The following is a 122265-nucleotide window of genomic DNA, read 5'->3' as shown; positions in this document are numbered from 1 at the left end:
CTTTTATGTTGGTGTCATAACCAGCCATAAAATAAAGCAATATATGTCACAACAGGTAAATAAATGGGTCATACCAGTGTTATGATGCTAAGTGTCAAGTGAAGTGTTACCTTATAATTAATATCTTGTCATAAGCACCTATTGTTCTGCTAATGATCCTGACTAAATAACAGTGATTATGAGAATGCTGACTATATAACAGATATATGCGCCTTATGACACGACACAAGGCATACATGCTAACTACAAATAATAAACAAACAGTAAAGCATTATAGCTGTGAGCTTCAGTAAAATGGCATCAACCAAACCCTCATCGAAGCAGTGAGGCATCAGTACAGAGACGCAACACGAGAAGGAAACAAAGATGTCTACTTTCCCATGATGTTTCAGACTAATCCTTTGGTAGACGGCAGAGGACTGAGGACGACACAGCTATGGCCATTGTGTGTCCAAAAGAGCAACTTCCTGTTTTGTCCTGTCCCTGCGGGGGTGGGTGGGTGGTGGTGGTGGGGGGGGGGTAAGACACACTCCTCTTATACATAAGCTGGCATCTCTTGAAATACAGTATGAGCTGATGTGAATAGCGTGTCCTACACACTGTCATAGGGTACAAAATGTCTGATCTGTGTCCGGAAGACTAATGCTTCCAACAGCCTATTTACGAGCTGTTCGGGGATGAAACGTTTGTTCATATACAATTGTATACTACAGTGCATATGGTCAGGTTTGTATTCACAATCATAAGACTTGGATATACTTGACCAGCATCCCCATTGTGTTAACATAAAGGGACAGTTCACATGTTATTCCCCAGCCCTATTACCACTGGTATTATACTGTATTTCTAGTGAAATAATTGATGTAGTCTCATAGATCCATTCCCATTCCTAAGTGTTTCCATTCCCAAGTCAGACAATGTCAGAATAACTTCAAACAAAAACAACAACAACAGAAAGACACATGTTTCATAATCTTTATTGTTGGAAAATAGGAACGTTGCAAATGCAATTGTAAATTGTTTTGTTTACATGCAGTACATGATCAATGTGAGATATTCTGAAAAGTATACATGTAAAAGAGAAAGACAATTATATCATTATAAATAGGTGGTTTCCTGTAAGATATATATTTTTAAAACTCCCCCACATAGAACCTGAGAAACCAAGCCTGATATGGTATACACTGAGTGTACAAAACATTAGGAACACCTTCCTACTCTTGAGTTGCACCTCATTTTGTCCTCAGAACAGCCTCAACTCATCAGGGCATGGACTCTACAAGATGTCGAAAGCGTTCCACAGGGATGCTGGCCCATGTTGACTCCAATGCTTCCCACAGTTGTGTCAAGTTGGCTAGATGTCCTTTGAGTGGTGCACCATTCTTGATACACATAGGAAACTGTTGAACGTGAAAAACCCAGCAGCATTGCAGTTTTTTGACATACTCAAACCGGTGTGCCTGGCACCTACTACCATACCCCGTTCAAAGGCACATATTTTGTCTTGCCCATTCACCCTTCGAATGGCATACATACACAATCCATGTCTCAATTGTCTCAAAGCTTACAAATCTTTCTTTAACCCGTCTTCTTCCCTTCATCTACACTGATTGAAGTGGATTTAACAAGTGACATCAATAAGGGATCATAGCTTCCACCTGGATTTACTTAGTCAGTCTATGTCATGGAAAGAGCAGGTGTCCCGAATATTTTGTACACTCAGTGTAGCAACATCTCATCTAAATGGGTAGGCCTATCCGAACTCAAAATTATATTAAAACAACATTTTCAACAATATCAACACGGTTGACTTGATATTTTGGCATAGTTTTTTCTAGTCTATCTTCATATCTTAAAGTGTAAGTTTAAGTGTTATAAAGCCCTGTCAATGGGTCATCAATCACTGCAGTTTAAATGCAGTTAACCCTTCCCCTAACCCACCAGGGTACAACATAAACTAGGGCTGTCAAATAATTAAAATAATGAATCGACTTAATGGCATCCCTTAATCGTGATTAATCGCAATTTTAGAATTAGCTCAGATTTGGCCATAAATAAACAATTTTCCTATACATTGAGTTACAGGCATACTATGTTTTGATTGTATGGGAAAGAAATACAAAATAATATGCATCAGAATTGTTTTAATGGCACTATAAACAACACAAAAGTCACTGTAACATACAGCTTATTAATGCTCCCTACTGCCTCTTGTCAATGTTCTTGAAGTTTAACACTTGCACACAGCACATACACACACTTCAGGCTTCAGGGTATTCAGAGTGGGAGAGTGGGAAATGTGGGGACGCGGTGTCCAAGTAGACTATACGTAGCTATGTGTGTGGAAAACATTTCATCACAGGCAAGACATTTAACTTGTTTAGTATAGTCCTTTTGTTTGTGTTGTTGGTCTTGGCTAGCTTAATGTTCCGGTCGCTACCTAGCTAGCACTCACATGGCTGCTATCACCATCATGAAAAGGGGCATGAGGGAACCCCTACAACATACAATATTACGTATTTCTAACTAGTGAGAACGCTCGGGAGCAGGCAATGTTGAAAAGTAATCTTTAGACATGTTGTACTTTTCTTAAATGTAGTTTTGTAATTTACCAAAACAAGCAGACAGCAAGAAAAATACATTTGAAAAAGGTCAAGTTTTTGCTGTGAACCAACATGGTAACCACAGGTTGTTTTCCCCACAGGCGGGCAGGGTCACCAAGTGGGGTCACCACATCTGATACCGACTGGGTCTATGGATACAAAGAACAAAGAGCTTTTAAACCTGTCCAACAATTGTATGAATTCCACAGAAGACAATAACAACGGGTCAGCCAGGTCTGAGTTCATATATAATACAGCTATTAGATCTAGCCTAGGCTACTTATCCATTAACTAGTCACAAGCTGCTACTAGAATTGGGATCATTTAGTTAAATCTTTTGACCTGAGAACTACAACAAAAACAGTAGCGAAATGGAATGGATGTCCTGTTCTGATTAAAATCATTGTGGGAAATTAGTTGAATCAAGAGGCTAGTCGATGTTTAAGCACCACAATAGAGACAGACACCTCTATAGAGACTGACTGCACACAACGTTTTGTGTGTTGCACTTAAAAGGGTCCCTGCGGAAACACGTGTGCTTAAAGGTATCTGTGAGGTGAAGAAATGGAGAAGTGATTTACGGCGTCAAAAGAATTAATGTCATTAAAAATATCACACGTTAACTCGTTGTTAATGTGTTAGAGCGGCAGGTAGCCTGATGGTTATGATCATTGGGCCAGTAACTGAAAGGTTACTGGTTCAAATCCCTGAACTGACTAGGTGAAAAATCTGTCGATGTGTGCCCTTGAGCAAGGCACTTAACCCTAGTTGCTCTTGATAAGAGCGTCTGCTAAATGACCAAAATAACATAAATGTTAACTTTGACAGACCTATTTAAAACACCCACACACACCTGTGTAACCTTTACTTAACTAGGCAAGTCAGTTAAGAACAAATTCGTATTTACAATGAAGGCCTACACCGGCCAAACCCGGGCGACGCTGGGACAATTGTGCACCTAATATGTGTGAGACAGAGATGTCAAAACCTTGTTCTCACCGTTGGCATGTGGGATTTCTCTTTAAAGAACTGAGAAAAAGGGCCACTTGCCAACTCTTATTAATTCTGTATGGAAAAACTGTGTAACAAAAGCACAGCAGCAGACTAAAAAACAGCCGTACCGATTAACAGCATCATGAGGTACACATTCGTAGCTTATGCCTTCATTTTTAACCATTCATAGTAGTAAATAAATACATACATTTGATTTGATCTCATAGCTAGTTATAATTGATCATAAAACATGGAGCTTTAAAATGTCTTATTTTCTGTAGGTTCTACTACAATAACACAGGAGACACATTCTCAGTAATAAACAGCTTTCTTTCTCATCAAAAAGGGGAATTTGGGTATTGTATTTGCTAGGCAAATGATGCTAACACTTTATAATAACGTTCATTTAAAAGCCATTTATAGATCATTTATAAATCACCTGTTAATGATTTGCTGAACATTTGTAGGTCGTTGTTACTCTATTAAACAATAGTAAGCTATTCTGACCAAATAACAGCTTTTTTGTCTGTATTTAAAAAACATTTTTTTTACAGCATATTAAATACATAGCATATTATAAATATTATAATAAGGCATTATCCAGACCATCTGACATAAAAAAAGAAAACGGGACAGTTTGATGAAAAAGCTTTAAATAAATGTTCAAATCCAGGCATGTCAAATGATTGCGCTAAACAGGACCCTAGGGCTCATTATTCTTAGAACAAGTGATGAAGCATTATACACTCTGGCTGTAAGTAAAGTTATCGTTAATGGTTTACACACACATGATATGTTTACTAATGGTTAACAAAGTACCTGAGAATGGCTTTTAGGAGTGTTTCTAAACAGATCTACACATGTATAGTTTACCAGGTCAATTGAAGACATTTTTGGGAATGATTCAAAAATAATAATCTGAACGATTTCAATAAGGGCAATTCAGACGGGGTGCTAAATCTAAACCATACTTGTTTCTATGATAAAGGATATGGTTTGAGATCGACTTAGTGAAATCTGCAACAGATAAAACAGTAGCTCAGATCATGAATAGAAAGAGTGCTTATACACAAGATAGTGGCTATATATTGTACAGAAGGGTTATTCTTTGGGACAGCCATAGGGGAATGCACCTGTGTAGATGAATCCAAAGATAAAGCCTATCATAGATTATCCATTAATCACAATAATTACACATGCCCCTCTCAGGGTTAAACCTGTGAGACTGGAGAATGTTGGTTGTGTGTATTTGTCTGTCTGTGTGTTTGGGTCTGTATCTGTGCCTGTGAGAAATAGGAGAGAAAGAAAGAGAACGAGAGAGAGAGGGAGAAAAAGACAAAGAGAGAGAGGAGGGACGCAATCAGCAGACAGAAAGAAAAAGGAAAAGAAAGAAAGAGAAAAAGAGAACAAAGAGAAGGAGAGAAGAGGATCAACCAATCGTTCTCTTGACTCTAAGCAGGGGGATTTCCATGGCTCCTCTCGCTGTTGATAGACCTGACTTGACCAGAATATGTTAAATGAGACACTGTGTGGCTTCAGATTCTGTAAGAGGATGGAAAGCCTTCCCTCTTCCTCCACATCACATTGGAGACAGGCCATATCTGATATACCACCTTAGTCCCTATATAGTGCACCACTTTTGTCCAGAGCCTTTGGAATGCACTAGATAGGAAACAGGCTGGACTCTGGCCAAAAGTAGGGGACTGTATGGGGAATAGTGTGACCTCTAGGTAAAAGTAGTGTGTTATAAAGTGAATAGGGTGCCATGAGGTTAGAGGAGACTGTGGCGACTGTTGGCATACACTGGTGACATATCCCTCTTGGATTAATTCGATTAGTCCTGAGTAGTGATTAATCCACATAGCATGGTGGGAGTGTTTAATCCTAAAGCTCATTTAACCTGAACAGGGAGGTGCCCTCACAGATGGCCAAGTAGATGACACTGTCTCTCCTACCTGCTCATTAGCTAATAAACTAGTTACACAGCTGGGCCGTGTGTGTGTGTATACAAAGAGAGAGAGAGAGGGGGGGGAGAGAGAGAGAGAGAGGGGGGGGGGAGACAGAGAGACAGTGCTGATCTCTCTGTTTGCAGACCATCATGTTTTCTGCTTGTGTACAAAGGCCCCTAATGTAATTACCCTCCACTTAAAAGGGACGTTAAGAAAGGTTCCCTGCTGTAATTCTTTGAGTTTGGGCTCCAACAGAGTGATTCTAAGTCTGAGCTGTCCTGATTGCAGAGAGCGAGAGAGCACTGGGAGGATACTCTAAGCTGCTGCTGCCAGACAACCCTACTTATTGGTCCATGAAAAAAAAAATATCTGTCCAAAATGTTCATCCTCAAATCCAGTTACAAGTGCGTCAGGATCCACTCCCCTTCATACCACAAAACTGTACTAGTCATTTGCCACCTTTTGATTGAACTGGTTTCATTGTTCGTAGCTTTACTTTTAGGCTAAAATCTTAATATTATTCTACTGAGCCATTTACCTTATGTTCATATTCTTATCTTTTATTATTTCTTATAGTTGTTGTATTGTCGAGAAGTAACCTGAAAGTAAGCATTTCGTTGTATACCATGTGTATCCTGTACATACGACTAATAAAACTTGAAACTTGGTGCAGCTTATAGTTGGTCACATTTATTCTAGTGCAGTGCAAGGATCCACTTGTGGCTGCCTGCCTGCGCCATCTTGTCTCGTTAACCTGTTGTTTCAGCTCTCAGACTACACACAAGTGCTCTACAGCCCAGCTCATCAACTCTCCTCACACTATCCGATTATTGATATTTCCAAGCCGATTTCTCCACACTGGCCTATGCAGAGTCGTGTAGCATGTGTACCAATAGCCTACAAGTAGAACTGCAGCAACTGAAGGGTGTTTCCAGGGAGTGGCGGAAACTGCGGAATGGGGACTGTAAACTCCTGCGTGTTCTGGAGCAAAGATGCTTGCACAAAGGACACTCCTGGCCCAGTACACGCTACTCGCTAGTCGGTACCAGTATGTTCTGCCCGGTATCATAGGCGTCACCAGGCGAGATACAAAGGAGCCATCGACATTGTCTGAGCCACCTGAACAGCCCTAGTGCAGAACCCTTTGTTCACACACACACACACACACACACACACACACACACACACACACACACACACACACACACACACACACACACACACACACACACACACACACACACACACACACACACACACACACACACACACACACACACACACACACACACACACACACACACACACACACACACACACACACATTCGTACGTACACACACACTGAATGTCCTACTGCCCAGTCCACCTTAAGAAGGCTCAGGCCTGTGTGTGTGCGTGTGCCTGTGTGTGTGCGTGTGCCTGTGTGTGTGCATGCCCCAGTGCAGTGGTAGGGAAGCAACGTGAACAGGCTGGGGCTGTGAGGCTGAGCGAGACACAATCCGACAATGGAGCTGTAGCCAGACAGCTCTGTCTCTCTGCACTGCAACGCTTCAGATCGGGGCGAGACGCCTCAGCGCCGCTGTTTGCATACCAAGCTGAACAAATAAAACTGTTTGTCACAGGGCTGAGGCGGAGGCTCGAAATAGGTTTCCCTTTTTTATGCAAGAAGAGAGCTCTAGCAGCAACAGACGAGCAATAGAGATTTCCAATAGAAACCCAGTTTAGTCCGTTGAGCGACCCGAAAAAATTCTCAAAGACGAGACAGTTACCTGGACTAGACCGTTACAGTGCAAATCTACACCTTATAGCGCTATATCCTAACACAGTGTCTGCTGCAAAAATAAATGCTACATTTGACACATTTCACTCTCCCCTCGAACCACACCGAACCATTGTGTGTGAATCGACAATGCGGATTTAAAGCATGTTAGACTTTCAATGTTAATAAGCTAGTGGTGAGAATGTCTCACCCAGATCTCACCCAGGGGTGAGCTATGTTAATGAGCTAGTGGTGAGAATGTCTCACCCAGGTCTCACCCAGGGGTGAGCTATGTTAATGAGCTAGTGGTGAGAATGTCTCACCCAGGTCTCACCCAGGGGTGAGCTATGTTAATGAGCTAGTGGTGAGAATGTCTCACCCAGGTCTCACCCAGGGGTGAGCTATGTTAATGAGCTAGTGGTGAGAATGTCTCACCCAGGTCTCACCCAGGGGTGAGCTATGTTAATGAGCTAGTGGTGAGAATGTCTCACCCAGGTCTCACCCAGGGGTGAGCTATGTTAATGAGCTAGTGGTGAGAATGTCTCACCCAGATCTCACCCAGGGGTGAGCTATGTTAATGAGCTAGTGGTGAGAATGTCTGACCCAGGTCTCACCCAGAGGTGAGCTGAGCTATGTTAATCTCACCCAGGGGTGAGCTAGTGGTGAGAATGTCTGACCCAGGGGTGAGCTATGTTAATGAGCTAGTGGTGAGAATGTCTCACCCAGGTCCCAGATCTCACCCAGGGGTGAGCTATGTTAATGAGCTAGTGGTGAGAATGTCTCACCCAGGTCTCACCCAGAGGTGAGCTATGTTAATGTTGGTGAGAATGTCTGGTCTCACCCAGGTCTCAGGGGTGAGCTATGTTAATGAGCTAGTGGTGAGAATGTCTCACCCAGGTCTCACCCAGGGGTGAGCTATGTTAATGAGCTAGTGGTGAGAATGTCTCACCCAGGTCTCACCCAGGGGTGAGCTATGTTAATGAGCTAGTGGTGAGAATGTCTGACCCAGGGTTGAGCTATGTTAATAAGCTAGTGGTGAGAATGTCTCACCCAGGTCTCACCCAGGGGTGAGCTATGTTAATGAGCTAGTGGTGAGAATGTCTGACCCAGGGTTGAGCTATGTTAATAAGCTAGTGGTGAGAATGTCTCACCCAGGTCTCACCCAGAGGTGAGCTATGTTAATGAGCTAGTGGTGAGAATGTCTCACCCAGGTCTCACCCAGGGGTGAGCTATGTTAATAAGCTAGTGGTGAGAATGTCTCACCCAGGTCTCACCCAGGGGTGAGCTATGTTAATAAGCTAGTGGTGAGAATGTCTCACCCAGGTCTCACCCAGGGGTGAGCTATGTTAATAAGCTAGTGGTGAGAATGTCTCACCCAGGTCTCACCCAGGGGTGAGCTATGTTAATGAGCTAGTGGTGAGAATGTCTGACCCAGGGGTGAGCTATGTTAATAATATAGTGGTGAGAATGTCTGACCCAGGGGTGAGCTATGTTAATAAGCTAGTGGTGAGAATGTCTGACCCAGGGGTGAGCTATGTTAATAAGCTAGTGGTGAGAATGTCTGACCCAGGGGTGAGCTATGTTAATAAGCTAGTGGTGAGAATGTCTGACCCAGGGGTGAGCTATGTTAATAAGCTAGTGGTGAGAATGTCTGACCCAGGGGTGAGCTATGTTAATAAGCTAGTGGTGAGAATGTCTGACCCAGGGGTGAGCTATGTTAATAAGCTAGTGGTGAGAATGTCTGACCCAGGGGTGAGCTATGTTAATAAGCTAGTGGTGAGAATGTCTGACCCAGGGGTGAACTATGTTAATAAGCTAGTGGTGAGAATGTCTGACCCAGGGGTGAACTATGTTAATAAGCTAGTGGTGAGAATGTCTGACCCAGGGGTGAACTATGTTAATAAGCTAGTGGTGAGAATGTCTGACCCAGGGGTGAGCTATGTTAATAAGCTAGTGGTGAGAATGTCTGACTCAGGGGTGAACTATGTTAATAAGCTAGTGGTGAGAATGTCAGGGGTGAGCTATGTTAATAAGCTAGTGGTGAGAATGTCTGACTCAGGGGTGAACTATGTTAATAAGCTAGTGGTGAGAATGTCTGACTCAGGGGTGAGCTATGTTCATAAGCTAGTGGTGAGAATGTCTGACTCAGGGGTGAGCAATATGTGCCACATGGTACATGGATGAGACTGCTTGTTACCCAGGGTTTCCCACACTGCAGTGCGCTAGCAGTTAACGACACTCACATACTCACTCACACACACACCTCACAGGGGCAGCTGTTGTTATTGCATCTCTGCTATACATAGTTATATTAGTACAGAATAAATAAGTTTAGGTTTGCAAACACACACACACACACACACACACACACACACACACACACACACACACACACACACACACACACACACACACACACACACACACACACACACACACACACACACACACACACACACACACACACACACACACACACACACACACACACACACACACACACACACACACACAGCAGGGCCGGTGTAGGGATATCTGACTGAGGGTTACTGTTCTGGAGCACTAAGTCCTTACGCACACTGCCACATTGGTGAGGAGTCCTGAAAGGGTGCCATTTTACACAGCCAGCACAAAGAGGTTAGCAGTGAGAGGAAGAACATACTCCTGCAGCGCAGCAATGAGGGGATGGGCCAGTGCAGCAATGAGGGGATGGGCCGAGGCTATCATGGAGTCGCTGTTCTGAAACACAGTTTCTCTACCCTTCCAGCATGGCTCACAGAGGGAGGGAGAATCCACAATGCTTTTATTAGCATGATGCTAGCCTAATCACACCAAGCATTGTTGACAATAGACGATGTTATGAGGACTGTAAAAATGAATGTCTAGTCAAGGGCAGAACGCAAACAAAAGATGTATGTTAGCTGTATGCATGTTAGCCCCATTGCTATCAGAAGCTGGGTGTGCCACTGTTCAGTTTGCTGTCCCTAAAGCCAGTACAAACCCAACAAACTTGCAGTTATTTCAAGTCATTTTGCAGACACACTAGAATATGCTAGCTGCTCCGTTAAAAAGAGCATTAGACCTTATCCGATACAGCACAGCAACAGCATACAGACTCACAGTCAATCAATGTGACATGGTAATAACTGCTAACATACAGGCTCTCTGATATACAAACACCTGCAAACGTACTCTCTCTGCACACAAAGAGCTCTACCTTGTGTGTGTGTATGCACGGCGAGCGTGTGTATGCACGGCGAGCATGTGTGTGCATGAAGACGAGGGTTCCATGAGGTCAAACACAGGTGTACCGAGCTGTTATAGGTTCACGCTCTCCACAGTACTTTGTGCTGCTCTCAAGACAGAATAAGGCATGGACAAAAACAGAAAGAAACACTTTCCCAGTCGCCAGAAGAAGGACAAAGGAATAACAGAGCAGACAGGATCAGTGGCTAGTTGAGTTTTTTTGTGGGCCTCAGCCACAAGTGCAGGATTGGTAACGTTAGCTTAAACGTTCACTGAACGTAAGTTCCCCCCTCCATCATCCACCCCACCACAAAGATTCCTCAGCTGATTTCAACCCACCATTGTGTCACATGACCCTCGAGCCGGCATTCCTTCGACCCCCCCCACATACACTGCCGCCTGATTCCAGCTAACCTTTTTCACTTTTCATTCCAGACGATTTCCTTTCTCTGACAATCTAGTGTGTCTGTGTACGTTTGACAGTCTGAAACGCCTTTGTCTTGCAGAGAGAGCGACAGACGGGACGACAGCGCACCACTCCCAGCTCCCGAGAGCCTAACCCGTGGACATGAGAGCACAACGTCACAAGTTAGGGTCTCAGGGATTGCGAGAGGCACATTTTATAGTTGTACTATTTCCACTCCCAGACAGACTGTGAGTCGAATGAATCATGCTGGCATGAGAGTACCAAATAGACTAGAAACAAACACACGATATCCATGACAATAAAGGCTTCCTTCCGTGAGGTATATCGGCAATGCATGCCCCCCTTCTCTGGCTCCCTGTCTGTATAACATACAACAAGTGCAACCATAAGCCAGACACAACATTGACCAATCTCCCCCTCCCCCCTCTGCCTCTCTCTCTCCCTCTGGAGAGACCCCCGCCTCCCACCGACTTTCTCTCTCTCTCTCCCTCTCTCTCCCTATGTTCCTCTCTGTGTCTCTCCCCACTCCCCCAGGTGAAACAATACAGCACTTTGAAAAATGCTCCAGGTAAACCCAAAGCTAGCCCTCGGTTCCTTAAGCTCCCATGCTCTCTATTCCTAAGCTGCAGCTGCCAGTTGTTAAGGGACGGTCAGACAGAAATCCTGGATTCAGCAGCACACCAACCACCGACTCAAAACTACTTTACAGAATACCCAAGCAAAAGAACACAAAGTCAATTTATCTTGAAACATTCATGTGGCTCGTTTCATTTCAATATTAGGAGGGCAGAGCGATGATCTGGATATGTGCACGAGGATGGTTGAATATGAATCCACACTGAACCTTCCACAACCAGTTTGAGACAGAGAGGTGTAAGGGAGGCAGGCGGTCTAAATCTACAGCCATAAGTTACGTAGATCGAGAAAAGAACGAGAGAGCGGCAGGAAAACAGCTTCAATCAACTTACCCAGGTCTGGTTCGTAATGAGGAGGCACCAGCCCTTGTCCCTTGTTGCAGCCTGCTCGACAGAGAAAGAGAGAGAGAGAGAGAAACTAACTCAGGTTTAAACTCATGTCGACAAGGTTTCGGACAAGATCTTGCAGGCTTTACAGACGGTTACAGGATGAAAGTGGCACGAGTGGGGAGCAATGTGTCGGTCGATGACAGGGAGACGAAGCGAACCGACGGACAGATATAAGAGAAGGAGGAGAGAGGATGGGTGGTGAGGCTGATGAAGAAACCACCGTGTACAGACAGAAAGAGAGAGGGAAATGACTCGGAGAAAACGAGAGGCTACTCCCAGGGGTTTCAGTGAACGGAAAAGTTCAGAATAACAATAAAAGATGGCGATGGTGATAAAAAGCAGGTATGAAAAAAGGAGAGAGAACAGGGAGTGAGAAGAGAGGATGAGAGTGAACCCTACCACCGCTTGTAGCCAGGACCACAGCACCAGTGAAGCATACCAGTCTGCTGGCTCACTGAGAGAGAGGAGGAGGGAGGACACACACACACACACACACACACACACACACACACACACACACACACACACACACACACACACACACACACACACACACACACATGTTCACTCACTTTGTTTCGCTGCTGTTAACCTATGCCGCCTTTACTCAGTTGTATATCCCTATTTCATATCCAGTTCAGGTTAGAAGAAAATTAACAGTTTTTGTCGTATATGCCACAAGACCCCAAAAATATCCAAACTAATTAAAAGACCAAATGCATCAATGGATGTTGCTGCTGTTCTGCTTCCCTCGCTAACATTGATCAATTTTATTTCACCCCCCTCCTTCTCTCTCTCTTTCTCTCTCTCTCAGTGCAGAACAGAAACACATGCAAAATTGGAAGAAGGGAAAAGAGAAAACTGTGAATCCCAGGTCTCCCGCTCTCGTCTTCATGCATTCCTGCTGCATGGCAGGAGATGAAAAAATACTTTTCCCAAAAAATGTGGAAATATTATCCAGTAATTTGCCTGCTCAGATGTAATAATTTAAAACAAGAGGCCCACTTCTCTGCTGTATCAGCCGGAGAGACAGATAGAGACAGAGACAGAAAGAGAGGAGAAGGAGGAGGAGGAGGAGGCTAAGGAGGAGGAGGGAGATGAGGAGGGGGAATGAGAAAGTCGGCCGCCTCTCACTTTTCCACCTTTTCAGTGTTTTATTCAAGTCTGTTTCCCGTCAACAAATCCTCTGTTTTCCTTGATTTTCTTCTTGCACGTATTCCTCTCTGTCTCATACGGTCTCTCTCACTTTCCCTCCCTCTCCGTGTGTCTCTCTCTCTCACTTTCCCTCCCTCTCCGTGTGTCTCTCTCTCTCACTTTCCCTCCCTCTCCGTGTGTCTCTCTCTCTCACTTTCCCTCCCTCTCCGTGTGTCTCTCTCTCTCACTTTCCCTCCCTCTCCGTGTGTCCCTCTCTCTCACTGCCTCACTACCTCACACATGCCCGACATCATTAACACTATCCTTCAAAAAGAGAATGAGAGGAGAGAGAGAGCAGAAAGAGAGAGCAGGTCATAGAAACATAGCTACATGATGTGCTTGGCTTATAGAGGCTACATTTAATCTCCACTGGCTCCCCCAGGCTTTGATACGGAGAGCGGAAAGAGAGGGGGAGAGAGCGAGGGAGAGATGATGGGGGAGGGACAAATATAGCTGAGGGGGAGGCTGGCGACATACAACACAATGTAGGTTCAATTCAACGACGGGGAGAGAAAAAATTCCCTAGACCACACTGCCCTCTTCATTTCTCTCTGCTCACTCTCTCTTCATCTTTCCCTCTCTGGGCGCGTCTGCTCCGGCCAACTAATCTCCAATCCTCTTTGACTGCTGTCTCACAGACTGTGCATTGTATTGGCTTCTCCTGTTTGGACTGCAATGAAGGCTCAGTGCCGACGGTTTTCTCTCTTTCTCTCACTTAAAAAAGCCTGATGCTACCACTTTTACGTTTTCGCTAGCGTTTTGAGAGCGCCCCCCCCCCCCCACCCCCCGCGCCCCCCACCCCACCGCAGCTATCCTCATTTATCACCATCTTTTCGTCCAGAAACAGCCAGCGATCAATGAGCCACTAATATTAGACTGGCTTTGACAGGCGCCGAGAACACACAGCAAACAGACAAACACACAGCAAACTGACAAACACACAGCAAACAACAAACACACAGCAAACAGACAAACACACAGCAAACAGACAAACACACAGCAAACAGACAAACACACAGCAAACACAAACACACAGCAAACAACAAACACACAGCAAACAGACAAACACACAGCAAACTGACAAACACACAGCAAACTGACAAACACACAGCAAACTGACAAACACACAGCAAACTGACAAAACACAGCAAACTGACAAACACACAGCAAACTGACAAACACACAGCAAACTGACAAACACACAGCAAACTGACAAACACACAGCAAACAGAAACAAAACACACAGCAAACTGACAAACACACAGCAAACTGACAAACACACAGCAAACTGACAAACACACAGCAAACAGACAAACACACAGCAAACAGACAAACACACAGCAAACTGACAAACACACAGCAAACTGACAAACACACAGCAAACTGACAAACACACAGCAAACTGACAAAAACACAGCAAACTGACAAACACACAGCAAACTGACAAACACACAGCAAACTGACAAACACACAGCAAACTGACAAACACACAGCAAACAGACAAACACACAGCAAACTGACAAACACACAGCAAACTGACAAACACACAGCAAACTGACAAACACACAGCAAACTGACAAACACACAGCAAACTGACAAAGACGTGCACACAAAAACTGACAAACACACGCACACACACACACACACACACACACACACACACACACACACACACACACACACACACGCACACACACACACACACACACACACACACACACACACACACACACACACACACACACACACACACACACACACAGTGTCTGTACACAGCATGGCTTGATTAATTCATGCAAAAATGAATAATAGAAGCAACAAGACAAACAAAAATGCCATTGCACTTGGGAGGCTGACGATTCATTGGAGTTGATGCAGTGCTCTACTTTAGATTATTTTTAAGATCTTCAGAAATAAACAATGAAGGACATACAGTATGTCAGCACAGACCCAGATCTGTCAAAGAAACCAGCCTGTGTCATACCATACACCACAGTGTACAACACAAACACAATCAAACGTAGCACAACACGGTAACACAATATTGTGTAGGTAGGTGTCTGAAACAGAGTAGGCTGTGGTGAGTGTGATTGACATGTGTCACTCAGGCTGACAAGCGCAGGAGGACAGTATCCTGTCAAAGCAGTAAAGATGGCACTTCTATTTGTTGTGGAAGTCTTTATTCAGAAATGCTTAACAAAGGTGCATTCTGTACAGAGGCAGTCACAGTTAAACACTAACAGATGTGTAGCATACAGCAACATACTGTCAGTCAGGTTTATAGATGCTGGAAACAGCAGTTCTGGAAATGGTACTTTTATATTTCTATGGGGACTAGGAGCAGGCAGGGTAAAGGGAAGGACGAATGAAAAAGATGATTTTATTTAACTAGGCAAGTCAGTTAAGAACAAATTCTTATTTTCAATGGCGACCTAGGAACAGTGCCTTGTTCAGGTGCAGAACAGCAGATATTTATCTTGTCAGCTCAGGGATTCGATCTTCCAACCTTTCAGTTACTAGTCCAACGCTCCAACCACTAGGCTACCTGCCACCCCATTCAGACAGTAGGGTGAACATTCACTATTGAAAAATCTGCAGGGAAGTTTGAAATGGATAAAAGCAATGCTAGAAAGACAAGTTGGAATATTAAATAGACAACTAAGCACATCCCTATGAAATCCTACAGATAAATAATATGGTTGGCATGAACACATCCCGGAGGTATTTTCAGTGATTTTGCTTAAGTCTGTTACGGAACTGTGTGACAACATTCATTCAAATACTAATTCATAAATCCATGATTCAGGTATAAGTAAGAGATCTTTGTCGATCTGTTGGTCTACCGTAGCTTCTACAATTACAATGAACAAGTCTTCAACACAGCAACGATAGAATTGAACCATTGTAAATGCCTTAAAACATAACCTGTTCGAGAACAGAGTATGGTGATAACCAATGTGTTGAAAAGACATGTGATTATCAAAAGAGAAAATTGATTGCGGTGCACAGACGTGACTTGGAGTGGAGGTCCTGGGCTGATGTGTTTTTATGTCACATCTCTTTTCCTTTGGCTATGATTAGCAGCAAAGAGAGCAGCGGCGAGAGAGCAACCCTCTGTGCTCTGGACCCTCTCACACACACACACACACACACACACACACACACACACACACACACACACACACACACACACACACACACACACACACACACACACACACACACACACACACACACACACAGATCTGGTTTGGATTAGTGCATCAAGGCTGAGATTACACAGCACACAGGCCATGACAGCCACCCCCAAAACACACAAACACACACACACGCACATGCACCACACACATTCACATAGGCACACACACACAAAGGCACGCACAGACACAGTCACACACATGCTGGCATGCATGTACGGACATGCTCACGTGTGTGCGCGCACACACACTCACAGGTAAGTAAGACACACACATGCACTATACTGAGCATTTAGGATAAATCTGAACCTTGAGATAAAGTCTCATTGTTCTCTTCATTTGCCTGGCAGTCACTGTCTAAACCTGTATCCAACTGTCTGATAGCACAGTGGTTTGACCAACAGGGGGCAGCCTTTTGTTCTATTACAACAACCAATAACTGCACCCTCCAAATCCTGAATTGGGAGACAGGGAGGAAGATGGCTTGCAGGCTTCAACAAATTATATATACAGTACAGGGATTTTGTTATAACTTTCAAAGGAATAGCAAATATTATAGTGCAGCTTCTCTCACACACTTCTTAGAAGTTGATAGCCTACACGGCAGGTTTCTTACAGACCTATACATTCTCACATACAGTAATCTCCTCCAAAAGGATAGTAAAGGAGTGGAAATAAGAAATAATTCCATGAACATATGAAATAATGACACTACTTTTATCTCAAATCTAAAAGGTCAATGTCACATTTGCCTCTATCAATTATCTTGGGAACCGCATATTTTGTTTCGCATGAATGTGTTAGGTAAATATGGCGTAGTACTTTCATTTATGGGTAGTGGTGACTTAAAAGGTCCTTCATAACTCTCAGACCGGAGTGTATTAGCAGTAGAGCTCGGCCTCAACAAAGCCGTGTATGCTTGGCTTTCCATCACAGCTGAATGGTAAATGTTTATTACACAGTTTATGCATCGATGTTTGATGAGCGGCTCAAATACACACGTCTATATTACCAGTAGTACCAGCAGCATTCTTAACAGTTTTTGGTTATTCTTTTGTAAGGTGTACTGGAGCATTTCTGTTGACTGTGTTGCTCATCTGTTGTACTCTCTCAGAGAGTTGACGTGTATGAAAATATGTGGAAGAGGAGATGATAGCACATCTAAACGCACTCACTTTCAAGTTTCTTACAGTAATAACAAACAAAACGATGAAATAATGTTTCAAAAAAAGGGATTCGAACCTCAACTGGAACTCTTCTAGAGTCTACTAGTTAGTAATTTATTAGACAGAGTGGATCTCTGAGCCCCGTGAACAGACAGATGATAGAGATATTCAAGACACTCAAAGGAATAAGATGAATTATCAAGCGTCTTCCATTTCTTGACCGTCCACTCCTGGCGGCTATATCAAGTAGTCTGAGACAGACCTAATGAAGTCATCATGGTTCAACCAAAATAGTTGGTAAGGCTTTACATGAAGGTATCCTATTTAAAGGGTTTCTAATTAGTTTATAGACTGTTCAGTTTGCCAGAGTGCTTCGGCTCACACATCACTGCTTGTCTCAGCTATACCATAAATCACCATTCTACAATTTCAACCAAGTTATAACTGTTTATTACTGATTTATAAACTCTCAATAAAGGATCCCTTCGCCATCAATAAACTATGAAAACACTCTACAAAACCTTTATAAACTCTTCATAAATAAAGTGGGACCAATACTAGGGCACTTTTTTAAAGAAAACCTGGGTCAACAAGAGGAAACTTCCAAACGTGTTGAGTTGAGCACTCCTTCTCTCTCACCCCCCCTTTCTCTCAACCCGACCTCTCAGTTTGAGGTTTGGAGATGCCGAGTCATCAGGTTGTTGGCTCCTTGCATTTTGCTGCCCAGTGGGCAGGAGTTGTGCACACCACAGGGAAAGCTAGGAGGTTGTACAGTTATCTCCCGGGGTGTAATTCTCAACTATACAACCTACTACCTCAGCCTGGGAGCAAGCAGTCTGGAGTCACTGGGTAGCAAGGGTCTTGGGGACAGCGATAACAGTGAGTTGATCAGTGGGTTAGATCATGGTGCTGCTGGCAATGCCAGGGTTGTGGGTTCCATTCACGCACGGATCACAATAACATGTACTAAATGTAGCCTACTGGGTCACTGTCAACTTTAAGCTGCTTTGGATAAAAACGTCTGCAAACGAATCTGCTAAATTGCCAATATTTAAATTGAGTAGAGGAGAGACATTCCACCATACCTAATAGCCTTTTAGTAACTGGAACAGTATAGTATTGAAGAACGATCTTCAAGTATGCCATCCTATTGGTTAACACTAATATCCATGGATTCAAGAGTGCAACAGTTTGGGTGAAGGTCAGCTGCATGGGCCACACAGACAGAGACCTATAGAATCAAGCTTGTGAGGTCAGTTAGCACAAGTTCGGATCTACGGGTTTGTGGCTGTGGGCAGGTTTCTTCCATCCATACGTTGGGTCCATCTACTGTAAGGAGTCAAGAGTATACAATACCTAATAACATGATGAAACCACATATTTGATATATTCTCACAGATAAGCTTGATATGGTGACTAATTGTATCCACAAGGAGTAAATCTAGTCATATACCTTGAGGCAAGAAGAATAATAACAAAAGTTAACAGATTAATTTATTAATGACAAAAGGTGATATGCAAATTGTTTTATCATCCAGTATTTCATGTATTTAATGTTGAGCAGTGCTCGGTGTATTCCCCAAAAATATGACAGATTTTTTAAATTAACTACGTTTTAACATAATCTTGCAGCGGTGTCATGGAAATTACAATAAATTATATTTGCAGTTGTTAGGGATGAGGTTACTATAGTGACTTAAGTGAATATAGTCTCCCCTGTTAGTTTACGACAATATTAGGACAATATTATGACATAGATTATCAGTGTTCCCAATGACAAGTTGATTATGTAGCGTAGAAGATATGCGGTAGGAAACAGTAAGGCTGCCACATCATTTGGAAAAAGAATTACTTAGAAAAGTCTTATCACACTAAATCCTATATGATTAGAAGTTATAGTCAATTCTAAGTAAACAATTATAATACTCAATATCTCTTTGTCAATGATTACTTTTTAACACATTTGCTTCAGCTGAGGTTTTCATACTAGCTACATTGATAGTGAAAAAAATGACATATTGCTCAAGTGTCACTCTGGGCTTACGTTTTGAGTGCTGAACTGAAAAAATATATGCACAGGAATAGACAGTACCCCTTTCTGCTATGAATAGATTATCAAAGCACTTCAAACCACTAATTCAGAAATAGATACTTTACGCAAGATGAAAAACATGACCGTTGTTCTAACCCAATCTGATAAAACATAATTCAGTTTCCTTCTTCAACTGCAAGCACACAGATCAGTATTATCACTAAAACTGATCCCAGATAGCACTAAGGCTTACAATCAGTGATTGTAACTCTGTTTTATCTCCTGTTTGGAAAAGTCCAACTCCTCAAAAATCCACTCCCCCTTTGCTGTAAACGGTTTAACTAGTTTATATTTCTAGCCATGTATTCTAATGGACTGTTTTCATACAACTCTAAAACCTAAAGAGAACATGCACATAAAATAACTACAACTCAGACTAATTGTTCAAACAAGTATTTGGGCATAGATGTACTCTCAAAAACCTTGTGTTCAGTATAGTTTCTTCCCAGAAAATCATGTCTAACCTAGCAATCAAAGTAACTCAATTCAATTGTATTGACTGCAATAAAACATGCAAAACAACAGAGTAACACATCTCTCGTGAGCACTGAAGATTTACTACAAATACATTGCTTTTACTCCACACGCTAAAGTATCTAATCAAATTGGACACTCCCAACCTAATATAAGCTATAAAATCTGCAGATTTGAGTGGTCCCCGTCCTACATGGGCAGAGAATGAACATAGTAAATCAACTCATTTGTAAAAAAATATATATTTATTTTTGAAGTTTTACTTGACAAGTTGTTGCGATTGTGAACAAGGTTGTGTTTCACAATAATTTCCATCATTTGGAGATAATTAACGTTGCCTTCCTCAGTGTATAGTTGTTAACGGAACTAAGTGGAGGGAGACAAAATAGTGTTGCTGCAATCGAAAAACCCCTTCAAAGAGGTACTGCTGTTTGTGTTTAATTTACATTATATTTCAAAAAGACGGCTAAACTGCAAGCATCTCCAATGTCCATATTTATGATATTTCATTGCTTGTTTTTTTTTAGATCTTGAGTCCCACAAACCAGTCTGCTGTTTGTTTCACTGGCCTGCTCACAATAGTGAGAGCACATCCCCAGGCAAGAGTTATTCATTAAATCACACGAACACTACAAAGCTTAAGACTAAAATGCCTCACTCCAGGTGTATCATTGTGTTGACCAATGTGTCTACCTCCTACACAAATCACATTGAATAAATATACATACTGTAAGCGTTGCTAGTATGTAGTTAACAAACCAAAAGAGAAATTCTTCAAGTTGCAATGTGGATTGAATTTCTACCGTTCTAAGGTTGTTAAGATAATTCATCCACTTCTTCATAGATACAAATATAATATGCAAAAAAAATGATCCAAATGAAGATGTATGATAGATATTTTAGCAGATAATCCTGTATGGGTTGCTGTGAAGTGACAAGTGGCCTAAAAAATAAGAAAACACAAGTTAAATTGAACTTTCAGAGCCCAAAGTTGGTTTCCTCCTTGTTTCCCTCAACTTGAGTTGAAATCAACAGATTTGACTTTGAAGCTGCTGCCTAGTTCCTCAAATTATGTTAGTGGGGCTGTGCCAAGAAGTTAAAAGACACCTTGAGAATAGTGGGACAAAAGGGGCAGCGGGGGCCAACCACACCCTAGAAGCCCTAGCATCAGACCCAGTGGAGCAGAGCCCCTCGCCCCTGCATGGGGGTGGAGAGGTTAAATACACCAGGGTGCTACCGTGAACACACTCTCAGAGAGACAGAACAGAGCACAGAGCCAGGGATCACTACAGCCACCACCACCGTCACTCGACAGCAAGCAAACACAACAACACGGAGACAATCTGAAACGCAGGGAGATTAAAAGAGAGGTAGGTATGCGACACGTCATTAGCACCTCGTAATGCCTAGAAATGCAAACAAAACGCACAGCCAGGAACTGTAGGTACAGGTAGGCCCTATCGCTGCACTGAAAAGTGTAAACAGCACAAAAAGAGAAAGTTATATTGACGGTTGAAACTGTGAAGTTGGAGAAACTATTAGAGAGAGAGCTGGAAGACGAGGAAGAAGCACCATCGAGCTTGAAAGCAGGTTAATAATGACTTACCGATTGTCTTTTTATTGTTTCCAAATGTTTTCTCTCTCTACTCAGGGCGCCTACAGCACTTGGCAGAAGGTCCACTGTGGCCCACAAGGAAACAAAACACAAACATGCAACTAACGAACCCATCAAAAAGGCAATAGAAAAGAGAGTAAGAGTGAGACAAAGAAAAATAGGCAGAGAGAGAGGAAGGAAGAGGAAGGAAAGGAAAGCTGACAGAGAGAACTAAAAGACAAAAAAAAAATGAAATAGAAAGACAGATTTCCGTGTTTATAAGAGTTCGATTTTCATCATGATAATGAAACGACAAATAAGAAAGAACTAATATTTTCAGGCAGTAAAACCTCTGTGTTCTACTAACCGGGTGCCTGCTTAACGGCCAAATGACAGGCAACATCTGTTTGTAAGAAAGCCAAGATCGACTCTTAAAAAAATTGTCTTGATTCTCTCTCTTTCACTCTCTCTATCTCTCTCTCTCTCTCTCTCTATTGCTCTCTTTCACTGACTCACTCTGTTGAATAAAAGCGAAAGAAAGAAGAGACTGTGGAAATTCGGCGAAAGGGAAAATGGAGTTGTGCACCAGCCCCTTCACCCCTTTTAACCTCGCCCCTTCCGTTAACGCTTCTCTTCCCCAGCTGGAGAGAGAGAGTCCAGGTACACCACAGTCCTCCTACTGCTAGCTCTCCCCCCCCCACGCATACACCCCACACCTCCCGACAAACACACACACAAGCATGGGCACACACACAACCACACAAGCATAAGCATACACACGCGCACACACACATGCACACACGCACATGCGCACACGCACACACATACATGCACACACACTTCTTGAAAGACTTCCCTGCACCAAAAATAAATACCCAATCTGCAGTTTGCCTAGGCCCTGGATTTATAGAAAATAAGAAGTCATTTTGGGAGCTTGGCACACACTGCCGATATCTATTGACCATGTGTGTGTGTACTTGAATTTGAGCTCCCATACAGTACATTGACACAGTATGGTTCAGGTTATAGTTTCTGTGTCCCCCTGTCACTGTGCTGTACAGTATATCACTGGATTACATCCATGTCGTAGCACATCTAACAATCTGAGGTGAATAAACATAGCACTGAGCAATGCACAACGCATTGCGTGTGCAATGAGCGACAAACCCAAAATAAGCCGTCAGGAAAAACAATGATGGCATAAAGTATTAGTTGCTCTGTACTGAACACTGATAGTGATAGAGAGTGGGCTATCACTTTCAGTGTTCAGACAGCACAAACGCAAGCATGGAGATAAAACACACACACACACACACACACCCGCACGCACCCGCACCCACACACACACACACACACACACACACACACACACACACACACACACACACACACACACACACACACACACACACACACACACACACACACACACACACACCCACACACACCCACACACACACACACACACACACACACACACACACACACACACACACACACACACACACACACACACACACACACACAACACACACACACACACACACACACACACACACACACACACACACACACACACAAACAACAGTTAAGTGACTGGGGTAACATTTAACTGCCGGTATAATGCTTGTTAACTTGTTATTAGCGTGCATGAGTCATTAACATGTGTTATAACAAGGCTTATAATGTCTATCTATGTATCCACATTTCTACAATGGCTGGTATTTAGTCAGGATCATTATGAGATGATAATAAGACACTAAGGGGGTCATGTATGCTTATAACAAGTCTTATAATGCATTACAACCATTTCAACCATATTGTAATTCGTTATACCTGTAGGCGTAAAATAAAGTGTTACCGACTGTGGGAACTGACTTCTCGGAATCCTGTGGGAACTGACTTCTCTAAATCCTAGTCTCCACTTCCCCTTCAATAACCTGAGGCTGACACCGTGACATGGGCATAACCCCGGCCCGGGCTGTCAGATAGAGGGGATTCCTGGAGGGGATTCACACACAGCCAGCAAATAGAGCACAACAACCACATAGATCCTATTAAATGACTCATTCCTAATGCTATGACAACAATAGAACACACTGAAGAATACCCATTCAAAACAAACGTGAACCAGCAATCAGCATTCACAGTGTTCTGCTCAATTCTAATGAAGGGTGGGGGGAAACGTTGTTCCATGTGCATTGAAATAAATAAGCGCTGAGTGCATGCAGCCTATGAGTGTTCATTTACTGTAAGAAGACACTGTGTCTCACCCGTTGCAAATTTTCTCCCTCTCCCTCTTCTCCCCTCTCTCTCTCTGATATTCCACTCACGCACTACTGCGGCAGCCCTCCACCAATGCCTTGCATTAATCCACACCTCAGCCAGCCCAGTCGTTCAGTCTCTTACTCTTCCACAATGCACAGCAGCGCCAAAAGTTTTCCAAGCCACAATCGCTCACCACAGAGATGTCAATTAGCATGAGTTGGTATTGATTAGTATAGTCTAAAATTCTCCTCATCAGTTTATGATTGTTATCTGGGATCGTCATCAACGTCTGAGGAATGTGCCCGTCTGGCATTGGGATAGGACACCACTAAGAGGATCATAGAACCCCAGCCAGGCTGGAGAGAGCCATATGAGCAAATGTATGGAAGGATGCATAGGGATGAAGAGTGCTTTTGTTCTCCAGTGACACTGTGAGATCTGTTCCATCTCCACTGCCTGGCTGTCTGTATGTCCAGCCCTGTGGCACACAGACTCAAAGAGCCAGAGGCAGACCCAGGATCACAACCTCCCTTCCTTCTCCTGCCTTTTCTACAGGGAGTCAGTCAGTCAGTCAGCTTTCCCTCCCTCCCTCCCTCCCTCCCTCCCTCCCTCCCTCCCTCCCTCCCTCCCTCCCTCCCTCCCTCCCTCCCTCCCTCCCTCCCTCCCTCCCTCCCTCCCTCCCTCCCTCCCCTCGCTCACTCGCTCGCTCACTCACTCACTCACTCACTCACTCACTCACTCACTCACTCCCTCACTCCCTCACTCCCTCACTCATTCTCTGTCTCACTCACTCGTTCTCTGTCTCCCTCACTCGTTCTCTGTCTCCTTACCTCTCCCACTTTTCTCCCTCCCTTCCTCGTTCTTCCCCACCCCTCCCTCTCTCTCTCCGTGTCCCTAGATGACCTGGCCCAAATGAGCGTCAGTGCCCAGTGGGAGAGGGCACAGCTGGTGTTGCGAGCGATTGCCACCGCCGACAGTCTGTCCTTTCACAGTCCTCCCTCTCTACTTAGCAAGCCCGGCATTAGCTGTAGTTGCTAGTCCGGGGAGAGAGAAAAAAACACTCACTGGCAACAGATGTTGTCGGCCATATTAGCTAGCTGCTAGGACCTATATCTAGGAGGAGGAGGAGGAAGAAGGGAGGGGGAGGAGGAGACAGACAGTAATGTAAAGTGTCAGTTCTATCCAATCACAGATGAGGTGCTTGATAACATCAGGAAGTGGATTGACTGCTATAGTAACCCCAATATGGATTGACGGGTACAGTAGCAGTGGGCAACTGTAATGAGCTTCAGGTGTGTGTGTGTGTGTGTGTGTACAGCAACACAACATAAATGCATCATGCCAATAAAGTGAACCTGCACATGAGTCAAGGGCCAAAATGAGTATTTAAAGATGGTGAACATAGACAGATAGCAAATTCCATTTATACATGGCAGTCGCCATCAGCTAGTGTCAAATAGTGTTGGCAATATAATGTATTAGCAACAGTTATTTGGAAAATAGGTTTTAATTGTCACACCGAAACTGTCAATACCAGAGCAAAGTTGTATTTTGTTGTGGTAGTGACACCATTCTGGTAATGACACAAACTGCTGTCCCACATATTGCATGACAGCCCCTGATTGACACGTTAACATGATGAAGCGATGAGTGAATTTACATTGAAATCAAACAGACTAATTCCATTCTGTTTTTTTCAGAGAAAGCATCTATGCTTTTGGCAAGAGAGAAGGAAAATTGGAAAAGAAATCAATACTGGCAGACAAGGGAGGTTCCTTTCTTTCCTTACTGAACATAAGATTTTGTAGAAAAATACAAATTCAGTATGCCCTAAAGAAATGAAAAGACAAACAGTTCAAGCTGTTGGGATAAGAGCACCAGAACACACACAGCGTCTTACTCTAGTCTTTTTATTTCTCTCTAATTCATTCTTCATCGCTCCTGCATAACAACCCTCTCTACCCCGAACAGGCTTGATTTTAACTATGCATAGCCCTTTCCCACCTCCTCCCTTTTTCTCTCTGCCCTTCTTCGTTCCTTCACCTCCCACTCTCTCTCTCTCTCTCGCTCTCTCTCTCTCTCTATCCCCCTCTGTTTCTTTCTCTCTACTCCTGATCTTTCTCTCTCTTTAATTTACAAATCCTCCGGTGAAGGACAGCCCAAGTGAGCTCCATGGCAACCTGGCGCGCTGCCATCTCATTACACTGCCAATTGATTTTGGTCCACCGCCACACTGCTGTCCCCTGCCAGCACACTTCCCATCATGCACCTGATAGCCACTGTCTGGGTGCTAAGCAGGTTTGAAGACAAGAGAACACCAGAAACCGGAGTTCAATCAAATGCGCAATCAGAAACGATATGCAGTTGGTTCCGGAGCCACGGCAAAGTAAATTATAAAATATATGTTAGATGTAGTGCCTTACAATGATACATGATCCTGACTAAATAACAGCTGTTAGTGGATGTTACAAAGTAGAACCACATTGACTAAAAAAAGCAGTATTTTAATGCCATGGAAAGATATGATATGCTACATTCCCATTATTTTACTGTACGTAATGGAATTATTGTATCTGTCCATGAGAATAACTTGCTGCTTGGCACATTTTTCACGTAAAAACCCTCATTATCAGCCCATACCCTATCAAGTATTTCTCTTTCATCCCTCCAAAAACCTTTCTAATCAAGCACTGAAATTCATACTTGTCTATAGCCGTGCCAGAAATTCCTCTTCGAGGTCTGAATAGCAAAAAGAGTTTGCAAATGTGGCTACAGTATAGCACAAGTCCATCATTACAAGTCGGGAGGCCTTTGACAAACCAAACAATGAGGGGAAAAAGTAACACATGGACAACTTGTTTCATAATGGACTTCACATGCTCCGGGGTTGTTTCGGAACACAAAGACAGCACACATCTGGCGCACACGGGACAGGGGGGAAGCCAGCAGGGAAGATAGGGAGAATGGAACCGAAGAGGTTCCAGCTGAGCCAGATTATCATTCTCAGGGTAGCCAGGTGGCTCTGCAGCCACCACACTGGAACTCAATACCACACAGGAGGGCCCCGGGCCCCAACCCCCAACTCCGGCCCCTGATCAACGGAGCATCTTCCAAAAAGTAGCCAATTAGGTAAAAATGTGAAATGCAGGAACCCATCAGTGTGTGTATGTGTGTGCGCACGTGTGTGCCTCTGTGTGTGTGCTTGGCCAAATATAAATAACTGCCCAAGAATTTTCTAGAAATGCTGTGGTCCAAGCCTTTGAGGACAGCTTGCGTGTGGGGATTTCTTGATCAAACTATACTTACCATGAATTCCAGTTGTCACATGTGCTCCCTCTCTGGCCTCTAGGTCACTAGGCTGCTCGTTATGGCGCACACCTGTCACAATCGTTACGCACACCTGCACGTCATCAGACTCACCTGGACTCCATCACCTCCCTGATTACCTTCCCTATATACGTCACTCCCTTTGGTTCCTTCCCCAGGCGTTATTGTTTCTGTTCCTGTGTCATGTCTGTGCGTTGTTCGTGTTTCTTATTTCGTATTATGTTGTGTTTATTTATTAAAACACTCACTTCCTGAACTTGCTTCCCGACTCTCAGGGCACATTCGTTACAACAGTAGACTACGGAAGAGACAATTATGAGTAAAAGTGTCAAAAATTCAGATTAATGGAAGTAGAGCCCGACCGATATCGGCCGATATTGGCCTTCACCAATATTATCGGCCGATACTGGCCTTTTACCGCTATATCGATAACTCCACTGATATTCAATGAATAGAATGAAAAAAGGGAATCTCATGCTGATCTGAATTATTTGAGGCCATTCTCATGATGTGTCATTAATGTCACAATGTATGAAATCAACATTTGAAGCATAGTTATTGGACAATTGCTCTTTTGGATGGCAACTAATGACAATTCCGTGTGGAAAAGGTCACTTTTTAATGATTTCCGTGCTGTAAAACAATATATTGGCAAATATATCGGTACGTTTTGTCCCCCACAAAAATCGTAATTGGTATCAAACCAAAATAAACATATCGGTCGGGGTCTAATTGGAAGGCCTTATAGTTTGTCAGCAAGTACTAAACCCAAAGAAAACTGGCTCTAGCCATTTTGATTCCCAGAAAATCACTACAGAACTTTCAACTATTTCTTGGAGCACATACAGTAGATGGTGTTGAAGACAATTTAGATTGTCTATAGAAAACACTCATCCACTGCTATTCTCTCCTGAGAAGCCTACAAGCCCCCCCGGCAAAACAGATCACGTCTCCATTTTCCTCCTCCTTCATATCCACAAGTTTCCCGTGTCCCATGATGTCTTGCGCGAATCATCTGCGTTATTTTTTCTGTTCGAAAGTCAACAAGCGGTTTCTTCATTCATTCATTCATTCATGAAGAGCTTCCAAACGAATAATGACGTAGGAATACAACCTGACGGAGATCACAAAGGGTAATATTAGCCCATCTAATTGATGGTTGGGAAGAGGACGTGAAGAAGGGGCCTCGTATCACGTACAGTAGCATATTTACTTACTTTGTTGAATCCGTAGCTTGCGATGGTAAGGCGATGAGCAACTTAAAAAGTTTGGAGGTGTACCAATACCTACACAGTAACAAAGTCGGTCGGGTGTTATTGAAGGATGTTGGAGACGACTTTGTCTCCCTAAAAGCAGACACAGAGCCGAGTCAGAGCCTGCACGCATCTCATCACAAGGCGTGGGTACTAGCATCAACGACAGGTGTTATACAGACAGAGGGTTGCTCAGGTATTGCAGGGCCAGGATGCTCTTGTAATCATGCTGCAGCAATTCTGTGGAAGGTCAGTAAAGACCAAAAATGACATGAAAGTGCAGGACAATGGGTACTCCAGGAGAGGAAAACACTGGGTTAGATAATAACTAAAATAAAATGTCAATGTAGGTTGAGAGTGCAGACAGGCAAGGCGAAACAGGAATGGCATGCACTGATGTGCAAAGGAAGTGGAACTCAGGTATGAGGAAGACTGTAGGGCTGAGGAAGGCGAAACACATTCATTTTAAGCACCACAGACCCCACCACACATATCCAGGCCCATCAATGTCGTCACAGGACGATTCCACAACCTCCCCCCGACTTTTTAGGAACCATGCAGAGTTCACAAGCCACATCCACTCCTCGGTAATGGCCCCACTATTTCGGCTCCAGACAAATGGTCTCCTTCAGCCAAGTTGCAGAGCAGATGTAGACAGCAGCAGCAAGGCAGGCCCAAGCCAACACGATTCAGCCCACACGAACACACTGTGTCACACTGAACACAGCACAACACTAACCTGAAGGAAGTGCACAATGTTCTATGAGGCCTACATCAAATGATCCCCCGTACAAGCAGCTACATCGATGGAAGAAACCAAGATCCAAAGTGTTTCACAGCTACGGCATGATACTAGGAAGCTGCGTCTAACAGCCGGCACAGCGAAACGAGTTCCCCAAAAAAACACCACAGATCCCCAAAAATGTGTAAATGAGCATTTGTACCCAACCTTCACTGGCAATACAGCAACAAAGCATGGCAAAGAAAATGAGGTCAATGTCATCCCACTCCTGGAGAGCAGAGGGCATGCTGTGGAGAACAGAGGCCTGGTGGTGCACCCTGACCATCCTTGGTTGTTAGCCATCCCAGATGGGATCCTTGATGCAACACAGCTCCTTGAGATCAAGTGCCCCTTTAAGAGTTCCACGTCAAAAGCTTGGATGATGCTTGAAAAGATGGCTACTACCTTCAGGTGGGTAAAAATGTTTTCAAGAAGATTGATTATTAGCTGTATTATTACAAGTATTGAACATTGAATTGTAAACTCAATGTAAACACATTGTGGCAATGTGCTTCCTTATTCCTTCTTTCAGAAACAAGTGACCATGATGTACCTGGGCCCACATAGCTGCAAGCTGGTCGTCTGGACTCCAAGTGAGCACATAGAAGAGGACATTCCATTTGATAAAGACTACACAGATGCACATGTGCAACAGCCGAAGAAGTTGTGTCTATTTGCTAGAAATAAGCTCTCCTCTCAGATTTACAAGAGCTGTACAAATTGTAAGTATGTTGTCAATTTTAGGGACCAAACTAATAGGCACAACTTGTGAAAGAATCTTGTACACCTTAAGACGCCTTATTGCTCATTCCACATGAATACAGACATTAGCAATGTGTCGTGTGCGAGTGACCTGCTCATTTGTCAACTGGCATTGCTTGCGTGTAAATGCTGGTAAGACCAAGCGTACATTCCGTTCCTCTAGCAAGTCCCTAATTGTGAAGCCAAGGTACTCCATCACCTCATCTCCTCTGTGTTATGAACCTATCGCTACATTTCCCACCATAAGCCTCTGAAAGGAACATAACCATTCCTGTTGGAGCAGCTGCAACTACATATTTTACAATATTACTGGCATAGTTGCGACTGTAAGATTCAGTTCTGGAGTCCAGATTTTTAGCCTTCTGGAAAATAGTTTCTGTGCAGTCAATAAAACAAATTCTCCCAAAAAACCTGTGGCATAGTAGCCTTTATCGTCTCACGAGGCAGGCGTGGAATGAGATCCTTGGTTGTGCTCAGCAATCTATCCAGAATATCAATGTTTTACTGACCTGACCCGGGTGACCTTTTGAAGCGTCTTGCTAAATCAGCTATAACAAAGTTCTGTATAAGTTTCATTAGTGTCAACAGAATTTGGTCTATAACCGGCATTGTTGATGATGTGGGGGCAAAATCTTGGAAGCAAGATACAAGAGTGTTGAATTCTATAATTGGAATCCCTGTGTACAGCAGACAGTCTGCTTTCAATGCATCATCTTTCAATGTAACATTTGCAACAGACAGTGACCTCTCAGGGGCTGGTGCAGTTGTCATGCCACATGCGATGATAGAACCTTTGGAGTAGGTGTGGTCCTCCATTCCTGGGTCTGACCACTGTGTTTGGGCATCATGGAAGGTCTTTGAAATAGGACCTGGCTCCTCAGAAACCTCCACCACACCAGGCTCATCTGCAGGTGATGATTAGTTGAATATGAATATAGATGATTAGTTCATGAGATTATTTGGTAAGAATCTGGAAAAGCAAATACACTGATTAGGGATACTTAAATGTTAAGGTGACTGGGAATATGGTCTAATACAAACAGTGTAGTTATTCCCTCCAACTTCTTAGGGATAGACCACTTTTTTTTTCAATTTTTGCCTAAAATGTCAGGAAATGCATATTCTTGGCATCATTTGAAAGGAAACACTTTGAAGTTTGTGGAAATGTGAATTGAATGTAGGAGAATATAACACAATAGATCTGGTAGAAGAAAATACAAAGAAAAAAACTTTTTTTCTACCACCATCTTTGAAATGCAACAGAAAGGTGTCAGTTCTAGCCATCACTCTGGTTGTAATTATGATGGTGTCCACAAGATGGTAGTAGTGTATGTGCAAAGTCTCAGACGGATACCTTGAAGTATGAGCGAACTACATGACATTTAGTGTGAAGTCATCCAGGTACATTTGGGCAAATCGAGGAGACATTTGAATTCATATTACATTTTTCTGCAAGAATATCGTTAAATCTGTATACTTGGACTTTGATTTAGCTTTCCAATATTAGTAGCCATATTATAAGTTTGCAAAACAACCAGTTTTCATAACTTCATAACTCTGAATAACTCTGAAAGGCATGCTGATGTAACGGATGTGAAATGGCTAGCTAGTTAGCGGTGTTCGCGCTAAATAGTGTTTCAATCGGTGACGTCACTTGCTCTGAGACCTTGAAGTAGTAGTTCCCCTTGCTCTGCAAGGGCCGCGTCTTTTGTGGAGCGATGGGTAACGATGCTTCGTGGGTGTCAGTTGTTGATGTGTGCAGAGGGCCCCTGGTTCGCGCCCGGGTATGGGCGAGGGGACGGTCTAAAGTTATACTGTTACAATGATGCTGTTGACCCGGATCACTGGTTGCTGCGCATGTGAAATGGCTAGCTAGTTAGCGGTGTTCGCGCTAAATAGCATTTCAATCGGTGACGTCACTTGCTCTGAGACCTTGAAGTAGTTGTTCCCCTTGCTCTGCAAGGGCCGCGGCTTTTGTGGAGCGATGGGTAACGATGCTTTGTGGGTGACTGTTGTTGATGTGTGTAGAGGGTCCCTGGTTCGCGCCCGGGTATGGGCGAGGGGACGGTCTAAACTTATACTGTTACACTGATGCACAAGGTTAGCATAGCAACATTTTACGACAGGTACAGGGTTTCCGGATACTCCCGTAAAGCGCAGCTTATTGGCTATCTATTTAGCTTTGTTTGACCACAGTTGGTACTTATTTGACAAAGTTAGAGTCGATCAAGTTAAGACCGCCCGCGTCTTAGGAGTGCCATGAAGACATCGCTCTCTGACCAAATGTGGTGACCTATAGGATATACTACACCCCTAATGATATAGTGAAGTCTGGTTACGTTCTAGGATCGCTGAGGAATACATATGAATGTGATTTGACTGGTTGAAACAACGTTTAGGGTTAGATTTTCACAGATTCCTTTCATTGCAAATTGAACGAGTGGAAATACAAAATCGATTGTGCATGCTATATGGACCTTTTTAGGATATTAAAAAGGATTTTATCTAACAAAACGATACTTCATGTTATCTCTGGGACCCTTTGGATGATAAATCAGAGCAAGATTTCAGAATGTAAGTACACATTTCACGTTCAGAGGTGAATTTATCAAACCTATCGCGGTGAAAAAACTGAAAAAAGACTGAAAAACAGCTTCCATCTCAAGGCCATCAGACTGTTAAATAGACATCAGTAGCCGGCTACCACCCGGTTACTCAACCCTGCACCTTAGAGGCTGCTGCCCCATATACATAGACATGGAATCACTGGTCACTTAAATAATTGAACACTAGTCACGTTAATAATGTTTACATACTGCTTTACTCATCTCATACGTATTCTATTCTACTGTATTTTAGTTAATGCCACTCCGACATTGCTCATCCAAATATTTATATTTTTCTTAATTCCATTATTTTACTTTAATATGTGTGTGCATTGTTGTGAATTGTTAAATATTACTACACTGTTGGAGCTAGGAACACAAACATTTCACTACACCCTCAATAACATCTGCTAAATATGTGTACGTGACCAATAACGTTTCATTTGATTTAGTATAGCAAGGATTTTACAGCTTACTAATAGTGCATCTCACCATGCTGTTCTGTACAAGATAAAGTGAGGGTAGCACAGTAACAGTTATTTCAAATCTGTTGATAACTGATATTGATCTCAATGATCCATTCTAGGAATGGTGTTAACAGAAGAATTCTGTTAATCTGGAAGGGGTATTTGACGGGGGGAGGGGGAGAAAAGCTGGCATTTATAAACCATTGATGAATCGATGAATGCCGCTTCGGAGCTGGAAAATGGTTGCTGGCACTGGGAGTCGTAGCTGGTTGCCAATGTGGGGCCCCCTTTAGCACATGTCTGAATGTACATGGGTTGTTTGAGGACACAGTAATTTATGCTACTCGATCCTGACAAAAGACAGCCAGCAAGCGAGAGAGAGGGTGCCTGGCCCTGGGAAGAAGCATGCCAGGAATTTTAAGAGCTGAGACTGCTGGCTCAGTGCTGCCTCCAGATGTGGGAAGGGAGGCTAGGCTTTATGCTAGCTAGCTACCTGGAGAGGAGAGGCTGCAGTGCATGCTACTTAGCCTGTGCACTGAGGCAGGAGGCAGGGAGGAAGGAGAGATGTGTCTCAAATCACACCCTATTCCCCATGTAGTGTACTACTTCCTATTGCTTAAAGTGCACTACTTTTGACCAGAGTCATTCATCTTCAGAGCCAAAAGTAGTTCACTGTATGGGTGTGGCTCTGGAAGTGGATAGTACTGTATGAGCAATAGGATGTGATTTGAGACACAGCCATGGTCTCTCCCCCCCACCTCTCCTCTCCTTCACTTATGACAATGGCCAGGTCCTCTGTTGAGTCCATAGTTCATAGTTGCGCTTGATTGACAACCATAAGCCTATAGACTAAGACTTTCCAAGACCGGTTTCAAACATGGACAACTTGCTAGCTAACATCCTTATTTGCATTTTGTGTGGGTATCATCTCTACAAAATGAACCAAACCATTTTGTAACAATAGATACATAAATAAATATCCAAAGTATGAGGCCTGGTTTGATAAAATTCTATAAGTCTATAGAGTTTTGTGAGCTTTTCATTCGGTGTACAGTATATTGGTATGTGTAATGTGTAATGTAAGTGTAATGTGTAATTTGAGACCCTCAGCCTGCTATGTCTGGGGCTAGGAGAGACATTACTGAGTAATAAATGTGTGACCTGAAGGTCTGCACCTGCTGTGGGGAGTCCACAACTTCTTATCTCTCCTCAAGATCTGGAGTAGACCCATCATTCCTGTGAATCACTTCCGGCACCATTAAGACAGCAGCAGCCAACAGTCGAGCTAGTTGGGATCCTAAGGTAGGCAGGGCTGGAGGCACCACTGGGATTTTCAAATAAACTTTACCATTAGGAATGATGCACACATGCATGCACGCACACGTACACACACATGCACACACTGTGTAGAGCACAGGTGGCTGGTGGCACTTTAATTGGGGAGGTCGGACTTATAGTAATGGCTGGAATGGAATGGAAATAATGGAATGGTATCAAACACATCAAACGCACGATTTCTACGTGTTTTAATACCATTCCAATTATCCCATTCCAGCCATTATTATGAGCTGTCCTCCCCTCACCAACCTGCTGTGGGGTAAAGGCGAGGGTATCTGCCCAGAAGATCAGGGGTTGTCAGCTAGGTTCATCTCAGTCACTATCCACAACTGCAGAGATACTGTGTGTCTGTATACTCTTAGAAAAAGGGTTCCAAAAAAATAAGGGTTTTCCATGGAACCCAAAAGGGTTCCTCAAAGGGTTCTCATATGGGGACAGTTGAAGAACCGTTTTAGGGTCTAGATACCACCTTTTGTTCTATGCAGCGAGTGTCGGGAATTGTAAATATTCACCCTAACTCTTTCCATCATACTGTAAGCTTATGAGACGGTCCGGATTTCTGTTGATATTGAGAGTCGAACTTGGGAGAGAGATTGCTGGCTTCGCTTTCCTTAAAACACATGTTTCCCATTAATTGTCGAATGGAACGTTTTTCAATTAGAAGAGCCTGGGGGATGCATAAAATAGTGGAGGATTACGCTAAAAAGACGAGGTCTCTAAATTGTATTCTATCACACATAAAATCAGAGCTCTGTTATCTTGATGCAAACTACAGTATGGTTTTAAAGACCCCCAACTCTCAACCTATAGACCCCCTTTCTCCGAAAAAGAAAAGCTATTCTTTAAAACAATAGGGGTGGTAGGTATATGATAGCTTTTGAAAAATTCCAAAACTGAATTGATGCTGAACATTGCATTCGTTGTGGTACTAGACCAGATGCTGCCCACACAGTCAGTTGTGAGGTTATGGGTTGATAATAATCACATGAACATGTTCTGTGAGCCATCCTGACAGATCTACAGTACACTGTATGATGAGAGAGTGGGTCAAAAGACTAGCGACACTCAGCCCTAAACCACAATACCCCTCTCACTCTTTCTCTTTGTCTCTGTCTATCTGTCTCTCTCTCTCTCAATTCACTTCAATTCAATTCAATTCAATTCAATTCAAGGGGCTGTTTTGGCATGGGAAACATATGTTAACATTGCCAAAGCAAGTGAAGTAGATAATATACAAAAGTGAAATAAACAATAAAAATGAACAGTAAACATTACACTCACAGAAGTTCCAAAAGAATAAAGACATTACAAATGTCATATTATGTATATATACAGTGTTGTAACGATGTACAAATGGTTCAAGTACACAAGGGAAAATAAATAAGCATAAATATGGGTTGTATTTACAATGATGTTTGTTCTTCACTGGTTGTCCTTTTCTTGTGACAACAGGTCACAAATCTTGCTGCTGTGATGGCACACTGTGGTATTTCACCAAGTAGATATAGGAGTTTATCAAAATCGGGTTTGTTTTCGAATTCATTGAGGATCTGTGTAATCTGAGGGAATGTGTCTCTAATATGGTCATACATTTGGCAGGAGGTTAGGAAGTGCAGCTCAGTTTCCACCTCATTTTGTGGGCAGTGTGCACAAAGCTTGTCTTCTGCCTACAGCGGCCTTTCTCAATAGCAGGCTAAGCTTTCTTTAAGTCGGGGTCAGTCACAGTGGTCAGGTATTCTGCCACTGTGTACTCTCTGTTTAGGGCCAAATGACATTCTAGTTTGCTCTGTTTTTTGTTAATTCTTTCCAATTTGTCAAGTAATTATCTTTTTGTTTTCTCATGACTTGGTTGGGTATAATTTTCTTGCTGTCCTGGTGCTCAGTAGTGTCTGTTTGTGTTTGTGAACAGAGCCCCAGGGCCTCTTGTCCAGGTTCCTCTCTCTGTAGTTGATGGCTTTGTTATGGAAGGTTTGGGAATCACTTCCTTTTAGGTGGTTGTAGAATTTAACGTCTCTTTTCTGGATTTTGATCGGCCTAATTCTGCTCTGCATGCATGATTTGGTGTTTTACGTTATACACTGAGGATATTTTTGCAGAATTCTGCATGCAGAGTCTCAATTTGGTGTTTGTCCCATTTTGTGAATTCTTGGTTGGTGAGCGGACCCCAGACCTCACAACCATAAAGGACAATGGGTTCTATAACTGATTAAAGTATTTTTTGCCTGATCCTAATTGGTATGTCAAATTTTATGTTCCTTTTGATGGCATAGAGGGCTTTCTTGTCTTGTCTCTCAAATCGTTCACAGCTTTGCGGAAGTTACCTGTGATGCTGATGTTTAGGCCAAGGTATGTATAATTTTTTGTGTGCTCTTTGGCAATGGTGTCTAGATGGAATTTGTATTTGTGGTCCTGGCGACTGGACCTTTTCTGGAACACCATTATTTTGGTCTTACTGAGATTCACTGTCAGGGCCCAGGTCTGGCAGAATCTGTGCAGAAGATCTAGGTGCTGCAGTAGGCCCTCTTGTTTGGTGACAGAAGCACTAAATCATCAGCAAACAGTAGACATTTGACTTCAGATTCTAGTAGGGTGAGGCCAGGTGCTGCAGACTGTTCTAGTGCCCTCGCCAATTCGTTGATACATATGTTGAAGAGGGTGGGGCTTAAGCTGTATCCCTGTCTCACACCAGGCCCTGTGGGAAGAAATTTGTGTTTTTTGCCAATTTTAACTGCACACTTGTTTGTGTACATGGATTTTATAATGTTGTATGTTGTATGAGGAAATGTACGAGTCTGCTCTCAATGATAATGCAGAGGATTTTCCCAAGGTTGCTGTTGACGCATATCCCACGTGAGTTATTGGGGTCAAATTTGTCTCTACCTTTGTGGATTGGGGTGATCAGTCCTTGCTTCCAAATTTTGGGGAAGATGCCAGAGCTAAAGATGATGTTAAAGAGTTTTAATATAGCCAATTGGAATTTGTTGTCTGTATATTTTATAATTTCATTTAGGATACCATCAACATCACAGGCCTTTTTGGGTTGGATGGTTTGTATCTTGTCCTGTAGCTCATTCAAGGTAATTGGAGAATCCAGTGGGTTCTGGTAGTCTTTAATACTTGATTCTAAGATTTATATTTGATCATGTATATGTTGTTGCTGTTTGTTGTTTGTTATACAGCCAAAAATAATATGAAGTGCATACATCTCCCATACATCTCCATTTTGTATAGATAATTATTTGTGTTGTTGTTTGTTTAGTGTTTTCCAATTTTCCCAGAAGTGGTTAGAGTCTATGGATTCTTCAATTACATTGAGCTGATTTCTGATGTGCTGTTCCTTCTTTTTCCATAGTGTATTTCTGTAGTTTAGTGATTCACCATAGTGAAGCCATAGACTCAGTTTTCCTGGGTCTCTATGTTTTTGGTTGGACAGGTTTCTCAATTTCTTTCTTAGGTTTTTGCATTCTTCATCAAACCATTCGTCATTGTTGTTCATTTACTTCTTTCTCTCTCTCTGTCTCTCTCTATCTGTCTCTGTCTCTCTGTCTCTCTATCTCTCTCTATATCTCTCTCTCTCTCTCTCTCCAAAAGACTGGTGACACTTTGACCACAACCCAAATACCCCTCTCTCTTTTTCTCTCCCTCCCATTCTCTGTGTCTCTCCATCGTGCCAGGCCCCTGCTGGACTGGCTTTGTTTCTTAATAGGGGCTAATACTCAACCCTGGCTCCTTCCGTGGGGACGGGCCCTATGAATACCCCCAGTGTGTGCCTGCTCCCTCTCTCTGTTCCTGCTCATTCTCTCAGGGAATGCCAATGCCATGAGGTAAGGAGCCTTTGTACCTCCCAGACCAGAGCAACACACACACTCACACACACATGCACACACAAACACACACACAAACACACACACACACTGTTCACGTGGTGCCAATGGCCCTCAGAAGGAACTATTGTAAACTCACTCACCTTTTCAATCAGTACTGAATGTCCTGCAGAAAGTGTTAAAGCAGGGGTAGAACTTAGGAAGCGCATTGATTTAAAAAAAAAAACCAACGTGTTCATTGTCCGAATCAATGAAGATATCGAAGGTCGGATTCCCTCCCAGGCTGATGGGGGAAAAAGGAAGGAGGATTCCGTAAGAGCAGTAATACTTTGTAAGACATCATACTATATCAGACTTGACGTCATTGCGCTTAAACTTTGATAACCTTTTGGCTTTCGCATACTGTGTTAATTAAGAGCTCTTATGGTATCGAGGTGTCCTCAATCCCACAATACCTCTTCATGGGCTCTGAACAGCCACGGACCACACAGTGAGTGAGTTTATTAAAATGGCCCCTGAGAGGGGTGAAGGGGGCAGTGTGTACCCCTAAGAGGGCATCCAAGGCGGTCATTGTGTTCACTGGCATAGGTACTATGTTGGAGAAGCATCATCTCAGGCTAAACCAGGACAGACCAGGCCTATCTAAACAGGCTGCTAACAGAATGCTGAGCCAGCCATGTTTTTGTGTTGTGACTTCCTCTCTCGCAGGGGGGCTTCACATAACCCCCCCCCCTCTCTCTCTCTTTCTCTCTCAGCTCTTCTCTTCTTTGGAGGTGGAATCTTTCCCAAGGTCAGTACCAGTGCTTTCAAAGGATGAGAGAGAGAGAGAGAGAGAGAGAGAGAGAAAGAGAGAGAGAGAGAGAGAGAGAGAGAGAGAGAGAAAGAGGGTTGTGTCCTCAATCCACATACAACAGGACTAGAGACCTCCTTGTGGACAAGGCGTTGGAAGGGTTTGAGAAGGGTTTTGGACTGGAAACTTAGGTTTTGTGTTTCAATGGAACTGAACAGAAGGATGCATGACTTTCAGCTCTTCTGTAATGTTTGGTCATGGTAAACAGGTGACCCACATCTGATTGGAATACAGTAATTCCCTTTACCTAGTCATTTCAATTGCTGACATATAGTATTTCTGAGAAAACCTCACATAACTTTACAATACATTGTATGTACAGTCGGAAAGCGCATAAGGCAGAATAATACTGAGTATGAATCAAAGTAGGGAAAACAAAGTCACAGAGTGTTTCAGAGTAGGCCTGGATATCATGATCCTAGCCATATTATCATATACTGGAACAAAATGATGACATCCTCTCAAAGGGCACTCAAACAGTGGGAATAGAGAGAACATGCACTGACCTGCCTCCACTCGTCTCTCAGTCTCTACACAGTCCACAGCCTCTAGAGTACAGCATCTGCAAATGGCAACAAAGGTCTGGTCAGATCAGATGAAACAGGCCAAAGTACAGAATTAAATAGAACATTGTCTCTATAGTATATTGGCTAAAGCATATGGGAAAAATAAAAATACACAGAAAATATTCCAGGAAATAATGTACAGTACCATATCATCATATCAACCCATGTGACCCTACAGCGCTGTGTATACCATTAGTGATGGACCATGTGACCTTGCTGCAGTGGTATAGCTGAGCAGGTTGTTGACTCATTGGGCAAATGGAGGGGAATACAGTATATCGAGAATAACATTTCCCACTGCTCATTTGCCTTGATTGCAAATTAATAGCATATCAAAAACCACAAGCAAAGAATTCAAGTAACACTTTGTCCATGTAATACCACACGACAGGACTTTCCCTGAAATGACAGCGAAATGACAAACTCCCACTTAAGTCTTTGAAATGCACTTGATGCCATGACACCAGGAGAGCCTTCAACAGTCAATTGTGCAGCACTAGTATCTCAATCAAAAGCTCTTAACAGACTCCCTTAACAGATTTGCGTTGACTCTTTCTTTTGACGTAGGCTACTTCACATACTCAGCCTGTGACCTCTGCACATAATAAAACCCCACTAAACCCCTCAATGCATGAAGTACCAAGAGAGCATCGTCTGTTCAGGTTGGCTTGGCTCTGGGCCCTACAAATAATCCTGTGAGGTTTGCTAAACTCTGGGTTCTACACAAATTCCTGAGGTTGGCTAGGCTCTAGGTTCTACACGTAATCCTGTGACATCATGGTGGGAAGACATCAAAAGAGGAACCAGAGTAGAGACAAGGAAAAAGATGGTACCCCAGGGAAATGTCAGCATGGATGGTATGGTAAATGGTACCTCTCTGATGACCCACATGAATGGTATAGGATTATGGTGACTATTGTTGGTGTTTATCTCTGGCATTGTCTCCAACCTTGGCTGGTAGCTCTCCTGGCTCCCTAGCAGTCTGGTTGTTGGCATATTCTTATTTACTGCTTATCGTTGTGTTATTATGTCCTTATGGAGGTACGATCAAATAAAGTGTTACCTAATGTAGGCTTCTAATGGCTGCCTAAAATATAGCTGTCTAAGGAGTGACACCCAGAGAAGGTTAGGACATGGTCTATCTAAGTACACCGCAACATGTTCAGTCCCAACCCAGATGGAAATCGGGGTCCGTGGTGTTTATGAGAAAGGGACTGTGGCCGCCTGATGTACAAAGACTTCTGAAGAGAAAACGACCCACAATTACACTGGTGTTTCTTAAAGATATTGTTCCTGTTTTAACCTCCAATAATGTGTTTGATCTATTTGGGGAAAAGCGTTAAAAGGAACATTTGCTGACTCCAACAAAAGTTGAGTGGAGGAGGCCATCACAGCCCCCTGTTTCATTAAAGACAATGACCTTGATCAGCGTGATGGGACAGCTTGGCTCCAGATGAGAGGACAGCTATTTCCATCCACTCCATTTATTTGTGTGTTTGTATTAAGACACCTACAACCAGGCAGCAGGCAGCGCCGTGCTGATAAAGCATAAAAAGCCACTGTTTTCCCCTGGAGAGACAGCAATGGGACAAGTAGATATGTGCCAGTGACTGACTGTTCAACTGACGCCCTGGTTTGCTGGGCGCCCGACTACTCCACTGACTGACTGGCTGGCTGATTGGAGCTTGGCTGGATGACTGACTGGTTGGATGACTGGCTGTCTGGTTGGATGACTGACTGACTGGCTGGATGACTGACTTACTGGCTGACCAGAGAGCTCCTCTCAGCGCCAACTCCCTGCCTGCGGGGACAGACTGCTTGCGCAAGTCTAAGAGAATGCACATCTGATAGCCCCCCTGACAAACTCACTGAGATTTTACGATGGATGAACAATGTCAGAGATACGGTATGGTATAACAGGGTCATTGTCACAGTTTGTTCCATAGAAGAGGGAAGAGAAGCTAGCATGTAACGCTGCATTCAAATGTTACTCTGAATCTTATTTTCTAGTTGGTGAAGTCATAAATTGCTTGGTCGGTCTAATGAGATAGCTAGCTAAATCAAATCAAATCAAATTTGATTTGTCACATACACATGGTTAGCAGATGTTAATGCGAGTGTAGCGAAGTGCTTGTGCTTCTAGTTCCCGACAATGCAGTAATAACCAACGAGTAATCTAACCTAACAATTCCACAACTACTACCTTATACACACAAGTGTAAAGGGATAAAGAATATGTACATATATATGAATGAGTGATGGTACAGAACGGCATAGGCACGATGCAGTAGATGGTATCGAGTACAGTATATACATATGAGATGAGTAATGTAGGGTATGTAAACAAAGTGGCATAGTTTAAAGTGGCTAGTGATACATGTATTACATAAAGATGCAGTAGATGATGTAGAGTACAGTATATACACATACATATGAGATGAGTAATGTAGGGTATGTAAACATTATATTAAGTGGCATTGTTTGAAGTGGCTAGTGATACATTTTTTACATCAATTTCCATTATTAAAGTGGCTGGAGTTGAGTCAGCATGTTGGCAGCAGCCACTCAATATTAGTGGTGGCTGTTTAACAGTCTGGTGGCCTTGAGATAGAAGCTGTTTTTCAGTCTCTCTGTCCCTGCTTTGATGCACCTGTACTGACCTCGCATTTTGGATGATAGCGGGGTGAACAGGCAGTGGCTTGGGTGGTTGTTGTCCTTGATGATCTATATGGCCTTCCTGTGACATCGGGTGGTGTAGGTGTCCTGGAGGGCAGGTAGTTTGCCCCCGGTGATGCGTTGTGCAGACCTCACTACCCTCGGGAGAGCCTTACGGTTGTGGGCGGAGCAGTTGGCGTACCAGGCAGTGATACAGTCCGACAGGATGCTCTCAATGGTGCATCTGTAGAAGTTTGTGAGTGCTTTTGGTGTCAAGACGAATTTCTTCAGCCTCCTGAGGTTGAAGAGGCACTGCTGCGCCTTCTTCACAACGCTGTCTGTGTGGGCGGACCAATTCAGTTTGTCCGTGATGTGTACGCAGAGGAACTTAAAACTTACTACCCTCTCCACTACTGCCCCGTCGATGTGGATAGGGGGGTGCTCCCTCTGCTGTTTCCTGAAGTCCACAATCATCTCCTTTGTTTTGTTGACGTTGAGTGTGAGGTTATTTTCCTGACACCACACTCTGAGGGCCCTCACCTCCTCCCTGTAGGCCGTCTCGTCGTTGTTGGTAATCAAGCCTACCACTGTAGTGTCGTCCGCAAACTTGATGATTGAGTTGGAGGCGTGTATGGCCAGTCATGGGTGAACAGGGAGTACACGAGAGGGCTCAGAACGCACCCTTGAGGATCAGCGAGGTGGAGATGTTGTTACCTACCCTCACCACCTGGGGGTGGCCCGTCAGGAAGTCCACTACCCAGTTGCACAGGTCGGGGTCGAGACCCAGGGTCTTGAGCTTGATGACGAGTTTGGAGGGTACTATGGTGTTAAATGCTGAGCTGTAGTCGATGAACAGCATTCTCACATAGGTATTCCTCTTGTCCAGATGGATTAGGGCAGTGTGATTTCGATTGCGTTGTCTGTGGACCTATTGGGGCGGTAAGCAAATTGGAGTGGGTCTAGGGTGTCAGGTACGGTGGAGGTGATATGGTCCTTGACTAGTCTCTCAAAGCACTTCATGATGACAGAAGTGAGTAGTCGTTTAGCTCAGTTACCTTAGCTTTCTTGGGAACAGGAACAATGGTGGCCCTCTTGAAGCATGTGGGAACAGCAGACTGGGATAAGGATTGATTGAATATGTCCGTAAACACACCAGCCAGCTGGTCTGTGCATGCTCTGAGGACGAGGCTGGGGATGCCGTCTGGGCCTGCAGCCTTGCAAGGGTTAACACGTTTAAATGTTTTTCTCACGTCGGGTGCAGTGAAGGAGAGTCCGCAGGTTTTGGTAGCGGGCCGTGTCAGTGGTACTGTATTGTCCTCAAAGCGAGTAAAAAAAGTTATTTAGTCTGTCTGTGAGCAAGACATCCTAGTCCGCGAGGGGGCTGGTTTTCTTTTTGTAATCCGTGATTGACTGTAGACCCTGCCACATACCTCTTGTGTCTGAGCCGTTGAATTGCGGCTCTACTTTGTCTCTATACTGACACTTAGCTTGTTTGATTGCCTTGCAGAGGGAATAGCTACACGATTTGTATTCGGTCATGTTTCCGGTCACCTTGCCCTGGTTAAAAGCAGTGGTTCGCACTTTCAGTTTCGCGCGAATGCTGCCATCAATCCACGGTTTCTGGTTTGGGAATGTTTTAATCGTTGCTGTGGGTATAACATCGCCGATGCACTTTCTAATGAACTCGCTCACCGAATCAGTGTATTCGTCAATGTTGTTGTTGGACGCAATGCGGAATATATCCCAATCCACGTGATCGAAGCAGTCTTGAAGCGTGGAATCAGTTTGGTCGGACAAGTGTTGAACAGACCTGAGCGCGGGAGCTTCTTGATTTAGTCTCTGTCTGTAGGCTGGAAGCAACAAAATGGAGTCGTGGTCAGCTTTTCCCGAAAGGAGGGCGGGAGAGGGCCTTATATGCGTTACGGAAGTTAGAATAAGAATGATCAAAGGTATTACCAGCCCTGGTTGCGCAATCGATATGCTGATAGAATTTAGGGAGTCTTGTTTTCAGATTAGCCTTGTTAAAATCCCCAGCTAAAATAAATGCAGCCTCAGGATATGTGGTTTCCAGTTTACATAGAGTCAAATAAAGTTTGTTCAGGGCCATCGATGTGTCTGCTTGGGGGGGAATATATACGGCTGTGATTATAATCGAAGAGAATTCCCTTGGTAGATAATGCGGTAGACATTTGATTGAGAGGAATTCTAAGTCAGGTGAACAGAAGGACTTGAGTTCCTGTATGTTGTTATGATCACACAACGTCTCGTTAATCATAAGGCATATCCCCCGCCCCTCTTCTTACCAGAAAGATACGTGAAGAAACTAGCTGGTTGCACCGACTCCGATAGCGTTTCTTGAGTGAGCCATGTTTCAGTGAAGCAAAGAACGTTACAGTCTCTGATGTCTCTCTGGAATGCTACCCTTGCTCGGATTTCATCAACCTTGTTGTCAAGAGACTGGACATTGGCGAGTAGTATGCTAGGGGGTGGTGCGCGATGTGCCCGTCTCCGGAGCCTGACCAGAAGACCGCTTCGTTTGCCCCTTTTACGGCGTCGTTGTTTTGGGTCGCCGGCTGGGATCCGATCCATTGTCCTGGGTGGAAGGCAAAACACAGGATCCGCTTCGGGAAAGTCATATTACAGTATTATCAGAAGCTGAGCAAGCTAATGTTGCTAATAATAAATTAGCTTGCTAACATTGACAATATAGTTAAACTAGCTACATAGCTACATTATTATGTTGTAAACAACTTTGTTCCATCATCTTTAATAATCGTTCATAGAAAATGTGAATAATCAGAGTGTTTACGTAATTCCGACTTGGAGGGTCGTTCAAATAGTCGAAAATAAACGTTTCTGATTATTCTGACACCCCTTAAATGCATCATAAACACTTGCAATAAACTCACCAACAATATTTTCACTGATACTTGCTGAAATGGTTGGAATTCATGATGATGTAAAAAACTACGATATGGAAAACTATGGAACAGCAGCATACATGAAACAAATCATCTTTGCGCCCACCATTTGATGGCCAATGAAAACCATAGTGGGCAATAACGAAACACACCACCATGAAAAGAATCCAGTAGCACATTCCAAACAGTAACCGACAGATCTCATAAAACTCTGCACAGGCCAACCCAATATCCCCCTGGAGCTACACTTCAACAAGAATGAAAAGATATGGAAAATGGGTCGCACATTTCTTGGTAGGGATTTTATGTCTAAAAATCACATATTTGGTTAAGCATAATAATCCTGTCAGTCTAGTGCAGACACCCACTGTAAATTCCAAGCGGAGACAAATACTTTCTGCTCTGCTGCTTCTCTTAATTACTGGTTATACAGTCCTTCTCAATCCGAATGTGGAGTGGTCAGCGTCAAACTGAGCATGATAGCAAAGCAATAATTGGTTATTCATTTTGAATCCCGACAGGGCCAAGGCTGAGTGGGTGCAAGCACGATCGGAATGAAAATTAATTTTCACAGAAAATATGTGGCTTCACAAAGAAACGCTGCATCAATTCAGCAATGTCACATGGTAAAAGCTGGCACTGTGATGCGCAGTCTCCATCTTTTTGGCCAAATGACACAAATCCTCAAGGACAGCTAGAGCCCACTAATAATAACAATCATGAAAATGGCCAGTTTCTGAATCTCAGGAAATAGCAGTGCTTAGTCAGTGAGTTTCCATAATGTTTCCTTAATCTGCATTTAATCACATTTAGAAAGTTTTCAGAGGAGTTACATATTAATGGCAGATTTATTTGTGCAATAGATTAACCAAGGGGAGCAGTGGTCCTGGAGAAATGTTTGTTCCTTTAGTTTTTGGGGAGTTCCAAGTCTTTTTTTGAAGTTTCAAGTCAGCTAAGAGAAGATATATCTAGCAAGTACTTCAATAACTAAATGTCTTCTTTATTTGGATATGACTTTTTTAAATCCCGAAAATTTGAGTGGATATAATTCAATACTTGTCACAGATACTGAGTAACATCTGCTATGACCTCAAATCAAAATCAAATCAAATCAAGTGTCCCATACACATATTTAGCAGATGCCATTGTGGGTGTAGCAAAATGCTTGTGTTCCTAGCTCCAACAGTGCAGTAATATCTAACAATTCACAACAATACACACATCTAAAAGTAAAAGAAATATATAAATATTAAGACGAACAATGTCAGAGTGGCATTGACTAAATGCAGTAGAATAGAATACAGTATATACATATGATGAGTAAAGTGGTACATTATTAAAGTGTTTAAAATATCTGATTATGATCAACTAAACGGTGACAACTGTATTTGAAATAAGCACTAAAGATATGTCTAGCGAGAAAGCCTGTCATGGCAAAATCTTTCAGCGCTGACATACTGTAGTGTTTGCGTGCAGCGATGTTTAACATTGACAGACATCTTAACTGCTGTTGGCTGTACAATAAATTATACAGCTGTAGTACATGGTATTATGTTTATATGATAAACATGTCTGTTATATCTAGCTTAGCTGCAGAAGAACGCACATCTGCATGGTTTCACATTGTTTGTTTTCACACTTTCTCGTTTAATGACATGTGCCACTCCTTCTCACAACCCATTCATCCGTAAAGCAGCACACTGTCGTAAACCATAACAATGTACAGTACAACGTACAGCACATCATACCGTACATGACATTTCCCCCCCTTCCAAAACCAGGAACTGGTACTGTACCATCTATAAAATGTCCATAGGGCAAGAACCTAGAGTGATACCTGTAACAACTAGCCCGAACTAGCCAGTTCAGTCCATTAACCGGGAGGTTGACTAAGACACCTAACGGAGCCTAAGAATGAGAGGAGGTTAAGTAGTCCCCCAGATGATTAGGGCGAGTTCGTGCCAGCATCCGCCGTTCTTCATCCGCCACCGCTTGTGGCTCTGGCCCTTGGAGAGCCCACAGAGGCAGGAGCTCGGGTGGTAGCAGTGGAGAATGTCCATCAGATGGCGTCCAGAATGAGGCCATTTTGTTGCACTGCTGATGCCGTCGGGCTTGGACCCAGTCTGGCTTCTTCACCCTGTGTGCCTTGTTGAAATGCTGTTTCATTTGGTGCCTGGTCACTGCCTGCTTTTCTTGGGTGCTGCTCTCCGAGTCTGTCCAGTGGCAGATCCATCTCACGACCTAGCATGAGAGATGCCGGGGAGACCTGTGTTGTTGTGTGTTTGCTTGCTCTGCAGCGCATTAGCATTTGGTTCAAGGCAGTTTGGAACATGCACCCCTGGACCTCTGATGCCGTTCTTCAGCGTTCCAACAGGTTGTAGTAGGCCTCATGGATGTGTTTGATTCCCTTGTTGCTGAGATAGGTGGAGAACTCGACAGAGGTTAGCTGTGGCCCGTTGTCCGTGGTGAAGATGAGGGGTAGGCCCCACCTCGTGAACAGGCTGTCTAGGATGTCCACGATGGCCTGTGCTGTGACAGTTCAGACAGGAAACACTTCTGGCAACCAGGAAGCTCTGATGGCGAGGGACTGCGTGCCCATGGATCTCGCCACAGATGTCTAGCTTGATGTGATCCCAGGGGCGGGACGGGCTTTAATGTTGTGGTTGATGTCTGGCCACCACACAAGGTCATCGCTGCTTGACCTTCACTATGCCCAAGTGAGCTTCGTGCGCCATGGATAGAACACACCCACACAGGCCACTCGGGACCACAGTGCAAAACCCTCGAGAGACACAGACTTCTTCCCAGCAAGTATGTTTGTGATTCACCCTGGCGAAAGGAACCAGCTCTTACACGTGCTGGCCATCCACTGCGTATGTAGGTGCGCAGGGTAGACAGTGGGATCCTGTTCCGATGCTTGCTTCAGCTCGTCCAATGAGGCGGCTGACTGAAAGCGAGCGTAGAGCCTTTGTACGAGCTGAGTTTCATTGTCGTCTGGCAAGACAGTCGGAGTAGGAGCATGAGAGGAGGTCTGCCACCATGTTATCCCTCCCCGGAGTGAACTTCAGCTGATAGTCATACTGTCTGAGGAGGTCGGCCACCACGTTATCCCTCCCCGGAGTGAACTTCAGCTGATAGTCATACTGTCTGAGGAGGTCGGCCACCACGTTATCCCTCCCCGGAGTGAACTTCAGCTGATAGTCATACTGTCTGAGGAGGTCGGCCACCACGTTATCCCTCCCGGAGTGAACTTCAGCTGATAGTCATACTGTCTGAGGAGGTCGGCCACCACGTTATCCCTCCCGGAGTGAACTTCAGCTGATAGTCATACTGTCTGAGGAGGTCGGCCACCACGTTATCCCTCCCCGGAGTGAACTTCAGCTGATAGTCATACTGTCTGAGGAGGTCGGCCACCACGTTATCCCTCCCCGGAGTGAACTTCAGCTGATAGTCATACTGTCTGAGGAGGTCGGCCACCACGTTATCCCTCCCGGAGTGAACTTCAGCTGATAGTCATACTGTCTGAGGAGGTCGGCCACCACGTTATCCCTCCCCGGAGTGAACTTCAGCTGATAGTCATACTGTCTGAGGAGGTCGGCCACCACATTATCCCTCCCCGGAGTGAACTTCAGCTGATAGTCATACTGTCTGAGGAGGTCGGCCACCACGTTATCCCTCCCCGGAGTGAACTTCAGCTGATAGTCATACTGTCTGAGGAGGTCTGCCTCCACATTATCCCTCCCCAGAGTGAACTTCAGCTGATAGTCATACTGTCTGAGGCGGTCGGCCCATCTGTGCAGCCGAATTGGCTTGTGGCCAGTTCCTAATGCTGACAGTAGCATTGTGAGGGACTGGTGGTCGGTTCGGAGCGTGAACAGCCGGGCGTATGGGTAGAGGTGCCACCTTTCACACGCCCAGACACAGGCCGGTGACACAGGCCGCTTCTCATTCGCCCACAGAGTACCGTTGTTCAGTGGGGATCAGGGCCCTCGAGGCGAAGGCGACGGGCCTCTCAATGCCATTCTGCAGCTGTGAGAGGACAACTCCTAGTGTTTCAGCTGAGGCGTCACAGGTGACAATGGTGGGGCAGACGGGGTCAAAGTGAGCCAAGACTGGGGTTGTGGTCAGCTGGCTCTTCAGTGAGCGGACCGCGTCTGAGCAGGCTGCCGTCCAGGCCCATGGCTCGTCCTTCTTGAGGAGCTGGTGAAGGGGCGCTGTGGTCTGAGAGTAGTGGGGTAGAAATCGGAGGTAGTGGGCTGTCATGCCCAAGAACGAGGCCACCTGAGAGGCTGAGGTCGGTTCCAGAATGCGATGGATGGTTTAAATGTTTGACATGAGTGGGGCAAATTTGACGGCTGGAGCTGCAAAGGTGCATTTTCCACCCTTCAGGGCCAGGTTGTTCCTTAGAGCACTGGATACTCTGTGGAGTCGATGGTCATAGATGTGGAGGTCAGGACTGTGGACCATGATGTCGTCCAGATAGACTGTCACACGTGGGTATTCCAGCGAGGATGGTGCTCATCACTTTCTGGAAGCAGCTGGGGGCGGAGCTAAGTCCAAAAGGAATGTGTGTGTACCTAAACACAACAGTATGCGTAACAAAGGCCGTGAGGTCTCTGCTGGCTGGGTGGAGAGGCACCTGAAGATAACCCTGACGCAGGTCGAGCTTTGTGAAGACCCTGGAGCCATGAAATTGTGCGGTCAGTTTCTCAGCTGTAGGCAAGGGGTACTTATTTTGGACAACAGCCTTGTTCACAGCACAGAGATCCACACAGGTCAGGATTCCATCAGACTTTTTGGTTGCAATGACCAAGTTTGAAATCCAGGAGACAGTGTTGACTGGCTCAATGATGCCTGCCTCCAACTGTGACTGTAGATCTTATGCAAAGGGAATGCGCCGCAGGGGCTGCAAGACTGGGGTCACGTCCGGGTTCACTAGGGGCCTGTGAGTAAAAGCTGTGAGGCAGCCCAGTCCATCAAACAGAGCTGGCCAGTTATGTTGCCATGTGCCGGTAACTTGGTGGATAGCTGACCCACTGTCATCTCTCAGTGTGAATCCCAAGCCTGTGAAGAGGTCGAGGCCCAGGAGATTGGCACCCCGCTTCGAAAGCAGCTGCTTGGCGCAAAAGTGCACGAGGACCTGGAGGGTGCCTGCAATGTCTATCTTGGATCTACCATACCCACACAGGGCAGTGCAGGGCTGTTGGAGTGGTAGGTGACCGAAAAACTTGTAGTAAGTGGCAAGGTTGAGCAACAACATCGCAGTGCCAGTATTCAGTAGCAAAGGCAAACCCACCTTGCCCAGCTGCACAGCGCATGTCTTGAATTACACATGGTTGGTGGAGACGGTTCGAATTTCAGTGTGTTCATGTTGAGAGTGAGACGAAAATAAGGGCCTGTTCTGAGTGGAGCTAGTAGCTGGGGCAGAATGACACACTTTTGCAAAGTGATTCGATTTTTGAACAGTTCTTGCATATTTTCCCATGGGCTGGGCAGTTTGAAGCCCTTGAATTGTGAGAGCGAGCACCACAGTTGCCACAACTACTATTTGTTTGTCTGTGTCCATGCAGCTATCGACGTGGGAGGGCGTGCGCCGCTTGTGATCGCTGTAGTGCGCCTGCTCGGCCTGAAGCTGCTGTGTGAGAATGGCAGGGGGCCGAGTGTATGCTGCAGAACTGTCTGTTAGCATAGTAGAGCATTCCAAAGTCGCTTCAACCTGGATTGCTATTTTAATAGCTCCATCAAGTTGTAAATTATCCGATTCCAAAAGCAGTTTCTCCCTTGTCTTTTCACATAACGTTCCCTCTATCAGCTGATCCCTGATGATCTCATCCTGAAGTGTCCCGTAGTTACAAGAGCTAGCCAAATCCCTCAGACTAGCCACCTAGCTTTGAATGGTTTCTACCGGCCGTTGTTGTCTTTTCCGTAGCCAGTAGCGTTGGAGGAGCACTTGCTCTTTCCCGGCAAAGTGGTTCCATAGGAGGCTGACTGCAGCGTTGGCATGTGCCACTCATTCTCACAACACATTCATCCATAAAGCAGCATACTGTCGTAAACCATAACAATGTACAGTATGACCATACATAACAATGTACAGTACGACCATACATAACAATGTACAGTACGACCATACATAACAATGTACAGTACGACCATACAAAACAATGTACAGTACAACCATACATAACAATGTACAGTATGGCCATACATAACAATGTACAGTATGACCATACATAACAATGTACAGTATGACCATACATAACAATGTACAGTATGACCATACATAACAATGTACAGTATGACCATACATAACAATGCCCACCCAAGCCTAGTCATTCGCTGTTTCTCTTTACTTGAGTAATCTTCATGTGTCAGACTAACGTAATTTAAAATATTTACATTTGAAGTATTATGTATGACACCATTGCAAGTTTGAAAAACACTGATGAAAACATTGTCCAAGTGGATGGCTATTGTCCATGTGAGGCGGTTGGACAGACTCTAAAAGTGCCGTTGATCAGCCAGACTAAAACGCTAGCTGTGTTGCTAGCCGATCTTCGTTTTTTCTTGACACTGAGCCATGAGAGGGTGTTGGTGTTGGGGACAGTTGAGAAGTCATCACATTACTTGCTTGAGAGAGAGAGAGGAGTAGTGGCGGCAGGACCAGATGGCTCTCTGGACTCAATGTACCATCCCTCTGATAAACTCAGACAGAGCCGTTACACTTTCCAAAAGAGAGATGAAAGGAAATACAGGGAGGGAGGGAGGGAGGGAGGGAGAGGGGAGGGAGGGGGAGGGAGGGAGGGAGGGAGGGAGGGAGGGAGGGAGGGAGGGAGGGAGGGAGGGAAAAGGGAGGGAAGGGAGGGAGGGAGGGAGGGGAAAAAACAAAGGCTCGCCTTTCGCAAATCTTTAATTACCCAACTGTCGGCTGCTTTTCAGATTGCTGCTTTTTAAAACATCCCCTTCCCCAAAGAACACACACACACACACACACACAGCGACCCCCCGCCAGAGGATCCCTATACGACAGTCTTGCTCTGCTGAAGAGAGGGAATCAAAACTGTTAAAAAAGGAGGAAAAAACACATAAAAGATATGCAAATACAACTGTCTGGGGGCGACGATGAGCATTAACCAGCGTTGAGGTTCTGCTATTTTTAGCTGGCGTCTCTTTGCAGACTCTGAAAGATGTGTGATGACTTCCTTAAGCGCAGGATTTTATGTGCTACAGACACAGCTTGGCTGTGCAGAGATGTCGGGAGAAATATTCCCCTTAATTGAGACACTTCACAAATGAGGCTGTCAAACCCAGTACAAGCAGAAAACAGTGAGAGTTGAAACTGGATTTCGAGGAAAGAGTTACGTTGGAGTCTTCACTCTTCACACGTAAAAAAGTAGAGTGTATAGCGACTAGCGAGTTTTGGAGCTGATCTTACGGAGACGGTTAGGCAGTAGCACAAATATTCTCTCCCTTTCACTAATATAACCACTGGCAAGTGTACAGTGCATTCAGGAAGTACTCAGACCCTTTATCCTTTTCCACCTTTTGTTACTTTACAGCCTTATTCTAAAATTGATTAAATAAAAAAAAATGTCCTCATCGAGCTAAACACAATACCCCATAATGACGAAGCGAAAACAGGTTTTTAGACATTTGTGCAAATCTATTAAAAATAAAAAACTGAAATACCTTATTTACATAAGTATTTAGACCCGTTACTATGAGACTTTGAGTGCAGCTGCATCCTGTTTCTATTGATCATCCTTCAGATGTTTCTACAACTTGATTGGAGTCCACCTGTGGTAAATTAAATTGATTGGACACGATTTGGAAAGGCACACACTTGTCAATATGTATAAAAGGTCCCACATTTGACAGTGCACAGACATGGGGAAGGGTACCAAAACATTTTTGCAGCATTGAAGGTTCCCAAGAAAACTGTGGCCTCCATTATTTGTAAATGGAAGAAGTTTGGAACCACCAAGACTCTTCCTAGAGCTGGCCACCTGGCCAAACTGAGCAATCGGGGGAGAAGGGCCTTGGTCAGGGAGGTGACCAAGAACCCGATGGTCACTCTGACAGAGCTCCAGAGTTCCTCTGTGGAGATTGGAGAACCTTCCAGAAGGACAACTATCTCTGCAGCACTCCACCAATCAGGCCTTTATGGCAGAGTGGCCAGACGGAAGCCACTCCTCAGTAAAAGGCACAAAACAGTCCGCTTAGTTTGCTAAAAGGCACCTAAAGGACTCTCAGACCATGAGAAACAAGATTCTCTGGTCTGAAGAAACCAAGATTGAACTCTTTGGCCTGAATGCCAAGCGTCACGTCTGGAGGAACCCTGGCACCATCCCTACGGTGAAGCATGGTGGTGGCAGCATCATGTTGTGGTGATGTTTTTCAGAGGCAGGGACTGGGAGACTAGTCAGGATTGAGAAAAAGATGAACGAAGCAATGTACAGAGAGATCCTTGATGAAAACATGCTCCAAAGCGCTCAGGACCTCAGGACCTTCACCTTCAAACAGGTCAACAAGTCTAAGCACAAGACAACGCAGGAGGGACTTTGGGACAAGTCTCTGAATGTCCTTGAGTGGCCCAGCCAGAGCACGGAACCCGATCGAAAGCGACCCGATCGAAAGCACGGAAGCGACGCTCCCCATCCAACCTGACAGAGCTTGGGAGGATCTGCAGAGAAGAATGGAAGAAACTGCCCAAATACAGGTGTGCCAAGTTTGTAGCGTTATACCCAAGAAGACTCGAGGCTGTAATCGCTGCCAAAGGTGCTTCAACTAAGTACTGAATTAAGGGTCTGAATAATTATGTAAATATGATTTATTTTTTATACATTAGCAAAAATTTCTACAAACCTATTTTGTCTTCATAGGGTATTTTGTGTAGATTGATGAGGGGGAAAAAACTATGTAATCCATTTTAGCATAAGGCTGTTACGTAACAAAATGTGGAAAATGGGAAGAGGTCTGAATAATATCCGAATGCACTGTATGTGGCCAATAATTAAAGCAATAGAAAAGGGTGTTAATTATGCTACTCCAAGTGTATGTGTCACATAATTAGAGCACTGCCCTCCAAGGCCCAGCCATGGCTGCATCCCTGCCCAGTCATGTGAAATCCATAGATTAGGGCCTAATGAATTGATTTCAATTGACTTACTCAGTAAAACTCAGTAAAAACGTTGAAAATGTTGTGTCTATATTTCTGTTCAGTATGTTAGAGTTGAGGTGGACTGCTGTAAAAGGTCTGAAGCCAGGACAGTTCTACCAGTGTAGCAACCCTTTTCTCTTTGTTGACATACTCCTTGTTTACATGAAGTGAGTCAATCCCTGAAAACAGCAGACTAGCTCAATCACTAGCTGTGATTCTCCTATTTAAATACAACACAAACAAACAGAGGGCGTAAAATAGGAGCTATGGTTCCATTCAGTGCAATACGTCATAAAACGTGGTGTGTGTGTGTGTGTGTGACATACATACACACACACACCTTCAAGAACTGGAGCCCCAGCAGCAACAGTTCTTGAGGGAGATACTGAGCATCAGATGGGAGGATAGACGGACCAATGTCAGAGTACTGACCCAGGCAAACATTCCCAGCACAGAATCCCAAATCATTGGGCACTCCGATGGACAGGATACCGTGATTCAAGGCTTCCAAACAACTGCGTACGGGCAACTGGAAGAGGGGAAATGGATGCAAATGGGGACAAAAGAAAAGGTACAAAGACACCCTGAAAAGCAATACATAACGCAACAAACTGGCAACTCCACACCACAAAAAGAGCCACCTGGTGACTTCAGGTTGTTGTCTGCGCAAGTACGGACGTCTAATTAGCATAATACACAAATCCCCATCAAAATCTGTCTGTTTAACCATCAAACTACCGAATGGGGTGATTTTGATCAGGACTTTGTTCCTAATAAATCAAAATAATTGTCTCCTGTTTCTGTAACAATGTGGACTTTGGGGGAATTCCTATATACTCTTCAATATTATATATGTGCAACTTGTTATGGTATTTGGGTCGCTATAACATTTGGTTTAAAGTGACTGAGGATTTGGGCATGCTTTTTGAAGCATCCTGGCTCTACCACTCCCATTGTTTCACTAGCAGGGATGCTAATGATGGCTTTGGTCATTGTCTCTCAGGATCAATGGATGAATCAAATTAAGTATATTTCAAATTTTGATGTACTACCCTTTAAATGGCTGTTTAAGACCAACTAGTCAATAAACTCCCCTCACCTCCAGACTCACTTGCAATGTCAGTGGACAGGTCTGAGGCTCCAGAATCGGCCTGCTCAGCCACAGCCGGACCCACAACAATCAAGCTACCTAAAAAAACAGTGAGGAAAAGATCATCCTTGAGGGATTAGGTGTGAGCATGCATGTGTGAGCATGCATGTTTTGTGCGGGTGTGTGAGCATGTATGTGTTTTCATGCATGCATGTGTGTGTACAGTATGTGCATGCATTTGTATGTGTATGTGTGTGGTATTTACAGTAGAACATAATTGGTGCGGGGCAGCGGCGGATGAGGGGAAGGCCAGTGGGTCTGACAAAAAGCAGGGCAGCCAGGCAGAGGCAGTGCTAAGGCCTGGTGGGTATGAGTGGTGTGCAGGGGGACAGACAGAGAAAACTGAGCAACTCTCACTGGGAAACAATATGCAGTTTCATCTGGGGAAGACATTTTGCAGCTCTCTCTCTCTCTCTCAGAGCCAGAGAGCCGACAGCACAAAGAGCTCCATTGTTTCCTCTGCAGCAACCTCACCGCTCCCAACTAGAGCAGCAGGGTCGAGGCCACACAGGACCTGCCAGGGGCTGTTAGAACCTGCTCCCACTGTGTGTGTGTGTGTGTGTGTGTGTGTGTGTGTGTGTGTGTGTGTGTGTGTGTGTGTGTGTGTGTATGTGCTTTTCTTCAATATAATGTTTCATGCTAGTTCTTGGTCAGGATTATCGTACAGTTATATCTGTTTTTTTCCCTGTACTGTATAAATGGTAGCGAGTTCTAACACTGTACCACACACTGTATGTGGTTCTAATGTTTCATACAGGGATGTGTTTCAGCGGATTGTGTCAGTATCAGATCATGGACAGTTAGGACAGATATGCCTCCCTCTGTCCGTCTTTCGCTCTCTCACCCTGTTTCACCCTCCATCACCATCACTCTGTAACACACACTCGAGCACGCACACACATGCACACACACGGCTACAGGACATAATGGAAAATCATTTTATATAGAAGTGCGGGTCACATCCTTAGAGGATCCAGCAGATTTCTAGTTCATAATACTCTGGCAGGCAGGCAGGGTCTGTGGAGAGAGGGGGGGAAGAGAGGTAGAGGGAGGGAAAGGGAGAAGGGAGGGGAGGTGAGGTCAGGGAAGGGAGGGAGGGTAGGCTAACGACTAATTGAATAGATAAGATCAAAGGCTGGATGAGAGAATTCTTCAAACTCAAAGGGCTATGAGAAAATTAGGAGACATGGAGGGCCGCGACTAATCAGCAGTTGGAAAATCCTAATGCTCCACTACCGGGTACGGCAGTAATCCCCGTAAATTGTAGCGAGACAAATGCTTGCATCGTTCAGTGAAGTCGAAATCCATTTTCAGAGAGGTGAAAACTAGTATGAGTGTATTAATGAAGGTGATTCGGTGAGCCACGGTAGTGTGATAAGTAACCTTGACTGAGACTTGTGTTTGCTCACCGAACTAATGCCTAGGCCTGAGCTCAGCGAGCTAACAGAGTCAAATAATGAGAAAAAAAACTCTTCTTCAATACATACAGAGGAAATCAAGATTACTGCTATCAATCATGGGTGCTAGTTTAGCAGAAGTGAAGTAGTTAGCTGTGTGCGCTAGGAACGGCACGGTAGTGTTTAGCATGATAGTTAATACCCAATAGTGTGTCCTTACCAACCAAGACCATGGTTTTGGCAGGGTAATGGTTAGCATGCTAGCTTCAGGAGCACAGTGTCGTTGTTGTTGGGGATTGAATCCTGGGTCGGACTTAAGCGCTTATCAGATTCCAAAAACGTGTATGTGTCTACACAGCAGTGTTCTAAAATATTGGACCATTGGCTTTCATACTTTTCGAAGCAATTTCTCCAGAGTAGTTTAGCTATGTTACAATGGGCGACAGACTATCGGGTCTCTGCGTCTCTGGACTCTAAATTACAGCTTAAAGGGATGGCCTACGTCAGGGGTTCTCACTGGTGTTTTGCAGGTACTATTTAATGAAGCTGCCAGTTGAGGACTAGTGAGGAATCTGTTTCTCAAACTAGACACTCTAATGTACTTGTCTTCTTGCTCAGTTGTGCACCGGGGCCTCCCACTCCTCTTTCTATTCTGGTCAGAGCCAGTTTGCGCTGTTCTGCGAAGGGAGTAGTACACAGCGTTGTACGAGATCTTCAGTTTCTTGCATGGAATAGCCTTCATTTCCCAGAACAATAATAGACTGATGAGTTTCAGAAGAAAGGTCTTTGTTCCTAGCAGTTTTGAGCCTGTAATCGAACCCTCAAATGTTTTTGCTCCAGATACTCAACTATTCTAAAGAATACCAGTTTTAATGCTTCTTTAATCAGAACAACAGTTTTCAGCTGTGCTAACATAATTGCAAAAGGGTTCTAATAATCAACTAGCTTTTAAAATGATAAACTTGGATTATTTGGATTAGCTAACACAATGTGCCAGTGGAACACAGGAATGATGGTTGCCGATAATGGCAAAAGGTGGCTACTTTGAAGGATCTAAAATCTAAAATATATTTAAATTTGTTTAACACGTTTTTGGTTACTACATGATTCCATATGTGTTATTTCATAGTTTTGATGTTTTGACAATTATTCTGCCATGTAGAACATAGTACAAATAAAGAAAAACCCTTGCATGAGTAGGTGTGTCCAAACTTTTGACTGGTACTGTATATACAATGGGGCAAAAAAGCATTTAGTCAGCCACCAATTGTGCAAGTTCTCCCACTTAAAAAGATGAGAGAGGCCAGTCATGTTTTATCATAGGTACACTTCAACTATGACAGACCAAATGAGAAAAAAATCCAGAAAATCACATTGTAGGATTTTTAATGAATTTATTTGCAAATTGTGGTGGAAAATAAGTATTTGGTCAATAACAAAAGTTTATCTCAATACTGTTATATACCCTTTGCTGGCAATGACAGAGGTCAAACGTTTTCTGTAAGTCTTCACAAGGTTTTCACACACTTGCTGGTATTTTGGCCCATTCCTCCATGCAGATCTCCTCTAGAGCAGTAATGTTTTGGGGCTGTTGCTGGGCAACACGGACTTTCAACTCCCTCCAAAGATGTTCTATGGGGTTGAGATCTGGAGACTGGCTAGGCCACTCCAGGACCTTGAAATGCTTCTTACGAAGCCACTCCTTCGTTGCCCGGGCGGTTTGTTTGGGATCATTGTCATGCTGAAAGACCCAGCCACGTTTCATCTTCAATGCCCTTGCTGATGGAAGGAGGTTTTCACTCAAAATCTCACGATACATGGCCCCATTCATTCTTTCCTTTACACGGATCAGTCGTCCTGGTCCCTTTGCAGAAAAACAGCCCCAAAGCATGATGTTTCCACCCCCATGCTTCACGGTAGGTATGGTGTTCTTTGGATGAAACTCAACATTCTTTGTCCTCCAAACACGACGAGTTGAGTTTTTACCAAAAAGTTATATTTTGGTTTCATCTGACCACATGACATTCTCCCAATCGTCTTCTGGATCACCCAAATGCTCCCTAGCAAACTTCAGACGGGCCTGGACATGTACTGGCTTAAGCAGGGGGACACGTCTGGCACTGCAGGATTTGAGTCCCTGGCGGTGTAGTGTGTTACTGAAGGTAGGCTTTGTTACTTTGGTCCCAGCTCTCTGCAGGTCATTCACTAGGTCCCCCCGTGTGGTTGTGGGATTTTTGCTCACCGTTCTTGTGATCATTTTGACCCCACGGGGTGAGATCTTGCGTGGAGCCCCAGATCGAGGGAGATTATCAGTGGTCTTGTATGTCTTCCATTCCCTAATAATTGCTCCCACAGTTGATTTCTTCAAACCAAGCTGCTTACCTATTGCAGATTCAGTCTTCCCAGCCTGGTGCAGGTCTACAATTTTGTTTCTGGTGTCCTTTGACAGCTCTTTGGTCTTGGCCATAGTGGAGTTTGGAGTGTGACCTTTTGAGGTTGTGGACATGTGTCTTTTATACTGATAACAAGTTCAAACAGGTGCCATTAATACAGGTAATACCTTCGGTAGGTAATGTACACGCTAGACATGCCGCACATTAAAGCTTTCTACTCAAATCAAATCAAATTTGATATGTCACATGCGCCGAATACAACAGACATTACAGTGAAATGCCTACTTACAAGCCCTTATCCAATGATGCCGTTTTAATAGAAAATAAGTGTTAAGAAAGTATTTACTAAATAAACTGAAGTAAACAATCAATACAAATAAAGAAGAAAATAGAAAAATAACAAATAATTAAAGAGCAACAATAAAATAACTGTAACTAGGCTATATACAGGGGGTACCGGTACAGAGTCAATGTGCAGGGGTACAGGTTAGTTGAGGTAATTGAGGTAATATGTACATGTAGGTAGAGGTAAAGTGACTATGTATAGATAATAAACAGGTTAGTTGAGGTAATTGAGGTAATATGTACATGTAGGTAGAGGTAAAGTGACTATGTATAGATAATAAACAGGTTAGTCGAGGTAATTGAGGTAATATGTACATGTAGGTAGAGGTAAAGTGACTATGCATGGATAATAAGTAGCAGCAGCTATGCCATTATTAGCTGAATTAATAGTGTTCCCCTGACCACAGCATACCAAGTTGTTTGCCACATAAACCAATAAAACAATGACTGTATTGGGAATTAGAATTTAGAGTAGAAATGACAACCGCATCCTCTGTCAAAAACAAAAATGCAGACAATTTTGTTTTAAGAGGCAATGGAAGACCACCAGCTCTTACTGGTTAATGACAGATTATCAGATCCTCTGACAGCCCTCACACAGGCAGGCGCTTGAACACACACACACACACACACACACACACACACACACACACACACACACACACACACACACACACACACACACACACACACACACACACACACACACACACACACGGAAATGCGCTGGTGGCAAATCAACAGCTGTTCCCATAGTAAAATCATTCATCTGAAACATGCTCAGAACTGCTCTGTTTCAGTAGTGTTGTATGTTAACCCCAATAAGACGACGAGCTCTAATCATAGTTGTTTTTCTTTGTTTAATGATCTATTGTTGCAGCCTAGATATCACTGCTTTGTAGAGGTTCACCGTCATATCAGCCATAACTATTCACAAAAGTTATGCATGAAGCATTTGGTGCTTAACTTCTCTCATTATTAGGTTTCAATAACCATTTTTTCACTTTGACAGGTTCATTAAAGCCTCTCAAAAATATTCAAATATTCAAACGTGCCATCATACATTTAATCTCCAAACAACCACAGAGCCATGTCTCCCTGTAACCAGCTCATCTCTGTCACAATTTCAAAGGCTCTCTCTCAATCCCTTTCTCTCTTCCTCTCTCTTTTCATTCTCTCCCTTCTCTCTCTCTCTCTCTCTCATTCCCTCACTCTCTTTCTCCCCCACTCCCCCCTCTCTCTTTTTCTGTCTCTTTCTCTCTCCCATCCTCTTTCTCTCTCTGCCACAAAACACAGACAGCTCCTATTGGCTGATAGTTTGTCTCGAACCACGTCAATATTCCCTGACTCATGTGTGGGTATTGGCAGGCACTGGCTCAGCTAATGGCAGGTGAGGCAGTAGCGCTGTGCTGTGCTGTTTTATGTCACTTAATCAATGCCCTGCAGAGGAGAGAAGTGCCAGACAGCTCAGCACTGGCAGCTCCCTCGGCGTTGGGCACGGCAAACCTTCTGGAGCCAGCAGAGCTGGGGAGGGCATGGCATTGCTGCACACAAGCACACACACGCGCATACCCAACCCCTTCCTCTTCGAAACACCCTGCCCCCACTCCCAAACCCCACATCGGCTCTAGTGGTGTGTTGTCGGGTACAGACAGCGTATGCCATGCTGGTCTGATGTACCCTACACCCCACGTCGCCCATCCTGGCTTGGATCAGGGACAACATCCAAGATTCCGTCTCTCACTCTCACGCTCTCTCTCACGCTCTCTCTCCGTCCTCTATTTCTAGCAGCTGCGGTAGCCATGAGCTGCAGTAGACAGTGGCTCCAGGCCCCAGACTGAAAAACCCTCAGCTTAAAGCTTTCAGCATTATCTCTGTAACCCCAAAGCAATTGGCTAGAGGAACTTGGCCTTTTCTGCTGTCCTCAAAATGTATTCATAGAGTATGGCATAGAGACCTTATCCCACTTCTCTCTCTTTCGACGACGTGCTGCTGGGCTTTAACCTTGCAATGACTCCTCCTCCTCTGCACCAGGTTAATGCCTGGGATTGTTTGCCACGCTCACTCAGTCAAATCCTTTCAAGCTTTCATCTGCTAATTTCATTGTTCATTTACAAAGAATTGTAATGGATGTCTGTGGTTGCAAGTGTTGTAGACAACATGTACTTGAGGCAGTTTTTTTTGTGCCAAAAACAATAAACAGACGGCATTTGAAATGATAAAAATGAAAGGTGTAGGAGTGGTCCATTTGCTGCTGTCATGGGCAGCAGGCAGTCTCTGCTGGGGTAAGTATTATGTGTGTTGGTACAGGGATTTTGCTATCGCTCACAAATAACATCCATGTGATGAGAACTACCATTATACCGTACTTGTGGTTTGGTATTTTAATGAACATACACTACTTGACCAAAAGTATGTGGACACCTGGTTGTCCAACATCTCATTCCAAAATCATGGGCATTAATATGGAGTTGCTCCCCCCTTTACAGCCTCCACTCTTCTGGGAAGGCTTTCCACTACATCTTGGAACATTGCTGCAGGGACTTGCTTCCATTCAGCCACAAAAGCATTAGTGAGGTAGGGCACTGATGTTGGTCGATTAGGCCTGGCTCGCAGTTGGTGTTCCAATTCATCCCAAAGGTGTTCGATGGGGTTGAGGTCAGGGCTCTGTGCAGGCCAGTCAAGTTCTTCCCTACTGATCTCAACAAACCATTTCTTTATGGACCTCACTTTATGCACTGGGGCATTGTCATGCTGAAACAGGAAAGGGCCTTCCCCAAACTGTTGCCACAAAGTAGGAAGCACAGAATCATCTAGAATCTCATTGCATGCTGTAGCGTTTTTTTTCTTCGGGGGGCATATTATTGTGACCCTGGTGGCACAAAATAATCAAAAGTCTGACTGCACAGAGATGCTTGGGGAAATGGTCACAATGGGGGACCAGTGTGTGTGTGTTTCAGGGGAAGGGATCTCATCTCCATCAACTAGGACTTGACATTGGTTAATTTAATCTCCCCATTTTTGCACATTTTGCTCAATCTTGCATGCTTTCTCAAACAGCTGAAACTGTATATGCATTCGTAAATCAAGTCCTTTCAAGAGTTGGGCTCTGGGATGTAACAACCGTTGGGCATCTGAGCTTATGGATGATTGTAGGGGAAGTGTGTAAGAGCATGTGTGTGTAAGAGTGTGTGTGTGTGTGTGTGTGTGTGTGTGTGTGTGTGTGTGTGTGTGTGTGTGTGTGTGTGTGTGTGTGTGTGTGTGTGTGTGTGTGTGTGTGTGTGTGTGTATCCCACATCTGTTGCTCGGGAGTAAGGATGTTAGGGACAATATAGGATGACTCACAATAATTGTTTGCTAAAATAGTAATTGCTTGACAAAAATGTAACAAAATGGCAATCCTGGTTATCGGTAACAATCCTTTGCATGATCTGTCGACATTATTACGCATATAAATTGTTAATGATGGGAATTAAGTTACGCAATATTTTTGAATATATATCATTTTTTAATATCTATATATAAAGCAAATCGAGGTGAGGGTGATGGAAATGCTTTTGGCAGTTGATCTGCTTCTGTTCTGTGGTTGGCACCGTGTTCTCTTTTCAAAGAGTGGGTCCTGGCCTCTCGGGGGGCATAGAGATGACAACCCAACTTGGGATGGGGAGGGGCTTTAGCGGGTGGAATAGTGGAGAACAATTGGAGGGTTACTTAGTAGCAATGAAAATATCATGGTACAGCTATATGGACACTCAATCATTATGGTACTTTTCAATGGTAAATTTACAAACATATATTATGATAAATAGATCTGAAACTTGTATCTCATTATGGTAATTGGTGAAATAATTACAGCCAGTTATAATTGTAATGGCTTAGCAGATAATAAGAAAAGACAAACAATATTTACCTGGCTTAAAGAGAAAGAATATAACATCTATTGTTTACAAGAAACTCATTCAACTCATTCAATTAAATTGTGTGGGAAAAGGACTGGGGGGAGGTAGGGGGGTGCAATATACTTCTCCCATGGGCAAAGAAACTCAAAAGGGGTGATTATATTAATTAACAGTAATTTTGATCCGAATGCGCAAATTGTCCAAGCAGATCCGCAAGGTAGGTGGATAATTTGAAATATGTTATTGGACCTTAAACAGATATGTCTCCTTAACCTTTATGGACCAAATAATGATGATCCACGTTTCTTTGAAAATACAATACCAGTCAACATTTTGGACACACCTACTCATTCAAGGGTTTTTCTTTATTTTTCTATTTTCTACATATGAAATAACACATTTGGAATCATGTAGTAACCAAAAAAAGTGTTGAAATATATTTTATATTTGAGATTCTTCAAAGTAGCCACCCTTTGTCTTGATGACAGCTTTGCACACATTTTGGCACCTTCCCTACGGTGAAGCATGGTGGTGGCAGCATCATGCTGTGGGGATGTTTTTCAGCGGCAGGGACTGGGAGACTGGTCAGGATTGAGGGAAAGATGAACAGAGAAAAGTACAGAGAGATCCTTGATGAAAACCTGCTTCAGAGCGCTCAGGATTGGGGCGGGGTGAAGATTTACCTTCCAACAGGACAACAACCCTAAGCACACAGCTAAGACAACGCAGGAATGGCTTCGGGACAAGTCTCTGAATGTCCTTGAGTGGCGCAGCCAGAGCACGGACTTGAACCCGATCGAACATCACTGGAGAGACCTGACAATAGCTGTGCAGCGACTCCCCATCCAACCTGACAGAGCTTGAGAGGATCTGTAGAGAAGAGTGGGAAAACTCCCCAAATAAAGGTGTGCCAAGCTTGTAGCTTTTTATTTTTTATTTTATTTTTGTTTAAAAAAATCATCTTTATTTAACTAGGCAGGTCAGTTAAGAACAAATATTTTTTTACAATGACGGCCTACAACGGCCAAACCTGGACGATGCTGGGCCGCCCTATTGGACTCCCAATCACTGCCGGTTGGGATCTGACTACTTATGTAAATGCAGCTGTTGGCAGGTCAGCTGATGTATGTATAGGCTGATGACCATAGAGAGGGCACAGCTGCAGTAGCTGAACAGAGCTGAGAGAGGAGGCCCAGACCCTTCACTGTGTTTGTTTACCATCTCCTCCATCTCAGTAGACCGATCAAGGTACATTCCAGCAGGGTGGCTAGCTCCAAGGACTGCTCCAATACAGATACTACAGGAACACTTGAAATGCGGTTTGGTAAAAGTAGCTGGATCGTTCCACCATTTCAGTTCCTTTTGAGTAGTGTAACTTGGTCAAAAGAAACTTTTGATTTCACCAAATTTAAAATTCTGTCATAAAGAGCACCTGCAACGTAATAAAAACATGTTTTCCCATCTCGAGAGGTTAAATAAAATAAAGTAACAGGGTTGATGATTTCATCTTAAATCAGCCAAAAATCCCCTTGTGACAGGGGGAATGGAAGCTTGTTGTGTACAACAGGGAGTAGCAATTGAATGCAAACTTCACAAAAAAAAACATTCCTGCCTGTCTATCTATGGGTAACAGGGTTGATGTGCTCTGCTCGACCCGCTCAGTTTTCCATCACAAAACACCAGATAATGGTCAAAAAGAGTAGAACCAGCTCACCTGCTTTCATACTATGATTTGACTATTAAAATGTTTCTTTTGAATAAAAAACTTATTTTAAGGAATAGTTTCAACATATTAAAAAGAGAGTTCAGTTCACTAACAGGGTTGACCTTAAAATGAGGGACAGATGTAAATGAATCACTAATCACATAAACTCAATAATACTCTTCTGAAATGACTTTGTCAAAGCAACAAAAAACAGGGTCTTACAATGATGGTGAAAACATTAAGAAATGGTGGGGTTATGTGGCTTATGTTAATGTAAAGTGCAGAATTCTTTAATTATATTTTTTAAAAATCTGATTAATTCAATTCTCCAGGGCGCTTAATATAGCAGGCTTTTAAATTCAATATTGGTGCAGAATTTCTACTTAAAATATCTAAGGGATGCAAAAGGCCCTCTTTTCGTGGAACGACCCAGCTGAGAATACTCTACTCACAGTCCAGAAGTGGTGCTAATGATCATGTGAGGCTGCTCTCTTCCACTCATTGGCTTCTATGGATACTGTCTCTGGTTCCTGAAAAACATGAAAAACTCCAATATCATATCATCATGCCACCATGTTGACATACACTGAGTATATAAAACATTAGGAACACCTGCTCTTTTCATGACATAGACTGACCAGGTGAATCCAGGTGAAAGCTATGATCCCTTATTGATGTCACTTGTTAAATCCACTTCAATCTGTATAGATGAAGGGGAGGAGACAGGTTCAAGAAGGATTTTCAAGCCTTGAGACAATTGAGACATAGATTGTGTATGTGTGCCATTCAGAGAGGGAATGGGCAAGACAAAAGAGTTAAGTGCCTTTGAACGGGGTATGGTAGTAGGTGCCAGGCACAAAGGTTTGTGTCAAGAACTGCAACACTGCTGGGGTTTTCAAGGTCAACAGTTTCACGTGTGTATCAAGAATGGTCCACCACCCAAAGGACATCCAGCCAACTTGACACAACTGTGGGAAGCATTGGAGTCAACACCTTGTAGAAGTCCATGCCCCGACATATTGAGGCTGTTCTGAGGGAAAAAGGGGGTGTAACTCAATATTAGGAAGGTGTTCCTAATTATTTGGTATACTCAGTGTACTATATATGGCATGAAGGATCTAAGATAGATGAGCAGTATCTGATGCTTCACTAGTATCAGTCTATGTACAGAACTGCTGAATCACATGCAGAGAGATGGTGGATTACACAGCACACTCATTTCAATAGAGGAAAAAACAGATGCTGGTTTAAAATATGATCTTCACATTGACTGAGAGTGAACAACAATCATTGTTGTAAATGATTGTTGCATGACACACTAGATTGTCGACTACATTAGGCAGCCATGATGTAGAATAGAGTGGAAACAAGTAGTGTTTTACGGCCATTATTTTTATTGTAACAATTACAACCCAAATAAAAATGCAATTCCGCTCATTCCTGGCATGTCGCATAATGCCTGGAAAATCTGGGAATCTTTCAAAGGGGAAATTCTCATTTTGAACGTTTTTTTCCCTTTGCATTTCTCAAGACGAGTGGTCTATTCTGGGCACCGATTCAAAAAACACAGGGAAAAAAAACCTCTCTCTCCAAATTAGCCGGCGGTTCCTTTTATTGGAGTGGATTCTGTTCTAATTTTAAAGCCTTTTGTAATAAAAGGTCTTAATTATGACCTTGCATTCCAAGTAGCGGTGGTGTAACCAGAGAGCTATTACAGTGAGCCTCCTTCTGGGTGCCCATTAGCCAATAGCCAGGCACTACACCGCTAGTCTCCCACTAGACAGCCTCTCTGCTTTACTGGCAGCCTCTGCGTGTTCCCTCCCAGCCTACCTGGTAACACAGGTAATCAAAGGAGCAGTTAATGCCATGTACTTTGAGTTAACGTCTATAGCGGTGTTGTGTAATTATGTGCGCCCTGGTCATGACTCAGACACGGATTGACTGACAACGGTAGAGCGCTCCTCTGTCTGGTGTAGAAAACACAGCCGTTGGTGTATAAGATGTAAGGTAATAGAAAATGGGCAGGTAATGATGCTATTCTGACTGTAGGGTAAACAGGGAAAGGGGGAAAGGAATGAGTATTTCAGGAACATTTTAACTGTGAATGTGTGTTTTGTAGGTTCCCACTGGTATCACAGGTTGTCAACCTAAGTGTATCCTAAACGACATCCTATTCCCTATATTGCAGTGCTTTTGACCAGAGCCCTAAAATAAGTATGCTATAGTATATAGGCTAGGGAATAGGGTTCCATTTCAGACACAACCCCTGTCCCATGTTGTGGGTGGTGTAGACTGAGGGACTGAGGGCTAGGATGGCTCCAGGCTGATGCCGGGGTGTACTGCAGTCATCAGGGGTGCTTTGAGAGATTTCAGTATGAGAGAAGCCTTCTGTGTGTGTCCTCAAATAACCCAATGTCCCACCCTCCTCTCTGCCTCTCTTTCGCCACTCCATACCACCCTCCCTCCCTCTTGTCGTATCTTCATTGCCTTTCCTCGTTCCCGACTCCTCGTATCGTTCCATTTCGTTCTCCCTCCTTTCTCTTTGTCGCTCTGTCTGTCGTCCACCTGCCTCTCTCAACCTCTAGCCAACCTTACACCCCTGTTTCTCCTCAGCATCTCTTCTATTAAAGACCCCCCTGTCTATCACTCTATCACAGGAGTGTCAAAGATAGCGACGGGGTGCAAACCAGCCCAAGGGTGGTTTGATTTAAAAAGTATATATACTGTACTGTATATAATATTTTGGGGGTGGAAAACAAACTCAATATATATTTTTTAATGACTCAAACCAAATGAAAACTGAGAAGAAAAGATAATGGACCTAAATTCATAGTTTCTTGACTGTGTCCAACTCACTAATAATCACTGAAATGAAAGCTAGTCAGTCAGGGAGCATCAAACATTCACCAAAAACGATGTACAGAGGACTATTTTTTGCAAACGTTGACGGCATGGAAATATAACCCATTTTCAGTGGGCCCCTCCGGACCTCGTTGAAGACTGAAGGCGGCCCACGGTGAGAAATGTGTTCCACACCCCTGCTCTATTCCATCTATTCAGTCTATCTATCATCATTTCCTTTACAGGATACCCACCCAGAGCACAAAGACAGAAAGTTATAGCTAGCCTGTAGCTATCTTCAGGTTGGTACCTTCCTTTCCGCTCCCTCTGCTACAGTTTTCAGATTCATCAGATCCTTTAAAATATCCTACTAGATGTATTTACATTCTAAAATATATTTGATCCAGGGCTTCCGGAGTGACACAGCGGTCTAAGGCACTGCATTGCAGTGCTAGAGGTGTCACTACAGACTCTGGTTCGATCCCAGGCTGTGTCGCGCACAATTGGCCCAGCGTTAGGTTAGGGTTTGGCTGGCTGGGATATCCTTGTCCCATTGCGCTCTTGCGACTCCTGTGGCGGGCCAGGTGCATGCACGCTGACTACAGTCGCCAGCTGTACTGTGTTTCCTCCGACACATTGGTGCGGCTGGCTTCCGGGTTAAGCGAGCAGTGTGTCAAGAAGCAGTGTGACTTGGCGGGTTCGTGTTTCGGAGGACGCATGGCTCTTGACCTTCACCTCTCCCAAGTCCATACGGGAGTTGCAGCGATGGGACAAGACTGTAACTTTCAAAATTGGGGAGAAAAGGGGGTACAAAAAAATAAATATATATTTGATCTATAAAAAGATATAGGCTAATACTGACATACCTGTACCCCAACCCCACCATCTATCTCTCACGCTCTCTCTCTTCCTGATGGAGGGAGGGTGGGGTAATCCACACTGGTTGCCATGACACCAGACAGCCCTTGCTCGGTGAAGGGTCGAAGCTTCCTCTCTGGTCTATTTCTTCCACAGAGGAGTGAGTAAGTGAGTGAGAGAGTGAATGAGTGTGTGTGTGTGTGTGTGTCTATTTGTCTATGTTAGTGTGTGTGAGTGTGTGTATATAGCTCCATTCTTGTGTATTTTATTCCTCTTGTGTTACTATTTTTCTTTTCTTATTATTTTTTTACTCTGCATCGCTGGAAAGGGCTCATAAGCAAGCATTTCACAGTAAAGTCTACACTATTCAGCGCATGTACAATATTGAACCATTATAATTTTAAAACTTCTCAATCAAACTCTGATTTTGCCTTTGCTTATATCTGTATTCCATTTCTTTTTATCATAAAAAAACTCTCTAAGTCCATGCCAATAACAAGCATACCCATAACATGATGCCACCATGCTTGAAAATATTAAGAGTGGTACTCAGTGATGTGTTGTGTTGGATTTGCCCCAAACATAACACTTTGTATTCAAGACAAAAAGTTAATTTATTTTCCACATTTTTGCAGTATTACTTAAGCGCCTTGTTGCAAACAGGATGCATGTTTTTCAATATTTTATTCTGTACAGGCATCTTCATTTCACTCTGTCATTTAGGTTAGTATTGTGGAGTAACTACAATGATTTCTCATACCATTAAACTCTGTAACTGTTTTAAAATCATCATTGGCCTCATGGTGAAATCCCTGAGCAGTTTCCTTCCTCTCCAGCAACTGAGTTAGGAAGGACGTCTGTATCTTTGTAAGGACTGGGTGTATTGACCACTATTATTGAACATGGAATGAATCCTTGCAACTTATTATGTGTGGGGGCGGCAGGTAACCTAGTGGCTAGAGCGTTGGGCCAGTAACCGAAAGGTTGCTGGACTGAATCCCCGAGCTGACAAGGTAAAAAAATCTGTCGTTCTGCCCCTGAACAAGGCCGTTAACCCAGTGTTCCCCAGTAGGCAGTCATTGTAAATAAGAATTTGTTCTTAACTGACTTTCCTAGTTAAATAAAGGTAAACATTTTAAAAAATACGATTTGTTAAGCACATTTTTACTCCTGAACATATTTTGGCTTGCCATAACAAAGGAGTTGAATACTTATTGACTGAAGACATTTCGGCTTTACATTTTTGATTAATTTCAAAAAATGTCTACAAACAAAATTCCACTTTCACATTTTGGGGTATTGTGTGTAGATCAGTGAGGCTGTAACACAACAAAAGGTGGAAAATGTTAAGGGGTGTGAATACTTTTTGAAGTCACTGTAAGTCATGCCGACCCGAGTTAAGTGAACACAAATGGAATGTATTCCCTTTCTATGTACTTTTCTCTCTAAGCATATTCTGACCTTGAATTTAAGCATGAGAATAGCATGCTATTCACCCACTATTCATTTGGGGCGACAAATATTTTCAATAAGAACAAATATCATTTTTACAGCTATTTAAAGCTGGTGGACCAAAAATGAAAGTTACTTTTGGTTTTGGTCCACCAGCTTCAAACAGCTGTAAAATCTATATTTTCTGTTATTGAAAATATATTTCACAGAGATTTAGATGATACAATGATTCTCTACACTAAACTAAACTGAAATTGAGCGAACAGTGTAGAATTTTTGCAATCAGGAAATGAATGATTTCCACTAGACAGATGCTGCTCCGGCGAAAGAAATCCATTCGCGAATGAATATCACAGCGAAACCACAACACTGGCACGTAAGTAATACTGTGAAATCTATCATTCCACTATTAGCACCAGATATAAAATGAACATTTTCTGAAATTACAAAGCAAAAATAAAAATAAATCCTATGTAGCACCTTCAATTGATCCCTAATATTCTGGACTGTTCTCTCCATATAGTCGATTGACTCTAATTAAAGGTACACCAAATTGAAATGGATGGATTTAGATAAATGTAATAAAAAACCCATTGAATGAAAACTCAAGTTTGAGGGCTTTCAGCAGTTGGGAGGGCTTTCAGTGGGAGGGCTTTCAGCAGTTGGGAGGGTTTCAGTGGGAGGGCTTTCAGCAGTTGGGAGGGTTTCAGTGGGAGGGCTTTCAGCAGTTGAATTAAATGTATTCAGTGCTCGCAAGCGAACCATGCATGGAAAGCCTGTTATGCACCTGCATAAGGTAAGTCTGAATACCAACAATTTAGAAGTGTGTAGGAAATCCATGCGTAGGAAAGGAGTCTGAATTGGGCCCAAGGTAAATAATAATACACTTAATGTGTCATGCATCAGATGCAGCATGCAGCAAAAATGTATCATGAATAAAGTGCAACGCTATCTTACTTCAACACCATGTAATGAGCCTCTCTTGAAATATTGTGTGTAATCATGCTCATCCCATTTACAGTAATGTAGACAACATGCAAAACAGTAAGGGGCCGATTCCAACTCAGGAAATGTACGCCTTTCCTAGGCACACCTTTCCTAGGCATTTCTCAGACTAATAACTTACGCAGGTGCGTAATGAGCTTTGCAAGTGTGGTTCCCTTACGCGCTGAATACATTTAATTAAACTGCTGAAAACCCTCCCACTTACTGACCAACAGATTTTCTCATGGAATTTTTTTGTACATTTATCTTAGGCCATCCCTTTAAATGTCAACAGACTAGAATACATAGAGAGAACCGGTTCAGAGTATAGGGATCAATGATAGAATGCCATCTATGCATCTTTGTCTTCGTTTCAGCACCAACTGGTAGATTTAAAAATACTCTAATCTTATAGATTATTTTGGCAAACTTTAAAAGTTAAAAGTTGTGTCTATGTCCTCTTTTGTTGGCCTAGTCTTGTTAAATGTTTCTAGAAAGTATCGTTTTTCATTAAAAGGTGGAAAAAAGTATACACTAGGTGTTGAACAAAAGTCCTATTAATCCACCCTAATTCTCACTGTTCATGGAACTGTGTGACAAAGGTCCAGTCGTCATGAACCATCGCCAGGCTCCAGGTTTAACCTGCTACTTGTGGTCTGAGTTCCATAGTCATTCATAGAGGCTACATGTCCCAACATTAACCTAATATGATCCGGTAATGTTAGTGACCCTCAGGAACAACTGCACAGACATGACAGAGGAAAGAAAGGTCAACGGAACGGAATGATGCAGAATGTAGACTACAAACACCTAAGTGACAGTTATAAATGTATGTGGGTATTACTGACGATGGTTCCCGATAGTGACTAATATTTAACATGGTAGAAATGGTCAAATAAAACGGAGAAAAGCCCGGGTATATAATTGAAACGTTCTAAAGCGGATACATAAACGCAGCAGGTTCAGCCCCACAGAAGCCTATAGCGTGGGTCTCCAAATTTCATCCACGCAAATTATGATGGCCCACAGTTACAATTCTGAATAATGGCACAGCTATTTATAGCCTACTTCACTGTGGAAAAGGGGCCACAATGCATTTCATGTTAATATCATTTTCAGTTTGCTTCGATGTGACTGGTTTCACATTTGTCTTCCGGGATCATAAGAAAAAAATGATCTAAAACTATTTCTATGTGTATTTACAATTCCCTTCTCCAAGCGGATTACTAATTGATCTAGCTATTATCGATAGCTCTTATCAATTTATAAATGAAAGTGCGTGGAGAATGCTGTTATTTCTATAGGAGAAAATAAGTCGATGTTTTTCGACTTTGAACCGGCAGGTTGGCTTAACCTTGCAAGTAAAGGTGGTGGAATTATTCAAGATCGGAGTCAAGCTCAGAATATGGTGTATCTGTAGACACACCTCCACCACACCTTCATTACTTACATCTCCAAGCCGAGTGAATAGCGGGTGAATAGCATGCTATTCTCATGCTTAAATTCAAGGTCAGAATAAGCACAGAGAGAAAAGTGCATCAAAAGGGAATAATGTTCAATTTATGCACGCTTAACTATGAGTGCAGAACAGCTTGTATTCTAGACTGTACACAGTGTCTCTTCCCCCCACCTCAATCTCTCTCTTTCTCTCTGCCCACCCACTCCCCCACCACTTCTCTCTCTCTGAGTCCTCCACCAACTCCTAGCTAATAAAACCGTCCACTCTAGCTAGCTTCCCATTCATCCCAAGGCTCCAAACCTGATGAATAATTTAGCAGTCTACATTTCCAGCCATCTGCTTCTCTTTGCCTGGCCATCAGTCCTCCTCCTAGTCTACGGACACTGGCTGCCTGCATAGCCTTCAAACATACACATACCTATTCACACCCATAGACATATGCAGTACATAGGCACATTCATATACATTGGCATACATATTCATACTCAGTGTCCATAATTGACTTTAAATGGTGTGCTTCTCATTCGCATAGCGGAGGAAGATAGCCACAGATTCTTATAATGATAAAGCCATGACAGCCATGTCATATTTGTATGAATTTATTATACTTCTGTGAAGTAGCTGACTTTTACTCAACATGCAACAAAAGTGCAACTTAAGGGAAATGTACGACAAATGCAGCAATCATAATTTTCCCTCTGTAACGACAATCAAAATGAATCGCTGTCATATGAACACCACCTTAAAGCTAAAACGACTTTCACCAGTCCAAACGCCACTTTCTGGTCATGAACCTGCTGCACTAGCCAACACCCACCAGCAGAGGACAGAGTAACCCCTCTGTCCCCTTTAACAAATTATTCTCCAGAGAGGACCATACCAGGTTCAACGCCATACAATAAAACAGGGTTAGGGTTCTGATCAGTGAGGTTCACGATGACAGCAACAATCTTAATCTAAAAACATAATTACATACAATTTGATATTGACACAGCACATGGTTATGAGCAACTAAAACTGTCGGACATCTTGAAATGACTGTTTAGATGGGGTTGCTTTGCTGTGCTTATTGAAATAGATCATTTGAGAAAAAATCAGATGATGGGAAAAGCTGGGAATCCCTCCCTCCTTCCCTCCCTCTACTGAACACTGTCCTTTTCTCTGTTAAATTACAGCTCACAGAGATCAAGCCCCTGGTGGAGCGCCAACACAACCAGCCTCTTTGTTCAGGTGAAATTCTTCCCTGGTATCTCCGGCTCCCAAACTCCCGAGCTAAGTTTACTCAGCTTAAAGAAATGAGACGAGTCTTGTAGCTAGCTGCTTGGCGCCCACCCTCTTCCCCAGCCATCTCCATAGACAGAGGATGCGTCCCAAGTGGCACCCTGTGTCCTATATAGTGCACTAAAAAGAAAATAGGATTCAGTTTGGGAAGCAACCATAGACGGAGATGAGCATTTAAAGATGCACTTGTAACAGCAAAGATAATCCAGTCGTTCTTCGGGTGCAGGCCTACCCTGTAAACAGGATTTATATGGTGCCGGCATAACGTAGACATACCTGAGGTAATGATATTAGGGATCATAAAAAGCATTCTATAAATGTAACATATGTCTCTGTAGTGTCATAAAACGAAATACCAGGGTAAATTAGGAAATGACAGCACTGGATAAGCCACCATGCCATGACAGTACCTAAGGAAACCACAGTGAAAACACTTTTGGTTCAGTGAAAAAACCCACATTTGTATATTGTATGAGAGGTAGCCCAGCGGAATGAATGTGTGGCTCACTGTGCTCCCTGCCCTGACAGCTTCCCCACCCATCCCAGACACATTAAATATCAGCCCTCCAGCATCAGCAGTTGTGTGTGTGTGTGTGTGTGTGGTGTGTGTGTGTGTGTGTGTGTGTGTGTGTGTGTGTGTGTGTGTGTATACATGCATATATCTGTGTGTACACACGTGTGCGAGTGTGCATGTGCGCACATTGGTCTGTGTATATGTACAGTATGTGTGTAGGGGTGGCTTGCTGTATCTGCTAAACATGACTGAGCCCAGTCTGGCTGGCCCAGAAAGAGAGGGGAGGTCAAACATTCATGTTACACTGCCTTTACACACACTGACAGATGCTGTCGGCTTTGATCTAACTTTAGCTGATCCACTCTTGTCTGTCAGTTCGCTGGTGGTGACTGCATGGTCAGGAATCAGCTTAAAGGTTCTGCTTGTCCTGCGCCACAGAAAGATAAGCTATGCAATTTAACACTATGGGGAGAGGTCCAAATCACAGGCAAATACAAACACCATTAAGGTAGTAACCCTTTGCTTTTCAATGCTTTACAGCTGCCTTTCAGTGAACAACCAATCGCCCAGGCAGGGACACTACCTTGGTCTCCGTGCCACATAACATATTTCCAGGAACCGCAAGCTACTGTGGTGTGTGTGACTCTGTGTGGACGTAATGAGGAGTTGTGAGGAGTGACAGTTAAAGGGGAGAGGGGGAAGAGGGCATTGGGGAGGGGTGGGGGGTTGCAAGTGTGCCAGGCACTGCACACAATGGGGTTCGCCCGCCACGGAGAGAGCGAGAGAGAGAGAGAGAGAGAGAGAGAGAGAGAGAGAGAGAGAGAGAGAGAGAGAGAGAGAGAGAGCGAGAGAGAGAGAGAGAGAGAGAGAGAGAGAGAGAGAGAGAGAGCGAGAGAGAGAGAGAGCAGGAAGGAATCTGGCCGCTCTGTTTCTCTCTCCCTCATTCCCTCTCTCTCTGTCTCTCACTGGCTCAAATAGGAGAGGAGCGGCGAGGGGAGAGGAGAGAGAGGAGAGGGGCTAGGCGAGGGGAGAGGAGCTGGCTGCACTCGGAGCACTGCACGGCCAGGCTGAACTGAGTGAACTGCACCAGAGTGTTTGCTGTGAGGTCAGAGAGTCCAACATTCCTCTGGAGCTGTGTGTTTACACTGCTTGGGAGAGAGAGAGAGAGGAGAGAGAGAGAGAGAGAGAGAGAGAGAGAGAGAGAGAGAGAGAGAGAGAGAGAGAGAGAGAGAAGAGAGAGGGGTAGAGAGAGAGAGAGAGGGGGGGGGCAGGGGGAATGAGGGGGCTTACAAAACGGGAACAAATCAACGTCCCGTCTCTCTTTGTGCAATACAGTCTCGTCCTGCTCTACTGTAACGCTGAACCAATGTAACACTAGCTATCACTTCAACCGGGGTTTTGAATCATCACAAACTTTACATTATCTGTGAAGAAAAGCAACAGGCTGACAGAGTGTTTATTATTTAAAGCCTGGGATCAAGTACAGATTTTTGAACGTTTGCAAGATGTGTGGTTTATTTAACGTTAATAATTTATGTGTTGAAAAGTTGGGAGAAAACTGAAAGGAGCCGAGTTAAGTCTGGTAATCAAACGCATATTTCTCTGTGTCTCTAGAAACACACATGTAAAGGGAACTCCAATAATGGTAAATTCTGCAGAGTGAATTTCTTATTTTTTTTAAATGTAAAACTCACAAAGTGAGATTCTACATAAAACTAGCTCGGCTTAACAATTGTGAAAACCCCGGAGCCTATGGTAAAACTAGAAACTACTGATATTGCTATTTATATTGATTTGATTCTGTTTATTTGACATTTACATTTACTATAGTATACAAAAAATACATATTTTCCATCAAACATTCTTCAGTACAATTGAAATCCAAATCACAAAAAATGTAATGCTATTTGTTAGTAAATCATTGTAAAAATCAAAACAATTATCAGGTAAAAAAATCCATAAGCATTTCCTTCTTAAAGCTTATTTTCTAATGAAGACACATAGTACAGTAAGTAGTTCCTATGGAACAATCTCAACTTTAAAAACTAAAACCACTTTTGTCTTTACAAAATCCTTGCATCATTATTATAGAAATAGAATGTGTTAAGTATAAATTCTAGATCATGATCTTGACTAAACATGACTGGCTCATGCAACAAAATTGCAATGTTCACTATTAGCTACTACATGATCTTGGCTTAATAATAGGCAGACATATGCCATTCACCATTCACGTACATTGCTCATACTTATTTAATGAAATGCATAAAAAAACAGCTTGGCCAAATATACAGTTGTTTTATGATAGTGCCCCTCTACCATTAAATCAACCAGACCTCTCTCAGATCTGGGCCTGTGTTCAAAAAGCATTTAATAAATAAAATGACATGGACAGGTAGGAGCTGATCCTAGACCAGCACTCTTAAACTGAGAAGCTTTGTGTAAATGGGTACTGGTCTGCTGTACTGGGACTCAGAGCTGGGACGATCAGAAGTGCAGTTCAACGGAGAGATTTTCATTCACTGAATAAAGATGTTTCCTTTCCCCCTCTCCTGGACAGTCAGACATACTACACTCTATTCACAGCACACTTCTGCACTGCAGATTCCATAACGCCGAGCACTAACACTTTAGGTAAGAACATTTGGCAACTGAATGAATCTGTCCACTTTTATAAATAACATGTAATATTATCTATTGGTTGAAAGTATTCTCACAATCTCAGAGGCTATAATGAAGAAAGTATACAATTTACTGTCTATACACTATAGAATTCTAAAGGGGCGATTTCTACAGTAATCCTACAAAATTCAGCGAGTTAAAAGAATTCGTCATTGTAAAGATTTTTGCTTTATGCTAAATTTACTACTTTGAAATATATGTTCTATTTAATTGTACTTTTCAATTTGTAAAGTACAAAAGTTTCTCTCTCTCTCTTTCTCCCTCTCTCTCTGTCTCTCTCTCTAGTCTCCTTTAGTTTTCCGTCAAACACTTTTTTTGTGGCTAAATAATCACACAATTTCTCAACAAAAGAAATGGAAAATGTATTTGCCAGTGCTTTACTAGTATATATAACAGGGGTCCCCTCAGAACCAAAGAGTTCAGATTGCTCTTTTTAGGAAGCCTCAGCAATCGTGATAACAAATCACATCCAATCTACATAAAATAATAAAAATACAAATAAAATCATAATGATTGATTCCAGAAATAGTCTCTGTTTCATCTGCCATGCCATTATGTGCAACCATGATCAGGTTTCTTGACTTATACTGTAATGATTTAGAATTACCATTTGAATTGCAGGCGTTGGTTGCCTTTCAGGAAATCGTCACATCTGGCATCTGCTCGAATGTCATTTCAGCAAATCAAACCTGAGTGTTAGACAATTGGTTGTCTGGCATTCAAGACTGTTTAATCAATTTCAGACTGCTGCATATCAACACCAGTTGGTAGGAGCTCAAGTACGCACCCTGACAAAAACAAATCTAATACTGAACTACAGGGGAGGAACACGGCAAAATCCTGATAATTATTTAATACATTTTAAATCTGCTGACTAAGACGATAGGGTGAGTTACAAAGTTTATCCAAATTAACTGAACCATCAAATTCTCTCACTTTTTTTAACCATTTTTCATCAGTAAAACAAACATGTATTATTTGTTGAAACATGTCATTCAATTCAGAACAATTTGAGTCAGTACCAAAACCTTCGGCTCTGTAAATATATCAGTTAAGTATTTTAGCTCTGTCCTTCAAGTTATGAACGTCTACAGCAATAAAATCAAGTCACAGACAGAGTCAGGAAATGATAGGAGGAAGTGCGCTTTGCTTCCAAAGGTTGAGCTATCCTTCATAGTTGTGTATTCTTTAGTACAAGTCCTGACGCACAATAACAATATAAAAGATACAAACTGTCACATCGTGCATTTGTGTGTGACTGGTGGTTGTGTGGATACGTTTACCAACGGCCTCAATTTTGCCTTGCTCTCCGAGCAAACAGAAAATGCTCACTGATTTACTAAACAGAAACATGCACTCTTCAGACCCACGGCCCCTATAGGTGAACGGCTCTAACACTACATTTTAACACTTCATTTAAGGGAAACATGCACTTAAAAAGCACTTAGCAACAACACTTAACAACTGACAGGTAAGAGGTAATTCAAAACTATCTTTACCCAGTGGAGAGCTGGACAAGGGGGATGAGCGAGAGACAGAATGAAGAGGTATATGATAAGGTGGAGGTTTTGGCAGTTCAGCTACCGGTTAAGGGGATATAGGGGACAATGTGAGAGAGAGAGAGAGAGGGAGAACTCACTGTGGCCAGACCTCCATTCCTCAGCTCCCCAGGAGGTACAGCCACAGTCACAGCCCCAGCAGCCAGATCTGCCGCAGGGGAGCGTAGCCAGACACCCACCCAGGACACCAGTCCCCCAAACAAACCACTCCGGGAGGGAACCACCGCAAAGGAAAGGGCGGCAGGAGTTTTCCAATGCAGCTGGGCACCGGGCAGCTGCCAAATCGCCGCCACGCTTCTCTTCTTCTTTTCTCTCTCTGTCAATCCCTCGCTCCAGAGCTGAGAGAGGCCCAGGATTGGGAGAGCGGAGGGAGAGAGAGAGGAGAGAGGGAGAGTCAGCCACACAGACACAATAGATAGCCGTGGCTTTGACAATGCCTTCCCCAAACGCCAGAACATTTGCTCCCTCTCCATGACACCCGCATTCAGCCAGACAGACTACGCTGGACACAAACAAAGGTAAGTGCAAAGAAGGATGGAAAGAATGGAGAGAGTAAGCAGGGGATAGCGGAGGGGAAAAAGGGGGTTAGGATAAATGGAAGATTAAGATCAGCGAACTGCACTCACCTTTCGTCCGACTCTTTGTTGTGTGTGTTTCATTAATTTTCCGAAATGTTTCATAGTAATCCATCACAAAGTTTGGGACAGAGTACTGCAACTGTAATACGATGAGTACTGTTTTGTATTTTCATATGCAGCCTTGCGCACTTTTCAGAATATGGGAAGTGGTTTTTCCCCTGCATGCGGTCATTGTCCAGTCCTAGTTGGAGATTACACAGAAAAGGAAAGGAATGTGAGATAGTCAGCTCAGCTGTTGATGTTTTTCTGTTGTTTGCCCTGAATCCTTCCTGCTTCTCTACACAGTTGCGGCATAAGGACTTTCTTGTCCCCCTCCCTCTCTTTTCACTCACAAGTATAACAGTAAGTATAAGTAGTGCCAATGAGTGTGTGTGTGTGTGTGTGCGTGCGTGCGTGCGTGTGTGCGTGCGTGTGTGTGTGGAGGGGGGATGATTGCGTGTCTGAGTGTGTGTGTGCGTGCATGCGTGCGTGTGTGCGTGCGTGCGCGTGTGTGTGTGGAGGGAGGGTGATTGCGTGTCTGAGTGTGTGTACGCACATGAGCGTGGGTGCGTTTGCTTGCGCATACATCCAGTGTGTTTTAATAAGGCACTGGGTCAGATGTGAAGACCTGTCTTCAGCAGCTCATTAAACCTCTCACACCAATCATTCAACAGGAGCCTATAGGACATGGGAAACACAGGAGAACAAAGGTAGGGTGCACCCAATAGCACCTCCGCTACGCTACCCGACAGAACAGACCCACTTCTCTTTTTCTTAAACAATCGCAGCTTGGCTGTGCACTATGGGCAGTAACAATTCCCTTAGTAAGAAACAGACAGTTCTGCCCACTCCACAATATATTGCAGCTACAGGGGCTGTGCATACAGGTGTAGGATCTTAACTTGATCACCTTATTGCAGGATAACTTTCCTGCATAGCAGGAAATGTAAGACATGTAGTGTATTTTGTCATTTCAGACTTGATTTTCCCTTACAAAAAATTAATCAACCCCTACAAAAATGTCCATTAATTATAATTCCCATAATAATTTCCATTGCCTGTAGCTGCAGGAGTATTTTCCTGACGTAGCAAACTGGCTCAAATTAAGATCCTACATCTGTAGTTTCATACAGACAGACCCAGGCACGAAAAAAGCTTGTTTTTAACGGTTCAGCAGAGAGAGGAAGCCAGGAGGAAACGTGCAACAAAGCAGGCAGAGGAGGAACTTTTCTAGTGAACTTAATAAGGCAAATACTGTATGTGGCAATGGAGGAGAGACTATGGAGTCTTGGCATTTACTGTCTCTCAAAGACTGGGATGTAGGATTTGATTAGAAAACTATAATACATACAAATATACAGTAGCCAATTGAAAACTACCTACCTGATCATCATGTTCAACCTATAATTGAATTAAACATAAATAGCTTATAAATAGTATATCTTATATGTTAAATACAGTACCAGTCAAAATTTAGACACACCTAATTTTTGAAAATATTTTCTATGTTGTAGAATAAAAGTGAAGACATCAAACTATGAAATAACTCATATGGAATCATGTAGTCACCAAAGTGTTAAACAAATCAAAATATATTTTAAAGTTTAGATTCTTCGAAGTAGCCACCCTTTGCCTTGATGACAGCTTTACACACTCTTAGCATTCTCTCAACCAGCTTCACCTGGAATGCTTTTCCAACAGTCTTGAAGGAGTTCCCACATATGCTGAGCACTTGATGGCTGCTTTTCCTTCACTCTGCAGTCCAACTCATCCCGAAACAGCTCAATTGGGTTGAGGTCGGGTGATTGTGGAGGCCAGGTCATCTGATGCAGCACTCCATCACTCTCCTTCTTGGTCAAATAGCCCTTACACAGCCTGGAGGTGTGTTGGGTCATTGTCCTGTTGAAAAACAAATGATAGTCCCACTATGCGCAAACCAGATGTGATGGTGAATCGCTGCAGAATACTGTGGTAGCTATGCTGGTTAAGTGTGCCTTGAATTCTAAATAAATCACAAAGACAGTGTCACCAGCAAAGCACCCCCACACCATCACACCTCCTCCCTGCTTCAAGGTGGGAACTACACATGCGGAGATCATCCGTTCACCTACTCTGCATTTTAGGAACCAAAAATCTCACATTTGGACTCATCAGACCAAAGGACAGATCTCCAGCTGTCTAATATCCATTGCTTGTGTTTCTTGGCCCAAGTATGTCTCTTCTTCTTATTAGTGTCCTTAAGTAGTGGTTTCTTTGCAGCAATTCGACCATGCAGGCCTGATTCACGCAGTCTCCTTTGAGCAGTTGATGTTGAGATGTGTCTGTTACTTGAACTCTGTGAAGCATTTATTTGGGCTGCAATTTCTTAGACTGGTAACTCGGATGAACTATCCTCTGCAGGATGAACTATCCTCTGCAGCAAAGGTAACTCTGGGTCTTCCTTTCCTGTGGCATCCTCATGAGAGCCAGTTTCATCATAGCGCTTGATGGTTTCTGCAACTGCGCTTGAAGAAACTTTCAAAGTTCTTGACATTTTCCAGATTGACAGACCTTCATGTCTTAAAGTAATGATGGACTGTCATTTCTCTTTGATTATTTGAGCTGTTCTTGCCATAATATGGACTTGGTCTTTTACCAAATATGGCTATATTCTATATACCACCCCTACCTTGTCACAACACAACTGATTGGCTCAAACACATTAAGAAGGAAAGAAATTCGACAAATTAACTTTTAACAAGGCTCACCTGTTAATTGAAATGCATTCCAGGTGACTACCTCATGAAGCTGGTTGATAGAATGCCAAGATTGTGCAAAGCTGTCAACAAGGTAAAGTGTGGCTACTTTGAAGAATCTCAAATGCAAAATATATTTGGATTTGTTTACCACTTTTCTGGTTACTACATGATTCCATACGTGTTACTTCATAGTTTTGATGTCTTCACTATTATTCTACAATGTAGAAAATAGCAAAAATAATGAAAATAAATAAATAAATAAAAAAAATAATAAAAAAATATTTAAAAAAAATAAAAAATAAAGAAAAACCCTGGAATGGGTAGATGTGTCCAAACTTTTGACTGGTATTGTATATATCAGTGAAATGCATGTAATCGAAATATTCCATTTGAAGAATGTTACTACAGGGTACAGTCTGACAGTGTGGCCATATCTTATGCATGCAGTTTGTGTACAAATATGATGTGTGTGATGATGGGGTCAGTCTGTCTCCGAAGACAGAGAGAAAGAGGAAGGAAGAGATGACGAGAGGGAGAAAGGGAAGAGACAGGGAGACAGAGATAAAGGGAGAGCGAGAGAGAGAGAGAGAGAGACAGAGACAGGCAGACAGAAAATAAGAGAATGAGATAGAAAGAGAGAAAGAAGGGGAGAGATGGAAAGAGTGAGGGAGGGAGGAGGGAGAGTCAAGGCGAGGCCAGGCCAGGCCAGGAAGAAATTGGGTGTCTGGTGCACATGCCCAGAAGAATAAGGCTGCTCGACACTTCTTAAGTCTCCACTTGTACTGCATGTATTATTTATATTCCCCACTGCAGCTGTCTCAGAGGAAAATTGAGATGTGTCTCTGTCTGATTCATAGCAGCTATGGGCCCTAGCACAGTGCACTGTGGAGCCATTGCCATCCGTTTGATCAAAAACCTAGGGAAAGAGTCTGTTGATGGGGACATCGACTCATATAAATGAGTTATAGGAGGTGTTACCAAACTTAGTTACTTAACGCTGGCATAATGCATTATGATGCGGTTCAAATGCAATGTAATACGTGTCACAAGCATGTATGACCTTCTTAAGATATGTTATTATCATCTCACAATGATCCTGAATAAATAGCAGCCATTTTGAGTCAAGTGACATAGAGGGGTATAACTTTTTAGAAGATTTATCATAAGACATTATAAAGGCTCATGCATGTTTACAACAAGTAGGCCTAATGAAGCATTATACAGTGAGTAAATAATATGTTACCAGTAATAAACTTCTCCATGGTTCTTTTCTCAGACAATCTTTAATCACCAGGGAAGGTGACGGAAACTTTCCGCCCCCCTTCTAAAATATGTTAATCCCAATTTAATTAATTATTAGATAATGATCATTCATGAGGATGAGGACATTACAGCAACATTCTGAGAAAACGGAACCTTTTTTTATTAGCATAGCTTTCAGTTGAAGACAACTGAACACAGCACAAGACATGCTATTACTAAAATATCATATACTTTTCATATATGTCATGTATGATGTTCCTGTCACATTCTCATCAACAAACTCGAATCACCAAATTACTCACTATGAGTTATGCGACTCAAAAAAAAAACTTTTCCAGATGAACATAAATTCACCCCTGTCTGTATGCTACATCCCTAGGGTACTCCTGGCACATTTATTCATAGTCTGGAAGTGCCCAGAGGTTCTCACCTTTTGGCAATCTGTGGATTCATCATTATTAGGTATTTTGTATAAACCCATCCCATGTCTACCCAATGTACTACTGCTTAATGATGACTCATCACTGAATTTAACATAAAGGCAGAGAATGATTTGGCTTGCCGCCTTAACAGCAGCCAAGAGATGGTTGCCTTACGATGGCAAGCCCCATACACTTTGCCACACCAAATGTACAGTCCCAGTCAAAAGTTTGGACACACCTACTCATTCAAGGGTTTTTCTTTATTTTTACTATTTTGTATGTTGTAGAATAATAGTGAAGACATCAAAACCATGAAATAACACATATGGAATCATGTAGTAACCAAAAAAAGTGTTAAACAAATCAAAATATATTTTAAAGTTTAGATCTTCAAAGTAGCCACCCTTTGCCTTGATGACAGCTTTGTACACTCTTGGCATTCTCTCAACCAGCTTCATGAGGAATGCTTTTCCAACAGTCTTGAAGGAGTTCCCTCACATGCTGAGCACTTGTTGGCTACTTTTTCTTCACTCTGCAGTCCAACTCATCCCAAACAATCTCAATTGGGTTGAGGTTGGGTGATTGTGGAGGCCAGGTCATCTGATGCAGCACTCCATCACTCTCCTTCTTGGTCAAATAGCTCTTACGCAGCCTGGAGGTGTGATTTGGGTCATTGTCCTGTTGGAAAACAAATGGTAGCCCCACTAAGCGCAAACCAGATGGGATGGCGTATCACTGAAGAATGCTGTGGTAGCCATGCTGGTTAAGTGTGCCTTTCTAAATATATCACCGACAGTGTCACCAGCAAAGCCCCCCCCCCAACACCATAACACCTCCTCCTCCATGCTTCACGGGGGGAATCACACATGCAGAGATCATCCGTTCACCTACTCTGCTTCTCACAAAGACACGGGGGTTGGAACCAAAACTCTCAAATTTGGACTCATCAGACCAAAGGACAGATTTCCACCTGTCTAATGTCCATTGCTCATGTTCCTTGTTCCAAGCATGTCTCTTCTTATTATTGGTGTCCTTTAGTAGTGGTTTCTTTGCAGCAATTTGACCATGAAGGCCTGAATCACACAGTCTCCTCTGAACAGTTGATGTTGAGATGTGTCTGTTACTTGAACTCTGTGAAGCATTTATTTGAAATGCAATATCTGAGGATTGTAACTCGAATGAACTTATCCTCTGCAGCAGAGGTAACCCTACCTTGTCACAACACAACTGAACTACTCAAACGCAATAAGGAAAGAAATTCCACAAATGTACTTTTAACAAGGCACACCTGTTAATTGAAATGCATTCCAGGTGACTACCTCATGAAGCTGGTTGAGAGAATACCAAGCATGTGTAAAGCTGTCATCAAGGCAAAAGGTGGCTACTTTGAAGAATCTCAAATATATAATATATTTAGATTTGTTTAACACTTTTTTGGTTACTACATGATTCCATACGTGTTACTTCATAGTTTTGATGTCTTCACTATTATTCTACAATGTAGAAAATAGTTAAATAAAACCCTGGAATGATTAGGTGTGTCCAAACTTTTGACTGGTACTGTATATATTTATGGACATATGTCAACATGAACTGTCAATTTCTCGACTGCATGGTGCAAAATCTGAGAATATTAACATATGGACGACAGCATTTGGCAGTAAAAATCATTACTTTAAGATATGTACTGAAGTAAACCGGTCCTGTGGGTGGGATGTGGAGGTGGAATAAATTTATTTGTGTATTGTCTGTTGGTTTGTTGTTTTTTGTTAGTCAGCTAAAAAATGTATCAAAACTTGATCACAAAAAAAAGTATGATGTTGTAGCGAAACCACAGGTCTGTGGTTGAAGTCTCATAAAGCAACTGCTCTAAACATGAGTAGTCCAGACAGGACAGAAGGAAAAAATACCCCCCAAAAAAGAGAACGAATCTCCTTTTTGGCTGTTCAAATCCTTCAATAGGAGAGTTCATTCAGAGTTCGCTCACAAGTCGACAAAAAACAACAACATTCTTCGTAAACATAGCATGGGTGGAAATTGACTTGGTGCATCCTTAATGAATGAAATACTAGCTTTTTGAATGGGATCATTTTGGGCCAGGAAATAAAAGCTTAGCTGAGTTCGAAAACATCAAATCAGCTGGAGGCACTTTATAACTAAGTGTAATTAAAGTGATACATCACAACTAAACAAGCCTCATTTCTTTACAACAACCCTGTATCTCTCACAGGCAGACAATTGTCTTTGCACCAAGGAGACAAAAGCACTGCAATAATTAGCATGAAAACAAAGATGGGCGTCGGTGTGGTGGTAAACGAGCAGTGAGCTCATGGAGTGTTGACCACCTTCCAGATGTGCTGATCAATACAGTGTCTTTTGACTGGTATCGACACACAGCACCATGTGTGAAACTGTACAGCCGTGGAGCCGTGCGGGCGTTCTGCATTCAGAGCATGCCGTTCTCCCTGCAGTGGCGAGAAGGAGTAATAAAAATGGTGGGTCCAAGTCCAGGCTTCAGAGGAGAGCAGCACATCTGCAGCCAGCCAAAGCGGACTGTGGTCGCCGGTGTGTGTGTGTGTGTGTGTGTGTGTGTGTGTTTGTGTGAGACGCACTGTGTGTGCAGGGCTATCAATCACACCCACCATAGGCCCTTCACCTACGCATACGTGCGCATGCACACACACGCATGTGTGCACATGCATACACACACACGCATACACACACGCATACATACACGCATACACACACACACTCTCTCCCTCGCATAAGACTAACACACACAAACACAAATGCAATCTCTTATCTACTAACACACACACACAATCATGCACTTAGTGTCACTGCAGTCAGATTGATTAAAGTGAGAGAGGGATCAGGCTATCCTTCGCATTTCTGCACTTATTAATTCACTGACTAACTCAGGCTGACGTGCTTGGGGAGAGAATCCAGTTAAGTGTGTGGGAGCCATTAAAGCTACACCCAGAGACATACAGTAGACCACTGTTCTACAGAATGCCTCTGTTTTGATGAAAGAATGAGGTACTTTTGATCAAAGAGCAGCAGTAGCTTTTCACATTTGAAAAATGAAAGCCTGTATTCCATACAGAACTCACAAACGCATGTGTCTAGTAGGTTCTGGAGTAGGCATGCAATCTCACAGAGCTTCTTTGCAATCCAGTAGAAAATCAATTCACTTCAGTTTTCATCATATATCTTGACGCTGGTCCTCACAAGTGTACTTAAAGACGTAATCCTTAGATGCACTTCATCTTACATCAATGACATACACTACCTTTCCAAAGGTAAGGTAGACTCTTCTATGTGATTTCAATGCTGCATGTGAAGTGACTGAGATACAGTATGCAACATAAAGATGCCACAGTACATTCTAGGTTGGCATCCAGATCTTAAGAATAATGACTGCAATTCACAGATACCCCTTGTCTAGGCCTGACAATTGACATCGACAGTAAAATATCTAAGCAATACTGGAAATAGACAATGTTTTTGATGGACACCATTCTTTTGAAGATAGAGGCATGTCGAGTGAAGTATACAGACAGACACAGACAGACAGCCAGCCAGCCAGCCAGCCAGACAGACAGACAGACAGACAGACGGACGGACGGATGGACACAGACAGACAGACAGACAGACAGACAGACGGACAGACGGACGGACGGACGGACGGACACAGACAGACAAACAGACAGACGGACACAGACAGACAGACAGACAGACAGACGGACGGACGGACGGACGGACGGACGGACGGACGGGCGGACGGACGGACGGACGGACGGACGGACGGACGGACACAGACAGACAGACAGACAGACAGACAGACAGACAGACAGACAGACAGACAGACAGACAGACAGACAGACAGACAGACAGACAGACAGACAGACAGACAGACAGACAGACAGACGGACGGACGGACGGACGGACGGACACAGACAGACAAACAGACAGACGGACACAGACAGACAGACAGACAGACGGACGGACGGACGGACGGACGGACGGACGGACGGACGGACGGACGGACGGACGGACACAGACAGACATACAGACAGACAGACAGACAGACAGACAGACAGACAGACAGACAGACAGACAGACAGATGGGCGGGCGGGCGGGCGGGCAGGCGGGCGGACAGACATATCATAAACACTGTAAAAAATAACTCTGCTTACTATGCATCCTCTCTTGCTACAAACAACCTGACAAATAGCTGGAGCCAGGATGAGTTACAATGTCACCAGCAGTCTACCAGCAATGAACCGACTGACCGGCCCTCTGCTTCACAATCTGTGTCCTGTGTCTCTAATGTTCAAAACCCCATCGGCAACAAACAAATCACACCTGTTCCCTGTTAAAGTACCACCAGTAGCTAGTTTTGGGATTGGGGAGGAAACCTGATATGAGCCCCTGAGGCGCTGGACAAGGTGAGGCACTATATTTGAGCAGAGCCCTGGGAATAGGGAGCCATTTGGGACTCATCCCTAGACCTGTTGGTGTTGCTTTATTATGTTTACACCAAATACAAACATATACATACGAGCAACAACTTACAGATGCACACAAACAACGATCTCCTCTGCCCAGACCCGCATGCTCACACCCCCATCCCTAGTGCCTGCATTATGGTTTGCCACAATGGCCTTAAATGTTGATGTTGCTTTAGAAAGCACATATTCATACAGTATCTACTCAGAGATATAATGAGAGGAGGGTGACTGTCACTGATTATCTCTCCCTTCCCACTAAACATATGATAAAACATGAGGGGGAACCAGCCCATGCCCACAGGCCTCCAGGCCTCCAGGCTCCTCTATCCCGGTGACAGGCAGGGAGAGGAGACCAGGACCCACAAACTCCTCAGTCCCGGCTGGTGCTGTAGTAGCACCCACCGCTGCCCCACATTCCTCTCACTTAACTGGGGCAGCTGGGGCTTAGCTGAAACTCATTTGGCAGCCAGGGCCCTGAGAGAGATGGCTGGGGAGGAAACAGAGGAGGAGGAGGAGGAGGAGGAGGAGGAGGGAGGTGTACGGCTGGAGCTCCAGACATAAATAATGACCTGTCACGAAAGCGATCGTGTGAGTAGCAGTCATTTTTGGTGAAATTAAAAAAATTGTCCTGGAGATTAATAGCTCTCTCCGTTCCTCTCCTTCACTTGGACTGATGCTTTCAGAATGGCTGCTGCACATTGAGACAGCTGAACATGTTGAATATGGAGCACACAAGATGGACGCTAAACGATCTGGTATGATAGGTCTTATGAGTGGCAAGGACCTATTATCTGAACGAATTACACAGGAAAAATAAGCCATTACACATAAAATCATATTGATTTACTTTGATAACTTTCCTAATTTTATCAACCTAGCCCTTCCTCATCTGTGTGTGGTGTTATCGTCTTATGAAAAGAGGTGAATATTATATGAACAACCTGTAAGTTGGTCCTGAAGGGACTCTTCAGTATTTAGTATTTAGTGAGCTGATAGAAGTAGTGTTTTATGAACAGTGCTGTGGCTTCATGCCCTGAGGTGTGTGTGACTACAGTTGAAAATTAAACTGCTGGAGAGAATTGTTGATTAATGTGCAAATACATGAAACAAAGTAAAGGAAGTAGTGTATTTGTGGCTGTGTGTGATGCTGGTCTACAGATGGCAGCTGTGTTGGGGCCCACCTCAGGGGGGTTAGACCAAACCACAGTCCACACAGGAGAGAACACCAGTCATTCCACAACGTCCTCCGAGGTAGATTCGGTGTTCTTTGCCGCTCACGCCCTATGACAAAACAAACAGCATTTGTGATGTTTGGCTTGTCGCTAGGATTTCAGAAAAAAATATATACATAAATCTTTCCCTGTCTGTCTCGAGTCTCGCTGCCCAACTGCTGTCAGAGAGTTGTGGGTGTCGAGATCAGCTCAACCCCCCAACAGACTCCCTCAGGACAGGGAGGTTTGTTATTTATTTTTAAGAATACCGCTAGTTGACTTTTCTTTCCATTCCCACTGGACTTTGGGTTGGGCGAGTGTAAACATTCCAGAATCGTACGTAGCACACTGCTCACACAGTGGTGTAAAGTACTTACTGTAAGTAAAAATACTTTAAAGTAAGACATAAGTCATTTTTTTAGGGTATCTGTACTTTACTTTACTATTTACAGTATAATTTTGACAACATTTACTTTTACTTCACTACATTTTCGCTGACACCCAATAGTACTCGTTACATTTCGAATGCTTAGCAGGACAGAAAAAATTTCAAATTCACCACTTATCAAGAGAACATCCCTGGTCATCCCTACTGCCTCTGATCTGGCAGACTCAAATGCTCAAAAAACACAAATGCTTCGTTTGTAAATGATGTCTGAGTATTGGAGTGTGCCCCTAGCTATCCATGAAATGAAATAACAAAAGAATTGTGCCGTCAATTTTGCTTAATATAAGGAATGTGAAATGACTTACACTTTTACTTTTGATACTTAAGTATATTTTAGCAATTAACATTGACTTTTGATACTTAAATTAAAACCAAATACTTTTAGTCAAGTATGACAATTCTGTACTTTTTCCACCACTGCTCACACAAAAGACTGAATTCTACTGTGAAAAAGCTTTTTTACTGTACATTATTTAGGCACTTCCTCAACCTAATATAGTTGACCAATTATGGAATATTTTGCAAAGGCTCTATGGATTTTCCATGGGCATACATATACAGTACTAGTCAAAAGATTGGACACACCTACTCATTCCAGGTTTCTTCTTTATTTATTTTTTTACTATTTTCTACATTATAGAATAATAGTGAAGACATCAAAACTATGAAATAACACAAATGGAATCATGTAGTAACCAAAAAAGTGTTAAACAAATCAAAATCTATTTTACATTTGAGATTCTTCAAAGTAGCCACCCTTTACCTTGTTGACAGCTTTGCACACTCTTGGCATTCTCTCAACCAGCTTCATGAGGTAGTCACGTGGAATGCATTTCAATGAACAGGTGTGCCTTGTTAAAAGTTAATTTGTGGAATTCCTTTCCTTCTCAATGTGTATGAGCCAATCAGTTGGGTTCTGACAAGGAAGGGTTGGTATATAGAAGATAGCCATATTTGGTAAAAGACCAAGTCCATATTATGGCAAGAACAGCTCAAATAAGCGAAGAAAAATGACAGTCCATCATTACTTTAAGACATGGAGGTCTGTCAATTTGGAAAATGTCAAGAACTTTTGAAAGTTTCTTCAAGCACAGTTGCAGAAACCATCAAGCGCTATGATGAAACTGTCTCTCATGGGGACCACCACAGGAAAGGAAGGCCCAGAGTTACCTTTGCTGCAAAGGATAAGTTCATTAGAGTTACCAGCCTCAGAAATTGCAGCCCAAATAAATGCTTCACTGAGTTCAAGCAACAGATGCATCTCAACATCAACTGTTCAGAAGAGACCGTGAATCAGGCCTTCATGATTGAATTGCTGCAAAGAAACCACTACTTAAGGACACCAATGAGAAGAAGAGACTTGCTTGGGCCAAGAAACACGAGCAATGGACACTAGACCGGAAATATGTCCTTTGGTCTGATGAGTCCAAATTTGAGATTTTTGGTTCCAACCACCATGTCTTTGTAAGACACAGAGTAGGTGAACGGATGTGTGGTTCCCACTGTGAGGCGTGGAGGAGGAGGTGTGATAGTGTGGTGGTGCTTTGCTGGTGACACTGTCTGTGATTTATTTAGAATTCAAGGCACACTTAACCAGCATGGCTACCACAGTATTCTGCAGCGATTCACCATCACATCTGGTTTGCGCATAGTGGGACTATCATTTGTTTTTCAACAGGACAATGACCCAACACACCTCCAGGCTGTGTAAGGGCTACTTGACCAAGAAGGACAGTGATGGAGTGCTGCATCAGATGACCTGGCCTTCACAATCACCCGACCTCAAACCTACTGAGATGGTTTGGGATGAGTTGGACCGCAGAGGAAAGGAAAAGCAGCCAACAAGAGCTCAGCATATGTGGGAACTCCTTCAAAACTGTTGGAAAAGCATTCCAGGTGAAGCTGGTTGAGAGAATGCCAAGCGTGTGCAAAGCTGTCATCAAGGCAAAGGGTGGCTACTTCGAAGAATGTCAAATATGAAATATATTGATGACTTCACTATTATTCTACAATGTAGAAAATAGTCAAAATAAAGAAAGACGCTTGAATGATTAAGTGTGCCCAAACTTGTGACTGGTACTGTAATCAGAAATACAAAGAGGTGTTGTGTAAATGACAACAGACAGTTAGGAATAGGCTATTCTACAGAAGAGACAAAGACCCTTTAAGCTTTGTCACTATGATAAGTCTGCGGCAAGCATTTGTCAGTGATAAGCCTGCAATTGGTATCTTAAAGGCTTTCATCAATATTAGTTCAACTAAAAATAGTGCAATCAATTCACAGCAATAGCTTTATAAAACCAACCAGTATGGGTGGAGTGGAAAAAATAGATGACCTCGAATATCTGTATATCCCTTAAAATAGAACATCAACAATAAATTACGTCAAAAACATTGTCAAGAAGTCGCACTAGTTTTACTCTGCCAACTTCAGATTAGCATTCAAACCTTTTCCGCTAAGATGATGACTATTGTTTTGTGGAGCTGCCTAGATTTTGTTTTAGCGAAGGAGGTGATGGCGAAAAAGAAAATAAACATTCGACATCTTTTGGCTGGGCAGCCTTGTTTTCCTTCCAATTCAACTTTTATGATACCATTCAGTCATTTAACTTCTCAACTCCTGACTTACACAAACACGGGTGCTACTGTATATCACTATATTATTGATAGACACCACTAGCGTAGCCGCAGTGAAAATGCCGTAATCAGTTCCTGTTTCAGCAGACCCAGAGGCATGGGCAGTAATTAATGGAGTTAATGTTTCCCTACTGAGGAAATCTCTGATTACTCAAGGTAACACAGAGAATGGACACTATTCATAGAACTCTTGCTGTTCTCCTAAAATGTAAGTATTACCTAAACAAGTACTTTTCCAAAACCACCATATATATATGCCCCAACCTTCAGCTGATTGCCTTTCCAACTACATACACTGAAATACCACATGTAATTTGCCTGTTTCAGCCATGGGCGGAAAATAATTATAAATGTCTCTTGCATATAGGCCATGAAATTATGACGCAGTTTCTGAAAATGACCCACAATTGTGAGGCTTGGCAAAGTGGTTAATCATGTTTACAAAATTCCCGACTTCCCGTATCTCAGTGCAAGAGACATGACTGCAGTACCTAGTTCAAATCCAGGCTGCATCACATCTGGCTGTGATTGGGAGTCCCGTAGGATGGCGCATAATAGGCCCAGCGTCATCTGGGTTTGGCTGGTGTAGGCCATCATTGTAAATAAGAATTTGTTCTTAACGGACTTGCCTAGTTAAATAAAAAATACATCTAAAAAAGCTAACTTGGGCCTCCCGGGTGGCGCAGTGGTCTAAGGCAGTGCTGGCTGTGCCGTCAGAGACTCTGGGTTCGAGCCCAGGCTCTGTCGCAGCCGCGCCACGACCAGGAGGTCCATGGGGCGATGCACAATTGGCCTAGTGTCATCTGGGTTAGGGAGGGTTTGGCCGGTAGGGATATCCTTGTCTCATCTAGCAACTCCTGTGGTGGGCCGGGCGCAGTGCACGCTGACCAGGTTGCCAGGTGCACGGGGTTTCCTCCGACACATTGGTGCGGCTGGCTTCTGGGTTGGATGCGCACTGTGTTAAGAAGCAGTGCGGCTTGGCTTGGTTGGGTTGTGTTTCGGAGGACGCATGGCTTTCAACCTTCGTCTCTCCCGAGCCCATATGGGAGTTGTAGCGATGAGACAAGATAGTAACTACTAACAATTGGATACCACGAAATTGAGGAGAAAAATGGGGTAAAATAAAATAAATAAATAAATAAAAAGCTAAGTTAATGACAACCGATCAGAACTGAAATGTTTACAAACTCCTAACTTCATGCAGAAGCTGTTTAGTGGCCTAAGTACATTGCTAAATAAAAATTCAGGAGCTCAAAATATCTATTTTGTTACTGTATATGGTGACTTCTTAGAGTCCCCTTAAATTCTATGGATCCACAAGCATCCACAGAACAACTGATCATCCCCAATCTGCTGTTTAGCTAACTTTTCATTTTGCTAAATAATAATTACAAAGTCAATGGACCTTTGTCTAAAGGTCCAACATATCCCTAATAGGTTCACCCTTGGCAGCTCTAGAGCTTAAAGCCCAGCTCCAGACTCCTACCCCAACCCCAAGCCCTAGACCCCAGCCTCTGCATAGTTTCAGCCCAATGTCAAACCCCAACTCAACCCAAACCTCAAAATCAGCCCAAATCAGCAGCCCAAGCCCAAACTCAGGCAAATCTAGAAAAGCCAAAAGCCAGCCCAGACCAGACCTGCTCCTTCCCCAGGTGGTCAGCCCCAGCTTGTAAAGCCAGCCCATGCCCCAGCCCAAAGCCAATCCCATTGGAGAATTTCAACAGACTTTCATTTCACTTCTGGCTTCTGTCCAGGCAGCTTGAGCCACAGCCACACAAAGGACCCAAGTTTCAAGTTGAACGTGAGAACCACCTCATCTCTTGACCTCTATTAGCATATGAATGGTCCAGAAAGGAACTGAAAGCAAAGAAAGATGAGGGAAAGGGAGAGTGACCGAACACAGCTCACAGTGTGCCCTTGGCCGACTCTCCTCCTCAGTTTCAGTTACTGTGAAAACAAACTATGCCCTTTCATACAGATCTCTTTACAGGGTGACACGCTCTGACAAAGAGCTACGCCCAAAAACATGTTGCTCCAACATTGCGCACACATTTTGGAAAATATGATTGGATACACAAAAACATTGCAAAGGCTTTTTTCTCATTGTCTACATGTCTGAAATGTGGTTAAATTTATCAAATGAAATGTATATTGGGGGAAGACATCTGCGCAAAGAGCATACATTTCCTATAAAGAAAGTGCCTATTGACTATAATATTCAATGCATCTAAATCAAATTCATGGCAGTTCAGTTGCTCTTATTTTCAGTTGTGTTAATAGGTGTAAAGCTATGCTGAAAAAGGCCAAACCATACCTGGTGTAGTCCTTTACTGTGAGAGACTCATTGGATAATCTGCCTAGCCAGCAGTCCCCAGGTTGGCACTATTCATTGAGTTTATCTGGGAGTGGGGAGGGGAGTCAACCACACTGACCTTACTCTCAGTCCACTAACAAAAGGGCACGCTCTCTCTGCCCTCAGCTCCAGCTACTGGTTAGAGGAAGAAATAGAAAGGTAGGTGAAGGAGTAGAGGAGGACCGGGAAAGGAGGGAGACAGAGACAGATCACTAACTCATCAAAGAAATTCTATCAGTACAAGTGGGGTCCAATGTGATAAGCAAAACAGTTCTTTCGGACACCAATGACAACCACAATGCCCATGTGTGGTAACAATACATCCAACAGTGTTACAAAAAAATGTGATGACCCAACCTTAAGTGGCAGGAGTAGGGAGAGGAAGAAATTACAGCAGAGGTGTGGACTCGAGTTACATGACATGGACTAGAGTCTGACTCATCACAAATTTGATAACTTGAGACTCAACTTGATAGAAAATAAAATAACTTGAGACTTGAAGACTCGGGACTTTGACTTGATACTGATGACTTGAAATGATTTGTGGATTACTCTCCACGCAGCCAGATACTGTAGCCGCAGCATCGCATTTGCAAATAGTTTTTTTGCAACAGATTCACGAGTGAAACGCACACTCGGCCCTCTGATTGGACCAGCAAACTGTCAATCAACACAGGTTGGGTGAGCTAGCGAAGATTGCTGATTGGATCGGGTGCAGCGCAAACGCCAAATTGTAGGGAGAGAGGATTGCCATAAATAAATATGCAGCTCTATAAATTGTTTGGGGATCAATAATATGAACTGTTTACTTGGCAAGTTCACCAGCAATGGGTCATCAAGCAACAATTACTGGTCTTTTGGTATGTCAAAATTGCTTGAAATGTATCATTTACTTATGAAGCATTTGGAATTTGTTGTTAAAATTAATTATTGAAATGTGTTGTAAACCAAATAATGAAAAGGGCTGTATGGTAGCCTTAATAAATAGACAAATATTTGTAGTCATTGCACATATTTTTTTTTTCTTACTTCACTTGAGACTTCACTTGATAAAAACGTGTGACTCGACTCGACTTGCTCTTAGAATGGACGACTTGGATTTAACTCAAAGCTCGACCCATTCTACTTGGGATTCAAACTGAAATTATAGTGGCAGGCAGGAAGAGGCATATGAACGTCAAAGACATTGGCTGCTGTGGACATACAGTATGTTATATTATGCTTGGCCTGCCAGTCCTCAACATGAAACAAAGCTCTGTAAATCTGTTCCCCGTGTGTCCATTATCCACCTCTCTCTCTCTCTCTCTCTCTCTCTCTCATTTCCCCCTCCTCACTTTGTCTGCCAGCTACACACCACTCCTGTATAATTTGTTATTTTCTTCATATTATTGTCAGAGAAGTGAGAGCAAGAGAGTGAGCTGCCAGGAGAGGCAACATTTCAAAGGCACGATGCAAAAAGAAAGAAAAATATCACATTATCTAGCTGCTATCTTATTCCATTGTTGGAAAACCACCAGTATCTTTACACTCAGACAAGCATCCGATTCTCACAAACACCTTTATTGGCACAGAAAAGTCTTTCCGTCCGTCTGTCCGCGGTAGATTATGTCCTGTGAGATGTGAGTAGACAGGGCTTGGAGGAGCATCCGTCTGTGCTGTGGCATTATTGCTCTCCTCCACTGGTTTTATCATCTCTATAAATCTCCACTGTCTGAGCCCCAGCCTCCCCATAAAGAGCCAACCTGTGAGTATCACCAAGAGAGAGAGAGAGAGAGAGAGAGAGAGGGAGAGAGTAGTAGTAGCCCGTACCCAGACACATCCATCTCACACGCCTCTGTCTGGAACAGACAGACGGACACGCCTGGTATATACTGTAAGCTACAACTGAGATTTGAACTTTATAATATTGATCAGAAACATCCAATAGTATAACATTTTAGACCCCAAAGACTCATTGTCTTGCAGAAAAGCACATTTTGAACACTTGGACTGGTTATTACAGTGCAGAATCACTGGTATGAGGATGTTATATGACAAGCTACAGTAGTACAGTGAAAGGGAAAGAGCAGATAATAACAGAAGAGAGATTGGTGGATTGATACAGGGTTCAGAGGAAGTGCATTGCCACAGGATCTCTCCAGTGTCAGTCAATCAAAAAGACTGAGCTCTCTGAAAATGAGAATCCACACAGATAAGTGACCCAGGTGCCGCCGAAGATTGTTTCGTCTCGCACAAAGCCCAGATAACTCTTACACAACGTGAACCGCAACCAAGAACAATGGACACAATCTACACCAAACGACTGTTGAAAACTACCTATCGCTGTATTGTGTGCGTCAAATATGTCCACCTTCAGTTAGCAAGTAGGCCTACAGGCTACCCTTAGTACAGTATCACCTTTATGAAAAAACACATTTGAGTCAATAACTAAAATGGACCAATATTGACCTCCAATAAAGCACAATGTTCTGTGTTTATGTTCCCTCTGTGCAGGCATGCCGTTAGCTTTATGTCAACAGACGACTGAGTCCTTTTACCCCGTATTCATAACACAGCCCTGATGTCACTGAGATAACCTTAAGTAACCACTGACGTGAATCTGCTAGCTAGACCAAACACAAGGCTTGAGTTGACACATAGAATGTACTTTGCCCAAAGACGGCTAACTTGAAACATCTTAAAACATTCACAACTATTTCTTCATACCATTTTGAGTCAGTTTGAACTTTTGAACAGTGAAATCACCGCAAATATCCCTTTTTTCCATGTCATTCTGAGTCACTTTTGACTGTTGGATTCATAGTCTTCAGTCAGTTTCTTATGATTCCCCATTCAGTTCTGCCAAGGCTATTCAACTATTCCCCTGGCAGTGACAGATGGCCAGGGAGAATCATTTGATCACTTCAACAGTATATATGACATATTTCTTCATTTGGCATCTCTTTACAAGGCACATTTAACTGGACAAGGAACTAACACTGTCCGTTCTCTAGCCTCGCTCCCGCTCACCCTCTCATTAAATGGTCCTCCAGACAGTGACAGCGACTGTGTCAGATTGGACACTTGCCGTGCAGCTCATACTGAAATAAATATAATCCACTCCACCTTCTTCCCACCTATGAGCCTCTTTATACCCTTCAATATCATAATCACACAACAATTTTCTGACAAGCACCAGAAAACACGTTTCAAAACATTGAACAAACCCCCTTGAGGTTGCAATTTGAATATCAGCCACTTGTACAGAGATTCAGGACTCCCTAGACGGGATACCTCAGTATCTGCCCATCTAAGCTCTAATCACCATGGTGATTGTTAGGATCACCATGGTGACGATAGGCTGCCCTGCTCCCATCATGCATCTGTCTACCCATCATGCCCTAGCCTTTGTCCTCTCCCCAGGAGAGATGTGGCAACACCCAGAGGAGTGGCATTAGATTGATGCATCTATTTCCAACCATCATACAAGCCCTAGTCCCAATGACTGGAGGTCAATAGTCATTGGAGCGTTTCAATGTCCCTCACCCCGGGACTAAAAAGTAACAAACAACTAAATGTGACAGGGAGCCGAAGGGAGTTGACAAGTTCACAGCTCTTTCAGAGAACATGGCTTCATACTGCTTGATGGATCCTGGGCCTACAGAGGGCAAAGACAGTAGTAGTGCACTACTTTTGACCAGAGCCCAATGGGCCAAGGTCTGGGCTCATGCCTCCCCAGGCCTCTGGCCTCCATTCTCCTTCCTCTGGCTCGGCATCTAGGGTGATGTTTAATGAGAAATCTTTATTGGAGTTCTCTGGGAAGAGTTGGGCCCCATGAGGTTTCTACTCATCCCAAGTTTAATTGTGAGCTGCTTGCTTGCTTGGCCCATGGCCTATGTGAGGCTACCCGAGTATATTATTACATCTAAAATGATGCCAATGATGACTTTTACAACTGTAATTAAGCTTATGAGATAGACAATAATGTGTGATTTGATCATGTCCACTGTCACATCTGAAAACATTCAGTCTAAATCTTTTAATTTACTCAAAATCACTGCTGTCATTTGATCAAAACCAGCCTAACGTGTCTCTGCCTCAATGTTTTTTTTTATCTATGAAATTATTGAAAGATTGATCATATATCCTCTTGGCAATTCATCAGGCCACCATCATCCATCATATCTACTGACAAATCTACTGACCAGGCAGGTAGCCTAGCAGTTAAGAGTTTTGGGACAGTAACCGAAAAGTCACTGGTTTGAATCCCCGAGCCAGCAAGGTAGGGGTGTTATCGTAAGAGTAGGGGTGTTAACCCCGGTGTCCTGGCTAAATTCCCAATCTGGCTCTCAAACCATCACGGTTACCTAATAATCCCCAGTTAACAATTGGCTCATTCATCCCCCTCCTCTCCCCTGTAACTATTCCCCAGGTCGTTGCTGCAAATGAGAATGTGTTCTCAGTCAACTTACCTGGTAAAATAACGGATAAATAAATAAATAAAAAAGGTGGTGGAAAAATCTGCCGCTCTGCCCTTGAGCAAGACAATTAACCCGACAGAACATCTGCTCTCTGTGGATGTGGATTAAGGCATCCCCTGCACCTCTGATTTAGGGGGGTTGTGTTACATTTCAGCTGAACGTACAGTGCCTTGCGAAAGTATTCGGCCCCCTTGAACTTTGCGACCTTTTGCCACATTTTAGGCTTCAAACATAAAGATATAAAACTGTATTTTTTTGTGAAGAATCAACAACAAGTGGGACACAATCATGAAGTGGAACGACATTTATTGGATATTTCAAACTTTTTTAACAAATCAAAAACTGAAAAATTGGGCGTGCAAAATTATTCAGCCCCTTTACTTTCAGTGCAGCAAACTCTCTCCAGAAGTTCAGTGAGGTTCTCTGAATGATCCAATGTTGACCTAAATGACTAATGATGATAAATACAATCCACCTGTGTGTAATCAAGTCTCCGTATAAATGCACCTGCACTGTGATAGTCTCAGAGGTCCGTTAAAAGCGCAGAGAGCATCATGAAGAACAAGGAACACACCAGGCAGGTCCGAGATACTGTTGTGAAGAAGTTTAAAGCCGGATTTGGATACAAAAAGATTTCCCAAGCTTTAAACATCCCAAGGAGCACTGTGCAAGCAATAATATTGAAATGGAAGGAGTATCAGACCACTGCAAATCTACCAAGACCTGGCCGTCCCTCTAAACTTTCAGCTCATACAAGGAGAAGACTGATCAGAGATGCAGCCAAGAGGCCCATGATCACTCTGGATGAACTGCAGAGATCTACAGCTGAGGTGGCAGACTCTGTCCATAGGACAACAATCAGTCGTATATTGCACAAATCTGGCCTTTATGGAAGAGTGGCAAGAAGAAAGCCATTTCTTAAAGATATCCATAAAAAGTGTCGTTTAAAGTTTGCCACAAGCCACCTGGGAGACACACCAAACATGTGGAAGAAGGTGCTCTGGTCAGATGAAACCAAAATTGAACTTTTTGGCAACAATGCAAAACGTTATGTTTGGCGTAAAAGCAACACAGCTCATCACCCTGAACACACCATCCCCACTGTCAAACATGGTGGTGGCAGCATCATGGTTTGGGCCTGCTTTTCTTCAGCAGGGACAGGGAAGATGGTTAAAATTGATGGGAAGATGGATGGAGCCAAATACAGGACCATTCTGGAAGAAAACCTGATGGAGTCTGCAAAAGACCTGAGACTGGGACAGAGATTTGTCTTCCAACAAGACAACTGATCCAAAACATAAAGCAAAATCTACAATGGAATGGTTCAAAAATAAACATATCCAGGTGTTAGAATGGCCAAGTCAAAGTCCAGACCTGAATCCAATCGAGAATCTGTGGAAAGAACTGAAAACTGCTGTTCACAAATGCTCTCCATCCAACCTCACTGAGCTCGAGCTGTTTTGCAAGGAGGAATGGGAAAACATTTCAGTCTCTGGATGTGCAAAACTGATAGAGACATACCCCAAGCGACTTACAGCTGTAATCGCAGCAAAAGGTGGCGCTACAAAGTATTAACTTAAGGGGGCTGAATAATTTTGCACGCCCAATTTTTCAGTTTTTGATTTGTTAAAAAAGTTTGAAATATCCAATAAATGTTATTCCACTTCATGATTGTGTCCCACTTGTTGTTGTTTCTTCACAAAAAAATACAGTTTTATATCTTTATGTTTGAAGCCTGAAATGTGGCAAAAGGTCGCAAAGTTCAAGGGGGCCGAATACTTTCGCAAGGCACTGTATTCAGTTGTGCAACTGACTAGGTATCCCCTAGTGTAGCTGGTGGTTCATAGTCAAATACTCAGTGTAAAGAGGACAACAGGGTGGTTCATAGTCAAATACTCAGTGTAAAGAGGACAACGGGGTGATTCACAGTCAAATACTCAGTGTAAAGAGGACAACAGGGTGGTTCATAGTCAAATACTCAGTGTAAAGAAGGCAACGGGGTGATTCATAGTCAAATACTCAGTGTAAAGAGGACAACGGGGTGGTTCATAGTCAAATACTCAGTGTAAAGAGGACAACAGGGTGGTTCATAGTCAAATACTCAGTGTAAAGAGGATAACAGGGTGGTTCATAGTCAAATACTCAGTGTAAAGAGGACAACAGGGTGATTCATAGTCAAATACTCAGTGTAAAGAGGACAACGGGGTGGTTCATAGTCAAATACTCAGTGTAAAGAGGACAACGGGGTGATTCATAGTCAAATACTCAGTGTAAAGAGGACAACGGGGTGATTCATAGTCAAATACTCAGTGTAAAGAGGACACCGGGGTGGTTCATAGTCAAATACTCAGTGTAAAGAGGACAACGGGGTGATTCATAGTCAAATACTCAGTGTAAAGAGGACAACGGGGTGATTCATAGTCAAATACTCAGTGTAAAGAGGACAACGGGGTGGTTCATAGTCAAATACTCAGTGTAAAGAGGACAACGGGGTGGTTCATAGTCAAATACTCAGTGTAAAGAGGACAACGGGGTGGTTCATAGTCAAATACTCAGTGTAAAGAGGACAACGGGGTGGTTCATAGTCAAATACTCAGTGTAAAGAGGACAACGGGGTGGTTCATAGTCAAATACTCAGTGTAAAGAGGACAACGGGGTGGTTCATAGTCAAAATATGTCTGTTATGCCACAGTTACCAAACAGCATGTTGATTGTACTGAAGCCATTGCTCATCTCTACCAAACCTTAGCCAATGGGAGGTAATGATAGACACAGCTGTCAGTACCTGAGGGGCTTTTTTCATTAACTTTCTCTGTCAAGACCAAAGGAAAGACTGAATGGAAGAGATGATGATAAGAGAATGGAAGGGTGATGAAATCATGGCAGCCGAGAAGACAGTTGGTAGAGAATGGTTTTTCTAATGCTAAGAGTTATGGGTTCGATTCCCACTGGGGGTCGTCCATATGTAAAAAATGTATGCATTTGACTGTAAGTTGTTGGACAAAAGCATCAACTAAATGGCATACAGTATATTAGCTGGTGCAGTAGAGTAGTAGCACCACTTGTCCCACACTTCCTAGTGCTCTTGCACCACTCTCTGCCCCGAGACAGGCTGAACATACATTTCTCATCAACAGGTTTCTCTGAAAATGTTAGTGAACAGGCGTCATAGTTTACTATGATATTGTCACGCACTGACCTTAGAGAGCCTTTTTATGTCTCTATTTGGTTTGGTCAGGGTGTGATTTGGGTGGGCATTCTATGTGTTGTATTTCTTTGTGTTTGGCCAAGTGTGGTTCCCAATCAGAGGCAGCTGTCTATCGTTGTCTCTGATTGGGAATCATACTTAGGTAGCCTTTTTTCCCACCTATGTTGTGGGATCTTGTCCTTGTATTGTTGCTGTTGAGCCCTACAAGGCTGTATGTTTTGTTGGTGCTCTCTTTCTTGTTTTTCTGGTTATCATTAAAGAATATGATTAACCTACCCCACGCTGCATCTTGGTTCACTTCTTCAGACGATCGTTACAGAAGATCCCACCACAAAAAGACCAAGCAGTGTTTTCTGGAGGAGTGGACATGGGAGGAGATACTGGGAGGAGATACTGGAAGGCAAGGGACCCTGGGTGCAGGCTGGAGAATATCGTTGTCCTAAGGAGGAAATGGAAGCAGCAAAAGCGGAACGGCGAAGATACGAGGAGTTGACACGACGAAGCATGCACAAGAGGCAGCCCCCCAAATGTTTTGGGGGTGGCACACGGGGAGATTGGCGGAGTCAGGTTATAGACCTGAGCCAAGTCCCCGTGCTTACCGTGGGGAGCGTGGTACTGGTCAGGCACCGTGTTATGCAGTGAAGCGCACGGTGTCTCCAGTGCGCGTTCACAGCCCGGTGCGCTACATTCTAGCTCCTCGCATTTGTCGAGCTAGAGTGGGCATTCAGCCAGGACGGATTGTGCCGGCTCAGCGCTCCTGGCCTCCGGTGCGTCTCTTCGGTCCAGGATATCCTGCGCCGGCTCTGTGCACTGTGTCTCCGGTGCGTCTCCACAGCCCAGTACATCCTGTGCCAGCGCCTCGCAGTTGCCAGGCTAGGGTGAGCAGCCAGCCAGGATGGGTTGTGCCAGCTCTGTGCTCCAGACCTCCAGTGCGTCTTCACGGCCCAGTATATCCTGTGCCAGCTCCACAAACTAAGCCTCCAGTGATGATCCATGGCACGAAGCCTCCAGTGAGGATCCATGGCACGAAGCCTTCAGTGATGATCCATGGCATGAAGCCTCCAGTCATGATCCATGGCACGAAGCCTCCAGTGATGATCCATGGCACGAAGCCTCCAGGGATGATCCATGGCACGAAGCCTCCAGTGATGATCCATGGCACGGGCCCTCCAGTGATGATCCATGGCCCGGAGCCTGCAGTGAGGATCCATGGCACGAAGCCTCTAGCGTCGGTCTCCAGTCCGGAGCCTACGGTGACGGTCTCCAGTCCGAAGTCTCCGGCGACGGTCCCCAGTCCGGAGCCTCCGGCGACGGTCTCCTGTCTGGAGCCTCCGGCGACTGTCTCCTGTCCGGAGCCTCTGGCGAGGGTCTCCAGTCCAAAGTCTCCGGTGACGGTCCCCAGTCCGGAGCCTCTGGCGACGGTCTCCTGTCCGGAGCCTCCGGCGACTGTCTCTGGCGACGGTCCCCTGTCCAGAGGCTCCGGCGACTCTCCAGTCCGGAGGCTCCGGCGACGGTCCCCAGTCTGGGGCCTGCGGCGAGGGTTCCCAGTCCGGGGCCTGCAGAGAGGGTTCCTAGTTCGGTGCCTGCAGCGAGGGTCCCCAGCCCGGGGCCTACAGCGAGGGTCCCCAGTCCGGGGCCTGCAGAGAGGGCCGCCAGTCCGGGGTCGGCGACGAGGGTCCCCGCACCAGAGGCGCCACCAAAGTGGGGAGAGCCAGAGGTGGAGCGGGGTCTGCGTCCCGCACCAGTGCCGCCACCGAGGATAGATGCCCACCTGGACCCTCCCCTATAGGTTCAGGTTTTGCGGCTGGAGTCCACACCTTTGGCTTTTTAGAGAGCCTTTTTATGTCTCTATTTGGTTTGGTCAGGGTGTGATTGGGTGGGCATTCTATGTGTTGTATTTCTTTGTGTTTGACCAAGTGTGGTTCCCAATCAGAGGCAGCTGTCTATCGTTGTCTCTGATTGGGAATCATACTTAGGTAGCCTTTTTTCCCACCTATGTTGTGGGATCTTGTCCTTGTATTGTTGCCGTTGAGCCTTACAAAGCTGTACGTTTTGTTGGTTCTCTCTTTCTTGTTTTTCTGGTTATCATTAAAGAACATGATTAACCTACCCCACGCTGCATCTTGGTCCACTTCTTCAGACAATTGTTACAGATATACTGTACCTACCTCATATCTATGTAGTAAGAGAGGGCATATCTGTTAGATAATATTGCATCCTCTATATGTCATTGAATTTCTGTCAAAGTGTGTATTGGAAAGCTACAACCATACCCACTATGAGCTTGGATTGAACTAAACAGATGCCACATACCTCATTTAGGAAAGGTCCTGAAATACTATCAACGTTACATGTTGTCTGGAAATTCATAAAGAAGTGTGTACTTCTGTGCCTTATTTAATGAGTATATAACAAGGTGGCTATAGGGTAATGTACACAATGTTCAACTCTACCAGCACTAGCTCTCTCTCCCCCTGGTGACATATTCTGCCCCAGTTCTAGAAGCATAAATTATAAATCTGGCAACACAATGTCTGTGGGGAGGTCACCGCCACACACCGGAAAATGATTTTAAAAAAGAAATTAGCATTTCTTATGGAGGAAGTCCCGCTCCTGTTTCAGTCTGTTTTCTTCCACTTGATACCAAACGAACACGACCCAGGAATTATATCTTCAGTATTTGCACAGCCAGGTAAGCTGCCTAAATACTATGAATAGTAAAACGACAGGTTCATTATTGTTTTCTTTCTCTCTGGTGATCATACCAAGATGCTGTTTATTGCTGCAATACAATGATTTCAGGGCAAAATATTCCACTACTATGTTGAAGTTAATGTAAAATTGTGAGAATAGAATAAAATAGAATGGAATAGAATTGGAATATAACATTGTGACATTAAGTGTGTGAAGATAAGTAATCTTTAAAAATGGGCAATCATTCAAGGCTGCAGTATGAGTGTCAGTATGCAAACTATGATCATTTGTTTCTTGACATCTGAATGCATGGTAGTGAATCAACAAAAACAAAATGTACTCTACACTCTTAGAAAAAAGAGTTCCAAAAGGGTTCTTCGAATGTCCCCATAGCTGAACACTTTTTGGTTCCAAGTAGACCCCTTTTTGATTCCAAGTATAACTATTTGGGGTTCCAAGGGTTCTACATGGAACTCAAAAGGGTTTTTATCTGAAACCAAAAGGGTTCTGCCTGGAACCAAAAAAGGTTCTGCTATGGGGACAGCTGAAGAACCCTTTTAGGTTCTAGATAGAACCTTTTTTTCTAAGAGTGTATTGAAGAAAAACAGTTTTCACTCTTTCAATGACCACTGTCAACTAAGATTGACCAGAGCCATGTACAATATGTCTACATATTGCTCCAACCTGCACGCCCACGCCGTAGTCATTTCTCACTGATTCTTCCTTTATTAAAACCCCTTGGCTTCAGTCAAGACAGCAAGACAAATCCTTCTACGGCTAAGGCTCTGGACTCCTATTCCAAGTCTCTCCAAAAAAGGGTCGCATAATATGCTGTGGAAGAATGCAGGCAGTTAAACCAGTTACAGACTACAGTAGGTGCCACTCAGCAACACTGAAGGGCATAAAGAGAGTCCACGTGTCTGTCTGCTCACCCTGTAACATTGCACAATTCTCAACCAATAAATCCTTTCCAGGACGGTGCACCCTATAACACCACATTTCCACATACAAGCAAACATGAGATGAAAGAACTTTTGACTGTGCAATAACCAGGAGAAATACATGAAATGGAAACTGCTGTCACTTGCTTGAGAACCTCATAGTACTGACCTTATCAGAAGACCACGGGTTTCTCATCTCTCCTTCCTGCTCATACTTCACACCAGCTCCCTCTTGCCTTTCTTTTGAAGTTAGTCCCTCCAGATCCACTGTTTCGGAGGCAAAGTTAGTCTGTTCATTTTCTTCTCTTCATTTTCTTGCTTCTTTCAGCTGTTTTGTCTAGTCTTCCTTCCTCGGCTATCTCTCCACGCCAAAACAAAAGGGGCAAAGAAAACGAAAGGAGAGAGCTGTGCGGCGAGAGAGCATGACAGAGACAGAGAATGTGTGGCACAAAAGTCTGCTCGGACACAGTCACCTCACAACTCTCCTGTTCAAATTTAGAGGCTGGACCTGGTAGAGCAGAGCCGAGCCCCACTGAGCATGCTCAGAACTGAGAAGCACACTTTTAAATTAACATGAGTTCCTTTCCAGTCCCTGGCTTCCCCTCCCCTCTCTCCAATATCTATCTCTCTCTCTCCCTACCTCCTCCCGCATGCCTCACAGTTGAACAGGAATCAGGAATGCTACTCTTATACGAGAGTCAAGCCATTTTCCTTACCTCTCTGGATCAACACGTATAGCCCCCCTCTGGCTGACAGACAGTCAGACAGACAGCGGAAGCAGTATTTAGTAATATTGGAGCAAGACATGCTCTACTTACAGGAACTCACAGCTTCAAGCTCATTTTAAATCCAGATTACTTGCAACAATCTTTTCATCTTTCTGTGAAGTCTAGACAGGAATGAGAGTTGATTTGAGGGTTTCTAATACTAGAACCAAAATGCTAAGTCCAGTGTTCCATAGGTCAAGTCAGAAATAAGGTCAGAATGATGTCACATGTGACCTTTCTCATTTCCCCAACATATGTCCACACGCAGCACCTTGTCGGTCATCACAAAAACACAATATCTTGCAAATGCTTTATGAAAACATAAAATGCTTAAACAATCATAAATCTATTTAACACTCTCTTTCTCTCTCTGGTCCCTTATATCTGGGCTTGACTGATAACAACATAATCTCTTCCTATGTGTGAGCCCCCTATTTGGTATCAGACTGGTGATCCAGCAGGACTTCAGCTTACTGTTCACTGTGTCCCACACCACTACCTCCCACAGATGGGTGACTAACTCCCACCACTTTTCACTGTTCCCACACACAAACACACACACACACACACACACACTGTTTTCAGTGCAGTGTACTTGGCTGATTGCAGAGGCTTGGGAAATGGAGAGTCATTCTGTAGAGAGTGATTATATTGCACAGTGAGAGAAGCAGCCAGTTAGATCCTGAACAGGGGTGACTAACACTGACCAGTACATATGGCACATAATGTACTGACAACAACCTAAGCATTTTATAAACATTGAGCCACCTTAACACCATTACATAAAACACTCAACATGTCTTCCAGAACAAAATTACTTAACTGCCTAATACAGCCGAAAGCTATAAATATTGGTTATTCCTTTAAATTGTGGATCTTCTGAGACCATGTTACGCAGTTAGGTGCCTGTGTAATCTCAAGACTCCATGTTGACCCAATTCCTCTTTTTCATGGAATCTGTATGTATTGAAACCAGGCTATGCAACCAGGACAGCAGTTGGAAGACAAAAACATTCCTTATACATCTGTCCTCTGGTAGTATACAGTAGCTAAGACCACATCACAAAAACATATACACTCAAATGGCAAAGCAAAGCTATTCAATGTTTGTAACACAGAAGGGTTCACTGCTTAATTATTTGGTTCAAGATGCACTGATAGTTATCTCGAATAAGAAAATAGTATAAATTATTTATCTTTAATTTCATAAATAGAGTTTTAAAGGACTAGGAATATCTGTAAAACTAAAATAAATTACATTTCAATGTAATGTTGTCGACATTATAGCATTAAAGCAATCTCTCTGAAACCTGTCCAATGTATTGGAGCTAACCTGACTGATCATGCTCTCAACAAGCTCGCACAGTCTCACATCAGAATTAAACGTTCATCCATGTTTCTCAAACGACAAATTTTCGAAGTTGTTCAAAAGTCACATTTCGAAGCGTTTAAGTTTTAAGGTTGGGCATTAACTCTGAATGGTTAAGGTAAGGGTTAAGGTTTAGGATAGGCATAAAACTAAAATCTCAAAAACAACTTCCCATTACATGCAACCTCTTGCATGAGAGGCAGAAGCTCATGCCCATCCACCATCCCCATTCACAACACCCTAGCAAAACCAAAGCCTACTTGAAGGTAACAGCGCTCACTGTTGCCCGTAGTTGCCGGATTCCACATCATCTCTCGACGTCCTCAGACATGGATGGACGTTTAATACTGACTTGTATCACGGCTGACCTGGCTGACCTGTCTAAATTAGTCTCTGATTGGGCTGACCTGGCAAATAACGGGGAGCTCAGATTCAAATTCACAAAAGTCTGTTAATATGGGGGGTTGGACAAGATGTGGGTGAGGATCGGGGGAAGGGGGTGTCAGTCAAGCTCCAGACGGTTATGGACTGATCCTAGAGGTCAAAGGTCAATCAAAGGTCGTGGGAAAGCACAGGTCTATATGGTGATGTCAGGGTGGTGCTCCAACTGACCAGGGAGCAGACAGACAGGCTAGGGGGGAGAAGGGTCCTAGCTACTAATTTATTACCCCCCACCTTTATTTGTGAAGGTGCGGTTTCGAACTGCGCGTCCCCCCGCGGTGGTCTCAGAGCAGCGTCACTATGTCACAATGGGATGCTGGACTATCGCGTCTCAGCGTCTGTGGGCTATGCTTTATGCTTTAGGGATTCCTTGGGATAGCTGTTTGGGGCATTGTGAGGTAGTTTGTGGTAATTAACCGGACCTGGGGAGAGAAGGAGGCGAATCATCAACAAAGTGACTAAAGCTAAGACCCTTTAGAGATAGGGCTTGCTATGCCTATCTGAGCTTTAGGAGAGCCCCAGTAGGATAGTGGCCAGTCCCTCTTAGCTCCATGCTGCCTCATTAGCTTTCTTTTACGGGGGACATGGGGGCCGGAGGCCGAACATGACCTCTGACATTGTGTGCTGACAAGCTGTGCACCGAGAACAAAGCACTGTCATTAAGAGTAGCTCAGAAGGGGCTGAGCCTTACAATGTGCAGCAGTGTCAGTCTGTAATGAAATGAAATGGCCGAATGCATTAGTTCACTCAAACGCACTGCTTGTCAACTCAAGTCTTGCACTGAAAAGGCAACAACACGCTGTTAATGGACCACACTTAACTTCCACCTGTTCCTGTGCAAATACATGTGTAAAGTCTATTGTTTGTTTTTGACCATCAAGTGCCCAAAACCCCATAATCATGGTAGTCCACGGTAGTATATTTCCCCTCTCTTTAAGTCAATAAATCAAGAAACAAGAAAAAAAAACATGTCTAAGGTGCGCAGAGAATCTAAAGCCAAGAGCCATTCTGATCTTAAGAGTTTGTGAACCAACCTAGGGCTTGTTGTCGAGAGTGGTAGAGTAGTTGACTTGAAAGCATTGAGGAGAAAAACGTGTTTGGTCTGCCAAAGACCACTTCTACCATTAAGAGTGGGGGGGTCAGGAAAGGTTCAATAAGGTCTGCTGTGTTTTCTATGTGGAAAGTCTCCAAGGCAATAGCAAAATGAGAGAGATGGAGAGGAATTGCGTTGCATTCTCCTGATAATAGCTACTGTATGAGGACCTAACCTCAGAGACCACTTTATGTATTGACATAGCAATTAATGGATATACAGTTAATGATATCTGTGTTATCAATTAACTGCATGTATTGACAAAGCACAAACAATACCATTACCCACAGATCTCATGTCAACTTTCCCAACTTTAAATAACATTGATGCAATATTTACTTCTGGATCGATTTTGTGTCTTAAGGAAATATTATTTGCATTACCTTGATTTGTGGAAAACCAAGCTCAATAAAAAATTATTAAGTTGTTAGTTCAGGAATACATTCTCAATGACATTTGTAAAAAATAAAAACACTCAACTTAAAACGTGTAGTTATTATGCATTATTATGCCGTTATAATGCCTTGCAAGACATGTCAAGAGCATGTATAAGCCCATGATGTAAGGGATGATCAACAAGAGGCTATGTGTTCTATGGAAAATAATGAATGAGGAACGAGGAACTAACCTTCCACGGAGTGGCATTATTTTCCCTTTTATACCATGGCTATAATTGGAGAAAAAAATTATGCTAGAAATGTGTTCATTTGCCTAGGTAACCAAACTAGCTTGCTATTATAAAATCTAATTCAACAATGACAATAATGTTTTCAATTCGGCTGTTGCTTTCAAAAGCAGCTCAAACACAGATCATGTAAGAATTAACTATAGCCTTTGAATTCCACTGTGCAAATATACCGTGCGTTATATGGAAATAATGCACGCTCTAGAATGCCCTTCAAGCCATTTAGAAACGAGCATTGGTTGCCAATATATCCTCCAAACACCGGCTTCGAGGCCATTATCACCTTTACAGTATTACAACGGGTTACCAACATATTCAAATAATGATTGACATAATTTCATTAAAAAATGTATTTATCCATACTATTTCATCCTTCCAAAAGATATAGTCCCGACACAAATCTAGGGTTGCTACCCAAGCCGGCAAGTCAGGTTCGGTTGCCAGAGACGCGACCCAGTCGTTCGTTCTAAATGTTCCATTGCCATACTGGCTGGCAACATTCTTATCCCTTGCTACCTAGCCAACTACGGCTAACTTAGTCACGTCAAACAGTGCAGACAGAATAACAACAGTAGCTGCATTTGTTTAAGCTTTTTTCTAGTTACATTTATTTGGATACATCGATAACAATGAGTTAATGAGGCTCGATTTCGCCTGGCATAGAAAATGTGCTCTCTCATCAGGACACTGTTGGTCAGAGGAGCTAGCCAACAACACAGCTAACACAATCACTTCAAACTGAAGCTGAAAAAACGTGTATATATATTTTTTACCTTTATTTAACTAGGCACGTCTTATTTCCAATGACGGCCTATGTTTTACTTTGTTTCCCTTTACCTTTTTTTCAATTGACATTTCTTTGTATATATCCATAAAAACGATGCCAGCTGATTCATGATTTCGACTGGCTGAGAAACGCTGCCTGCTTGTCTGTCTTGTCCCTACACGTTCATTACTATGGGACAGCTGGAGATCGAATTTAAATATTGAAACAATGTTGCAAATGTCGGAGAGGCAGAAAGCAAGGTTTATACAAATCTCCACTGTTGAAAACTAAATGTTAGTCTAAAAGAAATGTGAGATAATGTCTAGATGCTTTTTATAATGGAGATCAAGTTTATAAATTGCCTGGCTGGACTGTTGAGAGTGGATTGTGCAGTCAGAGAAAAAAATCATTTTAACGTCATAGATTTAGCCCGTGGTAACTTGTGGAATAGACACCGGCTGGAATGCGGTTTTAACCAATAAGCATTTAGGATTAGACCCACCCGTTGAATTAATGTAATTATAAACTAGGTGGTTCGAGGCCTGAATGCTGATTTGGCTGAAAGACATGGTATATTAGACATTATAAACTGGGTGGCTGGAGCCCTGAATGTTGATTGGCTGACAGCCATTATATATCAGATAGTATACCACTGGTATGACAAAAAAGGCATTTTTACTGCTCTATTTACATTGTTAACCAGTTTATAATAGCAATAAGGCACCTCCGGGATTTGTGATATATGGCCATTATACCACGGCTAAGGGCTGTATCCAAGTACACTGTATTAATTATCTCGCAGTGATTCAAGCCATTTTGAGTCAGTTGAATTGTCAATCAGACTTATAGTATGCATATTACATACAGTGGTATGCCTTGTTATAAGATTATAACAAGTTATACACATTAATGCATACCTGCATTGAAAATAAAATGTTACAAAAAGAAAACAAGGCAACCACATGTTGTCCCCTGGAATTTGGGCCAATCAGAGCCCTCCACAAGACCTCTCCAATCTGTCTTGCAAGAGAGAGGCCTTGATGACAGCTTGGTAATTGTTCTGTCTCCTATGACTGCTGGGTGTATTACTAACCATGATCAAAAAAGGCAAAAGTAAACATCTAGTCCCCCACAAATGATGCAGCGCCTCCCTGGGCCAATCATTGTAATTTTGTTAATGATCGCTCTCTATGGTAAGATGCATCATTCACTCACGTTTTGTCAAAATCGGGCCAGTGCTGTCTGAGATATCACGTGTGATTTTTGTAGAAACGGACAGACTGAGACAGATCCACAGTCCCAGTGCTGTCTGAGATATCACGTGTGATGTTTGTAGAAACGGACAGACTGAGACAGATCCACAGTCCCAGTGCTGTCTGAGATATCACGTGTGATGTTTGTAGAAACGGACAGACTGAGACAGATCCACAGTCCCAGTGCTGTCTGAGATATCACGTGTGATTTTTGTAGAAACGGACAGACTGAGACAGATCCACAGTCCCAGTGCTGTCTGAGATATCACGTGTGATGTTTGTAGAAACGGACAGACTGAGACAGATCCACAGTCCCAGTGCTGTCTGAGATATCACGTGTGATGTTTGTAGAAACGGACAGACTGAGACAGATCCACAGTCCCAGTGCTGTCTGAGATATCACGTGTGATGTTTGTAGAAACGGACAGACTGAGACAGATCCACAGTCCCAGTGCTGTCTGAGATATCACGTGTGATGTTTGTAGAAACGGACAGACTGAGACAGATCCACAGTCCCTTCCCCAATTTCATTGTGGGTTACAATACAAATGCATGCGTACTTACTGTACATTATTTCAAACAATATAACAACAACATTCACAGTTATGCAAGTGCAATGACATATATTACCACGAAATAACAGTTAAAAGATCATCAAAACATAGACCTACATCAAAGCCAATTTAACAACGTTTTCAACTGTAGGTCCTAAGGTCCAAGACAGATTACAACATAGTTCAAACCAGAGCAACCAACAACAGTGACTGGATTGTTGAGGGCGCTAGCTCGGCTAGAGGGGTTGGAGCATCATGTCTACACCTCATAAAATGGAGCTCTAGTGACCCTCACTGGATTTAAATTTCACATCATCTCACAGGTGTTTCGCTTTCAGATGTTCTATCACTCATTTGCCCAAACGTCCATGCCTGATCATGTACCCAAGTAATCGACAGTGAAAGCCACCAAGTTCATTCTAGGAAAAACTAGAAATAGAAATTATAACCTCTCACCCCTCACTGCATTAGAATACCATCTACAACCAGTCTCTCCATGGATGCAGTCGGGACACAAACATTTGCAGAAAGTCCATTCAATAAGAGAGGGCCTTATGTGAAATGTATCCACGATTTACTGTATGTAAAGTGTACACCTTATTACTGTCAAACTACCCTTTTCATCTTGAAACCCATATATTTTGCAAATATAAACGTTCCTAGAAAAATTCAGAACGTTAAGCCACAATTAACTGGACTAATGCTGAAATGACCTCTTGAATATGTTTACCATAGACAACTCATTTCAAACAATATAGGCAGACAATAAACATAGACCCAGATTTCGACCTAGATGTTTATGTTAATTGCCTGATTACTGAAACTTGAATTGATTAACAATTAGGCTATTATTATCATTATCATTATCATCATTATTATTATCATTAATATACTACCATTATTATTATTATTACAGGATTTGATAATCAAATTGGCCTATAAATCAAGAATGGTATAACATTACATACCTGGCTCTTATAGCCTATCGCGTAGCCTACGTGTCAGGTGTAGCGCATGGTTTGGTCCTCTTTTGGTCCCTAATTTTGTCAGAGAATGGTCAGGAGATATTCTTTGGTGACCTGTTACGGTAGACTAGCCTACAACTGAGTTTGCCAGCATCACTGATGCAGGCTAGCCTTTATGTGCTGCTTTAAAACGAAGTCCACTTTTATAGCCTGAGAATCGAGGCAACGCAATTGAGCGAATAGATTTCCAAGACAGACAAAAGCAGACCTCAATTGATCTAGCGCTGAAAACAAATACATTGTCATTGACGACACCCATTATTAATGTTTTTCTTAGAGGGAGAATAGCGATTTATATCCAAATAGCGCACATCAATTGCGCAAGCCATTGAGAGCACCTCGTGTCACGTGCCTCCTGGAGAATGGAATAATTTCAGGTGTTCTTGAGACAACATTTTTGACTCACTCTAATCAATAGGTTGCCAATTTGGAATCGTTTCTTGTACTATTTCACTGTGATATTTGTACATGTTTAGCGATCTTCTTAGGTCTAGGATATAAACCTAGGATGCAGCAGTAGGCTAGGCTATGGAACCATATTCAACTGAAATAATGTGGAACCATATTCAACTGTACTAATATGGAACCATATTCAACTGTAATAATATGGAACCATATTCAACTGTAATAATATGGAACCATATTCAACTGTAATAATATGGAACCATATTCAACTGTAATAATATGGAACCATATTCAACTGTAATAATATGGAACCATATTCAAATGTAATAATATGGAACCATATTCAACTGTAATAATATGGAACCATATTCAACTGTAATAATATGGAACCATATTCAACTGTAATAATATGGAACCATATTCAACTGTAATAATATGGAACCATATTCAATTGTAATAACAATGCAATATTGATTTATTTCATTCTAAATTGTTGTTTGTTTAGCAGTGCTTACCATTATTGCACCATACATAATGTAATATAGGGTGCCGATGCTTTATTGTTGTGAAGCAACCTTCTTTATCGGGAAAGAGCACAATGATTATTCAAACGTCTGGAAGTCTATTGACTCGCCCAAACAACGAACAGAGTCCACTGTTGGAAAGTTATAGCTCCTTCAATATGTGAAAAGGCGGGGGAGATGTTTGAGGTGGGAAGTATAGCTGTCTCGAGAGCCTCCGTCACCGATAATTAGCGATCAATCACGAATTAGTTTAAAAGCTTGAGAAGAACACCGAGAGCACTATTAGATTGCAAAGATTCACTGCTCTCCGATAATTACTTGTTTTTTTTAGAGTAATGAAACCGCCTCAGCCTCTTTGGTGGCCTTTCACTCCATAAATCAAGTGGAAATTTAAGGTAACAAACACATTGGCCTACAGTGAATGAGACGTAGGTAGACCTATGGAAAATTGTTGCTTGCATATGGAGTAAAGGGCTTAATAAAAACGTTCTAGTCCTACTGCAAGTAGTTCATTATTTCATGAGGATCCTTTTTTTTATAAGTATTATTTATTTTCTGATAATTAAGACCCGCCTGAAAGACATCTGTACAAAAACCCTAAGTCAATATCCTTAATGTACGATCAGTACTTCAGCTGCCGGAGCTTCATTTAATGGATAGTGTTGTATGAGAAAATGCACTGGAATTAGAAAAGGTCTGTAGCCACCAAAACCTATTCACTACATTGTCCAAATAATATGGCATCTCCAACAAATATTGTGAGGAAAAGCAAGATAAAACAGCGCATGGACAACTAGCAGGTCATGGTAGATTGGATATACAAGCTACCATGACCTTTGGCTCTTGTCATTATAAAGTGTGTGACATGATGGATAATCAACACAAAGATACCTACTACATTTGAATCCATACATATGATAGTACCATTATGTATATTGTCCCGGCGATAAGTGAACAAAAATATTCATCCTTTCATAAAAGCATGAAAATTGGTACAGGCCTGAATGAATACCGTTGCCATGACTCTATCTCAGTCGCACCTTCTCAAAATCATTATTTGGGGTGTAAGGCCAATGCGATAATCAACTTACAACATTTTCCTTTTTTAAAATATTGGTCAATGAATGGGCATAGTGTATTCTTGTGGAAGTTCCATAAAAACAACACTCATCCTGTATCCTGTCCAATACAAATGAGGTTTCAGGCAATAATAGAAGATAAACTGTGATGCATTTAATTGGGTCCCTCAGACATCCGTGAGGAATTCGTGTGGTTTAGAGCTTGGCATAAAACAAAAGGCTAAACAAATTAAGCAACATCAAACTAATGAGAGACTGGAATATAGCAATCACTGAGGATAGCTTCGGGAATAATACAGACAGCACAATCCAGTGGGGATGAGAGTTTCTTCAAAGTTGACATCTGCCCACATAAACATTGGTATTACCAGAAACATGCAAAAATGTAGTTCTTCAGAGGCAGCGCAGGCCTACTCTTCCAGGCTGAGTTTGTGGAGATTAGAGTGTGCAGTAGTCTGGTAGGTCCCTGTAATTGGTTGTACAATGATGCCAAAGCCAGCAGCTACCTCAACTACCTCAGCTACCTCAGCCACAGAAAACAACTTGTCGGTGAGTTCACTACAGAGGCATTGAGTGGAGTTTTCCTTATTCAACATTGCGCAACTTTGTTTTTTTAACCTTACTTCAACCCTTAACCCTAAAATGAACCAATCACATTTATTGCCTGAATTTAACTAATCCCATTTGTTTCTGCCCTCAAAACAAATCTGCCCTCAGAATAAAACGGAATAAGGAAAACTCCAATCGGCAACAGAGGCTCGACATTGACAATGATGTGAGACAGATGTACCACACTCACACAGGTTTGGGGGTCGACTGCCCTTTATCTGCATGCTAGACAGCGTTTTCAACCCAGGTCTCCTTCTGGCTCCAGGCAGGTGGCAGCTGGGTGAAGGTGGTGGTGGTGTTTGTGTTGGTGGACTGGAAGCTCCATTTGAAGGAGCTCAGGGAAGCTTGTTAGTTAACAGGCACAGTTGTAGCAGACCTTGACCAACTCCCGTCTCCAAGGTGACCAGCCAAGGGGCAGGAGTCTACAATAAATCAAGTAGGCGAAACAAAAAGAGAAGCACAGCAAAGCAAGTTAAATCTTGCAAAACTAAAAATACACCATTTCTAATAAAAAGTCACTGCAAACTCAAAATAATTCATAGACGCACACAATAATTGTGTGCTGGTCTTCAATTTGGGGGGGAATGTACTACTGTAGATGGGGAATAGATGAAAAGGTATAGCCTAAACAACACTTTTGTTTTCACAAGAAGATTACTCAGACTGAACTGTATATTTACGTTGAATATCTACATAAGTATATCTAACTGATAGCTACCTTGAGATCAGTTTCTTCAATATTTGTTTTGTTGTTGACCTAGTTGTATATAGGTTTTCAACAAAGTTGTATATTGAGCAAAAAAAATTCAATCATGCATCAATATGCATTTAAAATTCTGTCTGTCTGTCTGTCTGTCTGTCTGTCTGTCTGTCTGTCTGTCTGTCTGTCTGTCTGTCTGTCTGTCTGTCTGTCTGTCTGTCTGTCTGTCTGTCTGTCTGTCTGTCTGTCTGTCTGTCTGTCTGTCTGTCTGTCTGTCTGTCTGTCTGTCTGTCTGTCTGTCTGTCTTTCTTTCTTTCTTTCTTTCTTTCTTTCTTTCTTTCTTTCTTTCTTTCTTTCTTTCTTTCTTTCTTTCTTTCTGTCTGTCTGTCTGTCTGTCTGTCTGTCTGTCTGTCTGTCTGTCTGTCTGTCTGTCTGTCTGTCTTTCTTTCTTTCTTTCTTTCTGTCTGTCTTTCTGTAAGATTTAACGTAAACTTGTTTGTTTTTAGACGGTTGCAGAGTTTTTCTGCACTGCAGTAGTAGATGAGGCTTTTCTGAGTGGAGATTTTAGCCCTAGGAAATAAAAAGTCTGTTTACATCCAAGTGGGTCAATGCTTCACTTCTCTCATTTCCCAGTCTACTTTAGGTATTTTAGTAGAAGGCAATCATAGCACAGACAAGAAATCCAACTAATACATTTAATTTGGCCTCCAAATTTCAGGTCTGTTGGGGATGGTGGAGGACACATTACAGGAGAGTCCAGGCTAAATCAGGACAAGAGTGGCAGAGATCGAATATCCCCAGCTCGGATAAACCCGTTGGCCAGGATTTTTAAGCTGCTGCTGGTGCTGAGACAGTTTCTGAAACCAGAGCCCCAAAGCCCCAGGTGTATTTATACGCTGGAGTAAATAGGGGTGAGCAGGCCACCAAAAATAATTACAAGTCAGTGCAACAATAACTCAACGTCAGAGGTCTATTTGGGTTTCCTTTTGGGGTATAATTATACATAGATAATTACTCAACGAGCGAGAAAGATGCTATTGATGGAAGGATGCTGTTTCTTTCCCAAAATATTCAACAAGATGATTGATACATAATTGACTCTCATTCAAGTTTTATGCACATAATCAGAGATATGATTTGGCTGTCAAATTTGTAGTCATCATAGAGTATGTCAGTATGAGGAAATTACGTGTACTGCGAGCATGCAGGGACCAACTGGCAAGTGTCTTCACTGACATTTTCAACCTCTTCCTGTCCGAGTCTGTAATACCAACATGTTGGGCCCTGGGACTAAACACCTCCCTCTGCAACTGGATCCTGGACTTCCTGATGGGCCGCCCCCAGGTGCTAAGGGTAGGTAACAACACATCCGCCACGCTGATCCTCAACATGGGGGCCCCTCAGGGGTGCGTGCTCAGACCCCTCCTGTACTCCCTGTTCACTCATGACTGCACGACTCCAACACCATCATTAAGTTTACCGATGACAATTACGAGACAGCCTATAGGGAGGAGGTCAGAGACCTGGCCATGTGGTGCCAGGACAACAACCTCGCCTTCAACGTGATCAAGACAAAGGAGATGATTGTGGACTACAGGAAAAAGAGGACAGAACATGCCCCCATTCTTATCGACGGGGCAGTGGTGGAGCAGATTGAGAGCTTGAAGTTCCTCTGTGTCCACATCACCAACAAACGAACGTGGTCCAAGCACACCAAGACAGTCCTAAAGAGGGCACAACTGTACTCTATATGCATGTTTATTATAGCTGTTGATACAGGGCTCATATGTGAAACTATTCTAACTGAACATTTTCTTTCACAGTGGCACTGACTCCGACTGGGAGCCCCCAGTGCCAAGGTGTCCATCCCCCTCTGAAGCTGGTTCATCCAGCTGTACCCCTGCCGTCTCTGGCTCCACACCTCCCGGGCCATCTAGAGGTGTGAAGAGGAAGAGGGGAAGTGTGCCACCCACTAACAGAGGGACAGAAGGGCGTTGGCACACCGTCCTAGAAGATGATGTGGAGCCACCACAACCAACTTTTAGGCCGAAAAGGAAGCCAGGACCTCAGGTGAACCCGACCTCCACTTACACCCCCTTTCAGCTATTCCAACTGTTTTTTACACCGTCTGTTGTAGATTCGCTCGTGTCCAACACAAGCAGGCAAAAAGGTAGCGTGGAAGCCCATATCCATGTCAGATCTTTTTTGCTACCTTTCACTTGTTATGTACATGGGGCTGGTGAAGCTGAAGAACCTGAAGGACTACTGGAAAACATCATATCTGTACCAACTGCCTTTCCCCATGACTGTTATGTCCTGCAAAAGGTTTATGATTATTTCACAGGCGCTTCACATCAGTGACCCAAAGGTTGATGAAGAAAATGAGAAGAAGAGGGGCACAGCAGCATTTGATAGACTGTGCAAGATCAAGCCGCTCTACCACAGCATTGTTGAGGCCTGCAAGACGTATTTTCAGCCAGCCCAGAATGTGTCAATAGATGAGAGGATGGTATCCTCAAAGGCAAGAATTGGCCTCAAACAATACATGAGAAACAAACCAACCAAGTGGGGTTACAAGCTGTTTGTTTTGGCTGATTCTGTATGTGCCTACACATGCAATTTCTTTGTCTACGAGGGGAAGAACAGTTTTGCTACCGGCAAGGGACTCAGCTATGACTCTGTAATGGCGTTATTGGATTTTCAACTGCTAGGGAAGGGCTACAAACTGTTTGTGGATAACTTCTACACAAGCCCTACCCTGTTTGCAGACCTAAGGAAGCTGGATGTATGGGCTTGTGGCACCATTCGTACCAACAGGGTGGGCTTTCCGAAGACGAAGGTGAACGACATGCCTAAGCGGGCTGAGCGGGGGAGCATGCGATGGATCCGTGAAGATGGCCTGCTTTTTGTAAAGTGGATGGATACCAGAGAGGTGGTGATGTGCTCCACTATCCACAAGTCCTTCAGTGGGGATCGTGTTGTCAGGCGTGTGAAGAACGGTGCCGGGGCATGGACCACCAAAAATGTCCCCATTCCAGCTGCAGTGAAGGACTACAACAAGAGCATGGGCGGAGTCGACCTTTCGGACGCGCTAATCGGCTACTACAATGTTCTCCACAAGACAATGAAATGGTACAAGACCTTCTTCTATCATTTCATCGACATCGCCGTAGTGAATGCATTCATCCTACACAAGGAAATGGCAACGAGCTGTGGAAAGCCCTTCTTCTCACAGAAAGCCTTCAGAGAGCAGCTCATCAGGGAGCTTGCTGGCTACAGCACCACTGCACCAAGCCCTGTCCCTTCTGCTCCTGCCACAAGTGTTCATCTGCCCAAATATATTTGTGCAGGCATGGATGTGCCTAAGGGCCAAAAGGGCACAGCATGGAGGCGTTGCTGTGTTGTTTGCAAGATGAAGTCTCCCATCACATGCAGCACATGCTCAGTGACCCTCTGCTTTACATCAGAGAGAGACTGCTATGGCATCTGGCATGAGCAGCAGAACATTGTCTAGAGTTTTGGCAATGTTGGTGGGGTCATATGGCAAAGTGGGTCTGCGGTCTAGCTGAGAACACCAGTCTGCGGTCTAGCTGAGAACACCAGTCTGCGGTCTAGCTGAGAACACCAGTCTGCAGTCTAGCTGAGAACACCAGTCTGCAGTCTAGCTGAGAACACCAGTCTGCAGTCTAGCTGAGAACACCAGTCTGCAGTCTAGCTGAGAACACCAGTCTGCAGTCTAGCTGAGAACACCAGTCTGCAGTCTAGCTGAGAACACCAGTCTGCAGTCTAGCTGAGAACACCAGTCTGCAGTCTAGCTGAGAACACCAGTCTGCAGTCTAGCTGAGCTAGGGTCAGTATGTTATATCTGGAGTATTTTTCCTGTCTTACCTGATGTCTTGTGTGAATTTAAGTCTGCTCTCTTTCTCTCCTTCTTTCTCTCGGTGGACTTGAACCCCTGGGACCATGCTTCAGGACTACCTGACATGATGACTCCTTGCTGTCCCCAGTCCACCTGGCCTTGCCGCTGTTCCAGTTTCAACTGTTCTGCCTGCTGCTATGGAACCCTAAACTTAATTTTTTTCTCCTGAGGTGCTGTCCTGTTGCACACTCTACAAAAACACTGTGATCTCCACCCGGCACAGCCAGAAGAGGACTGGCCACCCCTCATTGCCTTGTTTCTTCCTAGGTTCTTGCCTTTCTAGGTTGTTTTTCTTAGCCACCGTGCTTCTACACCTGCATTGCTTGCTGTTTGGGGTTTTAGGCTGGGGCTGTGTAAATAGATTTGATAGAGGACTGAGGGTGTGTAAATAGTTACCCATGTTTATTTGTAAATGTATGTATACATTTTGTTTTTCATAACGTTTTTTAAAAAAAAAAATGTTTACCAAGATTTTCAATTTTTTTTTTTTTTTTCAATTTTTTTTTTTTTTTCAATTTTTCTTTTTTTTTTTCAAAAATTGTTGATTTTTT

The 122265-nt window shown here is 43.3% G+C and overlaps 4 long non-coding RNA genes across 5 annotated transcripts; 1 reads left to right on the top strand and 3 right to left on the bottom strand.

Moving 5' to 3' along the window:
- Window positions 1–2129: 2129 nt before the first annotated feature.
- On the bottom strand, window positions 2130–22455 carry LOC112265413. 2 transcript variants are annotated; one of them, XR_002955766.2, is made up of 4 exons: window positions 22089–22455; window positions 21734–21807; window positions 11948–11998; window positions 2130–2752 (listed from the first exon to the last, which is right to left on the bottom strand). It is a non-coding gene; the product is annotated as an uncharacterized LOC112265413 (long non-coding RNA). The 2 variants fall into 2 exon arrangements; XR_006078676.1 differs by having other exon boundaries at window positions 21734–22455.
- A 16745-nt stretch (window positions 22456–39200) lies between these two features.
- LOC112265417 lies at window positions 39201–107158 on the bottom strand. Its single transcript, XR_002955770.2, has 3 exons — window positions 106695–107158; window positions 65841–65918; window positions 39201–39759 (listed from the first exon to the last, which is right to left on the bottom strand). It is a non-coding gene; the product is annotated as an uncharacterized LOC112265417 (long non-coding RNA).
- LOC112265415 lies at window positions 76567–80085 on the bottom strand. Its single transcript, XR_002955768.2, has 2 exons — window positions 79645–80085; window positions 76567–79356 (listed from the first exon to the last, which is right to left on the bottom strand). It is a non-coding gene; the product is annotated as an uncharacterized LOC112265415 (long non-coding RNA).
- LOC112265416 lies at window positions 79352–81160 on the top strand. The gene is made up of 3 exons (XR_002955769.2): window positions 79352–79536; window positions 79942–79998; window positions 80310–81160. It is a non-coding gene; the product is annotated as an uncharacterized LOC112265416 (long non-coding RNA).
- Window positions 107159–122265: the final 15107 nt, after the last annotated feature.

The sequence above is a fragment of the Oncorhynchus tshawytscha genome, linkage group LG13 (genome assembly GCF_018296145.1).
Source record: "Oncorhynchus tshawytscha isolate Ot180627B linkage group LG13, Otsh_v2.0, whole genome shotgun sequence".
Lineage (NCBI taxonomy): Eukaryota > Metazoa > Chordata > Actinopteri > Salmoniformes > Salmonidae > Oncorhynchus > Oncorhynchus tshawytscha.
Note: the sequence above shows the minus strand (reverse complement) of the source record. Positions and strands in the feature narration are given on the sequence as shown.